General features: G+C 44.7%; 2 protein-coding genes across 3 annotated transcripts in view; both read right to left on the reverse strand.

Annotated features, from left to right (window-relative positions):
- Positions 1 to 24,404: 24,404 nt before the first annotated feature.
- Positions 24,405 to 81,729, reverse strand: LOC121171185 (sorting nexin-4). 2 transcript variants are annotated; one of them, XM_041002759.1, is made up of 14 exons: positions 81,557 to 81,729; positions 69,941 to 70,062; positions 64,012 to 64,147; positions 63,789 to 63,938; positions 62,532 to 62,579; positions 53,985 to 54,040; positions 44,880 to 44,952; positions 40,160 to 40,221; positions 38,334 to 38,399; positions 35,578 to 35,667; positions 33,730 to 33,829; positions 30,584 to 30,729; positions 29,045 to 29,159; positions 24,405 to 25,549 (listed from the first exon to the last, which is right to left on the reverse strand). In XM_041002759.1, exons 1-14 carry the CDS (start codon positions 81,695 to 81,697, stop codon positions 25,502 to 25,504), a joined length of 1,353 nt encoding a protein of 450 aa, XP_040858693.1. In that variant the 5' UTR covers positions 81,698 to 81,729; the 3' UTR covers positions 24,405 to 25,501. The 2 variants fall into 2 exon arrangements, with proteins under 2 accessions (XP_040858693.1, XP_040858695.1); XM_041002761.1 differs by lacking the exon at positions 69,941 to 70,062 and having other exon boundaries at positions 81,557 to 81,700.
- Positions 81,730 to 107,077: 25,348 nt separating this feature from the next.
- Positions 107,078 to 144,179, reverse strand: part of LOC121171141 (oxysterol-binding protein-related protein 11) — a 64,968-nt gene continuing 27,866 nt past the window's right edge. The window contains exons 4-13 of the mRNA XM_041002649.1: positions 142,935 to 143,014; positions 140,964 to 141,140; positions 135,963 to 136,164; positions 131,464 to 131,609; positions 128,582 to 128,722; positions 125,829 to 126,318; positions 120,775 to 120,961; positions 114,573 to 114,755; positions 109,056 to 109,209; positions 107,078 to 107,397 (exon numbers count right to left, since the gene is read on the reverse strand). Of these exons, the coding sequence (XP_040858583.1) occupies positions 107,332 to 107,397; positions 109,056 to 109,209; positions 114,573 to 114,755; positions 120,775 to 120,961; positions 125,829 to 126,318; positions 128,582 to 128,722; positions 131,464 to 131,609; positions 135,963 to 136,164; positions 140,964 to 141,140; positions 142,935 to 143,014 (1,826 nt within the window). The 3' untranslated portion in view covers positions 107,078 to 107,331. The remainder of the gene's footprint in view (positions 107,398 to 109,055; positions 109,210 to 114,572; positions 114,756 to 120,774; positions 120,962 to 125,828; positions 126,319 to 128,581; positions 128,723 to 131,463; positions 131,610 to 135,962; positions 136,165 to 140,963; positions 141,141 to 142,934; positions 143,015 to 144,179) is intronic.

Below are 144,179 nucleotides of genomic sequence, written 5' to 3' on the forward strand. Positions count from 1 at the left end.
CAGCCACTTAGGGAATGACTCAATGGACAGAAGATCTTCCTCTCTCTGTCTCTCCTCTTTTCTGTAGACCTTTTAAATTGAAAAAAAGGGCCCGGCGCGGTGGCGCAAGTGGTTAAAGGTCCTCGCCTTGCACGCCCGGGATCCCATATGGGCGCCGGTTCTAATCCCGGCAGCCCTGCTTCCCTTCCAGCTCCCTGCCCGTGGCCCGGGAAGGCAGTCGAGGATGGCCCAAGGCTTTGGGACCCTGCACCCGTGTGGGAGGCCTGGAAGAGGCTCCTGGCTTCGGATCGGCATAGCATCGGCCCGTTGCGCTCACTTGGGGAGTGAATCATTGGACGGAAGATCTTCCTCTCTGTCTCTCCTCTCTGTATATCCGCCTTTCCAATAAAAAAATAATAAAAAATAAATCTTTAAATTGAAAAAAAAAGTGCAGAAGCTGCTCTTATGGTGCAGTGGGTTAAGCTTGCTTCTGATCCGGCTCCCTGCTAATCACCTGGGAAAGCAACAGATGAAGACTCAAGAGCATAAGAGCCCTGTCACCTCTGTGGGAAACCAGGATAGAGTTCCTGACCTGCTTAGGCCTGGCCCAGATCTCGCTGTTATAGTCAGTTGGGGAGTGTAAATAAATGTATAAAGGCTTCTTTCTTCTCCCCCTCTCTCTCCCTCTGTCACTCAAATAAAACAAATCATCCCTTTAAAGAATGTCAGAAAAGGAACCAGAGAGAGAGGGCTCTTGTACCTGCTAGTTTATTCTCAAATGGCTACAACAGCAGGAGCTGGGACAGGTTGAAGCCTGAAACATTCTTTAGGCCCCCCAATGGGTGGCAAGGGTCCAAGCAGCTGGGTCTTCATCTGCTGCTTTCCCAGGCACAGCAGCAGAGAGCTGGATCAGAAACAGAAAAGCCAGAAATTGAACTGAGGTTCTGAAATGGGTTGCTGTCATTGCAAACAGCAGCTTAATGCTGACTACACATGATACATTCTTGATGAATGTCCCTATAATATGCAGAATTTAAAAATCAAAAAAAGGATGGGCGTTCGGCAGCTGTGGGTTCCATCTCCCTGTGACAGCCATACATGTGAGAGAACCACATGAAGTCCCTGGCTCATGGCTTTAGAAGCATCTGAGGAGTGAACCAGCTGATGGAAGACCAATCTGTGTGTCACTCTGCTTTTCACATATTAAAAACAACAACAACAAAAGAAATTCTGTTCTCATGAGTATACATAGGAGTCTGGGGTTGTGTTTTATCAAAGTTTTTGTTGTATTTTATTAGAATATCTGAGATTTCCTCTTCAATGGTGTCCCAAGTCTGCTCTGCCCCTTGCCCCAAAAATGTCAACATAGCAAGGCAAGCACCTCAACAAGGTACAATCTGGGCCTGCACCTACTGATACCCAAACATGTGTCTGTGACGAAGGTGTAGCTTTCCAGAGAGTTCCAGAGGCCTCTGGGCCAGTATGAGAGCTTCAGAAACTAGCTACAGTTTTGTTTTTGTTTTTGTTTTTTTCCTTTTCTAAGATTTAATTTATCAGAAAGACAGAGACAGAGCACTGGGGCCGTCACTTTCTAACTGGCTGCAACAGTCAGGGCTGGGCCAGCCAAAGCCAGGAATGAGGCACTCCCTCAGAGTCTCCCATGTAGGTAAGCAAGGACCTGAGGACCTGGGCCATCCTCCACTCCCTTGCCAGGAGCATTGTCAGGGAGCTGGATGGGAAGTAGATATCTGAGGACTCCAGGATGCAATGCCGGTGTCACACACGACAGCTTTACCCACAGAACCACAAGGGTAGCCCTTGTTGAAAAATTCCTATCTGATGACTTTGGGGCCCAGCAGAGAAAAAAACAAAAGTTTCTGATCTTGGGGGTTGACCTCAGGGTCCAGGTGACCTGTCTGGTGAGCCTCTCTCCAGCGGGGTGGGGGTGGGAAGAATAGGAACATAGACTCAGTGTGTATTAGCCACCCTTCAGTCCTCCAGTACAGGACAGCCTTCTTGCTTTCTCACAGCCAACAGCTGGAGGCAGCGCTGCCATGCCCATGGATGCAGGTGCCGCTGGCTTCCTCCCCTGACCTGGTCTGTTCCCCTGTCCACCCCACCGCACCTCTGTCATGGTGACAGAGGACAGGAAGGACTGAAGAAGCACTTAGGGGCTGGGTGGCTTTGAGCGCTCTAGGCTAGTCAAGGACAGAAGCCGTCCTGTGGACTGATGTGAGACTCCAGGCCCTGGGAAGCATCTTCCAGTTTCCCTGGACCCTAGGGATGCATCTGCTTGCTGGATGGCCACTTGGGACAGTTTTATATCCAGCATTTTGCAGCTGGGGTCTAGGCAGACTCTTGCAGTTGGCCTTTTCGCTCATTCATTCTGCCCTTGGTGCTGATGACTCCTGGGATGACCTGAGAGCAGCCTCCAGGGCCAAGGCTGCTCACACTCTGAAGAAGAGAATCCGACACCAACTCCTCTTACCCCCTTCAATTCTGGCGCCCCCCGGAGGTGGGTGCCAGCTCCGAAATGGGCACCAAGAAGTGGAGACCACTATTCCACCCCCTGGACTTCGAACTAGCCCTTGATTGTTGACCCGCCAGCACGTTCCAGAGTCAGGTCTCTTCCCCCCCCATCCCTGCAGGCCTTGCAGCATCAGCCAATGCCACGTGGGGCTGACACCCTCAAGAAGCAGAGCTCTAGTGTCCCCACATTGGCCCAGCCCACGCTGTGAAGCTGTGAGCTGAGCACAAATTATCATTGTTGCTTCAGCACCCCCTTTCTGCAGCGCTTTGCTTTGCAGTGGTAACAGTAAGTGGGATGCGTGGTGGCTTTCCAGGTTGTCAAGCACAGCAGCCTGTCCGTCCAGCTCTTATCCCATCACTCGCAACACCTGGGGTCATCTAAGACCTGCTGGGACTGTGGCTTCCTCTGCTCAGGGAACATGCTCTCTCGCTCTCTCTCTCTGTGCACACCATAGCTCAGCCTCTGGGGAACCCATGAGATGGATACAGCTGGTTTGTGAAATTTCCACTCAAGTTCAGAGTGCCAGAGTTTCTGCCTCATGACTGCTTATATCTGGACTCCATCACAGAATTTCCTCAGTTGTGGTGGAGGTCCAAAGAGCCTGGGTGCAGACCTTGCACACCAAGGCCAGCATCGACCACATCTCAGGCACAAGATTGTAGCAGTTGGAGCAGCCATTTTACCAGATATTCTTAAATACAGAAAATCCTGGCAGAATTTCAGGTTTTTTTTTTTTAATAAAAAGTTTTATTTGAAAGGCAGAGGTACAGAAAAAGGGAAAGAATGAGAGAGAAAGAGTTTTCAATCCACTGGTTCACTCCCCAAATGGCTGCAATGACCAGGACTGAGCCAGTCCAGAGCCACGTGGTCGCAGGAGCCCAAGCACTTAGACCACCTTCTGCTGCTTTCTCCTGGTGCATTAGCAAGGAGCTGGATCAGAGTGGAGCAGCCGGGACTCAAGCTGGTGCCCCCACGGAATGCTGGCATCACAGCTGCTACTTCTCTACTGTGTGGCAGCACAGGCCCCACAGAATTTCACGTGAAGGCTCAAACTAGTTAGAGGCATGGTCTCATGTGGCCGGGGGAGGCTCAAAGCAGGACCTGAAACCCTTCCCTGCCGCTCATAGGGACCCCCTCCAGTGAGAAATGCCCTGGTTTCCACGGGACACACTCGGAACATCACCGTGGGCTTTGGGGTGCCATGAGCCTCGCTGAGCCTCAGTCTCGTGAAACGTGACAGATGATGATGCGAAGAGTTCCACCAAACTGGCGGGTGGCTGGGAGCATCCAGCCAGTCGGGGCCAGGCGTGTCTGCCCTCAGTGGTGGTCCCATGCACCACTTCCTCCCTCCCTCTGACTCACACTTTGACTTGGCAGCAGCCCCAGTCCTGCCTCCCAAGGCTCAGTGGGGAGCCTGCGGCTGCACCCCAGGTCTCTGCTCAAGGTCACAGTGTGCAATCATGCACAGCTCCCCTCCTGCAGATACCAGGCCATCCCCTGCAGCCAAGCAAGGGCACCTGAAGCCACACCCTGGGGAGAGAAGGGTGACAAGGTCCCCTCCCCCATCAAATGCTCCCTCATAAGGTTAAAAGCTGCAGTGGAGTCACAATCATGGTAGAGTATACATAAGCTTATTACATCTCACAACAGTTATTCCTTTTAAAATATGGATTTATTTTTATTAATTTATTAGAAAGGCAGATTTTTACAGAGAGAGAAGGAGAAGCAGAAAAATCTTCCATCCACTGTTTTGCTCCCCAAATGACTGCAATGTTGTTTCAGGCCAGAGTTGAGTTAATCCAAAGCCAGGAGCCAGGAGCTTCATCTAGGTCTCCCACACGAATGCAGGGTCCCAAGGCTTTGGGCCGTCTTTTACTACTTTCCCAGGCCACAAGCAGGGAGCTGGATGGGAAGCAGAGCAGCTGGGACACAAACTGGTGCCCATACTGCTAACTCTTTTCAAAGGTTACAAACAGTGAACTACAGTGCCCTTCGTGCTTGCTTGCCTTGCAGTACCCGCTGGAGTCCAAGCCACTGCACTTCCCATCAGCTCCCTGCTAACACACTTGCACTTTCTCTTTCTCTCTCCCCTCTTAAAACGCACATCACCACGCCTGCCCTTCAGTTGTAAGCTCATGGGTTATCTCCCTTTCTAATGAGAAACCTTAGCTGGAGGAGGGGCAAAAAGAACTTTATGTGCCAGGAGACCATCTGCACTGGCCAGACCCCCTTCCTTCCGATCCCTGCACCAGCATCACCCCAGACCAGCCTCTGGCCAAACCAGACTTGACACACAGGCCTACAGAAAGCTACAATTTTGGAGTGCCTGCCTGGTAGACCAGCGGGTAGCAGCCGCCTGTGAGGCCAGCATCCCAAGAGCCATTTCAAGTCCCTGCCATTCCACTTCAAATCCTGCCAATGTTCTTGAGAGGCAGGGGACAATGGCCCAAGTGCCTGGGTCCCTGCCTCTCGTGGGGGAGACTGGATGAAGTTCCAGGCTTCTGGCTGCAGTCTGGTCTGGTACCACCATTTGGAGAGTGAATGAGCAGATGAGGGTCTCTCTTTATACCTGCCTTTCAAACAAAGGAATCTTTAAATAAAAATGTATAAATAGTAAACACATTAAAAGAAATCCACAAAGTCTACAGCATTTGCCACAAAATGCCACAGCTCCGTGGGAGCTGTAGGCAACATTTCTCAGCTGGTGCGTGCCCCTTACGGAAGGCAGTGCTGGCCACACCCCAGCCTCCAGCCGCACCCCAGCCTCCGGTCACACAGCCCCAAGGGCAGCTGAGTACTCACTTTTCTGGGGTCATCCTGGGGTGGGGCGGATTCTTGCTGGCCCCACCTAGGCACCACACCTTGAGGTTTGCTGAGAAAGGAGAAGGCAGCTTCTTGCCTGCTGGGGCTCCCTGGTCTGCAGCTTGGCGAGGAAGAGCTGCTCAGGGTGATGTGTTCCAGCTGACATTCCTTGCCCCATCTCACCTGCACCCAAGTGCCCTGACTGCCGCCAGGTGCTCTGTGCTGCTGCTCCCGCCCCCAGTGATGACAGAGCATCAGGTCACAACTGAGGGGGTCCCCAGCTTCTAGCGACTCTGTGGGCTGACCCCACTCTGGCGCTGCTAGGTGTCTGGGGATTGGCCTTGGAGCCCTGCCCCAGCATGAAGCCCCTGGCTGGGAAGCCCCTCCCCTGCTGGCGCTGCGCCCTTCTGGCGATTGTCCCGGGAGAGAAGCTGCAGACACTCACCCTGATTGGTTAATTTCATTACCTGTGCGTCTCCCTCCTTAAGGCCCTGATTGGGGAGCTACAAACAAATGGCAGCTCAGGTGCAATCAAATGAGCGCAATTCCACCTGGGCTTCCTGGGTTGGGTTTTTGTAAAATCCTTCAGCCCACCACTATCTTCAGTGTACTTCTGGCTCTTTTTTTTTTTTTTTAAGATTTATTTATTTATTGGAAAGTCAGATATATAGAGAGGAGGAGAGACAGAGAGGAAGATCTTCCAGCCAATGATTCACTCCCCAAGTAAGCGCAACGGCCGATGCTATGCCGATCCGAAGCCAGGATCCAGGAATTTCTCCTGGGTATCCCACAGGGGTGCAGGGTCCCAAGGCTTTGGGCTGTCCTCGACTGCTTTCCCAGGCCAGAAGCAGGGAGCTGGATGGGAAGTGGAGCTGCCAGGATTAGAACCGGCCCCCATATGGGATCCTGGCGCGTTCAAGGCGAGGGGGCCTTAGGCCACGCCGCCAGGCCCGTACTTCTGGCTCTTTAAGCCCTATTGGAACGGCTGGGGGGAAGCTCCTACAGAGAAGGAAGACCAGCACCCAGCCTCTGGCTACCACCCTGCACTGGTCCCTACACCTGGACCTAACCAGCTGTTCTGATCCCTGGCTCTTGATCCCTCTCCCCCAACCTCCTTTGCTTCCAATGTCAACGTGGACTTTCCTAGTTGGCAGCACGTACTCTAAACTGCGTGCTGAGTCACGTGGTCCCCCAACTGCCACTGAAGGTGCCTGGCGGTGTCACCTTGCTTCTCCTCCACATCGGCTTGCTCATTTAAATGGCAGAGGCAGGCATGTGGCGCACAGTTGACCTGCCGCTCAGGATGCTCTCATCCTGTTTTGTGGAGTGCCTGGTTGAATTCCCGGCTACCCCATACTTCCGGCTCAACTCCCTGGGAGAGCAGTGGAGAATAGCCGCAGTGCTTAGGCCCCTGCACCCACAGGAGGGAAGCAGAAGACGCTCCCGGCTCCTGGCCATCTGGGGAGTGACTTGACAGATAGAAGAGCTCTCTCTGGGCCTCTCTGTCTCCTCTCCCAGCGAATCCCCGCTGCTATCAGAGCAACACTGATCATTCTAGAGCCTTCGATGGGGGCCTTGTGGACCAGCCACCAATAAAGGTCCATGACCCTGGGAGCTATCTCTGATCCCTTACCTAAGGGATTAGCTGCAACACAGGCGAGCACATTCTGCATGCAGAATGCCCTGCCCTGCACGAGGGAACCCTGCTGGCATCCCCACCCCCGACTTCTGCCGCTCTGCAGACGCCCTCCCGGGACGCACACGCCGCAGGACTTCTGATTGGTGCAGATAGATGCCAAATACAGCCTGAACTTGGCGTAAAACTCCCTGCCCTCTATGGAAGAGACCCTGGGGAGGGGTGGAGGGAGTCCCTCACCCCATCTCTGGAGCCTGGAACCTGCCCGGTGAGGGTGGGGCAGAAACAAGGCCCCCAAGCCAGGTTCACCTGCAAAGATTTGGAATCTACGCTGCCTACCGCTGAGTGGGGGTGAGGGGAACCCACAAGTGAGGCCCCGGCGTTTGCGCGACAGCACTGCGTAAACTGGGTACACCGCGGTGTGGGACAGCCGCAAGGGAAAACGGGGCACCACACAGCGCAAGAGCGGGCTGGTTGCGAGTCCCGCTTTTCTACATCGCACGCGGGGAGGCCGTCCCCGAGTCCCGCGCTCCCAGCCCTCGGGCCGAGCCTCTGCAGGGGCGGAGGTGGCCGAATGGGCAGGAGGTCAGCGGTCGTGGGCCAAGTGCGGGAGGTCGTGTCCCGCTCCCCAGGAAGCCTGTTGCAGAATTCCAGGCGACAGAGGTCCAAGTTCAAAGGTCTGTTTGTCTGACGGCCCTTTTACCGCTGAGGAATGTGCCTTGTTGGTTAATGTTTGTTTTGTCAAATGGGTCCATACTGAGTCATGCCCTTGACAGCCCGCGCACTTGCGCACACGGAAAAAGCGCAGTTCGGCAAGACTCTCACACTGCTTAGGTCCGTTGGCTCTGCCGCCACCTGGTGGCAGACGTGCGCTGTGCGGGGCCGGAGCGGGGACAGGGAGCTAAAACAAATAGGTTAGCATGTATGTAGTGCCTAGTGGCTTTTAAAAAAGACATTTGTTTTACTTAAAAGGCAGACTTATGCAGACAGATATCTTCATCTACTAGGTCACTCCCTAAATGGGTACAACTGCCAGGGCTGTGCACGGCAGAAGCCAAGAGCCAGGCGCTGCCTCTGGCACTGCCACATGGGTGCAGGGGCCCGAGCATGCTCAGGTCATTTTCGGCTGCTTTCCCAGGTGCATAAGCAGGGAGCTGGATGGCAAGTGAAGCAGCTGAGATTTGAACCTGGCGGTGGACATAGTGGCTTAAAGCATTGGTCCTTCCACCTCCCACCCTGGGGATGAGCTGAGTCCTGACAGAGAGATGCTGAAATGTCACAGGAAGAAGGCTGATTATGAATTACATTTAAAATCCACTGAGTGTGGACCCGGCGCGGTGGCGCAAGTGGTTAAGGTCCTCGCCTTGCACGCCCAGGATCCCATATGGGCGCCGGTTCTAATCCCGGCGGCCCCTCTTCCCATCCAGCTCCCTGCTTGTGGCCTGGGAAAGCAGGCAAGGACAGCCCAAAGCTTTGGGACCCTGCACCCATGTGGGAGACCCAGAAGAGGCTCTGGGCTCCTGGCTTCAGACCAGCTCAGCTCTATATACTGCCAGAATACTCAGCTGGCCCTAGTGGCCACAAGTCATTTGATGGAAGCTCTTCCTCTCTGTCCCTCCTCCTCTCTGTATATCTGAGATTCCAATAATAAAAAATGTCCATATGCAAATAGTAAGCACCAAAATGGATAATGCAAAAACTAGACAAAACTACAAGGAGAAATTGACAAGTCCAACCAATAGTACTCCCCTTTTCCACTTCCCCAACCCTTCTGAGGCCCCCCAACACACACAAAACCAGCAAGGAGAAAGTTTGAACAACACAACTGAGAAACCTCCTGTGGTGGCCTTGCATGGCACGCTGCACCGCACAGCTGAGGGAGGCACGTGACCTTCAGTGCACATGGACTTGGTGTAAACACAGACTCCATTACACACAGGTAAACCAAAGCCAGGACAGTCCCTGGTGCTGAATTCTGTGTGTGTGTGTGTGTGTGTGTGTGTGTGTGTGTGTGTGTGTGTGTATGTGTGTGTTGAATAGTCCCCCCTTTTAAAAATTGTATTGATTTTGTTTTTGATAATTTTTACATATTTGATTAGGGTGCAAAGGGTCAAGGGCTAGAGGAAGGTAGATGAGACCACTGCTTTCACATTCTCTTCCTCCCTTCCTTCCTTCCTGCATCTGAGGGGAGGGGAGAGATAAGGGGAGAAGCCACACCCAGTCTCCCAACCATCCCAGGGTCCTCACTGTGGGGCATGCCCTGAGGATCCTGCTCAAGTGGTTTTGATAATTCAACAGTTCTGAATTGCTGCTCATCTTGCCACTCCAAGCACTAATGCCAACTCTTGGCTGAGGTAGTTGATCTATTTGTTCTGTCCTCTGTCCTCTGCTATGGTACCAGGTGTCCTCTGCAGGCTCCAGAATACTGCCATATCCTCCATGTGCACCTGGATATGCTGTCCACTGCTCTGAATAATAAGCTAGTGAGGAGGCCCAGCTCTGACACATGCATTCCACAGTCAGACCACGGAATCTGCAATTTTTTCCATGGTTGGAGTTCTGAGTTCAGCGTTTCAGCTGGGGGGATCCCCAAAGAAACTTCATCTGAAATGATCCCAGACCTGATTCTTGGGTGTGCTTGCCAATACAGGGTCTGGCACATTCCATCACTCAAATCAGCCTTCACATACACTGTTAGTTGCAATTGCTGGGTCAGTTGTCTCCAGCCCTGTCTTCTATACAAACTAATGAGTGTTACAGTCTAACCTGATCTTGCCCACTGCACACTCGGCCTCCACACCGAGTGTGGGAGTTGTAGCCTTGTCAGAGCAACCCACAATAACCCCTACCAGGCCAGCCCTTGCCCTGGTTCCCATGCTTACCAGTATGTACAGCAGACTGGTCCAGTCTGTCCCACATCCCATTCAGCCCTCATACATGAAGCCTAGTTCAATCCAACCAACCTCCCTATCCAACCCACACATGCTGGCGGGTATCACTCTGTCTAGCCATGCCTGTCTTCTCAGTCCTGGTTCTCACGCTCACTAGTCAGATTGGCAACCCAAGAGAGGTGCCCACTGTTTCCCTAATGGACTCATGGATCTTGCACTCTCCAGGTGGTATTGCAGTTTGGCTTGACAGAGTTTGCTCCCCACGCCAGCATCTTCCAGCTGATGCTACAGCAAAGCCCAACCAACCATCACCCACTCTGGCTAATGCATGTACCAGTAGATACAGTCCACCTCACCTGGCTTTCCCCCGATCCAGCTCACATGAGGCCAAAAGGTGTTGTAGCCCTGCCTGGCCTAGTCTGCCCCCAATCCCAGCTCTCACGTTCACCACTGGGAATAGAGGCCCAGCAGGGGAGCTCCCTACAACGCCCCCCACCAACTGGGTTCACCCAATTTTTCACGTGTCTCATGCGTGCTGGTTGGCTTTTATAGCCCAGTCTGACACGATCTGTCTCACTTCAACATTTGCCATGGGTGCTATAGCCTGGCCCAGCCTGGCCCATCCCCAGTTCCAGCTCACACTACTGGGGAATACAGCCTAGCCAGCCCAGCCAGTCCTCACTCTTGACCCTAACGTGAACTGGCTGGTATTGTAGCCCAGCCTGGCATGACCCACACATCATTTTGGCTCTTGGATTTGCCAGCGGGTGATATGAACTGGCCCAGCCTGGCTCGCCCCAGACCTGAGCCAAAGGTAATCCTATGGGTACCATTTCCTGCCCTAACTGGGATGCTCCCTGTCTTCTTTCTTACGCTCACCTGCAGGGACTGTGTCCCTTCATAGGAGTTTTCAAAGCTCCTCCATCTCAATGCCAGATCTTGTGCACAGTGGTCGGTCCATGAGCCAGCCCTACTGAGTCCATCTCCTGTCCTAGGAAAAGTGGTCTTTCCTGACTGGCCTTCACCCATTCCAATTCTTATTGTTGGGAGTTACATCCCAGCCAGGCCTAGTCCACACCCAGACACAGCTCACACATGGTTCAGCAAGAGCAGACACCTGCCCCAGCCTGACCTGCACCTACCCCGGCTTTCACGATCACCAGTGTGGGTGCCAGAGTCTAGCCTAGTCTGGCACACTCCATACTAGTCCATACTAGTGCCAAGGGACATTGCAGCCATGTCCAGACCAGATAGTAGCACCCACTCTGGCCCCACCCTCACCAGTGGAAACTACAACCCAGCCAGGGCATCTCCTTAGTTCCCTATCCAGGTCTGGTCCCAGCCATAGACTTCATGTATACCCATGGTTGCTCTGACCCAGCTTGGCATAGTCCCTCCCCTGTCTTGGCCTTTGCCTTTGGATGATGTAGCCTGGCCCAGCCCACCCGGCTCTCAAGTCATCTCCTCCTCACTCCTCTCACGGGCGGGTGCTGCAACTGACTCTGCTCAGTCTGCTCTCATCCCTGGCTCATGTAAACCAGTAGGTGTGGCACCCTAGCCCAGCATGACCTGCACTCCATCCTGGTTTCTGTACTTGCCAGTGGCCACAACCCACAAGCTCAGGACCCTCCCACTGCCTAGCACATGATTGTGGCTGGAGGATTCAGGCACTTGCCTGCTGCTCAGATTTACCTGGACTCCTGGTGCTGAATTACAAGCCAGGGTAAATTCAAGGTGATTGGGGAGCCACAGCTCTTCACTTAGGAGCTCTCTCAGAGCAGGTGCAGATGAAGATGCGAGGATACGGGTACAGATGAGGGGGTGGAAGAATGGGGCCAGGCAAGAGACACAGGACGTCCCAGAGCCTGGAGGCCAACAGCACCCAGTGTTGTGGTGTCTTCCATGGTCCCCAAGCCCCAGAGTCCAGAGGTGGGACCTTTGAGAGGTAGTTAAGCCATACGGGAATGCCGGCAGTAAGCAGGCTTGCCTGCCACAAGTTGGGGCTGCTGCTTCAACTCATGCATTTGTTCTTCTGCCTTCTACCATCGGAAGAACAGGTAGAAGACCTCATGTCATCTCCTCCTCACTCTTGGGCTTCCTAGCCCACAGCAGGATGAGAAATAAGTCTTAGGTCTTTATAAGTTATCTGAGCCCTGCTAGCCAGCAGTAGCAAATGCACCAGGACAAGTAGGTGCGTCCAGGAACCTGCAGCGGCTTCCCAGGATTTGTACCTAATGTGCCTGTCAGTCAGTCTGCCTCTGGGCAGTAACCGTATCAGAACTATTCAGGGCCCCGCCACCAGCCATGGTTCAGTTTCCTGGTCTCACAGGAGCCAGGGGTCTCCAGTTTCTACCAAGCTGGGGCACAGCCCACAGAGAGGAACCCGAGCCGGGCCCCGGGAACAAGAGCCTGCCCAGGGCTCAGGTGTCAGGTCAGTTTGGTGAGCACCTGTAGGTGGCACAGATGGACACACTGATCCTCATGAGCCCTGGGGCTTCCCCGCAGGCTGGGCCCAGCAGGCAGGGGTCAAGGCCACTGGAGCCTGGTGCAGCTTCCTCCTGGGGGAATTGACCTGCAGGGCTGCTCCTTGGATGGAGGTGTCACATACACAAGCCCAAGCTAAGGAGGAACTCTAGAGGTGTCTGCAACAGAAGCTGGCCACGCCTCAGGTCACCGAAACGACCCAAACCACGGAAGCCAACCATGCCCCTCCAGGGACTGCCCCAGGATGCCTTCTGCCCCCCTGTGGGCCTTACTTTGCATGTCCAGCTCTGGCTACTGAGCTACAGAACCATGTTCAAGCACCCCTGACTCCCCTAACCCCAGGGCCATCAGCTCAGGAAAGAAAGGTGCAGGAATGCCCTGCCCACAGGCTGGATGTTTCCATAACTGGCTGTGCAGCCTTGAGTGAGTCACTTTCCCTCTCTGCCTCCAGTTGTCTCATTTTTTTTTTATCCCCCTAAAGTTTTATTTGTTTGAAAGACAAAATTACAGAGAGAGGAAGACAGACCAAGACAGAAATATCTTCCATCTGCTGGTTCATTCCCCAAATGGTCGCAACTGCCAGAGCTGGGCCAGTATGTAGCCAGTTACTGACCCAGATGCTTCTTCTGGGTCTCCCACATGAGTGCAGGGTCCCAAGGCTTTGAGCCATCCTCCACTGCTTTCCCAGGCCACAAGCAGGGAGCTGGATGGAAAGTGATGCAGCCAGGACACAAACCAGCGCCCATATGGGATGCTGGCGCTTGCAAGGTAAGGAAGGATATGTATACTTATTTATAAATTGGTATGAGCTGGGATCTCATTGTATTTATTTGTATTTCCTTCATCATTACTGATGTTGAGCATTTTCTCACTGGCCATTTGCATATCATCTTTGATGAATGTCTATTAAAGTCCTCTGCCCCTTTTTTAACTGGGTCCCTTTTTGGCTGTTGACTTGTTCCCTCTCAATAAATGTATTCTGGATACTAATCCCCTTATCAGAAACATGATTAAGGATTTCTCTGGGTTTGCCTTTTTGTTCTCTATATAGCATCTCTTCTTAAAATTTATTTCATTTTTATTGGAAAGTCAGATTTACAGAGAAGAAGAGAGACAGAGAGGAAGATCTTCCATCCACTGGTTCACTCCCCAAGTGGCCGCAGTGACCAGAGCTGAGCTGAGCTTTGCCTATGAAAGGCAGAGTGATACAGATCTCTCACTTGCTGGTCCTCTCCCAGATAGCCACAGATGCCTGTGACACTGGTATTCTGCTCCACTTCCTATACAGCTCCCTGCTTATGGCCTGGGAAAGCAGGCCAGCTTGGTTCAGCTCTGGCTGTTGAGGGCACTTAATGAATAAACCAGGAGATGGAAAATATCGCTCTCTTTCTGTCACTCTGCCTTTCAAATCAATCCATCTTTAAAATTTATTTTTCCTGGTCCTGGCACATTAGCCTCAAGACATACTCCAGAGCAGTGGTTATTAACACAGTCTGGTACTGGTACAGAAACAGAGAAGAAGATCAGTGGAACAGAATAGAAACACCAGAAGGGAGCCCACACATGTACAGCCAACTAATCTTTGATAAGAAAACTAAAAACAATCCAGGCAAAAAGCCTGGTCTCTTCAATAAATGCTTTTGTGACAACTGGATAGCAGCTTGCAGAATTAAGAAGCAAGACCCACACCTGTCACATTATACAAAATTCAGCTTTAAATGGATCAAGAACCTAAATCTATACCCAAAGACCATCAAAATATTAAAGGAAGACATAGGAAGCACACTCCAAGAAATAGGTATTAGGTAAGACTTCTTAGAAAAGACATCAAAATCACAGGCAGTCAGCATAAACAAACGGGACTACATCAAACTAAAAAGCTTCTGTACAACAAAGGAAACGATTAACAAAGTGAAGAAGCAACCAATGGAATGGGAGAATTTCATTGCATACTACACAAGTGATAGGGGACTAATATCCAGGATTTACAAAGAGCTTCAGAAACCCAGGGCTAGTAAAACAAACAAACACACACACAAAAAAACAACCTTGTGAAAAAATGGGCAATGGAAGTGAACAGACATTTTTTCAAAAGAAGAGATTCAAATGGCTGATAGACATATGAAAAGATACTCACATTCCCTAGTCATCAGGGAGATGCAAATGAAAAGTACGTTGAGGTTCCACCTATTCCAAGGAGACTGCCTACATTCAGAACTCTACCAACAGTACCTGCTGGCCTGGATGTGGGGAGAAGGGTACCCTCCTTCACTGCTGGTGGGAGTGTAGGCTAATTCCACCATCGTGGAAATCAGTATGGAGCACACTTAGAGAATTGCAAATATCCTTCCAAATGACCCAGCTATCCTGCTCCTAGCAATATACCCAAAAGAAATGAGAACTGCATATGAGAAGGGGATCTGTAATCCTATATTTGCAGCACAATCTACAATAGCAAAGACATGGAAACAATCCAGATGCCTGTCCAAAGAGGAGTGGCTAAAGAAACTGTGGTACATCTACTCCATGGGATAATACTCAGCCATTAAAAAGGATGAAATTCTACCATTTGCATCCAAATGGTCCCAATTACCGACCATTATGCTCAGTGAAATAAGTCAATCCCCAAAGGACAGGTACCATATGTACTCTCTAATACATGGAAACCATCATGCAAATTAAGCTTTTGGTTTTTCTTTTAGTCACCGGTACATCGGTTATTCAGTGGTGCATTTTTCAACTCCATGGTGCTGTAAATTTTTTGTTTTAACTTCATGTCTGTTGTTGACTTTGTTTTGTGGCTTCTCATTTAAGGGAATGTATAGTGATGGAGTAATAGAGACTATCATATCCTGATGTGATGATACAATGCAATATGGATTCCTGCTTTCAAATCAAAGATGGACTCCCAGTGAAACTGTTGGACTATACTGTTGTAACAATATGGGAAAAATCAGTCGGGGGGTGGGATTTTGGGGGTGGGGAAGAATCCCAAACTCTATGGCTTTGTATCATAAAATTTAAAAATCAAAATAAAAATTCAAACAAAATTATTTTTTGTTCTCTAGAGGGAACATATTTTAGCATAAATTCATTTATTTTTAATCTAAAAATGCTTAATACTGTATCTTATATCATGTAAACAACCAATGAATACTAAATGTGTTAACATGAAAAATCACAATCTCCTCTGCTTCTGTCCATTCCCATCCTGTCCCCATCCCCAATCTCGCCTTTGCCTTTTTTAAAACAATATTCCAGTTCTGTCTCATTGATCAGGTTGGGCATTAGAGCCAAGCACATGGTGGAATACGGGGGAACAGAATATGGACATACAGACCTACATTTTTATCTCCTGTGGTTTTGACATTTGGATACGCTATTGTCATGTTTCCATTACTGTAGTTTAAGCTTCAGATCTACGTCTTAAACAAATTTGACGATTTTCTTGATAATGTTTTCTTTTGCATTAAATATTGTTTTAGAGAGACACGGATTGCCTTCCCAATGCCTGTAACAGCCAGCGCTGAGCCAGGAACTCACTCAGCTCAAGTCTCCCACTTGGGTGGCAGGGATCCATCGACCTGCCATCACCTCCTGCCTCCCTAGGTGTGCAGTAATAGAAGTAGGAAGCAGGAATGGAGGTGGGTACTCAACTCCAGTATGGGATCCTAGTAGTCCCAAATGCTAACTGCCATGCCAAACACCTGCTCCAACCTTATTTTTACTGCTCTTGTCTGTCTGTAGCTCAATCATCTCACTCCCTTGTCCTCCAAATGCAGCAGTCTACATCTGTCCCATCTAGCACTGCACCTGTTACCACAGCTTTCCCCAGCTGCGTCCTCTGGGGCCTCCTCTCCCTGCTCCGCCTGGGCAGGCTCTTCCTGCACAGCTCTTCTCCAGGCCCCTGGTTCCACTGTCTTGAGGATCTACAGTCCCTGTTTTCTGGACCCCGTGTCTTCCTGAGTTTTAGTCCCTGCTGCTACTCTCCATGTGTCTTCCTGAGCAAGGGCATCAGGCCTTTTGGAGACTGCACAGCTGCCAGAATCTGTTTTCATGTCTCACTGACACTTTGCCTGTCAGGTTAGCTGTTATTTTCCTTGAAAGTCTCAAGTGAGTCTCTCCTGGCAGCTAAGAAATCTTGCCAGGAAGCAGCTTGGAGCTATCCTGATGACAATTCTTCGAATAGTAACAGGTTTTCCCTGAACATTTATAGAGAAGTATGGCCTCCAAAATTTATACTGCAATATAATCCCTGGGGCCCGTGCAGCTGGCTAACAGCATCTGATGGGCAGTGGTTCCAGTCCTGACTGCTCCACTTCCCTCCCAGCTCCCTGCTATTGCACCTGGGAATGCAGTAGAGGATTGCCCAAGTGCTTGGGCTCCTGAACCCACACAGAAGACCCAGAAGAAGCTCCTGGCTTCTGTGTATTTGCAGTCAGTTGAGGGGAATGAACCAGGGAATGAAAATCTCTGTCCTCTGAATTTCAACTAAATAAAATCTTTAAAAAGCAAAAAGAAGAAACAATCCCGAGTGTGATGAGGAGACCAGGCTGCCTCGGGTGATGAGGTCATGAGGACTCTGCAACCCAGGATGGGGTGAGACCTTTTGGGCGTCTGTACCCCACTTCCCCAGCTGTGGGCAGACCGGTAGAAGGTGCCCTCTACCTGAAAGAGGCCTTTCACTTGCAAATCCTAGCCTCCAGGATTGTGAAAACTAAATTTCTATGGCTTACAAGTGACCTGGTTTAAGGTATTTGTTGTAACATCAAGACTGAGACAGTACTTGAAAAAAATGTTGGGACTGGCACAATGGTTCAACTGCCTGTCCTCCACAAGTGCTGGAATCCCATATGGGCAGTTTCATTTCCTGGCTGCTCTACTTCACATAATGCTCCCTGCTAGTGGCCTTGGGAAGCAATAGCGGATGACCCAAGTCTCGGGGACCCTGGACCCAGGTGGGGAGATCCTGAAGAGGCTCCTGGCTCCTGAGTGGCTCAGCTCCAGCCATTGTGGCTATTTGGAGAGTGAACCAGCAGATGGAAGATCTTTTCATCTCTGTTCTTCTCTCTGTAAATCTACCTTTCCAATAAAAGCAACTGAGTTGTTTTAGAAAAAACTATCATTTTGGAAGAATTCTAATAAATGGGCAAAGATAAACCCATATTTGTATCACTATATTTACCTGAAGTCTTCCTAATACTTGTATTTGATAGAAACCTCAATATAAATACTTTTGTTACTATCACATTATATTTTAGATTTTTTTTTTAGAGATTTGTTTACTTTGAAAGGCAGAGGAGAGCTAATTAGAGATCTTCCTGCTGTTGGTTTATTTCCAAATGGCTGCAACTGCTGGAGCTGGGCTGGGCAAGTCCGAAGCCCGAGGCCAGGAGCTTCTTTGTGGTCTCCCAGATGGATGCAAGGGCTCAAGTTCTCGGGCCATCCTCTACTGCTTTCCCAGGTACATCATCAAGGCATTGGAATGGAAGTGGAACAGCCAGGACTCAAACTGGTGCCAGTGTGGGAAGCTAGCACTGTAGTTGGTGGTTTTACTTACTATACCACAGTGCCCACCCCTAAGATTTAGTCTTAATATTAGCACACTAATTCTTATCCATTTACTCATTGCCAAGGCTTCACACTGTAAATTTCATTTTTGATATAAGTTTGTCAACTTTGAATTATACCAAATACTACTAGTTTTCTCTCTTTACGTGTATAACTGCTTAAATTTGTTTATTTGGTGAGTAAATGTCCCTAAATGGATCTCAGTTTGGCAAAGCTACTGGCTGAATAGCTAGAAGTTTTTCATATTCTATGCATATAAGGGGTGTCAAGTTCATGGAAAATGCGTATTATGAAAAGTCTATGCATGGATTTTGCAATCTGTCAAAGATTTATTTAATTCCATCTTCCCTCCTACCCCATGAGGGTGCCTTGTTGTAACAGCTTACTACCTGAAGGCTGACGTACAGCCCAGCCGCATGGATGTCATCTTGGGAACATACACAATGCCCCAGTGGCCGAGGCATAATCTGTGCTTGAGCACCTTAGGGCTGGAGAACCAGGCCAGTCTCCACAGCCGGTCACTTGCTGCTCTTCCTGCTCCCATTCCTGTAACTCCCAAGATCTTTTCCCCGCTAAACGCCTTGCCACGTGGGGACCTGGACCGTTAACTTTCCCCTCCCCCTGCCACCCTCACAGGTCAGAAGCACAGGCACTCCTGCAGGTTTCCGCACCTCAAGTCCCCTGCTGTCCCTGAGGAAACAGCCTCAGGTTCTACAGCCATGTCCCTTGGGTTTACACTCTTGCTCTGCTACCGGCTGGGGCACCTGCAGTAAGCCATGCTACTGTCCTGGGCCTTGGTCTTGGCTTCAGCAGTGAGTATTCAGGACATGCCAGCTACACCTGTGGGAGTCAGAGACTTACCAAGAACGCTGAGCAGTCACTCCACGTCTTCTGTTCAGTGGGGCTTCTATCACACAGCTACGTGCAAAGGGCTGCTTTCTTCATCCGGTGGTTTATTGCCGAGTCAACCAGCTCCTCTTCATCCAGGGTTGGATTTAATAATCATGTGTTGACTCAAGATTCCCCAATCCTCTGGACCAGGAATACATAGCTAAGGAAGACTACAGCCTTAAGGATGGCTCATCACCCTGCTGCAGGATTCAACAGGCCCAATGATACGTGGCGGGCAGCAGTGGAGGGAAGCTCTGTTGGAGGGAGGCTGGGGTGGAGGCTCACAGGAAGCTCAGAATTGCTGGGGACACAGTGTGAGCTGTATGTCAGGTGGGGGGATGGACACACATCGTTTCACGTTGCTGCCTCGTTGCTGATCTTAGGCTGAATGCTTGGCTTCCCAGCTACAATGCCAGCTACGGGATTTCCAGACACCCGGGATCAGACTTCACTGGTTTCCCTCTATTCCCAGTTTGCTAGGAGTCTATAATCATGCATCAGTTATGAGTTTCATTTTTTCTTTAAAAGAGTTTTTTAAAAGATTTATTGGAAAGTCAGATATACAGAGAGGAGAGACAGAGATCTTCCATCTACTGAGTCACTCCCCAAGCAGCCACAATGACTGGAGCTGTCAATCTGAAGTCAGGAGTCTCTTCCAGGTCTCCCACTCAAGTGCCAGGGTCCCAAGGCTTTGAGCCGTTCTTGACTGCTTTTCCCAAGCCACTAGCAGGGATGGGAAGTGGGACTGTTGGGATTAGAACTGGCGCCCATATGGGATCTTGGCTTGTGCAAGGCAAGGACTTTAGCCACTAGGCAACTGTGCTGGGCCCATCAGTGAATTTCAACAATTGTCTTTTCTCTAAGAGCTGAAATGATCAAATGAGATGTTTCACTTATCCCATTAACATGGGGGAATATGGTAACTTTTTTAAAAAATTTAACCTGAGAGGGCCCGGTGCAATGGCGTAAGTGGTTAAGGTCCTCGCCTTGCACGCCCAGGATCCCATATGGGCACTGGTTCTAATCCCGGCAGCCCCACTTCCCTTCTAGCTCCCTGCCTGTGGCCCGGCAAAGCAGTTGAGGATGGCACAAAGCTTTGGGACCCTGCACCCGCGTGGGAGACCCGGAAGAGGCTCCTGGCTTTGGATCGGCACAGCATCGGCCGTTGTGCTCACTTGGGGAGTGAATCATCGGACGGAAGTTCTTCCTCTCTGTCTCTCCTCTCTGTATAATAAAAACATAATAAAAATAAATCTTTAAAAAAATAAAAATAAAAATAAAATTTAACCTGAGAAAGCATTTATTTCATTTTATGACAGTTTTATAGGAATATGGTAACTTAAAAAAATATATTTACTTTATTTGAAAGGCAGAGAGAGAGAGAGAGATCTCTTCCGTCCACTGATTCACTCCCCAAACAACAGCCAGAGTTGAGTGAATCTGAAGCCAGGAACCAGGAGCATCTTCCATGTCTCCCATGTGTATACATAGTCCCAAGGCCTTGGGCCATCCTCCACTGCCTTTCCAGGTTATAAGCTGAGAGCTGGATCAGAAGTGGAGCAGCCAGGACATGAACTGGTGCCCGTATGGGATGTTGGTACCACAGGTAGTATCCTACCTTGCTGTGCCACAGCTCATGCCCCAAAGGCAACTGACCTATACTGCTAAAACAATCTTGCATTGGGCCCGGCACGGTGGCGCAAGTGGTTAAAGGTCCTCGCCTTGCACGCCTGGGATCCCATATGGGCGCCGGTTCTAATCCCGGCAGCCCCGCTTCCCTTCCAGCTCCCTGCCTGTGGCCCGGGAAAGCAGTCGAGGACGGCCCAAAGCTTTGGGACCCTGCACCCGCGTGGGAGACCTGGAAGAGGCTCCTGGCTTCGGATCGGCATAGTATCGGCCCGTTGCGCTCACTTGGGGAGTGAATCATCGGACGGAAGATCTTCCTCTCTGTATTTCCTCTCTGTATATCCGCCTTTCCAATGAAAAAATAATAAAAATAAATCTTTTAAAAAAAAAAAACAATCTTGCATTAAGACAAACTCTTCTTGGTCATGATAAACCATGTTCCTTGCATAGTGATGCATTCAATGAGCTAACTGTTGGCTAATTTTGCATTTATGTTCTTATATGTAATATATTGAGTCACTTTATTTTCTTCAAAGGTCTTTGACTATGGTTGGGTACTGTGCTGATTGTTCTTATAAAACTGGTAAGAGGAAAGTGTTCCCTTTTCCATATTTTTTGAAAAATCTGTGTAGAATAAGAACTTTTGTTCTTTAAATATCTGATAGAACTTCAGCAAGAAGCCATTGGACCCATAGTTGTCTTTAAAGGATGATTTCTGATATATGTTTTTTAAAACTATCACCTTGTTTCAATAGGCAGTACTTCCAATGAATTTTTAAATTTCATTCAATCAATGGTTTGAAATGACTCCTAATACTTCCTTACTATACTTTTAAAGTGTATTTGACCTATAATAACTTCCCCCATTTCATTCCTGATAGCAGTAACTTGTACATTTTCAGTCTTTCTTTCCCATAGTTTTGCTAGTTTATTGCTTTCAGAGAACCATCTGGCACTGTTTATTCTACTGTTAAGGTTTTCAGTTTCAGCGACTTCTGAAAAAAGTTTCATTTACTTGAAGGAGCACTTACAAGACAGAGAAGAGGAAAAGAAGAGGAGGAGGGCAGAGGAGAAGGGAGGGTGGAGAGGGAGGGGAAGACGAGAGACGAGCAAGGAGTGGGGGAGGGAGGGAATTTCCATCTATTAGTTGTCTCCCCAGACACATGCAACAGCTGGGCAGGCAGCATCCAGGAGCCCAGCACTCCATCTCCCACGTGGGTGACAGGGGTTCACGCACTTGAGCCACCATTTGCGGTCTTTCAGGACACATCAGCATGGAGCTGGATTGGAAGTGGGGTACCTGGGACTTGGGTTGCATTCCAATACAGAATGTGGCTTGGCTCTGCATGAAGACTGCCTGCCTCTCAATTCAACATGCTTATTTCCTCCTCTAGCTCCTTCCTTTCATATATATTTTTCGGAGGCTACATAATTTATGAAGTTTACTTCTATTAATTTATCTTTTTATTACTTTATGTCTGGATTACTTAACCTGGGATCTTACAGTTCTTCCCTTTGGGGAAATTCACTGGGAGCATCAATGACCACCACCTGTCCACCTGTGTCTGAAGACTGACAGTAAGGATATGAAGCACCTAGCACTCCTGCTTCACGAACTTTGGAGTTTTCACTCGGTCCCTGCTTATCCGCCAGGTGTGGGAATGTTAAGGATCCTCCGTTTGCACTGTGAATGCCGTGTGGAATCACCAGTGACTCACTCGTATACACTCAGACCTGGGGATGTGAAGGCAGGTTAAACAGGACTTCAGCTCTGACCACACTAAATCCACTGGATCACTGGTACACTGCCTGGATCGAATCACCCTTTGAGACTAAGTATTTATGTTAATTTAATGAATCCTTGCTCAGAAGTTACTGCTTCTGTTACTCTCTTGTGGTCACGTACTTTAAAAAGCTTGTGGAATACATAATTAAGAAGCAATCCACCAGTTCACTCCTAAATGCCCACAATAGCTGGGGCTGAGCCAGTTGCAAGCCTGGAACCTCTCATGTGTGTGGCAGGGCTGAGCACTGGAGTGAGCAATGCCTCCCTGGCGCATTGGTAGTGATGAGAGGATGCCCAGGAGTTGGGACTTGAGTCAGTGTTGACAGTGGAGTGCAGGCATCCCAACCAGGATGTTGTGGCTTGTACCACAACACCAGCCAGGGTGAGTTTATTTTGGTGAAATTAAAAAAAAAAAAATTGAAACCCATGCAGTTTTTCATAATACATGCTTTTCACAGACTTAAAAAATAATAAATTATTTGAGAGAGAGAGAATCCCATTTAATGGTTCACTTCTTAAATGCCCACAACTGGGGTTGGGCTAGGCCTAAAGCTGGGAGCCCAGAACTTAATGTGGATCTCGCTCATGGGTGACTCAACCCAATGACCTGATCCTCAGTGTGGCCTCCCAGAGTGGGCATGAACAGGAAGCAGGAGACAGCTGCCAGAGATGGGCACTGGATCCAGGCACTCCTATATGAAACATGGAGGTCTGAGACTCTAGCCCAAATATCTTCACCCCATGCACTTTTTTTAAGAGTTATTTTTTATTGCAAAGCCAGATACACAGAGAGGAGGAGAGACAGAGAAGAAGATCTTCCATCCATTGAGTCACTCCCCAAGCAGCCACAATGACTGGAGCTGCACCCATCTGGAATCAGGAGCCTCCTCCAGGTCTCCCAAGCGGATGCAGGGTCCCAAGACCCTGGGTCTGTACTCAACTGTTTTTCCAGGCCACAAGCAGGAAGCTGGATGGGAAGCAGGGCTGCCAGGATTAGAACCGGTATCCTGATATGGGATCCTGGTGCGTCCAAGGCGAGGACCTTAGCCACCGCGCCAGGCTCCCCATGATCTTTTAAAATATCCTTCAAATGCATTGTTTTGAAAGTTTATGCGCAATGAGATAAACCTACCTTTTAATTCATTTTTTTCACAAATTTTTCTAAGTATCTTTTGCAACTTTGGAATTCCCACATTCACTGGTTAATGATTTTCTTAAAATATCAAAAAAATTATTGAATACTACTTATTTTCTTTATAATTATTCTGATTAGTACAAATATTTCCATTATAAAATTCCTTAAGAGTTTTCTTTAGAGGAATGATTCTGCTATAAAATTAGACAAGCCAATTCACCAAGGGATTTTGAGTTGAATATACTAATAACTAAGTTTATGCTTATATATTTCACAGAACAGAATTTTTCCCCCAGATTTATCTTTTCAAAAACATAGGGAGGTGAGGCTAGTGTTGGGGTGTAGTAAGTTAAGCTGCCTCCTGTGATGTCAGCATCCCATATGGGGGCCAATTCATGTCCTGGCTGTTGCACTTCCCATCCAGCTCCTTGCTAATGGCCCGGAATGCAGCAGAAGATGGCCAAAGTCTTTGGCCCCAGACCCTCGTGGGAGACCTGGAAGAAGCTCCTGGCTCCTGCCTTTAGCCTGGCCCAGTCCCGGCCATTGTGGCCATGCGGGGAGCGAACAGGCAGATGGATGATTTCTCTCATTCTTTCCTTCTCCCTATAATTCTTCCTATCAGAAAAATAAAAACAAATTAAACAACAACAACCATCACCACCACCATAGGAAGCTGATAGCTATAAAACAAAGCACACAAAAAATACCCTGATACATTTCATACAGAGTAAAATGAGCCCGGGAGGAGGTGGCTTCTGTTTTTTAAAAGCCAAGCAGAAAGGTCTTCATTTCATTAGTCAAAAGGTGATACTAGTCAGTGGAATGAAATATGTACCTGTACAGATGATTTTGTTGCTTCTTGGTAAAAAAAAAAAAAAAAAAACTCCAATAGAAATTTCAATATCATGTTACTTCAACACCTTATTTAAAAAAAAAAAACACTTCAATATAGTAGACCAATTTATACAACTAAACACTTCAGACATACTATGACATGTGTTTTTTTCTTCATGGATCATCAGATATTAATATATGTGGATCGTCCTGTTACAATAATAAAAATCTTCTGAAAATCAGCATGATACCTCATTTATTGATTGTGTAAGTTTGGCAAACAGCACAAAAATCCAGCAACAGTTTAAACATGTAAAAAAGTCAAATGCTGAACAATACTGGGAATTTTCATTTTATCGTTAGAAATAATGAGTACAGTTAGGATTCTGCAAAGCTGGGAAAATGAAGGTGCTTGGCTTCTGAACACATACCACGAGAACATACATAAAAAAAGAACAATATAATTTATCTTTTTCAAAAAATTACAGCCAAGCAATCGAAAAGAAGGATGTTGATAACAGACAAACACCGGCACGTGCGTCTACTCGTATGAGAAATGCTACATCTCGTACCCTGAAATGCCATGTGCAGAGCCCAGCAGAGCAAGGGGAGGCTCCTCGCCGGGGGGAAGAACGCCAGGGGAGCGGGATCCTTCCGTCCAACACTCAGCCACAGCGCCCTGCATGGCAGCCTCAGTCCTAGCGACATACTCCACTGTGCAGCTGAGCCGTTCTCGGTTGGCAGCATCAGATCTCTGGCCAGTATCAAAATTCTGATAAACATAAACTGAAGGCAGGTGTTACAGGGGGCTTCAATGAACGTGGGCGAAAACCTTAGAATCCATACTAAGTTTCTACTGCTGAGCTTGTCAAATCAAACAGCTCAACTGTAAGGCAAGAGAAAATAACCCCCTACAACAGACAAGTATGTCTTACTGGGTAAATACAGGAATTCAACCTCAGGGAAAAAACATCTTACATGAACAAATCTAAAACAGTTGGTATTAAAACCGGCATGTGGAAATTAATCAACATGTTGACATTCAGTCATTGCTTCAGAAGCCCAACCAAACAAAAAAAATCTATTGGTATATATTATTAAATTTACTTTTTGGAATCAGCACCAGTCCCCAAAACTCAAATTAATAATATTTAATCTTCATTAAAATACACCCTTTTTGTGCTATATGAACACAAGTGCAATCAGGTTAAAGAAAGCTGAACTTATCCAACTTAATGTGTATTTTTTGTAGACTGGGTAGTAACTTAAATTTCTGTTATTTACTTGTGCTTCTGTTTTGGGGCACTTTGATTGAAGAGGAATTCATTTCACAGGATTACATCTTGCTAAAGCATTCCTTAGCATTGGTCCAAACTTGAATTCCCTAAAAATAAAAATAACTTTAAAATATGATTCTGGAAGCATTTTTCAAAACCATATTTGGCTCAGCAGCATGCTAAGTTTTGCTTTTGGTAACAATTAACAAGTCCAGTAAATACGACACCATTTGAGGAAACTGCTGACAGGAAGTGAATGTTTAATTCTGCATTTATCCTCAAGACAGAGGAAGAACTTCTACAAATATCAGAAAACTGAGTTTCCAAGGTTTGAATCATAAATGCACTTACTCATGTCACATACTCGTTATCACCTCTGTGCGAGCAAGTCATGTTTTCAGACGGTCTTTTCGGTACAGAATTTGAAACAGAAGTTGTTAGTACAACAAACACAAACAGAGTTACTAAACTGCTGCTGCTCCAATAGAGATGAAAACTCATCCTGTACCAAAACCTTGAGTTCCTCTCAGCTGTGCAGCAGTCCACCGAGCGCCACCTGGAGGTAGGCCTGGTAAGCCTCAAAGAAGGTGGTGTCACAGCAACCCTTGAGCAGGTGGCAGAAACAAAGGTGTTTAATAAGCGGGTACGGATTCTCCAATAACTGCCCATTTCAAAGAAGGGAACTTTTTAAAAAAAATATGTGGTATTAAAGTGTATCAGTATTTATCAAGGCATCAAACAGAAAACAAAAACAAAAAACAATAACCAAGAAATCTTTTTGAGTTTTCTTTCTCCCTGATGGGATACAAAAAGCAAATAGATTAATGAAAAGCAAAACTCTTCAAAATGCCTTAGATGGGCTGGATCAAGTCGTATCTAATGGAATGCTCCCTATCACAGAGTGCGACGGCACACGCTGCTGCAGTATCGTGTCCGCGAGAGACCAGAGAAGCCCAAACAGCACCCTGGCAGTCACTGTGCTCCTGCTTTTGCTCAGGGAAAATATGTGCAAGACTACTTTACTTTGTAGAAAAATGAAATCAAAAGGCAAACTACTGTAGTGCAAATGTTGGTTCAACTCATGCACAGGAGAGGTTTGCAAAGAGTTAAAGGAAAATGTGTATCACAGGAAAACTATGTACGCCTGGATTTCAAAATTCTTTTTGCAACAAAATAACCTGATCTTTTAATTCCATTTTCCACAGACTTTTGGAAGTCCCCTCATAGCCTGTAAATGATTATGTATACACACATACATCTAACCTTGGGGTGGGCATTTGGCAGTTTAAGCAGCTGCTTAGGACCCCAACATCCATGACTGAGTCCTGGTGGGAGTCCTGCCTTCTCCCCTTCCAATCCAGCTTCCTGATAATGTACACACTATGCGGCAAGAGGTGATGGCTTCAAGTGTGTGGACCCCTCCCATTCAAGAGAGAGGCCGGACTGAGTGTCCAGCTGCTGACCCAGCCCGGCCTAGCCTGGCTGCTGGGGATATCTGAGGTGTGAATCAATAGATGGAAGATCTCACTCCTTTTATAACTAATTATACAAAAATAAAGTTGCTTAGAATCACTGAGGTTTTTTTTTTTTTTTAAAGTTTTGGCCTATTTGGCTCAATGAAATAGACAATTGCTTCCAAAATGGCTGATGCTAAAGCAGAATGTACCAGTACTGTGGCAGAGAAGGTTAAGCCACCAACTGCAATGCCTGATTCCATATCAGAGAGCTGATGTGAGTCCTGGCTGCTCTGCTCCCAACCAGCTCTCTGCTAATGTGCCAGGAAGGCAGAACAAGATGTCCCAAACACCCCTAGCACACTCACGGGAGACTTGGACAGAATTACTGGCTTCTGGTTTGAGTCTGGTGCAACCCTGGCTGTTGTGGCCATCTGGGGAGTAAACCAGTGGATGGAGGATCTTTCTGTCTTTCCCACTCTTTCTGTCACTCCACCTTTCAAGTAAGCAAAATATACCTTTAAAAACAATTTTTTTCTGTGAAAAACAGACATGTTGACTTGTTAGTACTAGAATGTGATTATATTCAATCAAAGCTTTGGTTACATTCAGTTAACACTGTAACTGGCTAACCAAAGAAAGCATAGTAAATGTTAAAAGTTAACACACAAGTAAGATTCACCTTCTATTTGTGTAAAAACTGACGCTAATCTTGCCTTCTAGAACTTGACTTTTTAAGTTCCTAAAAACACACTGCAGATTTACAAATAAAAAAATTTATTTCACTAAGGCAAGAAAATAAAACATAATGAAATGTTATAGCACTATTCTTAGCAAATAAAGTGAACATAAACCCTGGGGAAATCCTTGTTTATTATGGTTGTTAGCATCACACATGTGAGTAAATCCCTAAGTATTCCACAGAATGTCCAATAAACTAGGGTAATTTTTTTCAAAACTAGAGATTACATTTGTAGCACCATTAATCAGCCCACCATAAAAATGCTGGGGGAAAAGTCCTTTAAACCATTATATTAAAGGTATTGCATTTTACTAATGGAAAAGGAGAAAAGTGCAATAGGATATCACAAGGAGCTTAATAATCAAATTTTCATAAAACCAAACCAAACAAAAACAGTTCCAAAAATCTCTGAGAGCTGATCTTTCAGGGTTCCCGAGGTTAAAAGAGGCAAATTAGAAAGGACTGCAAATGCCAAGCACCCGGCAGCTGCAGTAAGCAGGAGTAAAAAGATGATGGCCAGAAAGACCACCCAGCTGCAACACGTACAACCACTGGCACGGGCAGATGTACCTGTCAGAGTTTGTCGTTCCTTTATGACCTTAAAGATTCACAGTCTGAATCAATTTCCAGTTGACTCAGGCCTAACTATGAATTTGACTAAGCTAAGAAAAGCCTTCTTAAGAGCAAGTAGATCCAGTGTTATAAAAACATCTTTGTGCTGTAGTGCTCATGCTGGTGATGCAAGTGAAATAATGGAGGAAGGGATGGCTCTTGTCCAAAACGTTACGACTTTTGGATAAATTACAGTGCTAGAGTTGCTGATGAATACAGTGTTGCTAAGATCTCCATAATATGAGAATTCACTGTACCCTAGGCCTGATGTAATGCATGTCCAACTGCCTGGCACATGACATGCTTGGCAGACATAAAGCACTGGTGAGCATGTTGGCAGACGTCAGGTTATGAAGCAGCTGCCATAAGAAACATCCTCTACTTTCTTCTTAAACAGCATTTTAGAAAGATCTCCTGACAGCCAAAACTTACTTTAACCAGGATAAACTTTCATGTTCACACCTTTCACTATGGATATTGGTTATAGGAAAGATCACTTTATTAACAAACCATATCCATAACCAGATTTTCCCAAAGTAATGTTTAAAGCATTTGCCATCAAGACTTAGAGGTCACCATTAGGAAGAGTACTTTCCCGTTCTAAGAATGGGGAATACACATTTGGAACTTTACATGAGCAACACTCAATAACTGACACCTTTGCCCACATTTCTTTTGAAATTAAGAAGGGCACCTGAGAAATATTTCAGAAGACAAGAATGAAAAACGAAGATTGTAGCCCAAAAAGGGAATGTGGAGGCATCTACAGGCCTCCTGAAGGCTCCCAGACCCACCTTTTTGCACATACTGATCTGCATGACTGCATAGCTTATGAGGGCTTCCTTCAAGTCACGGTTCTTCTGCTCCTTGAAGCGTTCAATATCAGCCCAGGCATTTTTTACAAATTCTCTGCAATAAAAGGTATTATCATTACTGTTGTGTAAATTAAATAAACAATATATTACACATAGAGCTAACTAGTTCTGATTTTTTTTTAAGATTTCTTTTTTATTTGAGAAGCAGACTTGACAGAGAGAGAGAGAGGAGAGACAGAGAGAGGTCTTCCCATCCCCTGGCCCATTCCTCAAACGGCAGCAATGGCCAGAGCGGGGCTGGTCTACAGATCTGGGTGTAGAAGACGGGAATGAGGAGCTTCTTTCCAGGTCTCCCACGAAGATACAAGGGCCCAAGGACTTGAACCATCCTCTGCTGCTTTCTTAGGTCATGAGCAGGGAGCCTGGAATCAAACTGACACCCACAGAGGATGGTGGCGCTGCAGGTGGCAGATTAGTCTTTGTGCCAGCATGTGAACTGGTTAACTGTCTTACAGAGGAAACAGCTATTGCTTGCATGAGTTATAATTTTTTATTTTCCTAAAAATTTTAATGAGGGAAAAAGTAGGGACTAGGCACTAGGCACGTAGTTGTCTGCATTTTAGCAATTTCCAGTTTGGCATGAGAATACCACCTTTGAGTTCCCTCCATCCAATGGGTAGAGATGACTGCAAACCATTTCACCAACTGAGCAGATGTGGCCCCTGAGTGTCTGGCCAGCGCTGGCCAGCTGGTGATGGCTCACACTCTGCACACAGCTGCTTTACATGACAACTAGAGTTTTAGGATCCTGTTAGGAATTTGTCTTTTTTATCTACTAGGGAAAATTTACTTCAATGTGTTTGGTGGCAGCAGTTTTAAAATGAATAAAAACCACCTCAAAACCAGTGACAGACTCATGGTCAGCCTTAGTCTACTTTGTTTCAGAGGAAAAGAATTGTAAAAATCAGTGATAGCAGATTTCTGAGGACAGCAATTTTAGAAATGATTCTGGAAAACATGCCTAACCCTATGCGAGGTAGGTACGGGCACAAAGACAAAAAAGATAAAGTCACTGAATGTGAAAGACTTCTCATGCAGCCAGGGCCGCAGCCCCAGTACAGGCCTGCCACACTCGAGGAGCGTGAGCCAAGTGCCACATTGGCTGGAGGGAATCCAAGAAGGCATCACCCTGTGGTAGTGTGGGATCTGGGTAGAGGGTGCTCAGGCTTTGCTCAGCAGAGAAGAAGGGACGGAGGGGATGTGCATGGGGAAGAGACATCACAAACAGAGCAGGGAAATAGCACCATGCAGCCGACTGCTGCCTCTCTCCACGACAACTGCTTCTATAACATGAGTTTTGCTAACTCACGTTTCTTAGATGGGCAATCACTGCACTGTAGACAAACAGGCTGTATCCAGGGACACTAAGGAAACTGACCATTGTTATTAAAAATAGAATAATAATAACTTGCCACACAGTCTACAGTCTAACTTTGTTCAACATGTCAGCATCTTTACCTGCCTTCCAGATTTTTGGATTTCAGCTGCTGTTCTCCTTCCTGTATTTGTTCTTCTAGCACCTTTATTCTGGCTTCTCTCTGCTCCGGAGTTTCTTGTCCAAACAGCTTGGTAGTCATTCCCTTCAAAGAGAATGTTCTCACAGTCTAAAAGGAAACATGAATGGATAAACGGTGTGTGACTGCGTGTGTCACAACAGAGCAGCACGCAGCCTCAAAACGGAGGAAATCGTGATACACCCTTCACCTCTAACAGCCTGCGGAACTCTTACCAAGTGACATGTTATCACAAAAGCAAACACTGCCCTTGTGTGACTCCACTCACATCAGGCACTGCGTGTGGTCAAATGAGATGCAAAGCACGGTGGCCGTTGGTGACAGCGGCAAGGGCTTGTGGGGCAGCAGACGGGCGGCTAGGGCTTGTGGGGCAGCAGACGGGCGGCTAGGGCTTGCGGGGCAGCAGACGGGTGGATAGGACTTGCGGGGCAGCAGACGGGTGGATAGGGCTTGCGGGGCAGACACACAGCCTGCTTTGTAAGGTGAAGAGACTACTAGGGACTGGCTGTGCGAATGTGCTACAACTGCTGCTTTAAAAAGTTTGTGCAAAATGGTAAAGATAAATTTTGATGCAAAAAATTAAGATTTTTTTTTTATTTGAAAGATTCAGAAATATGGAAAGATAGACCACTGGTTCACTCCCTGAATCGTCACAGTAGCTGGTGCTAGACTGATTTAAAGCCAGGATCCAGGAGCTTCTGGGATCCTCACATGGAGGCAGGAACCCAAGGACTTGGCCATCTGCTGCTCCTGCTTTCTCAGGCCATTAGCAGGGAGCTGGCAGGGAAGTGGAGCAGCCAGGACAGACTTAAACTGGTGCTCATATTCTCTCCTCCTCTCTGTATATCTGACTTTGCAATAAAAACTAAAAAAATAATTCCTTAAAAAAAAAAAATAGAATTGATGGCTGCCACATGGCGGCCGTGAGCTCCCTGGGCTTTCAGCAAAGCCTCACGCCTGGATCGCACACGGCAGATGGCGCGCGTGGGTGAGCTGCCACCCAGGCGGCCAGGACGTCATTTGGCACTAGGCTTCGCCTGCTGGCCGCCTGGCCAGGGAACTCTGGGAATTCTGAACTTTGTTTGCTGCTTAGATAGCTCCATTTTGAACCCTCAGTGCTTTGTGAACGTGAATCAATCCTAACGATCCCCAATGACAGTTAATCTTCCTCAGACGAACCTGTAATTAATACTGTCTCAAACCATGTGTTGTGCAAAATTGCAATACCTAATATACTGTCAAAACCTTGTGCTACTCAGAAATGGAGCGGGAGAGCAGGGAAGTCTTCCATTTCCTTTGAAGATGTGAGGAAGACTTGTAGTGTAACTATCAGGAGCATAGCAGGTAACCTATTGACAACAGACTCAAAACAGAATTAGACAATGGTAAAAACACAAAGACATACAGGGGGAATCAAAAGAGATCCTAGCAACCTATTAACAGGTGGTCACATGCACAGAGCAGGGGAGGCACCCAGAATGGAGCAAGTGAACAGGAGGAGGCTCGTGTTCCAAACCGGGAGACTCCCAGATCCCCACCAAAGACTGTCAGTACGGGCACCAAGGACTGCAGCCCAACTGCCAAAGAGATCACGGGGAACTGGAATGCCTTCGGAGGCCGAGAACTCAAAGGACATCCCACCCCTCACCTTTTCTCTGGACCTACCACACGGGATGGAAGAAGCCCGAGCCCTTCATCGTGGGACCCAGGGTCATCGAAACAACAGACAGGAACCCTGAATGGTCCTCAGAACCAGAAGAACAGTAAACCTGCTTCAGAATTGGGGAGAGGAGCTTTCTCTAGTCCTTGCTTGGTTCCAACTTTGAGTCCTCACCCTCTCTGCAATGACCATTGGGGTTGCTCCAGAGCCTCCCCTCCAAACACACACACAAGTTAGAATAGCGAGGCAGAGAACAAAAAGGAAAGCCTGATCAGCATAAACTCATGCACACTTCACTAGGGAGGACACGAAGATGAAGTACTCCTCAGCAAGGCATTGAGAATTTCTCTGCATACCCCTCCTAAACTGTCTCGCACCTCAATTGTTGAAATGTCATTGAAATAGTCATAGAATGTGGTTAAGAACTTGCATTTAATCTTAATATATTGCTTACTCAATACTACATCAATTAGTTCCACAAAATTGTATATTGTTGCTGATGTTATGTTGGGGCTTGTAACTCACTGGGATTTTACTTTGTTGGCTCTAACATTGGATCAGAGAGGGTCTCCCCAAGAAGCTGTTGAACTTATCTAGAAGATAAGATGCTGGACTCTATGCTAGATATATGCTCGCAGGAAAGGAATCTCAACTGAACTTGAACTGTGGATACACAATAAGGTGGAGGAATCCACCATGGGGGGAAGAGTGGGGGAGGAGAGGGGGGAAATTCCAGTACCTAAAAAGCTGTATCACATAATGCTATGTAATAAATTAAAAAAAAAATAGAATTTCTGAAACTGGGCCATATGGGTCTGGCGTGGCAACCTACTGGCTGAAGTCCTCATCTTGTGCCTCATGTGCCAGGACACCATGTGGGCACTGGTACATACCCCAGTTGTTTCACTTCCCTTTCAGTACCCTGCTTGTAGCCTGGGAAAGTACCAAAGGATGACCCAAAGCCTTGGGACTCTTCACCCATGTGGGAGACCCATAAGAAGCTCCTGGCTCCTGGCTTCAGACTGGTTCAGCTCCAGCATTTATGGTCACTTGGGAATAAAAGAGTATGGAAGATCTTTGTCTCTCCTTCTCTCCGTAAGACTTTCCAATAAAAATAAATTCATCCATTAACAAATTAAAAAAAAAAAAACAAAATAAAAAAACTGGGCCACAGTTATCATACAGAACAATTCTGATAGAACCTCTTCGGGCTAAACACCAGCATCCCACGTGGGCGCCGATTCATGTCCCGGATGCTCCATTCCCCATCCGACTCCCTGCTTGTGGCCTGGGAAGGCAGTGAAAGATGGCTGTAGCCCTTGGGCTGCCTGCACCCATGCTGGAGACCTGGAAAAGCTCCTGGTCTTGGAGCTGATCCTACACACGGCTTGCTCCGAGCTCGTGCTAGAGATGGGAAGAGAAATACTCACCCCTGTTGCCAGTTCCTCACACTGCTGCTTCTTGGACGCTAGATCCTGAGCAGCCATCTCCAAGTCGTACTGCATGAGCTCGTGCTTCCTGCACACGGCCCTAGGGACACAAACAGTGCCACGGTTTAATGTCTCTTCCTTGTGCCCAGGTTTGAACATGTTAGGACCTTTCAAACACTAAAGAAATTTACAATATAAGCTGAAAAACACCTTACATAGATTTAAAACAGAGACATTTGTTTCTAGATACTTGCAACATAATTTATCAATAAACAGCATTATATAATAAACATAATTTTAATACAAAATGCTGCAAGCTCAAATAGCAACCAAGCATTCTGTAAAGGAATAATGCTGCAAAGTTTGTTTTAAATTTAGAAATATTCATTAGTTTTTATGATAAAAAACATCATCCAGGGACCAGCATGCAGCACAGTGGGTTAGCTAGCCACCTGTGATGCTTCCCATATGAGCGATGGTTCGAGTCCCGGTTGCTCTACTTCGATCCAGCTCCTGCTGAAGTGCCTGAGAAGGCAGGCAGAGGGCCCAAGTGCTTGGAACCCTGCCATCCTCATGACAGACCTAGACAAAGTTCCAGGGATCCTGGCTTTAGTTCAGCCCAGCTCTGGCCATTGTGGCCATTGAAGCAAATCGAAGACTTTTCTGTGTGTGTGTGTGTGTGTTAATTCTACCTTTCAAATTAAAATATATTTAAGATTTATTTTATTTAATTTGAAAGGCAGAGTTACACAGTGAGAGGGAGAGACAGAGAGATCTTTTCCTCTGTTGGTGCATTCCCTTATAGCCACCAAGCCAGAACTGGGCTGGACTAAAGCCAGGAGCCAGAAGTTTCTTCCAGGTTCCACAGGATGAAGTGGCCCAAGCACATGGGCCATCTTCTGTTGCTTTCCAAGGGAGCTGTATTAAAAATGGAACAGTTAGGATCTGAACTGGTGCCAATATAAGATGTCAAATGCAGGCGGCAGCGTTACCCACTAGTCACAGCACTGGCCTCCAATTTTTTTAGATAATCCATGCTTACTGTTAAAAAGAATAACATTCTAATTAAAAATGCACAAAAGAAAGGCCTTGAAGGACCCTCTCCCCAGACTCCATATCCACTCATCATCCACACAGCTGGCCAGTGCATGGTTTTCCAGCATTGAGCTGGCCATTCCAAAAACACACCTCAAATGTTTTCTACCTTCCCTCACTTAGCAACATAAACATTAGTCTTGGTGAAAGTCGCGGAGTGGCCCGTGATTCCAGCGCCAGCAGCCCCTGCCTTCTGCCTGGTGGAGTAAGATGACCTCGGTGGAGCACCTTCCCACTCAGAGCTCTCCAAGCGCTACAAGCAGACATTTCCGCTCCAGTTCCTGAACAGTCTAAGGAAAACTGCACTTCCATTTTCCTTCCTGAGTTGCCACAGCGCTTTTAAAACCGACAGGAAGACAGACCCAAAGCCACTTATCCCAGGAAAATGATTCTTTTAAAAATTTAGCCAGAAAAAAAATGCAGAGATTTTTTCTTCATCAGGAAGACTGTCTTTCAGAGATTTCTGCTTGTCCCTGCAGGAGCGATCGTTAATGGCACCACAAGGCCTAGTGACAGTGCTCAACATGTATTTTGCTTCTAATTTTTACACCAGTAAAAATGGAAAAACCAACATACAGACAGAGCTGATGAGTGAGACCAACACACATGTTTTAAAGGCAGGTTGTGCTCTCCAGTTTTACACCTCTCCCTCTGCAACACAGAAGGCGGCAGCCTCCAGCCTGTACTGCATGGGACAGAGGAAGAGTGTGGTGGGAGCCACACAACTAGCGCTGACAGTCTCATCACACTTACCGCAGAGCTTCTGCATAAAAAAGATATTCTTTCAGCTGATCCGCATAATGTTCCTCATCTTCCAAAATGTCATCGATAGAGGAGGCATATCTGTTTCAAAAGAACGCTGCTTAGATCAACACGGTAAACAAGTGCTTTCGTTACATCTAGGTGACAACGTATAGAAAGTGAGAATTAGCCTTTAGGGACATAGTAATTTGCGTTTAACATGATGTTTTACTAAACTATAACAAAATACTTCAGTCATCGATGACTTAGAAATAAAAAATAATACCCACTTGGTAGCCTAGCAGCTGCAGTCCTAACCTTACAAACGCTGAGATCCTATATGGATGCCAGTTTGTGTCCTGGCTGCTCTACTACCTTTCCAACTCCCTGCTTGTGGCCTGGGAAGGCAGTCAAGGACGGCCCAAAGCCTTGGGATCCTGCACCCGTGTGGGAGACCCGGAAGAAGCTCCTGGCTTCGGATTTGCTCAGCTGTGGCCATTTCAGCCACTTGGGGAGTGAACCAGAGGATGGAAGATCTTTCTCTCTGTATCTCCTCTTTCTGATAAAAATAAATCTTAAAAAAATAAAAAAAAGAAATAACAAAGGAAGAAATGACCTTTACTGGAAGCAGTTTAAGAAGTAATTGGGTAGGGGGAATCCAGTGCCTAAAAAACAGTGTCACATAATGCAATGTAATAAATTAAAAAATAATAATAATAAAAATAAAAAAAGTAACTGGACACTGCAGTATCTTCTATGCAAAGACTTATAAAATGCCATAGCAAGAATAAAGCTTGGCATAATTAATAGACACATGTCCCTGGTAGCAACTACGTTAATTCTCAAAAGCATCAGGTGAAAAAGTAGTGTCAATCAAGATTAAAGAAACCTCTAGAAGTCCTATTTGAAACTGACTGGCACCAGCCTTGTGATCCCGTCAGGATGCTGTGCTCACAGCCACGTCACTCCCACTCCTGCACTGGATCCTGTGTCTGGACAGAAATGCTAGCTCACAGCGCAGCACTTTCCCAATTCCTACATGCACAAATCTGTAAAGCTTTCCAGGGTGCTTCTTTATCACTTTGTAAAAAGATTGGTGGGCCCAGCAGAGTAGCTTAGTGGCTAAAGTCTTAGTCTTGCACAATCCGGGATCCCATATGGGCGCTGTTTCTAGTTCCGGCCGCTCCACTTCCCAACCAACTCCCTGTTTGTGGCCTGGGAAAGCAGTTGAGAACGGCCCAAAGCCTTGGGACCCTGCACCCGCCTGGGAGACCCGGAAGAAGCTCCTGGCTCCTGGCTTCAGACCAGCTGAGCTCCAGCTGTTGCAGCCGCTTGGGGAGTGAATCAACAGACAGAAGATCTCGCTCTCTCTCTCCCCTCCTCTCTGTATATCTGCCTTTCCAATAGAAAAAATAAATAAAATATATCTTACAAAAAGAATAAGAAGACTGGCTTGTTTGTTTGAAAGATGCAGTGACAGAGAATAGGAAAGATGGAGAGAGATCTTCCCTTCACTGGGCCAGCTGAAGTCAAGAGACAAAAACTCCATTCAGGTCTTCCAGGTGGGTGCCAGGGACTCACCTGAGCCACCATTTGCTGGACCCCAGGCACAGTAAGCAGGAAGCTGGATCAAATGTGCAGAATTGGGGACTAAAACCGCTGAACTGAGTGCACCACAATGCCACTTCCTGTCACTCCACCAATTTAGAACTTGAAATGTCATCAGAGTAATGGCTTGTGTGCTTGGATTGATTCACTTATTATAAATTCCATAACATGGGATGTGTGTGATGTACTGCTTTTGCACAGAAGAGGCATCCTCCCTTAAATCAATTCTGATTCCTTAGTGTAGAAATAAAAACATACTTTATGTTTTCAAGTATGTCTCCTCTAGAAGAGGAAACAAAGTTTACTGGTATTATAAAATTAAATGAGAAAAAAAGATTCATTTGAAAAGCAACCTATGGAGCTGGTGCTGTGGCACAGTGCGCTAAGCTGCTTCTTGTGACACCAGCATCCTGTATCACATACTGCCAGCTGGAGCTCTGGCTGCTCAGCTTCTGACCCGGATCCCCGCTCATGCATTGGGAAAGCAGGAGATGGCCTGAGTGCTTGTGCCCTTGCTACCCATGGAGAAGCTCCTGGCTGCGGTTTGGCACAACCCTGGCCACTGTGGCCATTCGAGGAGTAAAGCAGCGGATGCAAGCGCTCCTATACCTGACATGCTACCTTTTAAACAAACAAAACTCTTAGAAAGAAAAAATGCATACACAATTCTTAACTGCAAGATACACTGCATGTACTAGTAAACTTTATCAGAATGAGGAATTTCATCCATGTGGCAGGAAAAGAAGTCTCAGCTCACAGATCTGACTTCAGGAGAGCTCTCTTTGTTCTTGACCTTAGGAGAAAATACCCAAACTTCACCGTGAACGACAGTATGAGCTGCAAATTCTGGACTGAGGAAACTCCCTTTTGTTCCAGGTTTGATGGGGATTGCTACTGTCAAAGAGTACTGAGGTTTGTTACAAACATTTTTCTGCACGATTTTAAATGAACATGCAAGTTTTTGTCTTTATTCTGTTAATTTATGAATAAGGTGGATTTTTAAACAATAAACTAACCTTGCATTCCTGAGATAAAATTTATGTCAGATCTGTACCCAGAGCATAATGTGAATGCCAATAAACTTGCTAAGAACGAGAGATTGCTGAAGGCAGCCATGTGACTGTACATGGGGCTGTGGGCCACCTCCTTGCGGTACTCACACGTCCATGTGATGGCCGGCACTCTGCAGCCCGTCGCCCATCTCTTTTTCTATGGCACTCCACTCACTAGGACCAAAAACAGCAAGAATTAGATACGGAACATTATCAAATGGACTCACACACAATTCTTTTCCAGTTGTTCAATAATGGACAATATATATATTGGGATATATCTTCTGCAGTCCAAATAGACTGTTTTCCCCACTACACTCCCAACTTTAACCAGTAAATGTTAACTGAAAAAAACTTCTCAAATCGACATGTGCTGCTAAGTACAAGTAAGTTTCATAGAAGACAGCTCTGCTTTTGTGTAAGATTCTCAGGGTGTCTACTCAAATCAATCATGGAACTTTAAAAAATATGGAATGGCAGTCCTTCTCTTGATCCCTGGAGACAGAGCCAAGGCCTGTGCACTTTAAAATGTCCATGCATGTTTGCAGTGAGCACACCTAGTTATGTGTGTCTGGGCTAACAGCTAACAGAACAGGGCAACAGTTCGGAACATTTGCTGTACAGAAAGCCTTCATGCGATGCTGCGGCCTGCTGAGTAAGACTACCAGAACCACAGATCATTTCACTGTCATTTCTGTGAAATGTTTTTTATAAGGAACTCTTTTTATGGAAGCTACACATTCTTATTAAAGTAAACTGGGGAAGTAAATCTATAATCCCAAATACCACGAGATGATATGTTTTGCTCTCTCTACATGATTTGCTCTTTTGAGTCTTTTTACTTGCTCATTTTCATGCAACTGAGGCCACATGGCATGGGCAGTTTCTGTTGTAAACATTTTTTTCAAATGACAACTCAGAATCGTTCTCTAGCCTTACACTGTGTTCAATAAGCATTTTCAACAAACTGTAAAAGAAAAAAGCCATGGAACTCTTAAACAGGCAAGACTCCCTCCAATAATTTCCTTTCCTCAAAAATGTTTACTCAACGAGCAGCAGTTAAGTTGCTGTTATTCACAAAATGGCTTTTTAACATTCCCGACTCTAGCTCCAAGACCTCATTTCTATGCCTATAAGGCGATTCTGCTTTTATGTGCCTCTCATGCTTCAAATAAAACAAATCCAAAGCCCAATTCCTTGTATGAAAAATGAAATTGAGAGCTCTTGATAAGAACTCAAACGGTCACAGTTAATATAACCATAGGTCCTCCTAAAGGACTCGCACAGTGGCCAGCTTATGCCATGTGTCTGTCTAGTGCAGGCCCCACAGGTACTACATCATCTGCTGTTCAAGCATATTATTTACCATCTCAAGCTAACCAAGACCAGATGCAATTCCTTGATTCCTACGTAAGTCTAACAATGAGTGCAAGGAAGGGGGATTTGAGCATCTTTATTCCAGCTGAATAGTTTAATGACTCACGAATGCTTAGCAAATATAGTTTGTCAACTAAGTCAGTAAATGAATTATTAATTGTGAGGCAGCAAACACGGGCGGGATCTATGTACAGCCTCAGAACTGTGGCCAAAAGATGTAAGACCTCTGTCTCTTTCCCATCTCTCTGAATTCTGCCTTCTATACGAATTAATAAACTTAAAGAAAAAAAGGTGTTCAGGGTTCTGGTACTGTGGTGCAGCAGCTTAAACCTCCACCTGCAGCACTGGCATCCCATATGATGCTGGTTCAAGTTCTGGCTGCTCTACTGCCCATCTAGCTCCACACTCACCGATGGACCAGGATGAAGTCTTTGGCTCCTGGCTTTGTGGCCATTTGGGGAGTGAGCCAACAGATGGAAGGTCTTTTCAGTCTCTGTAACCTGCCTTTCAAATAAATAAATCTTTATTTTTTTAAAAAAGAAGTGGTCAGTGCTTACCTGAAAACTCGCCCATAATTCCCATGCACTTTATATACACCATAAAGTCGATCTGCTACTCTCTGAAATAAACAATAAAAATTGCTATCAGGTCAAATTATATGCCAATTAAATTTTTAAGAAAATTATGTTACTAGAATCAGCAAAACAAAAACAAAAACAAAAATCCATGCTTAATGAATGCGAAAAAGAAAAAAAAAATACCCCCAGAAAAGTTACAGAAAAAGCAAGTTCCATTTTTCCATATTTACATCAAATACTAACAAATTTCTTTTTACACAGTTTTTAATTATTGTTTTGAGGTTTCCTACAGCCGAGAACAGTAATATTTCTTCTCAGTAGTTTACTGTTATCCTTAATAAACACCGCTTTAAACAGTCACATAAAATTTCACTGGGTTGTTATAAAATCCACAAACACTCCTCACTGGGTATTTAGTTACTCTGATGAAGTGACTGCATCTAAATATATCATCAGGTGATAAGAGAGAAGATGCAGCTAAGAAAAGCTATGAACTACAGAGCAAAAGTCTCATTTCTAGAGAAAAGGAAAGGCCCAAATGGCAGAAGGGTAAAACACAAATGATTAAAACCTAAAATCAGACTGATTCAAGGTTTGTAATTCAGAACCCTGGTGTCAGAGCTGGCACTGTGGTGAAGCAGGCATCCCACAGCCAAGTGCCAGCTCAAGCTCTAGCTGTTATGCTTCTGACCCGGCTCCCTGCCTCGCTGCCAATGCTCCTGGGAAAGCAGCAGGAGACGGCCTAATTCCCTGGACTCCTGCAACGCACGAACAAGATGAGGCCCAAACCTGGCTGCTGTAGCCACTGAAGAGAGTACACAAAACACCTGTATGTGTGTCACTCTGACTTTAAAATAAAGAAAGATTTAAAGAAAAAAAAAAAAAGGAAAAAAGAATCCAGGTGACAGGGAAAGGTGACTGTATAGAATTCTGATATAGAATTTCATTTCTTTTGAGAGGTCCTTCTATTTCAAAACTGATCATCAGGCAACCATTTTGGGAGGACACTGGACACACCCCCTGACACCAGAGGGAATCTGACAGCAGTTCTCTTTCTTCTGGAACTGAGAATGCACTCTCTCCTCACTACAACCCAAGCTAGTCAAGGAAGAGAGGGACAAAGTTGTATGACATGCCACTAAAAAGTTATTTTAAAAATCTGGATATGCATTTTCCCCTTGATTCTTCTGAGTGAGATTATAAGATTTGAGACTCCTGGTACTATTTGCCACCACAGACTACACGGGAGCTGGGACACCTCACTATTTCCCCAACACTGGATATCCTTTACAGGTGACCACAAGTAAAAGGCTAACCATCGTCTCAGAGTCATGCTCACGTTTACAATGTCAGCAAGGCTAAACACTTGCTTCCTCCCTTCACTCTTGGTATCCTCTAGAGGCGGCACAGGGTAGCAAGAAGTAAGGAACGTGAACTCAGACAAATATGAGTTCAAATTTCCACCTCCTTCTTAGGTTACAATTTGGTTTTGGAGAATTCACCATGCTACCCCAAGCCTTGGTATTGCATCTTTCTTTTGGAGATGTGGGAATGATCTTCCTCACAGGACTTTGTGAAGACTGGATGCCTGCAAGGTTCCTGGCCACCAGCAGGGGGCGGCTCAGGGACTATCAGATCCTCTTCCTCATCTCCCTATATGAATCCACACTCCTTGTCAACCTGTCATGTTTAAGAGAGTTAAGAAATAGAATTCAGGGGCAGGTCCTGTGGCATGGCACATAAAGCTGCCGCCTGTGGCAATGGCATGTCATATGCAGGCAGTCTGAGTCCTGGCTGCTCCATTTCTAACCCAGCTCCAGGCTAATGCACCTGGGAAAGGCAGCCGAAGACGGCCCAAGTGCTTGCGCCCTGCACGCACATGTGAGACCTGGATGAAGCTCGGGCTTCAGGTGGGCCCAGCTCCAACTGTCGCTATTATTTGGGGGAGTGAACCACAGGGTGATTCACTGTAACTCTGCCTCTTAAATAAACAAATGAAAGAAGGAAGGGAGGGAGGAAACAAGCAAGCAAGAAAACAAGAAAGAAAAGGAATCCAGAATCACTTGTCATGTTTAAGATCTGGCTCCACACCCATGTATTAAATGAGTCATTGGCCTCTGGTTTCCTACCCTGAAAACAGGGGCTGCTACGGAAATCAGGTGAGAAAATACTTCCAGCTGCCAGGCAGATTTCCATCAGAGAACACCCTGAACAATCGCCAGCTCTGCTTGAAGGACCTGACAAGTGGCAGAGACAGGTTTTAAACTCACCTCTTCCTCCTCTAAGGCCATCTGCCTTTTCTGACTGCTGTTTTTCCTTTTGATTGTTACCTTCACTTACTACACACCCAACTCTAACTCATCTGTAATTTTCTCTCGGCTTTTTTGTTTTGTTTTCCTAGCATCAAAGGAATTATCTTGGACAGAAAAGATAAACACGTGACTGTTTCCGCATGATCTGTTAACAAAATGTCATTTGCCTCAAACACTTGCAATCTTCTCTTGACTGTGTGACATTCTGAAATGAAAGGCCTTCCTGGGGTATAGTTTTGCCACTGTGTGCTGTCAGCAGGGGACTTTCACCTTTCAATTATACTTCATATCACTTCATTGTTACTATCTAAATGGCCTTCTCCTAATTTGAAAAGACCGAGTTTAGGAGACAGTGCAGTAGCACAGCACGCTAATCCTCCATCTTATGGCACCAGTATCTCTTACGAGCTGTGATTCATGTCCTGACTGTCCTGACTGCTCCTCGTCTGATCTAGTTCTCTGCTTGTGGCCTGGGAAAGCAGTGAAGGATGACTCAAGTCCTTGGGACCCTGCACCCACACGGGAGACCCAGAAGAGGCTCCTGGCTCCCAACTGGTTCAGCTCCAACCATTGTGGCCATTTAGGGAGTGAAATAGCAGATAGAAGACCAGTAATGTCGCTCTTCCGCACCCCTCCACCCTGTTGCTGCTTGATCGGCAAGGTGCTGACGGAGGGAAAGCAGGTGGAGGGGGTGGGAGGAAACCAGGGATTTGGCAGTAAGAAAATCAAGTGTCTACATCTGTGGAAGTCACCACCATGATTGGAGATAAGTAATGGCTGAGTGCATAAACAACATCAGACAGTACTGCTACCAAGACAACAGTAATACAAGATGCCAGAAGATTACATTAGCATTTCTAAAATGTTTCTTTTGAGAGGCAAGAAGAGAGAGATCTCGTCCACTTATTCAGTAAGACTGAAGGTGGGAAATGGGAACTGAGCCCAGGGCTCCCCTGTGTAAGGGAGGGCTCTAACCACCTAAGCCATCACTGCTGCCTCCCAGTGCCTGCCACGGCAGGAAGTGACTCAGCAGCCCGGGCCAAGGACGGACCCCAAGCACTGATACAGAATGAGGGCTTCTTAGCTGCGCTGAAGTGGTCTTTGCTATGTGACACTTCCAGAAAGATTTCACTAAGAAAGGGCTTGAGCTGAGATCTGAATAGAGAGAGAGACCAGGTCTGAGAAAGCAGTGAGGGTTGGGAGGGATGGGACAAGCATGGGAAGTGTATCCCCTAAAACCGTCCCACCCTCTACCCCTCATTGACTCTTTCATTAAGGAAAATGCCAGACCAATTCTCTCTTTTGCTATTTTGAAAACCAAGAAAACACATCACACATCAAAATTCACGTTCTGGAGCTGAGATAAAGCTAAAATTTGTTATCATAAAAAACTAGTTTAAAAACAAAAAAGGGAAAAAATTATTATACCAAAAACCTCAGCATATAGCCATAGATTTCTGGCTTGTAATCATAAAACTTATATTAAAGCAAATACCAGATCATATACTTCATTTCAGGAGGATTCCAGTATTAAAAGTCACCCCAGACCTGGCAGCACAGTTTGTTTCAAAGTCGGTTTGCAGGCAAGTTTTAAAGTTCCCCAGGAGCAGAAGAACCAGGTGATTTGACTTTGAAATATGTGACTAAGGTGTCATACATGTACATTTGCATGGATAGTGTGCTATTTAAATATATGTATACAGTATAAAATGGCTAATCAGGTAATTACAATAATTAGCATTTCCAGATCCTTTTCTTTCTTCTTTTTTTTAAACATTTATCTATTTTTATTGGAAGGGCAGATTTACAGGAGAGAAGGGGAGACAGAAAAACATTTCGTCCGCTGGCTCACTCCCCAAGAGGCTGCGATGGCTGGAGCTGAGCCCATCTGAAGCCAGGAGCCAGGAGCTTCCTCTGGGTCTCCCATGCAGGGGCAGGGCCCCAAGGCTTTGGGCCGTCCTCGACTGCTTTCCCAGACCACAAGCAGGGAGCTGGATGGGAAGTGGGGCAGCTGGAACATAAATCCCTGCCCACGTAGAACCCCAGTGCATGTAAGGCCACTAAGCCATCATGCTGGACCCTCTAGTTCCTTTTCTTAATGTTTGTACCTGTAAGTTCTTATTTTCCAGTTCTTCATATAAATTATTGTAAATTATGGTCAGGCCACTCTGCTTCAAATAGCATGAACTACATCACTATGAACTGCAGTCACCCAACACTCAAACCTCTATAACTGTTCTGGATCACCTTCCTCTAACAATACAGTATGAATAATCGAATATTAAAATTTTGAATGTAAAACCAGGTATTCATCACAAATACCAACCATTACTTAAAAATATCATGATCACATGAGAGGTGTCACAACGCTCTTGGGCACCACTTACAGCTCTGACTCGGAGCACATGTGAAATGACAGACTGCAGCTCGTCACTGTAGTGCTTTAGTTCAGTAAATCTCCTAGAACAGAAAAACAAACATTTTTCTCATGAAAGCAAGCAGTTAAGAGCAGAAAGATAAAACCGAGTTCCTGATAATAAAGTGATTTCATTTAATCACATGCTGTGACCTAGAACACTTACATACCAGTCTAAAGTAAAAAAAAAAAAAAAAAGTCTAAAATAAAATGATTCTCTCTTTTGCAAACCAAGGAAAGATGTCAAAATTTCAAAATTTACATCCTGGGACTGAGATAAAGCTAGAATATGTTAATATGAAAAGCTACTTTGAAAACAAAAAAGGAGGAAAAAAATTATTGTACGAAAAATCTTACATTGTAGCCATAAATTCCTGGCTTCTGAGTAATACTGTTCGGTAACTTTTGTTTCCCTAATCCACAGTGCCCCTTTCCTTAGAACTCTGAAACTTACAAGCCATCCATCACCTGTCACCTTCCAAACAAGAATTCAAGCAGAAACCTTCAGCTGAGAACCACCTCCTCAATCAGCTCATACACGTCCTCCTGTCTACATCATTGGGAGTCTATGCCTGCTATACTCCATATTTTTATTCACTAATTTTCCCTCTCATTATGAGCTTCTTCTCATTAGTACAAAAAATAACCCATCCACTTCCTTGACAATATACCTAACTTTAAAACCAAGCATTAACACCCACTAATAATGACTTCTCTTCCCTTCCCATTCACTGACTGGCATACTAGAATCCAGCATCTGCCAACAGCACTAGAGTAGAGGAGTATTTCTGACAAGTTACCAAGTATTTTCACCTCATTAATATGTAATGCTCTATTTCAGCCCTCCTCTGACTTAACGCTCTTGATGGTGTGACAGCTGACATGCTTCCTCCACCCCAGCCATTTGTTCTCTTAACATGATTGTCTTCTCATCATTCCTGGAGGACTAGTTCTCACTTCTTTCATCCATGTCTTACACTGCTAACTTCAGTGTTGCAAAGAAGCTGTGTGAACTACTGCGGGTCTCTGAGTAGGAGAGAATGCAAATAACCACAAGGACGCAGAGACACCCCCTTCCAGGGACACAGCAGTGGGAACTTACAACCTGCTTACCCACAGGCCTAGAACAACTGTACTCCTCTGGTCTCATCATTGAAAGTGTTGACATTCTTCAAGCTCAACAATTAGATTCTCACCCGCCTGCAAATCAGTCTCCTGGTCTATACATTCCTTATGTGGCTGTCATTCATAACACTTAACACTTAGGATGTACATGTTGCAGAATTTCAAGTTTCTACTTTTGGCCCAAATCCCTCTTCCATAGTTCAAACCTATATAGAGAAGTGATTAACAGACATTTATACTTGCTGACATATCAAGGGCTTAATGTGTCATGCTCGATCCACTCCCCCTCCTCATCTAAATTGTGCTAATGGGCTCCTTAGTAGGCTAAATAATGAAGCTTCAGCGTCATCTCGTTTCTTACCCCACTCCGGCACCCCTACATTCCACTAACCACCCAGCTGGCCAATTCCACCTCTGGAACATTGCCTAGATGCACTCACTTGCCTTGGTGTGCAGCCAACAACCTGGATGCAGATAAGCATCATTACCTTTCACCTGCTAGTTCACTCAGCCCCAGGTCACTCTAACTTGCTGCCCTCTTGGCTCAGACGACCTCCCAAAAGCTCAAAGCTGCACTGCTCCCCTGCTTTTAGTCAGATTTCTTCATGAAACACAGGTTAATCACTGATCCTGCGAAAGAGTCCAGACCCCTTAACATGGCTTACAGAACTCTTCACAGACCATACAGATGTAGTAACTGTCATTCATCTAAACAAAGAGGCGGCTGGCAAAGCTGAGGGCATCTGATCATGATAAAATACTTTATGTTCAACATTCTTACTCCACTCTAGGCAGTATTCTTCAGCTAAAAAAAAAAATAATAATAATCCAAGGAGCAAGATTGGCACGTCATTTGATGGAGGGCAAAGCCATGTCTGCTCTTCCTTTTTACATCTCAGGTGGAAAACAGAATGTGCTCTTAGTGGTTTTTATTTTTATTTATTTTTTTTTTTTTTTTGCATTTCTGGTATAAAACTCTCAAAGGGGGCCGGCACTGTAGGATGGTGTGTAAAGCCGCTGCTCACGGTGCTGTCATCCCATATTGTCACCGATTCATGTCTCAGCGGCTCTACTTCCAATGCAGCTCCCTGTTAATGTGCCTGGGAGGGCAGCAGAAGATGTCCTGAGTGCTTGGGTTCCAGTACCCACGTCAGAGCCCTAGAAGCAGCTCCTAGCGCAGGGCTTCAGACAAGCCCAATTCCAACCACTGCAGCCATTTGGGGAGTGAACCAATAGATGGAAGATCTCTTTGCTTTTCTCTCTCCCTCCATCTGTAACTCTGCCTTTAAAATAAACAAATCTTAAAAAATAAAATGGCCAACTCTGAAGGGATATGAAACTAAGAAGTTAATGTGAGAAGGAGTAAGAACAGACTGTGGACTCTTAAGTATCTATTGATTCATATACATCCTTTAACTACAGCCAATTAGAATTGAGTTGAAATAATTTTCAGCAGAACCTAAGATTTTGGGGCTGGCACCATGCTGTAGCAAATTAATCCTCTACCTGCAATATCACAGCATCCAATATGGGTTTTAGTTTTGAATCCTGGCTGCTCCACTTTTTTTTAAGATTTATTTATTTTTTGGCCTGGCACGATAGTGTAGCATAGCGGCTAAAGTCCTCGCCTTGCACATGCCAGGATCCCATATGGGCACCAGTTCTAATCCTGGAAGCTGTGCTTCCCATCCAGCTCCTGCTTGTGGCCTGGGAAAGCAGTCGAGGACGGCCCAAAGCTTTGGGACCCTGCACCCACGTGGGAGACCTGGAAGAGGTTTCTGGCTTCGAACTGGCTCAGCTCCCGCCATTGTGGCCGCTTGGGGAGTGAATCAGACGGAAGAGCTTCCTCTCTGTTTCTCTCTCTGTATAAACCTGCCTTTCCAATAAAAATAAATAAATTAAAAACTTTATTTATTTTTATTGGAAAGTAAAATATACAGAGAGGAGAGATAGAAACTGCTCCACTTTCGAATCAGCTCCCAGCTAATGCGCCTGGGAAGGCTGTGGAAGACTGACTCAGTGTTTGAGCCTCTCACCCACATGGGAGACCCAGAATAAGTTCCTGGGTTCAGACTGGCTCAGCTCATTACTGCATCCATTTGGGGAGAAAACAAGCAAATGGAAGATTTCTCTCTATCCCCAGCAGATAGGTTTCAGTCTCTCTGTAATTCTGCTACCATTAAAATAAATTTTTTAAAGGTTATTTTTAACAAAAAAGAAATTAAGGTTTGAATTCAAGTGTTGGGCCCAGTGCAGTGGCCTAGCGGCAAAGGTCCTCACCTTGAATGCCCCAGGATCCCATATGGGCGCCAGCGGGTTCTAATCCTGGCGACCTGCTTCCCATCCAGCTCCCTGCTTGTGGTCTGGGAAAGCAGTCGAGGACGGCCCAAAGCCTTGGGACCCTGCACCCACATGGGAGACCTGAAGGAAGCTCCTGGATCCTGGCTTTGGAATGGCTCAGCTCCAGCCGGTGTGATCACTTAGGAAGTGAATCATTGGATAGAGGATCTTCCTCTCTGTCTCTCCTACTCTCTGTATATCTGACTTTGCAATAAAAATAAATAGATCTTTTTTTAAAAAAATGAATTTCAGTGTCAGGAGCCAGACAGTTCCTTCAATCCTATCTCCCCTGATCAGAGCTTCCTCTGCTGGGGCTCAGGGAGAAGAAATTCTCTAAGGTCACGGAGCATCTCCAGACTTGATCAGATTTCCTAAGTACCTTTCCCAATTTTTGAGCTGGCATAACTATAACTTCTTAGTTGCACATTAGGTAATAAGAGAATGTGTAAGAATATAATCAGTAAGACTCAAGAACACTTAAACTAGGAGAACAGAGGCTCCTGGAGCTGAAAGCAAAGGTCCATTCTGGTGGAAGAATGTGTAAGGCACATAACAGCTTCTGAATGTGATTAACAGAATGGCACAATCTGCAACATGTGTGTGTACTTGTCCTGGGCCAGCAGGCATACATATCCCCAGTGATCACATCACCAGGAAGCCATGGATAAAAGTTTCTAAGTAGGTGACAGACAAAATGTGCACCTTTGGAAAAAATCATGGATACAGGAAAATCAGAAGATCTAAAGGTGAAGGCTGAAACTTCATCAAGTTTTAGATGACAATGTGTATTTCACAGAATGAAGGAATTAATTTTCCTGTAAATAAGAGTCTTAAGTTCTTTGCCCAAGTCAGGAACTAGTAATATCTGCACACTAAAGTAAGGAACCCCGGAGGACCTTCAGCACAGCAGTTAAGCCACAGGTGGAGACACATGTGTCCCATTTTCTCAGTGCTGGGGCAATGCCTGCCTCTCACTCTTAACTACAGCTGCCTGCTACTGGAGACCCTACAAGGCAGCAGTGATGGCTCCAGGCATGGGAGATATGGACTCAGCTTCAAGTTTTTAGCTTGGCTTGATCCGGTCCCAGCCATTCAGAACATCATCATTGGGAAATGAGCCAACAGATCCAAGAACTAGTTGTCTATCTGGTAATAAAATCTACCCCCACCAAAAAAGATGAGATATCCTTTGATAAAGAGTACAAATCATGTAAAATCTCAAAATGATGTAATTCCACTTAACAGGATGGAGTTAAAAAAGAGACTTCAAACTGAAATGCTTACGTAAGACTTCTCTCTTGAATTTTCATGTATCTTAAATGCCTGCTTTTGAGACATAAAAATCAACATGTAAATGCAGATTCCGATGAGACTACAAGTTTGAGATTGTCTACCCCTAACCTATGGCAGGGCCTCACCTTACACGTATGTTCTGTTCTTAAGACAATCTTAACACTACAGGATCTGTGCTTCACCTTATTCTCCATTCTCTACATACTTGTAGTTATTTCTCCTAAGCTTGAAGTGGTACCTCTCCTAATCAGATCAGAGTTTGTCCAGGCTTGCTTTGCACTTAAACAAAGTTTTTAACTTTAATTTTAATAAATTTTTAAGGTTTAATTTATTTGTAAGGCAGGGTAACGATGAGGGAGCTATGGAGACCAACTCACTCGCTCTCTCTTTCTCCCTCTCCCTTATTTTTATTGGAAAGGCAGATATACAGAGAGAAGGAGAGACAGAGAGATCTTCCATCTGCTGGTTCACTCCCCAATTGGCCACAATGGCAGAGCTGAGCTGATCCAAAGCCAGAAGCCAGGAGCTTCCTCTGTGTCTCCCAAGTGGGTGTAGGGTTTCAAGATCTTGGGCATCCTCTTCTGCTTCCCCAGGCCATAAGCAGGGAGCTTGGTGGGTACTGAAGAGACTAGAACACCAACTGTCTCATAGGTGCCCATATGAGATCCCGGCACTTGCAAGGTGAGGATTTAGCTATTGAGCCTTTGCTCCAGGCCCAGCCTGATCTTCTGTTTGCCAATTTAATCCCTCTCTTTGAAATGCCTGCAACAGCTGAGGCTGGGCCAGGCTGAAGCCAAAAGGAATGAATTCTATCCTCTTGTCCCACATTGGTAATAGGAACCAAGTACTTGAGATAGTATCTGCTGCCTCCCAGGTGCATTAGCAGGAAGTCAGATGGGAAGCACAGGTGGGACTCAAGCCCAGGCACTCTGAGGTGGAACGTAAGCATCACAAGCAGAAGTTCACTGTGCTGTGTCACAACATCCATCCCAAGACTTGTCTTGACAATAACCTCCATCAAGGCTATTACTAACTAATGTCTCTCTCCAACCTCAAAGCTGAATACTTCAAACAAAAAACTGGAATCTAATTGTTGTCTATTTCATATCACTCTCTTCTTTTCACATGGCTTTACTTTTTTCTACTGTACTACACTGAAAGTATTTTTTAAATTTTATTGGAAAGACGTAGAGAAAAGAGACAGAAGTATCTTCCATCCACTGGTTCAATCAGCTGGAGCTGAGCCAATCCAAAGGCAGAAGCCAGGAGCTTCTTCCTGGTTTCCCACATAGATTCAAGGTCCCAAGGCTTTGGGCAGTCTTGGATTGCTTTCCCAGGACACAAGCAAGGGGCTAGATGGCAAGTGGAACAGATGGGAACTGGCCCCCATATGGGATCCTGGTGCTTGCAGGTGGAGGATTAGCCAGTTGAGCCATTGTGTTGGCCCTACACTGGGAGTATTTCCAGCTCTACAGCTTTTGCACCTGTATAACCAGCTATTATCTGAGCATAAACCCAGAGGAAAAACAATACCATAAGCCCTGGTAGTCCGTGTGACTGTTAGAATACATCACTCTTCTCTCTACCCTCATCTTCTCTGGTTTCAAAATTTCCAGTTCCTGCCTCCCTATCCTTCTGAATGTTTTTACCATGGTGCCTTTTGAGAGTACTGAAAAAGCTCACTATAAATTCCTTCTCTCTTGGGGCTAGCACAATGGCTTAGCATACTAATCCTTGCCCTGCAGCATCAGCATACCAGCTGCTCCACTTCTCATCCAGCTATCTGCTTATGTCCTGGGAAAACAGTGGGAGGACAGCCCAAGTCCTTGGGCCCAGGAACCCATATAGGAGACCTGCAAGGAATTCTGGCTCCCAGCTTTAGAGCAGCTCAGCTCTGATTTTTGTGGTAATTTAGGGAGTGAATCTATCTGTCCTCTGTTAAAAAAAATTTGCCTTTCAAAATAAAAATAAATGAATCTTTAAAAAAAGTCTTCTTGGGCCCAGCACAGTGGTGCAGTGGTTAAGGTACTCGCCTTGCACGCCCAGGATCCCATATGGGCACTGGTTCTAATCCCGGCAGCCCCGCTTCCCATCCAGCTCCCTGTTGTGGCCCGGGAAAGCAGTGACGACGGCACAAAGCTTTGGGACCCTGCACCCGCGTGGGAGACCTGGAAGAGACTTCTGGCTTCGGATCGGCATAGTATCGGCCGTTGCGCTCACTTGGGGAGTGAATCATTGGACGGAAGATCTTCCTCTCTGTCTCTCCTCTCTGTATACCCGCCTTTCCAATAAACATGAAAATAAATCTTTAAAAAAAAAAGTCTTCTGGGCCCGGCGCGGTGGCACAAGTGGTTAAGTCCTCACCTTGCACGCCCGGGATCCCATATGGGCGCCGGTTCTAATCCCGGCAGCCCCGCTTCCCTTCCAGCTCCCTGCCTGTGGCCTGGGAAAGCAGTCGAGGACGGCCCAAAGCTTTGGGACCCTGCACCCGCGTGGGAGACCCGGAGGAGGCTCCTGGCTTCGGATCGGCATAGTATCGGCCGTTGCGGCTCACTTGGGGAGTGAATCATCGGACAGAAGATCTTCCTCTCTGTATTTCCTCTCTGTATATCCGCTTTTCCAATAAAAAAAAAAAAAAAAAAAAAAGTCTTCTCAGTCCTGGCGACGTGGCCTAGCAGCTAAAGTCCTCGCCTTGAACACATCGGGATCCCATAATGGGCACCGATTCTAATCCCGGCACCTCCACTTCCCATCCAGCTCCCTGCTTGTGGCCTGGGAGGGCAGTTGAGGACGGCCCAAAGCTTTGGGACCCTGCTCCTACGTGGGAGACCTGGAAGAGGTTCCTGGTTCCTGGCTTCGGACTGGCACAGTGCCAGGCGTTGCAGTACCGGCCATTGCACTCACTTAGGGAGTGAATCATTGAACAGAGGATCTTCTTCTCTGTCTCTCCTCTCTCTGTATATCTGACTTAGTAATAAAAATAAATAAATCTTTTTTAAAAAAATTTAAAAAAGGACAAGATGTTAAAAAAAAGTCTTCTCTTCATCCATACTTCTAGCATAGCAAACTGACATAAGCAGACAATTCAGAATTCCCTCATAAAATCATAATCTTAACTGCCTAAGTAACCTGGCTTTCTTATAAAAGAAGAAAACCATTGTTTTATATACAATTTAACATCTAATGTGAGATTCATATGTATGATGCTATAATGGTGAACAGATACTATTTTCCATTTGTCCAGACACTACACCAAGAATGGCCGCTGTTATAAACGATGGACTTTGAGTAATAATGCTGTGCTCAATGCAACTCGGCGCAACAAACTCAGCACGGTGGGGGGGGGGATGGCAGGAGGGGAGACAGTAAGAGAACTCTGTACTTTGCTCTCAAGTTGTCTATGAGCTTTACTAAAACAACTTCAAAAAGCAAAGTCTACTAGACAGAAAAAAAAATAAAGCTTTCAACTTACTATTATCAAAACTTTAAATATTCAAAATATTCATATTCAAATTTCATGTTAAAATAGAGGCACTGTAATTAATGTTCTGTTATGTAAAGTCAGACACAATAGGACATCAGATAATAAAACGGAGCTGTTGTCTGATAAGAATGTACACTGTGTAGAAACCAACACCTAAGGACTCCCCGCAGGCATCCTAACAGAGTTGAAAAGCATGGCAAAGTGAGCCTGGCTCTGATGGACCAAGTTGCAGGTGCGCAGAGGAGACGTGAATTAGCCCACATTCAGAGAAGGCGCAGAAGCACAAACTTAAATACCTGGGTCCTGTGCCTCAGCAAAGTCACTTCTGAATACACTGGCATCCTTGAATACAGAAAAGCTCTCCCAAACACCAACCTGATACTAGCAAGTCAAATGTTGTCAGACAAATCTACCTCCATTAAATCATTAGGCTAGTATGCATTATCTATCAAGTTTATGGCATACAAAGAACATTGTTGATTATGAAATACATAAGTACATAATTTTCATCTAGCGCTCTGTGTATATTTTACAGGCAAAGTCATACAAGGAAAACGATGCAATTAAAATTGTCATTTTTCTGACACTCTCAGCATTTAATAAATCCTTCTAGCAGTGCTTTCATTTTTGAAAACTTCAGTTATTTACAACTTCAAATTCAGTTAAGCTAACAAGTTTCCAAATCAGTTTTAGACTTTAAAAAGGACTTTCATCAGACATGAATTACTATTTAAAATACTATGCAAATAAATTGCACACATTCAGAAATGAAAAATGAAATAGATAGGAACCATTCAAAACAACATAGGAACTGTTATTAAAACAAAACCTTACTTGTCTGGGTTTTTCACTCTGAATGTTGCATTAAGCGCTTTTAACCTGGAGTCTGCCTGGAAAAAATAATTTATTTACTTAATACAATTACATTGGCGGGTATAAAATTCAAACAGTTTTACTGTCCCTTTAGAATTAAGATGTTCAAGTAGAGTTTTCATCATAACACATTAAATATCCCTAAAAATAGTTTAGGGGTTATCTTTGAGACTACTACTAATAAACGAGCCTGAATACATGACATTCGCTGATACCAAAAAAGAAAAAGAAAAAACTATAAACATATGGCATATGGCTTCTGCACTGTTATAATTCAGAACAGGTCATGTGGAAAAAGCAGTTCAAGAAAAACAACGGTCTAAACTAAATAAGTGGAACTAAACTAACTGGGCACTCCTGCAAGCAGTTCTCAGAATTCAAGCCAGATGTACACTGAGTTTTCTCATTTTCATAATCAGCATTTTAGGGAGAAATAAACAAATATGAGAACACATGCAGCAGAGAAGTGGAGCCAAATGACATCAAGTTACTTTTTAGCTAGAAGAAAATGTTACAAAACACAACTTGTTAACTATCTTTACTTATAACTGTTCCTAAAAAAACAGAGGGAAAGACACTAAATAATCTTATAAATGCATGGACTATGCATTTAAATACCCAGATTTTACCCTAAGTACTCATTAAAAAAAATCTTTTCTGACCAAGGCAGAGACACAATAGAGTTTATATAAAGTAGCTTAATCACAAATCAACCTCAACTTCAAAATGTCCTTTGATTTTAAAAACCTCAATCACCTTGAAAACTTCTCAGTGATCTACCCGCTAATGCAGTTACAAAAACTCTTTAATATAACAGAACAAAAACATTCCCAGGGCTTCCCATGTTACTTGACTAAGAAAAACAAATATGACAATATCAACAGTCCCAGCATCCCTGAACCGCAGACCAGCAGATCCACAGTTATCTAAAGCTCAACTTGTCGCTGGTTTCAGGGTCCTCTCATTCCAAAATCATCTTTTTACCAATTCTTGGTCTGTCTTAACATCTCATGGGCAAATGAGTTCATTTGAAAGTCCCTACAAACACCAATACCTATAAACTTGATGCATTTAGCAAAAAACACTACAGGGGGTGGGGGTCTCATAGCTCAGCAAGTTAAGCAGTGCTTCAGACGTGTACACCGCAGGTCAGCACACTTGGGGTGCAGCCCCCCAGAAGGCAGCAGATGATGACCTGGGACTTGGGAGGGCTTGATGGTGTCCACAGACCCAAGTACATCAGGGAACATCAGGGGTGAGGCAGGAGACGGAAGATCTCTTATATCTTTCTTTATCACTCTCTTTCAAATAAAGAAGTCAATAAACCTTTTAAAACTCACTACATATCAAAGGAGCTCAACAAATTTCAATGTCCAGTCATATACAGAAGTGATTCTTTAAAGTCAAATTACATAAACACTATAAGAAAAACGTCATCTTTCCTTGAATCTTGTGTATTTTAGTACCACCAAACTTATTTTTCATGCTGACCTTTGCTGACAGAACACTGTTCAGGTTAGGTGCATCCCGGCACCCTACTCATTTTGCCAGCTGTTTCACAAGCCTCACGAATTTGGGAATTGTCTAAAACACAACCAAAAAAGTCTCCCCCAGGCTGGATCTCTGAAAAATTAACTGGACTGCTCCAATCTGTACAGACTTACCCAGTGAGCACCTGAAAGTGCCCCAATGCGTTATGCTTCATACAAACTTCTACTCCATCTAAAAGAGCATTATCTGAAATCAGTTTGTTTCTTGGCTTAACTTCAAACTCTAAGACATCACCAGGTGAACAGTGGCCCTGGAGTTGCACGAAAGCTATTGTAGCAATACTGGTTATACAAAGCTGTGCCATGTATGTTAAAGACAGAGAGATGAGACAGAGGAGGCAACGAGGTCGACCTTCCAGCTATCCACAAGCTCACTCCCCAAAAAGCTGCCAACAGCGGGAGCTGGACCAGAAAGAAGGCCAGAGTCTGAACTCCCTCCAAGTGTCTCTCATGGGCAGCAGGGGCACAACTACTTGAATAAATTAAAATAATAATAAATAGTCTTGTAAAAAACAAAATATTAACTCTGATTTGGATTGACCTCATTCTCACAGAAACACATCTTTTGGGCCCGGTGCAATGATTCAATTGGCTGACCCACACCGTGCCAAGCATCAGGATCCCATATGGGTGCCAGTTTGTGTCCCCGGCTGCTCCGCTTCCCATACAGCTCCCTGCTTGTGGCCTGGAAGAAGAGTAAAGAATGGCCAAAACCTTGAGATCCTGTACCTGTATGGGAGGCCCGGAAAAAGCTCCTGGTTCCAGACTGGCGCAGTTCTGGCCGCTGTGACCATTTGGGAAGTAAACAGTGAATGGAGATCTGTCTCTCCTCTCTGTAAATCTGCCTCTCCAATTAAATTAAATAAATCTAAAACAAACAAAAAAACCACACAGCTTTCTTTACTTCATTTTTTTCAGTACTTCCTTTACCAATATCTTTGCATGCATTAATTCTAAAAAAAAAAAAAGAGAGATGGCAATTAAGAAGTTAATTGAGCAGCTAGTGGTATGGTGCCCCAAGTTAAGCTTCTGTTTTCACTGCTGGCATCACACATCTAATGGAATGCCAAGGTGCAGTCTGAGACCTGGCTTGGCCCTTTGTGTATACCACAGCTGCTGCCCTGATCCCTCGATACAGAGCACGAGGCCACAGAACCTTCACAGCTCCTAGACAGAGCTGCAAGTCAGCAATGGGAAGGGGAGAAGGGTTCCTGCTTCAGTTTCTACTTATAATGGTGTCATGAGAAAAATAAGGATTAGCTCTAAGGGACGGTGACAGCCCATGTCACTGCAGATCCAAAGTAGTAACAGAACATTGGAAACATGTACCACTAGCAGCAGAGACAGAGCACCTCCCAGCCCAAGAAAGAGGCTGAGAGCCATCTTCAACACAGACTGGAGAGGAGCTTGGTCAAGTCCCACAGAAAACATCCCCTCCCCTCAGGGGCTGCTCTAAAAACATGCCAAGAGTCCCCTCATTCTCTGCCTAGGACTCCCTAGTGTTATCACTAAGGTGGTACTTTCTCCGCAACATCCCTGAAGGCTTTTCTCCCATCTGCTGTTCTTTACCCTGGGGGACACTGGATGGAGGGTCTATCAGGAAGACCCCCCCAGAACTCCCAGCACCACCTCTGGATGCAGGAGAGGAGCCCCACTTGATTCCCATCAGCAGTGGGAACATAGACCTGCGCTGGGACACTGCGAGCTAGAAGAGTGACCAGATGTTTGGGACACTGGGGCAATGTGCCTACTTGTTCTGTATTTCTGCATTAATTTAATTATGCCATTAATTATGCTGACCCAGAATTAATTAGACCTACGGGGCAACTGACAAGCAAGTCAGAGGGATTATCACCTACTGCAACAACTTGGTGGTAATTTTTCTTGGGATATTATATAAAAATACCATAATTTTAATATATTAGTCATGATGTATTTAAAATACTAGTCATGTGGTCATCACTCTGGCTCAATTGGCTAATCCTCCATCACCAAGTGCTGGAATCTCATATAGGTGCTAGTTTGTATCCTGACTGTTCCACTTTCGATTCAGCTGCCTGATTATGGCCTGGGAATGCAGTGGAGGATGAAACAAAGCCTTGAGACCCTATACCCACATGGGAGACCTGGAAGAAGCTCCTGGCTCCTGGCTTTGGACTGGTGCAGCTCCGGCCATGATAGCTATTTCTGGATTGGGAGACCTTTCAGTGCTTAGGAGATCCTTCTGTCTCTCCTCCTCTCTGTAAATCTGCCTCTCCAATAAAAATATATCAATCCTTAATAAATAGATACATAATAAGCAAATACAATTCACACAGTGCTAAAAAAAAAAAAACAGTGGTTTTAATTCCGTTAAAATACTTTGCATTACAAGAGAATGAGTAACACGGATATTAAAATCACATTAATAGATGTGTCCAAAATAAATATAGAAAAACTTCATGGAAAAATGGGTTCAGAGATGCTTACTTTAAGGCAAGATATTTCTTGGAATTCATGCATAGATTTTTCATAAACTACATTTTACATGAAAATTTCAAAAACATATTATGGCCTTATAGTCTCACTACTTTGGAAGCTATTAGATTTTTAATTTAAAGTAATATAGATATGTACAACTAATTACAAACTAAATACACAGCTTCAAGCCCCAGCACAAGGCTCATACGCTAACTCGTGCTTGCTTTTCTTGGTTAAGGATCTCAACATACTGTCAGTGACTACCTGGGGAGGCCAGTTTTCTGTTGAAGGCAACCACTCAGCATCTTTCTCTCTTTACAATTCTGAATTTAATGTTAAGCTTTGTGCTCAACTTTTTGTGCTCTTAAAATCAACTTTTGTGCTCTCAAAATCAAATCTGTGTCTGCTTTCAAACATTAGAAATGGAAAAAAGCGGGCCCAGTGGCGTGGCCTAGCAGCTAAAGTCCTCGCCTTGGATGTGCCAGGATCCCATATGAGCGCCGGTTCTAATCCCAGCAGCTCCTCTTCCCATCCAGCTCCTTGCTTGTGGCCTGGGAAAGCAGTCGAGGACAGCCCAGAGTATTGGGACCCTGCACCCGTGTGGGAGACCTGGAAGAGGTTCCTGGTTCCCAGCTTCGGATCGGCGCAGCATCGGCCGTTGCAGTCACTTAGGGAGTGAATCCTTGGACAGAAGATCTTCCTCTCTATCTCTCCTCTTCTCCAATAAAAATAAATAAATCTTTAAAAAATTGGAAAAAAGCAATCTGTCTAATCAAAACAAACAAAATACAAGCAAACAAAAAGTACTGAGGGGAGGGACTGTGGTGTAGGGGGTTAAAGCTCTATGTCAGATGCCTGCCACTCCTAACAGAGTGCCAACTTGCATCCCAGCTACATTGCTGCCATCCTGCTTCCAGCTGGTATAAGTATCTGAGGATATTTTAAAAATTTGAAGAAAAATGGAAAAACACAAAAAAATTTGAAATTGATGCATAATTTTTTTAAATGTATTCAATTTCATTGGAAATTTAGATGCTGATTCACCCCCAAACAGCCACAACAGCTGGAGCTGAACCGAAATGAAGCCAGGAGCCTGGAGCCTCCTCCAGATCTCCCATGTGGGTGCAGGGTCCCAAGGCTTTGGGCCGTCCTTGACTGCTTTCCCAGGCCACAAGCAGGGAGCTGGATGGGAAGCAGGGCAGCCAGGATTAGAGCCAGCACCGATATGGGATCCTGGCAGGTGCAAGCCGAGGACTTGAGCCACTAGGTTACCACACCAGGCCTGAAGCATAATTTTCTTATGTGCATCTTTCACATAAGCAAATGCCAGATGTGATAAATCTAAAAGAATTTTTTTTTCCAATTCTGATAACCTTTCTAATATCGTCTTACAGTAGCAGTTATCAGATTCTTTTTAACTTACTTATTTTTCTATTGGAAAGTCAGATTTACAGAGAAAAGCAGAGACGGAGAGGAAAATCTTCCTTCTGATTGTTCACTCCCAAGTGGCTGCAACAGCCAGAGCTGAGCCAATCCAGCCAGGAGCCAGGAGCTTCTTTCTGGGTCTCCCATGTGTGTGCAGGGTCCCCAGGCTTTGGGCTGTCTTCTGCTACTTTCCCAGGCTACATGCAGGGAGCTGGGATGCAAACCAGCACACATATGGGATCCCAGTGCATGCAAGGCAAGGACTTTAGTCACTAGCCTACAGTGCTGGTTAGCAGATTTTAGGGACCAGCATAAAAGTGCAGTGGGTTATGTTGCTGCCTACAAGGCCAGCATCACCCCACATTTCACAGTGCCATTTGACATTCCAGTTGTTCTATTTCTATCCCAGCTCCATGTCAGTGCACCTGAGAAGGCAGCAGGTCATGAGCCTGGTCCTCAGACTCTGTCACCCACCCAGCAGATAGAGTTCTAAGCGCCTGGCTTCAGCCTGCCCAGCCCCCAGAGTTGTGGCCATTTGGTAAGCGAACCAGCAGACCTCTTTCTCTCTCCCTATCCCATCACCCTACTTTCTTTTCTCTTCTCTTTTCTTTTCTTTTCTAAGATTTTTGTTTTCTGAAAGCCAGGTTACAGAGAAAAGGGAAAGTCAGAGGGAGAGGTCTTCCATCTACTGCTTTACTCCCAAAAGTGGCCACAATGGCCAGAGCTGAGCTGAACTGAAGTTAGGAGCCAGGAGCTTCTTTCAGGTCTCCCACATGGATTCAGAGGCCAAATAACTTGCTTTCCTAGGCCATAATCAGGGATCTCAATGGGGAAAGCAGCAGCCAGGGCACAAATCAGCTCCCATATGGGATGCTGCAACTGTAAGGCAGAGGATTAGCCTGTTGAGCCACTGCACTAGCCTATCCCTGCCTTTCTAATAAACAAAACAAATATTTTTTTTAAAAAAGTTAAATCTTAGGCTAGTGTTAGTTATCATTATATTGGAAAGCAACTGTGGGATTCCTTTCAAACATGCCCAATGACTCAGTCACACAACCCATAGCAAGCAAACTTCCATTTTTTCTTGAAGCCTGAAGAAAACCATTATAACCTCAGCTATAAGAGCCCAGCTGTAGGGCAGTGAGGTTCTGCGGTAAACAGGTGTGGGGATTTGGCCTCAGGCCAGTGAACTCACCCTGCAGTGTTTGATAACCGCCTACCGCTTCCTCCCCTTCCTTGCTGTCAAACCCACATGTCCACTGAAATGACTGCCAGTGGGTCTCTCTCCAGTATTACTTCAGTAATCTTTATTTCTGCTAAAATAGGTGTAGCCTAGAAATCAGCTCAAAAAAGTATTTCTCTAAGTATAATAGTAAGCCACATTATACCCAACTCAAGGTAATTGTAAATTAGAAACAATTTATGACAAAGCTAGATACTTAACTGTTCTCTGGACTGAGAAGAAAACCCTTTCTACTCTGTTTTCTGCAGACTGTCAAATGCCTATATAAAAATGCATAAAGCCTTAAAAGATATTTTTAAATTACTATAAAGGTATTTTGGGATTAGCACTGCAGTGAAGCAGGTTAAGCCTCTGCCTACCACACTGTTATCCCATATGAGCACCAGCTTGAGTCCCGGCCTCTCCACTTCCAAACCAGCTCCCTGTTAATGTGCCAGGGAAAGTAATAGATAATGGCTCAAGAGCCGCAGCCCCTGTTAGCCACATGGGAGCCTCAGATGAGGTTGCTGGTCCCTGACTCCTGCCTTTGGCCTGGTTCAGCCCTGGGTGTTGCAGTCATTGGGAGAGTTAGCCAGCATATGGAAAATTGTTTCTGGCTCTCTATATTTCAAGTAAGTAAATAAAACAGAATCTCAACAAAAAAAAAAAAAAAGATTTTATTTTGCTTGCCTAGACCGTTGTAACTGAACTGTTAGTACTGTATTATGACATGGATCATTGATTAACATATACTACATACAAACTGAATGTATCTTACCTGAAATGCATGGGACCAGAACCATCTAAGATTACAGATCTGGGAATGTTTGCATACATTTTACTGGCTGAACATCCCTAACCAGAAAAACTCCAAAATTCAGAGCATCTCACATCTCATATTTTTGGATTAGCTTACTCAAGCTGTACTGTGTGTTTACATTTATCCACTTACTTGTTCATTGCGCCCGAGATTAAGCTTTGCAACCAGGGTGACCATCTCAGCACCATCACTATGCTCCTCAATTTTCAGATAACAATCTCATTTTCAAATACTACTTCCAGTGATTGAACAGGAGAAAACTAAGTAAGCCTGCAATACCAACACACGTTCCTGTGCCCACCGCAAACTGGCTGTCAGCCACCAAAGGCAGAAGAGCCATGGCCAATAACTTATCTTTTAGTCTATTAAAACGAGAAAAATCCAATTGTGAGTCTTCAGAAGTACTTTCTACATCTGATGAAGAGTGTGTGTAGTAGACCCAGGCACTGTGTAAGGCTGGCACCCCACAAGGGCACTGGTTCATGTCCTGCTGCTCTGCTTCACTTTCAGCTGCCTACTAACGGGCTGGGGCGAGCAGAACACAGCCCGAGGGTCTGGAGCCCTGCCACCCACAGAGCAGACCCCGAGGCTCCTGGCTTCAGCCTGACCCAGTCAGACTGTTGCTGCCATCTAGGGAACAAGCCAGGAGATGAAAGATATCTCCCTGTCTATCCCTCCCTTTCTCTCTGTAACTCTTTCAAATGAATAATTAAGTCAAAAAAGAAAAGAAAGAAACGAGAGTGAGGATTATGGGGAAAAGGGAGTGAGCAGAAACATGACAGAAAGAAGGAAAAAAATGGTAGGAATACAAATTCACTGTGAGAAAGTTACAGCTTGTATTTAAATCGATGCTTCGGAACATTCCTTCTCAGTAGAATTAACCTGCCCATTATGGTCTCACTGTGCAGTTTCTTTGCAAGCCTTACCAATGATACCACTCACTCTCCAGTCACCACACCCACTCCGCGCGCAGTCCACGCTGGGAACGGAAAGGAGCATAGCAGACTCTTTCACACAGTTTTTATTCTTACCTTCAGCTGGAACCCAGTTTCAATCACTGTCTCCTTCCAGTTTCCTTCCTGTAAATTCAAGTTAATTTGAGAAATTACTGCAAAGCAAAATAACCCATAAAGAATATTACATCTTACACAAATATCTTTCACTCTGTTTTTAACTTCAGGAGAGATGGCAGAGAGGTTAAAAAAAAAAAGACATCATTTCAAACTTAAGCATACAGTTCAGACGTGAGACAGACTTTATAGATATGGACTGCAAAAAACCGATGAGTAATTTTGATATCATTTAAATGTTACCAAAAAGTTATATCTTGACCTACTCCATTTCCAACCTGAGCCAGTTCACACCTCCTTGGGCAAACTAGTGGTCCTTGGCTCCAGGGAGGTGACCATACTGATACCTGAACTTAGTGTGGGCTCCTGACTGGCATAGCACACTACAGCCCAGAACTCCTGGACTCGGTGACTCTCAAGTAGCTGGGACTGCAGACATGCACCTCATCAACACATGGGTCATTCAGTAGCCTGTTATTTAACTTCATGGTGTTGTCAAATTTTTAACTTTAGTCCCGTTGTTGATTTTGTTGTATGGTTATCCATTTAAGACAAATGGATAACATTTACTATACTATAAATGTATAGCAACTGTGTAATAGAGACTATCACATCCAGATGTGAGGATACAATGCAGTATGCCATTTTTACTCCCAGATCAAAGTTGGACTCCCAATGACACTGTTGGATATATCTTGACAATAGAAAGCTGGACTGTCTGCCATTGTCTGTACCTACAACATCAGGACACACTTAGATAGCAGAATGATGGAGTTCTGGCTGCTTATGAAGGATTATACTGTTGTTAAATATGGGGAATAGTGTTAGGGGGAGGGAGTTTGGGGAGGGAGTAAGGTATATCCCAGAGCCTACAGAATTGTATCATAAAATAAAAAATAAAATAAAGTTACACCGTCGATAACTATAAGTCTAACATATGCTAGTCAAAAGAATGAAGGAACCTGAAATTTTGAAATTCAATATAAAACAAAACCATAATTGCAGGGTCTTTCTCTTTTGAACCACCCCACTCCTGATACTCCACAAAAGGTTTCCATCTCTAATATTCTTAATAAATCTCACTTTGCACAATGAAAAAAAATCACAATTCCATACGAATTATAAATTTGCTCCAAAAAGATCCTTAAGAATAGCATTCTACAGCTTAAAAAAAAAATCATATGAACAATCTTAAAAGATGACACAAAAGAGAACTACCTGCGTCAGAAACAAATAGAAGATCTTGTCTCTACAAAGGACAGGATGGGAAGCAACTCTCAAGAGGAAGTTTTCCAGACCAATGCGCCGTCTCTCCACAAAGTCAGGATCCATGTTGTCAGCAGACAGCTTGTGCCAAACAAATTCTGCCTAGGTGAACAAAACATCATTAAGGACAATCCCGCTGCCAGCTACCTCCAAACCACTGTATTTCACTTCTTACCCGTTTTTCTGGCAGAGGTGGCACAACAATGTGTGGATAGTAAACTAACAGGTAGTTTCTCAACAGCTCGAACTCACTGTACCGCCTCCACAGTGCATCTGTTAGGACACTCTGGCCATCGGTGGGTTCAACTGACCTAAAAAGGAAGACAAGAACATTTCTACTATTTTTTAAAAATAAAAATACATAAGGTTTGGCATGGTGTTATAGCATGCTAAACGTCTGCCTGTGGTGTCTGCATCCCAACTGGACACAAGTCTGAGTCCTGGCTGCTCCATTCCTGATCGAGTTCCCTGCTGATGGCCTGGGAAAGCAGCAGAGGATGATCCCAAGTCTTCAGGTCCCTGAACCTGCTAGGAAACCTGGAAAAGCCTCCTGGCCTTGGACCAGCTCAGCTCTGCCAACTGTGTCCATCTGGGAACTAAACCAGAAGGTGGAAAAGCTCTTTCTCTCTCCCTAAACCCCGAGAACATTGACTTTCAAGTAAAAAATAAATAAATCTTTTATATATATATTATATTATATGTACGTATGTGTATATAATACAGATATACATATGTATGTGTATACATATGCATGTCTATATACATACATGCATGTAATACATGAATCTTTTTATATAAAATATAAGTATTTTGTATATATAAAAAAATATAAACACCTCTTTTAAGATTTACCACCATTTAAATGTTTGTGAACCAAGTCCCAAAATGCTTTTTGTGCATTTTCTAATTGAATCCTTACAAAAATCTGTGAAGCAGGGACCCTCCACCTTACAGATGAGGAACTGGCTGCAAGGCACAGGCTCTGCCACGGGCACAGAGACCCACACCTTGGTACGAACATCCATCAATACCAGGCCCCCACTCCCAACCACTTCCCTTCAGTTACCAGAAACCCACTGCACTCAACAGACACAGCTGTGCTGGAAACACTTCAAAAGCCACAATACATCATCTTAGATTTCAGGGTAAAATGTGGCTTGGCTACTATCTCATTAAATAAATATTTTTAATTCCAGTCCTTCCATGATGAAGGGACAATATTCACAATGAAGATTAACCTGCCACAAAATTTCAATTCAAATCATAAAGGAAATCAGATGAATCCAAGTGCAAGGAAACACAACAGCAAAACCTCAATGATCTCTAAAGGATGGGCAAGAGAAGCAGTAAAAGTCCCTTTCAAGTTTTACTTACAATGATGAAAAGCTGGCAGGCAGTACTATATGAGTTACAACTGGGAGAAGGCTGGGATTACAGCACATAAAAGATATTTGAAACTATGTGACTACTTGAGATTTCTGCCAGCATAAGCACTGTGAGAAAGAGAAAGCACCAATATTCTAACAACCTTTAGGACTTTCTTGTTTTCTGAGTGCTTGTTGGACAACAACTTCTTTGTACTCCAAGAAATGTACACACAACCACAATGCAAATCCCTATGCCTGAAAACAAAGACACAAAACATAAAAACACAAGAACATAAAGACAGGGAAACAGGGCTGGGGCTGGTGCGGTAACCCAACGGCTAAAGTCCTTCTCTTGCATCTGCCAGGATCCCATATGGGCAGCAGTTCTAATCCCGGCAGCCCCACTTCCCATCCAGCTCCCTGCTTGTGGCCTCAGAAAGCAGCAGAGGACAGCCCAAAGCCTTGGGACCCTGCACCCGCGTGGGAGACCTGGAGGAAGTTCCTGGCTTCCAGCTTCGGATTGACTCAGCTCTGGCCATTGCAGTCACTTGGGGAGTGAATCATTGGATGGATCTGTCTCTCCTCCTCTTTAAATTCTCACTTTCCAATAAAAATAAATAAATCTTAAAGAAAGGGAAGGAAAAAAAAAAAAGCAGCAGCAGCAGGAGCCTGTGCTGTGGTATAGAAGGTAAAGCTTCAATCTGCAGGGCCAGCATTGCTTATACACACCAGTTCGAGTCCTGGGTACTCCTCTTCTGCTCCAGCTCCACACTAATGTGCCTAGGCAAGCAGAAGATGGCTCGCGTGGGAAACCTCTTGGCTCCCAGCTTTGGACCAACCCAGCTCCTGTGGCGCACCAACAGATGGAAGGTTCTTTCTCACTTCTTCCCTCCCTCTCTTCTTCCCTCTCTCTGTAACTCTTTCAAGTAAAATAAATGTTTTTTAAAAATCATAAATCATTTTAAAGAGTTCACCTAAAATATTAGCTATATATTTTTTTAAAGATTTATTTTTTTATTTTTATTGGAAAGGCGGATATACAGAGAGGAGGAGAGACAGAGAGGAAGATCTTCCGTCCGATGATTCACTCCCCAAGTGACCGTAATGGCCGATGCTATACCTATCCAAAGCCAGGATCCAGCAACCTCTTCCAGGTCTCCCACATGGGTGCAGGGTCCCAAGACCCAAAGCTTTGGGCCGTCCTCAACTGCTTTCCCGGGCCACAGATGGGGAACTGGATGGGAAGCGGGGCCGCCAGGATTAGAACCGGCGCTAATATGGGATCCCGGGCGTGCAAGGCGAGGACCTTAACCACTGCACCATCGCACTGGGCCCAATATTAGCTATATTTAATAACTATTGCAATTCAGATTCTCAACTTTAGCTGAAGAAAAATAACAGTAGGTTTCAGATTATTAAACATTACTGCAAACACAATCCATGGCTTGCTAGTGACTACAGAAATAAAACTAATACACAGAACACCTAAAAGACTTGTAGAGAATCTGTTAAGCGTTAAGCAACAACAACAGGGGATAGCCTTGTGGTACAGCAGGTTAAAGCCGCTGTTTTTGATATGTCATCTCTTACCAGAGTGCCATTCTGAGTCTCAGCTACTTGACTTTCAATTCAGCTCCCTGCTAAGGTGCCTTGGAAGGGAGAGGAAGATGGCCCAAGTACTTGGCTCCTACCATCCATGTGGGAGACCAGGATGGAGTTCCTAGTTCCTGGCTTCAGCCTGGATCACACCTGGTTGTTGTGGATATCTGGGACATGAACGAGCAGATAGAAGGCATCTCTCTATAGTTATTTCTAACTTTCCCTACTGATCTACCTTTCAAATACATATTAACAAAATGAAGAGGCAGCCAACAAGATGGAAGAAAATTATGGCACACCACACAACAGATAGGGAACTAGCAGCCAAGATCTACAAAGAGCCTCAGAAACGCAACAATAGCAAAACATACAACGCTGCTAAAGAAATGGGCACAGGACATGAGCAGATATTTGCAAAAGAAGAAATTTAAATGACTAATAGACACATTAAAAAACCCTCAGGCTCCCTAACAGGGAAATGCAAATAAAAAAATACATTGAAGTTCCACCTAACAAACAGCTGGTAGTGAGGAGTGGGGGAAAAGCACCCTAATGCACTGTTGGTGGGCGTGTAGACCAGTGCAGCTACTAGAGTCACTACGGAGAGCGCTCGGACACACTGAGAACTGATCTCCATCTGACCTAACTACCCCATTCCCGAAATATACCTACTTCAGATTCAGCACCCAGCTTCTGGCCAAGAAAACAGGAGGATGGCCCAAATGCTTGGGACCCTGCAGCCACATGGGAAACCAGGAAGAAGCTCCCGGATGCAAACTTTGAACTGGCTCAGCTCTAGCTGTTGCGGTAATCTAGGAAGTGAACCCATGGATGGAAGACTTTCTTTTTCTATCTCTGTAAAATCTGATTTCAAATAAAAATAAATATTTTTCATTAACAACAACAACAACAAAAGGAAAATTCCAGGGGGAATGTTTGATCTACTAGTTTAAATGCTGGCTGACACATCTATATTCACGCTGAGTACCTTGCTTCAAATCCTGGGCCCACTGATTCCAGCACCCTGGGAGGCCACAAGTGACAACAGCTCAAGTAGCTGGGCCCTACTACCTACATAGAAGATCTGAATTAAGTTGCAAACTTCATCCTGGCCCAGCCCTAGGTATTGTGGGTATCTGGAGGAGCTATCAGCAGATGAGAATGCCTTGGCTATTCCACTTCCAATTCAGCTCCCTGCTTAGGCCTGGGAAAGCAGCAGAGGATGACCCCAAGCCTTGGGACACTGCACCCGAATGGGAGACCCGAAAGAAGCTCCTGGCTCCTGGCTCCTGGCTTTGAATTGGCTCAGCTCCGGCTCTTGTGGTTCTTTGGGGAGTGAGCCAGAAGAAGGAAGACCTTTCTTTCCTTTCTCCCTCTCTCCCCTCTGTAAACCTGCCTGTCCATTAAAAATTAACAGATCTTAAAAACAAATAAATAAAATAGAACAGAATTTATACGAATACAATTTTACAGTTTGACAATAATCCTTTAACTTGATGTCAGTGCTGTGGTACAACGTTAAGCCACTGCCTGTGACACCAGCATCTTACCGAGGGTTGGTTAAGGTTTCAGCTGCTCAACTTCTGACTCAATTCCTTGCTAACATACACAGAAAGTAATAAATGGGAAGATGTCCCAAGATCTTGCACCCATGCACCCATGCACCCACTTGGAGATCTGAATCAAGCTCCAGATCCGGGGCATCAGCACGGACCAGAAACGCCCAAGACAGCCCTGCAGGAGTGAGCCAGTGGGTAGAAGGTCTTTGTTTCTTCCCCTCTCTTTTTAAAATAATTAAAAGCCAGGAGCTTCTTCCAGGTCTCCCATGTTACTGCGGGGGCCAAAGGACTTGGGTCATCTTCCAGTGCCTTCCCAAGTGCATCAGCAGGGAGCTAGACAAGAAGTAGAACAGCTGGGTCCCAAACCGGTGATCAAATGGAATGTTGGCTTTGCAGGTGGTGGCTTAACATGTTATACCACAACAATGGCCCACGTTTCCTAGTTCCTAGTTCCATGGTTCACTTTTGTATTTTCTACCTTACCACATAGTCTAAATTGCCAATGTCAATTAATTTATCTTCCCATCAATTTATCTGCTACGTCCAACTGTCCTAAGATGACAGGTCTTCTTTATTTTTTTTTTTCTATTGGAAAATCCGATATACAGAGAAGGAGAGACAGAGAGGAAGATCTTTCATCCAATGGTTCTCTCCCCAAGTGGCCGAAAGGGCCAGAGCTGAGCCAATTCAAAGCCAGGAGCCAGGAATTTCCTCAAGGTCTCCCACACAGGTGCAGGGCCCCAAGGCTTTGGGGCTGTCCCCGACTGCTTTTCCAGACCACAAGCAGGGAGCTGGATGGGAAGTGGAGCTGCCAGGATTAGAACTGACACCCATATGGGATCCTGGCACACGCAAGGTGAGGACTTTAGCCACTAGGCTACCGCACCAGGACATTCTTTAAATTTTTTTTAAGTTGATGATTCATTTATTTTTACTGGAAGCTCAGATTTACTGAGAAGAGAAAAACAGAAAGATCATGCACCTGCTGATTTACTTCCCAAGTGATCACAATAGCTAGAGCTGAGCCCGTCCAAAGCCAAGGAGCCTCTCTCGGGTCTCCCACATGGGTGCATGGTCTCAAAGCTTTAGGCCATCCTCAACTGCTTTCTCAGACCACAAGGAGGGAGCTGGATGGAAGTGGAACAGCCAGGACACGAACCAGTGCCCTAGTGAGATCCTGGCACATACAAGGCAAGGATTAAGCCACTGAGCCATTGCACCAGGTCCTGCTCCTATTCTTTACTCCTAGAGTTCTTTGTTAAGAATTTCCAAACAAAGAAATTTTCTGTATATTCCCTCAAGGACCTGGAGAATCTACAACAAAGCCATGTGTCCAGTAGCATTCCAGGTCCCAGAAGTATTCCACAAACTACTCTCTTCCCCCCAAGACAAATACATTAGAGTACGGCTACCGAGATCATGCCCACAAAAGGCCCAGCTGTGTACTTAATCTGTGAAAACGTAAAACAAAGTCAATCCCAGAGAACAAAGGAATTTATAAGATACTCAACTCCTCAACGCGGTTTGCACCAACAGCACAGAAAGCTCTCTGGACACAGGCCTCACTCTCGTCACCTACCGTGTTTCAATGAGGTAAGCAGTGTACGTTTCCTGCATGTTCATGGCAGTTCTTCCGGTTCGCTTTTCTGCTTCGGAAACACTGATTTCTATCTTCTTCAACAAGAAATTATTTTCTGTCATCTGGACAAAGGACAATGAGACAAGAACAAAAAATCCTTGAATACTTTGGAAAAAAAAAGACGTTGCTATTGTTCTTACATATATCAAGATAGTTTCTTCTATCTCTTGAATTGCGAGGGGTTACAACAGGAAGTCTCTTTTAACCAAGCAATTATAGTATGTTAACATTTCCAAGCTGTATAATTAAAGGAATCACACATTTCATTATTAAGATTGACATTTCACTAAGTGACCACAAATAAATCTCTATAGAACCACATAAGAAGTAAAAAACTTTGAGTACAGAGTGATGTCTCAACTGGTTAATCCTCTCCTTTCAAGTGCCAGGATCCCATATGGGTGCCAGTTTGTATTCCAAATGCTTCACTTTCCATCCAGCTTCCTGGTTATGGCTGGGAAAGCATTGGAGGATAACCCAAAGCAGTGGGACCATGCATCCGCCTGGGAGGCCCAGAAGAAGCTCCTAGATCCTGCTTTGGATCATCAACAGCTCTGGCCATTGCGGCCATTTGGGGAGCAAACCAGAAGATCTCTGGTCTTTTCTTCTTCCTGTAAATCTGCCTTTCAAATAAAAATGAAAAAAAATCTTTGGAAAAAAAAAAGAAAAATTTTTCCAAAGATTTATTATTTTTTTTATTGAAAAGTCACATACAGAGAGGAGGAGAGACAGAGAGGAAGCTTTTCCATCTGCTGATTCACTCAGCCACAACACCTGGAGCTGTGTCGCTCCAAATACATGAACCAGGAACTTCCTCTAGGTCTCCCATGCGGGTGCAGGGTCCCAAGGCTTTGGACTGTACTCCACTGCTTTCCCAGGTCACAGACAGGGAGCTGGATGGGAAGCGGAGCCACTAGGATTAGAACTAGCACCCATATGGGATCCCAGCGTGTGCAAGGTGAGGATTTTGGCCGCTAGGCCACTGTGCCAGGCCTGAAAAAAATAAAGTTTAAAAGCACATTATTCATGGATTCTAGGAATATGATAGCAAGCAACATGAATCTGTTTTCCCACTAAAACAATAATTATATGAGCAGACTAGATCTGATGCAAATATCTGGCAATTTTGTTGTCTCATGAGGACTTAAATGACAGCATGTAGTCAATTTTGATCAACTTCAGCTCTTACATGGCATGGCCTGCCCCATCCATCCCAGCCTTCGGTATGAGCTGGTGTGGCCCACTCCGCCCCATATCCTGTTTAGGGTGCTCATGCAGGTGCTGCAGCATGGACCTGTCCCACTTGTTCCCAACCCCAGTACCACTGAGTATAGGTCATTTACACGGTAACACATAGCTCTGTGGGGCTCAGGGATGAAGAGGTCACTAAGTCAACAAGATGGTGACTAACAGTCAAGGTCACTAGGTTACACATGGCGAGCAAGATGGCAGCCAAGGACAGAGCCCTGGGTGTGAACCAGAGCAGCGGTCAAGTCATTTTAAAGAAAGATTGGCCAGGGCCATTTCGCTCACCTGCCCCTGGCCTAGGGGAGGTGGGTTCCTCAGTCATGTGGATGACAATTGACTCCTACTTTCTCCCCTCCTGGAATTCCTGGCCAGAGGCTGTTTGCTACCCTATATAAGAGTTTGTATTTCACAAATAAACCAGAACTACTTAAATGGAACCCCAGCTGCATCTGTTTGTCTCCTGCGCACCAGGAGGCTGGATGTTGGGCAGTAGGCTCGCCCCCTCCAGCAACAGGGTACTAGAGGAATCTGTGGGGGAGACCCCACAGAGCTCAGCCTATTACCATCCCAAATTTCAAGCTACTGAGCAGGACTTGTGGCTCTATAGGGTTGGGCCCATTTGTCCCCAACAGAATCCACCCCTGGACCTGGTTCTCTTGCTTGCTAGCTGGTGTCATGGCCCAGTCTGATGTGACCCATCACCTGATCTGACACTCACTGTCAGGTACTGGGATCTAGCCCTTCCAGACAGACCCCCAGCCACAGCTTGCGTGTATGCTGGTGTGTGGTGGTCAGTCATGTTCCATGCTAACAAGCCCAACCCAGGACTCCCATGTGGGCTGGTATATCAGTCTGACCCATAAAGATCTTCAGGTCTCTCCCCTCCAAACCACCAGGTCTCAATCCCCTAGCTTAACTGCAAGTACAGTGGCTTTGTCTTTGAGTGTCCCTCAGGAATTATTCCTCACATACATGTACAGTGGCCTGACCGATGGAAGTCCTTAGGCAGTAATAGATACCCCTAAAGCCCCAGAGCTCGCTGCCAGGCGGCCAGTGGGCAGAGCTCAGCACCAGTTGGTGCGCTGGCCACCTACAAGCCCAGGACCCTCCCCCGACACAGCAACAGTAGATGGGGAGTTAGGGTCCCCAGCAGGCAGCCTGGCACAGCACGGGTTCTCCCAGCCACAGCTATGGGGCTGGGGGAGTAAGGTACCCACTACACTGCTCAGATTTGCCTGGGCTCCGCCCATCAAGATGACAGTAGTAGGTGGAGCCATGGTCCTGAGCATACCCCTGAGTGGTCCGATATCCATCCCCAATGTGATCGCTGGGGAAAGAGGAAATTCTCAGACCTTGAGGTTGGACAAATTCAGGAGCCTTTCCCAACCCTGCAGCAGATTGGGAGCTGGGGTTCCCAGCATGAAGCCTGGTGCATCACAGGTTCTCCCAGCCAAAGCCACATGGCCAGGAGACTGAGGTACCCGCTCTGCTGCTCAGACTTACCTGGGCTCCCCTACTCCATTTTCACCCAGTATGCTGCTAACTAGCTTGAGAAAGCAGAATAAGAGAGCCTGAGTGTGTGAGTTCTTACCACTCACACAGAGACCACAATGGAGGAGCCTGGCTCCTGGATTTGGCCTGACCCAGCCCTGGCTGATAAAAGCACACTATGCTTTACAAATAAGTAAATACATAAACCCATTTTTAAAGATTGATTTGTTTGTTTGAAATTCAGAATGATATATACACAGAGGGAGAGACAAAAAGAAAAAAATTTTTCCTCAGCTAGTTCACTCGTCAAATGGCCACAATGGCCAGAACTGGGCCAGTTCAAAGCCACAAAGCCAGGAGCTTCTTCATGCGGGTGCAGGAGCCAAAGCACCTAAGCCTAGATGAAATGGGCACATTCCTAAAAACACAAAACCTATCAAGACTAAATCATGAAGAAACAAAATTTTTGATACAACTGAAAACTAGAAAGAAGACTGAATCACTAATCAACAATCTCTCAACAAAGCCTGGAATCTAATGGCTCCACACTGCTAAATTCCACCAAACACTGAAAGAACTAATGTTAACCCTCAAGTTCTTCCAGAAAGTTCATCAAGAAGGGAACACTTCCTAACTCCACCTATGAGGCCAGCATTACTCTGATACCAAAGACAAAGATACTATAAGAAAACGGGGGCCTGCATCACGGCACAGCACGCTGACACTTCCAATTTTGGCATTTCGTATCAGAGTGCCAGTTCGAGTCCCTGCTGTTTCACTCGCAATCCACCTACTGATTATTCAACTAAGAAGGCAGAAGAGGACAGCTCAAGCACTTGAGTCCCTGCCTTCTACACAGGCAATCTGGATGGAGTGAGGATCCTGGATTTGGCCTGTCCCAGTTCTCTGCTTCTGACATAGCTTGCTGGGAATGTGCGCCTGGGAGGCAGCGGGTGACAGAGCTCAGGCACACGGCAGATCTGACTTGAGTTGCAGGCTCCTGGCTTCAGTCTGGATCCACCGGATCCACTGTGGCTGCTGCAGGACCCGGGGAGTGAATCGACTGAAGGTTTAACCTAGGGGTTAGAATTTCAATCCAGGACTTTTGGGAGGACACAGTCACTCAGTCCATTGCAAAGTGTGTTATCCAGATTTTGCAGGTGAGGAAAAGGAAGCCAAGAGAAGCAGCTCGCCTAGAGTCGCGTGACTCATCCATGTCGGAGAGGAGGGTCACATTCAGGCAAGGTGGCCACGAAGCTCAATCAGAACTGGTCTGAGGCTCTTTTAAGTACAAACTGCCTCTTCCCTGTTCACCAGCTGACCTGCCTGATGCCACCCACAAGGGTTTCTTTGGATTTAACTCTGCTCCAATGGTGCGTGTATTTCTCACACACTTCCACACCTTGTGCTATGTGCTACAAGCCTTTCTCCCATTTACCACAGGGAATTTAAAGTGTTTGCATTCAGTTGATTTTAATGTAACACAGCTTATACTTTGTTGCTTAACAGAATTTGTCTGTTTAGGCTTCTGCTTTTCAGGCCATCATTTCTGATTTTTATTCTCCATGATGATTTGGGAGGCATGTAACATTGTTTTTTTCTCCTTCAAAATACAACTAAAAAATTATTTACATAATGTTATGGCCATTAAATCTTCTTTTAAAGATTTATTTATTTATTTTTATTGCAAAGGCAGATACACATAGAGGAGGAGAGACAGAGAGGAAGTCTTCTGTCCAAGGATTTACTCCCCAAGTGACCGCAATGGCCGGTGCTACACCCATCCGGAGCCAGGAACCAGGAACCTCCTCTGGGTCTCCCACGTGGGTGCAGGGTCCCAAGGTGTTGGGCCGTCCTCAACTGCTTTCCCAGGCCACAAGCAAGGAGCCGGAGGGGAAGTGGAGCTGCTGGGATTAGAACCAGCGCCCATATGGGATCCTGGTGCATCCAAGGCGAGGACTTTAGCTGCTAGGCCACCGCACTGGGCCTGATCACTAAAAATTTTTTTAATAATTACATACATGTAAATAATCTCAAATGTGCAGCATGGACAATACAAAGAACTTTTCCTCCCAAGTTATTTGGATGTAGGTTGCTTTATCACTAGAACCTTTGCATGTATTTTTAGGAAAAGATTCTCCTGCAATACCACAACAGTACCCTAAGAACCAAGAGAACAATTCTGATCAGTAGCTGCTATGGACTCCCCAGACTCCCTTTGTCCTGCCATTTGTTCCAGTAATCTCCAGAACGGCAGGAGTCGGCACAGCCTCTTATTCCATTTAGTGGTTTTATCTCGTTACTTTCCTCCATCTTGGAAAAACATTTCGGTTTTTACTTTCATGATCCTGCCTCTTTCAAAGATGGAAAACTATTTACTTGGCACAACCTCTTTCAGTGTGGGCTTGCCTCCTGTTTCAACATGATTACATTAAGTCAGAAACTGTCACCAGAGTGAGGCTGTGTGCTTCTAATCCCATTTTTTCCACTTCCCCTATGGTTTTGATTTGCCTCGGTACTCTGAGCACTGGTATCTGCCCGGCTTCTCCAGTATAAACCACCTGCTTTTCTTTTCAGTTATTTTAGCAGGAATTTATTTATTTATTTCCCTCCCTCCTTCCCTCCCTTCCTCCCTCTTTCTCTCTTTGTTTCTTTCTTTCCTCAAAGATTCATTCCCTCATTTAAAGGCAGAATGATAAGGAGAGACAGAAAGAGGTCTTCCAACTATTTAGGTTCCACACCCCTAAACTGCCACAACAGCCAGATCTGGGCCAGGTCAGAGCCAAGACTTCCAACTAGGGTCTCCCACAACAGCGGCAGAAACTCAAGGACGCGGGCCACCTTCTGTTGCATTCTCAGGAGGCTGGAAGTGAGTATCCAGGACTCCACCTGGCACTCACATGGGATGCCAGCATCAACGAACAGTGGCTTAGCGCACTGAACCACAAAGCCAGCCTAACAACACATGTGTGTTTGTTAGCCACTGTGTTTATGGTATCTTGTACCAGCAGCATGAACAGACTGACACAGTACCTAACTCACGATACCACTAAGAATATTAGCTAACAAAATGCAAAGAATTGTAAAGTTGCTTGACGCATAGTAAGAGCTCAAGTATTACTTATTGCTAGATTTAAGTTTTTCTGGTGATGAAAAAAACATGTAATGTACAAAAATTGAAAAGTATAGACAAACATCCAATCATAACAATGATTATCTGTGAAATAGGTGAGAGAGCCTGTAGTTAAAAATCCACCACTGGGGGTTGGTGCAATGGCTCTACAGGTTGATCCTCCACCTCCAAGTGCCAGGATCCCAGAAGGGCACCAGTTTGTGTCCTGGCTGCTCTACTTCCCATTTAGCTTCCTGCTTATGGCCTGGAAAGTACACCTACTTGGAAAAATATTAATTTCATTTCAAATAAAACAAGCTGTAAGTTTAAATACTCTTCCAGACTGGGTAACACATTTATGTTTCAGGACATTCATTTGGCAGACTGTGACTAACATTTCTTTTCAATGAAACAGAAATAGAAAAATATCAAAAAACATTGCATAAAGTAATGATTTATGTGCTATGTCCTGAGACAACACACACACACACACACATACATATGCTGGTTATAATGTAAAAAAATTGTAATATGAGTTATCTTACAAAAAATAGCTGGCAGCCACCGAGGTTAAAGAGATAAGAAAATTCTTGACCATGATTCATCTGCTGCTGCTGAACTCATAGATTCTGCTACTTACGCCCATGAGCACTCCCTTTTGTACATTACTCTCATTCACAGAATCCCTTAAGCCTTACAGCTCTGTTCCACTCCACTTAGTTCTTGGCTGACAATCAAAGTGCAAGTGACCTAATTTATCTGGAAGGCCAAGTGAGAGGTGGGGGGAAGAGACACACACAGCGTTCTTCTCCCATTCACTGACTTACTCCCCAAATGTCCACAACACCGGAGTTAGGCCAGGCCAAAGCCAGGAGCCAGGAACTCCAACTGGATTTTCCATGTGCGTGGCAGGAACCCAAGTACTTGGGCCATCACCTGCTGCCTCTGGTTCAAATAGCTGAGACTCAACCCAAGTACCCAAATATAAGATGCTGGTGCCACAATCAGTAGCTTAACCCGCTGCACCACTGTCAGCCCTGCATTGCAACTTTTTAGATTTATTTATTTATTTGAAAGGCAGTGTTAACAGAGATACAGAGACAGAGATCTCCCATCCACTGGTATATTTCCTAAATGGTTGCAATGACCAGGTCAGGGTGAAGCCAGATGTTTTCCCTAGTGTCTCCTGGGTTGGTGCAGGGCACCAAGCACTCAGTCCATCTTCTGTTGCCTTCCCAGTCCATGAGCAGGGAGCCGGATTCAGCCCCAGATCCTGTGGGCATTTGGGGATGAACCAGTGTGTGAGAGATCTCCTTGTGTTTCTCTAATTAAATATATAACACTTAACAGTGCTTGGAGCGGCAAGATTGGCAGCAATTCATAACTGTTGCAATATCAAAACCACTTGAGCAAGAACCTCAGAGCATGCCCTACATCCGAGACCTGGGGAGGGTGGGGAATTGGGTGGGCCTTCTCCCTTAATACCCCCCTTTAAACATGAAGGTAACAATATGGAAAACATACTAGTATTATCCACTTTCCTGTAGCCCTTGAACCTTCTTACCCTAATTAACTATGTAAAGATTGTCAAAATAAAATTTTATATATTAAAAAAAAAAATATATATATATATATATATAACACTTAAGAAATCTTCAAGAAATAATTCCTGTCTGGCAAATACTAATATGCCCCTATCCCTGCCTCTTAATTGCAACTTAAATGGAATCTTTCAACCTAGAAGTAGTATTTCCTCCAATTTGTTTGCTTTTTCCTCTCCCTTCTCCTAATTATTACCTCCTTAAGAGATATGATTCCCTTTTCATTTTTCCATTTTCCAAATTATTTTAAGTAGAAATGCTCAAAGCCTTAAATTTGTTTTTTAATTTGAGCACAGTATGGTAGCCTAGCGGCTAAAGTCCTTGCCAGGATCCTAAATGGGCACCAGTTCTAACCCCGGCAGCCCCACTTCCCATCCAGCTCCCTGCTTGTGGCCTGGGAAAGCAGTTGAGGACAGCCCCACAGAGCAGACCTGGAAGAAGCCCTGGCTCCTGGGTTTGAATAGGCTTAGTTCCAGCCATTGTGGTCACTTGGGGAGTGAATTAGCGGATGAAAGATCTTCCTCTCTGTCTCTCCTCCTCTCTGTATATCCGCCTTTCCAATAAACATAAATAAATCTTAAAAACAAAAGGTTTAATTAAAAAAAGAAAAGAAAGCCCTCTTCCTCATGGGGAAAAAGCACAAATTGGGGGTTTCTAATATCACAATGGAAAAGCAAAAGAACGACAGGCAGGAAAACAGAGGGCCATCGGAGGGTGTTTCAAAAAGTTCACAGTGACATAGGCAATGATCTCAGCAGTGAAGACGTCTGTTAGGACACAGGAGTCACTCACTGGAGAACACCAAGGAATTATGCATTGACCAGCACTGCGACAAAGAAGGTTAAGCTGCCATTTGTAAAATCAGCATCCCACAGGGTAGTGCCAGTTTGAGTCCTGGCTACTCTACTTCTGAGCCAGCTCCTGCTAATGCACCTGGGAAAACAGCAAAAGATGGCCCAGGTACTTGGGTATCTGCCACCCATTGATTTCCAGGCTCAAATAGATGAATTTTTTAAATTTAGAAGAGAAGGACAAGCATTTAACGCAGTGGTTAAGCTGTCAGGGATAGTCCCATCCCATATGCCGGTGGCTGTATTGCAGTCCTGGCTTTGCTCCTGATCCCAGCTTCCTGCCGGGGCTCTCTGGGAGGCAGCAGGGGATGGCGCAGGAAACGGGTTCCTGGCACCGACTCGGGAGACCTGGATGGAGTTCTGGCTCTCAGCTTCACCTGGGCCCAGAGCCGACTGCTGTGGGCATGTGGGAACTGAGCACAGCAGATGAGATGCCTCCATGGCTTCTAAATAAATATACAAACAAATAAAAAGTTATTTAAAAAATAAATAATTAAATAAAAAGTTGTGCGAGATTCCTTTTTAAAAAATGCAGTATCTACAAAGTGGTACAGTATACAGTCATGCAAATAAACTCAGTTACATTTTAGATAAATCCTGAAGGAAAAGAAGTCACAGAACAATTATTCCATTTAAGTTGTTTCAAAATTCAACTCAAACTAAATCATTCAAAATGCTTCTGAAGAGGTTGAACTATTGTTCAATTGGCTAATCCTCCGACTGCAGGGGCCAGCATCACATACGAGCGTCAGTTCATATCCCGACTACCCCACTTCCTATCCAGCTTCCTGCTTGTGGCTGGGAAAGCAGTTCAAGACTGCCCAAAGCCTTGGGACCCTGCACCTGCATGGGAGACCCAGAAGAAGCTCCTGGCTTCAGATCAGCTCAACTCCGGCCACTGTGGACATGTGGGGACTAAGCCAGTAGATGGAAGATCTTTCTTAGTGTCTCTCCTTCTCTTTGTAAATCTGCCTTTCCAAATGAAATAAGTAAATCTTTTTTTTTAAAGGTTGTGAAAAAAATAGGATTCGGGCTTATTTGTTGGGAAAAAAATGGAAATGCATAGTTTTCCTCACAACATACATTTTTCTATTCCCTTTGTAAAGACCTCCCCATACACTACTTAGGTAGCACAATAAAGAAAAAAATTACCCATACAAAATTCAGAACAGTGGCTAATTCTGTGGTGGATGAAAGGAGCTAGAATACAAAACGTATGGGGCTTCAAAGGAATCGATCAATGTTCTGCGAAAGCTGTGTCTGTCTTGTTGAAAGTTGGCAATATATACTGTTTTCAAGAGACTCCTAAGGCACAAGTGAGAATCTACATGAAAAAGAAGTCATATGGAAGTCAAATGTATGCATTAGACTTCTCTCACATTTCATATAAAATCCTCTGACCACTCCGCAAGTAGATTCAGGAAAAAAAATAAATAAATAAAATGGAAAGGTAAAACTCAACAATGGAAGAAAAGCTCATTTTAAAAAAAGGCAAAAGAACTTTGCAGACACAGCACCAAAGATGCACTGACAGGAAATAAGCACATGCAAAAATAGTCCCCAAGACTTGTCATCCAGGAAATACGAATCAAAACGAGGAGATCCCCCAAAAGCATGACAGAACACCGACAACTCCAAAGGCTGGCGAGGAGCTACAAAACTCAGGTGGATCGCTGGCAGGATGGCAAAATGCTGCAACCACTGTGGAAGCCAGGCTGGCAGCTCCTCACCAAAAGCATGCTCCTACCCGATGACCATGCACCCCACCGAGTTAAAAACTTAGGTCCACCCCGAAGCTTGCGCCTGGCCACTTACTCCTAAATACCAAGATGTACCAATGAGTGGATCAGTAACCCGGGGTATGTTCAAACAATGGAAGATTCCCCAGTGCTAAAGAGAGAGGAGCGATCATGAGAGACACAGAGCATTCTGGAAGTGAAGACACCCATCGCAGTCTGATTCCAGCTCCTGACATCATAGCAAAGGCTCAGGTGTGGGCTGTGAGCCCACAGAAGGTTCAGTGCGTGCGAGGCAGGGGCATAATGCTGTCTCCATAGCTTTGGGAAAATTGTTTTTACTTTCAAGAAAAAATTACAACATTACACCCTAAAAAAATTTAAGAACAAAGTTTTCCTATTACTTTCTCTACTTCAATATTTTTAAAAGTTGGCAAAAGTTTTAACTACCGAATGGAAGTCTGTGGTCAGCAGGTCTCTGGACTTGCAACGTTCAAGGGACAATTTGGCTTTATTCAACGTGAGAATGGGCAGTTTGATGTCAGGCCTACCATGAGTTCCAGAAAAAAAAAGGCAGAAAATGACTAGATGAGAATAACACACTGCAAACCCCATACCTCACGTGATAACACTAGAAAGCAAACAACAGGATCTTTTTCTCCCCTCCTTTTCTTCTAGCAAGTGGAAATCAGTACCAAGCGAGAGTTGTAAAGCAGGTAAATACATGGAATATAGGCCATCTCCCACATCCCTAGCCGGCACAGTGACTTACAGGATAATCCTCCACCTGCAAGCGCCAGCACCCCATATGGTTGCCAGTTCAAGTCCCAACCGCTCCGCTTTCTTCCAGCTCCCTGTTTGTGGTCTGGGAAAGCAGTGGAGGACGGTTCAGAGCCTTGAGACCCTACACCCACATGGGAGACCTGGAGGAGGCTCCTGGCTCACAGCTTCAGATCAGCTCAGACGTTTGGGAAGTGAACCAGCAAATGGAAGATCTTTTCATCTCTGCTTTTAAAATTTGCCTTTCCAATTATACACACACATACATATGAAACTAAAGCCAACTAAGCTGTTGCAAAGGTGTTCCTTCCGTTCTGCCTTCTCCTGAGCCTGACACATTCTTCAGTTTCCTGAAGGATGGCAGCACGGGATCAACCACCCCGGCATACCCCCACCAGCCCCACTAGGGGAGCCTCACTCTTGTCCCCCACTTCCTTCCCTCTCAAGCCTCCACCACCTCACCTCCCAGGATTGCAGGGTGTACCCGGGCTGCCCTCGGGGTCAGGACAGACTTCTGGACCGTGGACACCCGCGCCTTCCCGACTCCCCACCGCGCTAACGCCCCCTTCCCCGCACGCAGCCTCCGGCCCGCAGCAGCCGCGTCCCCGCCCTCCTGCCCTGCCGCCCCCGCAGGCCCCCCAGGCCGAGCCCCTCAGCCTCCGCCAGCCCAGCCCAGCCCAGCCAGCCCGCTAGGCCCGGACACAGGCCCCCAGCCCTGGGCCGCCGCTCCTCCTCACCGTGTCGGCCCCGCGGCCCTCTTGGCGGGCCCCGTCCGCGGCCTCGCCGCCCGCAGCCTCCAGCCCAGCGTCGGGGTTGCCCAGCGGCTCCAGGGGCGCCGGCTGCAGCTGCCGCTCGGGGTCCGGGGGTGGCTGCTCCATAGCTGCAGTTCCGCGCGCCGAGCGCAGTGCGCCTGCGCCGCCGCCCGGCCCTGGACGCCCCGCCCCGGCGCGCCGCCGCGCCTGCCCGGCCGTCAGGTGGCCGCGAGCCTGGGGCGCGCCCCGAGCCGCAGCCCTTTGCCTTCTGACCCCGTGGGTCCTATCTGTGTAACGTCTGGTTTCTATATTTCAAAGAGAAAAAAATCTCTCTCTTTTAATTTTTTGGATGATTTTTACATAGTTAATTAGGGTGATGAGGGTCAAGGGCTACAGGAAGGTGGTGAGATCACCATTTCCACATTCTCCTTTTTTCCTTCCTTCCTGCATCTAGGGAAAAGAGGGAGATAAGGAGAGAAGCCACACTCAGCCTCCAAAACACCTCTGCAACTGGGAGGGAGGACAGCTACCCGACACCATCCCAGGGTCCCTTGTGGGGCATGCTCTGAGGGCCGTGCTCAAGAGGTTTCGGTAGTTCAACTTAACAGTCTCGCCACTCCAAAGCACGATGAAATCTCCAGAACCCACTGGCTGACACAGTCCACCTTAGAGTCTCCATTTGCCCAGATATTCCCTGCCAGCTCTTGGCTGGGGCAGTTGATTGATTCGTTCTGTCCCCTGTGCTCTGTTGTGGTACCAGGTGTCCTCTGCAGACTCCAACGTACTGCCATATCCTCCATGTGCACCTGGATATGCTGTCCACTGCTCCGTCTGAGCCACTGAGGAGGCCCAGCTCTGACACATACACTCCACAGTCATACCATGGAACCCACAATTCTCTTCATGGTTGGGGTTCTAAGACCAATGATTCAGCTGGAATCCCCAAAGAAACTTCATCTGAGGTGATCCCAGACCTGATTCTTGTGTGTACTTGCCAGTACAGGGTCCGTCACCCCAATCAGCACAGTCCGTCAGCTTATGTAAATGCTGGTGGTTGCAATTGCTGGGTCAGTTCTGCTTCCACAAACCAGTTCTGTCAGTTCTGTCTTCTACACAAACCAATGGCTGTTGCAGCTGGCCCAATCCTGCCCACTGCATACTCGGCCTTCACAGGCACCAGTGGGAGTGGCTGCCTGGTCAGAGTGACTCGCAATAACCCCCATCAATCCTGCCCCTGCCCTGACTCCCGTGCTTGCCAGTATAGACATCAGACTGCTCCAGTCTGTCCCACACCCTCTTCAGCTCTCATGCATGTCAATGGGCATTGAAACCTAGTTCAACCCAACCGATCCCACTATCCAGCCCACACACGTGCCAGCGGGTGTTACTCTGTCTTGTCATGCCTGTCGACCCAGTCCTGGTTCTCAAGCTCACCAGTCAGAGTAGCGACCCAAGAAGGAGGTGCCCACTATTTTCCTACTGGGCCCATTCCCAGTTCTGGCACTCTCCAGGTGGTCCTGCAGTTTACCTTAACAGCCTCCCATGCCAGCATCTGCCAGCTGATGCTGTGGCAAAGCTCAGACAGCCCACACCCACTCTGACTTATCTGTGCATCACAAGAAGCAGTCAGCCCAGCCTGGCATTTCCCTAATCCAGCTCACATGAGTCCAACAGGTGTTGTAGCCTTGTCCAGCCCAGCCTGACCTGCCCCCCATTCCAACTCACGCTCTCCAGTGGAGCGGTAGTCCAGCAGGAGAGTTCCTGACAGCCCCCCAACCGGCCTTGCCCCCTCCCCACCTGATTTCATGTGTGCTAATTGGGTGCTGTGGCCCAGTCTGGCATGGCCCACCTCACATTGGCATTTACCAGTGGATGTTGTAGCCTGGCTAGGCCAGGCCCACCCCAGTTCCAGTTCACACTGGTGGAGGCTACAGCCTAGCCCAGCCCAGCCAGGTCCCAGTTCTGACTCTCATATGAATTGGAATGTGTTGCTACCAAACCTGGGCTGACCCATACTCCATGCAGGCTCTCAAATTTACCAGTGGGTGGTATGGACTGGCCCAGCCTAGTTCACCCCCAACCTGAGCCAAATGTATGCCAGTGGGTACCATTCCCTGGCCTGGTCTGGGCTGCTCCCTATCATGATTTTTGTGCTCACCTGTAGGGACTGTGTCCTGACGGAGGAGTTCCCCAATTTCCTCCATGAGGCCTCTCCCAATATCAGATCTCAAGCCCATTGGTGGATCCATGAGCCAACCCTGCTTAGTCCACCTCCTGTCCTAGCAGGAACAGTGGCCTCTCCTGACTGACTCTCACCCATTCCGGTTTTCACTGTTGAGTGTTACAGCCCAGCCAAGGCTGGTCTACTCCCAGACACAGCTCACACATGCTCAGCAGAGGCAGAGACCTAGCCTAGCTTGTCCTACACCTGCCCTGGTTCTCATGAGCACTAGTGGGTGCAAAGGTCTAGCTCAGTAAGTGCACCCCAGACCCAGTCCATACTTGTGCCAAGGGACACTGCAGCCATGTCCAGACCAGATAGCAGCTGCCCCTCTGGCCTTCACACTCACCAGTGGGAACCACAAGCCAGAGTGTCCCCTTAGCTCCCCAACCAGGCCTGTTCCCAGCCATAGATCTTGCATGTACCAGTGGTTGCTCTGACCCAACTTGGCATAGTCCCTCACCTGTCTCGGCCCTTGCCTTTGGATGATGTAGCCTGGCCCAGCCTGGCCAGCCCCCAGTCCCAACTGTCACTGGCAGGTGCTGCAACCTGGTCCTGCTCAGTCTGCTCTCATCCCTGCTCATGCAAACAAGAAGGTATAACAGCCTAGCTCGGCATGACCTGCACTCCATCCTGATTTCTGCACTTGCCAATGAGCTATGGTTTGCTGGGCCCAGGCCGGTACTGGAACCTGACCCTGCTCAGTCTGTTCCCATCTCTGGCTCATGCAAACGAGTAGGTGTGGCAGCCCAACCCGGCATGACCTGCGCCTCAGCCTGGTTTCTCCACTTACTGGTGAGCTAAGGTTTGCTCAGCCCTGCCTGGTCCATCCCCCTTCCAAAGCCAACCCACACATTTGCCATCAGTTGGAGCTCCCTTGCCCAGCTTGCCTGACCCCCAGACCTGGATCGCGTGCCCACCAGTGGAAGGAGCTATGACGCACTAGGGGAGTTTCCCACTTTCTCCCACTCAGTCCACTCCCTGACCCAGATCTCACACATGCCAGTGGGTGCTAGGCCCTTGTCCAGCATAGCCTGTTCCTCCATCTCAGCCTAGCATGAGCTGGTGAATGTTGTGGCCTGGCCGCCCAACACCCTGTTTTAGGGTGTGCATGTGAGTGCTACAGCCTGGACCTGCCCATACTATTCTCAGTCCCTACACCTGTGAGTGTGGCAGGCTCCCTGGTCACACCTAGCTCAGCCCATCATCACCCCAACTCTTGAGCTAACAAATGGTACTTGTATTTCTATAGGGTATGGCCCGCATATCCTCCACAGAATCTACCCTCAGACCTGGTTCTCTCGCATACTGGTTGGTGACACTACCCTGCCTAATGTGACCTATTCCCTGTTCTGACATTCAGTCTGGTACTGGGGTCTAGCCCTGCTAGATAGGCCATCTGCCCTACCTTTCACGTAGACTGGCATGTGGTACTCAGCAATGTTCCATACTAACAAGCCCTACATAGGACTCCCATGTGGGCTGGTATATCAGTCTGACCCATAAAGATCTTCTGGTCTCTCCCCTCCAAACCACCAGGCCTCAATCTCCTCGCTTACCTGCAAGTACAGTGGCTCTGTCATTGAGAGTCCCTCGGGATCCATTCCTGATATAACCATACAGTGGCCTTATCCATGGATGTCCCTGGGCAGTAATTCCACCCTCTTAGGAACCCAGAGCTCACTGCCAGAAGGCCATCGGCCGAAGCCCGACACCAGTTGGTGCTGTGGGCCTGAACTCATCCAGCAGTTGGCAGTGGTGGCTGGGGCTAGGGTCCCAAGCACTGAGTGTGACCTGGTTCAGATGCCCCCAGCAGCCGCCATGCTGCCGGGAGGTCCGTCCATCCAGTCCCTGAGAATGAACTCCCTGGGCCCTTCTTTCTTTTTAAAAAAGATTTGTTTTATTTTTGTTGGAAAGTCAGATATGCAGAAAGGAGGAGCGACAGAGAAGAAGATCCGTCATCTGTTGATTCACACCCCCAAGCGGCCGCAACAGCCAGAGTTGAGCTAGTCTGAAGGCAGGATTCAAGAACTTCTTTTGGGTTTCCTATGTGGGTGCAGAGGCCCAGGGACTTGAGCCATCCTCTACTGCTGCTTCCCCAGGCCATGAACAGGGAGCTGGATTGGAAGTAGAGCAGCTGGAACACAAACCAACACACATTTGGGATGCTGGTGCTGCAGGAAGAGGCTGCTGGCCACTTTTTTTCTGTTCTTAAAGTCAGTAGTTAGTACTTGGGTCCCCTAACTGGTAAAGCTGGGAGGCATTTTTCCTGTACCCACCCACTGCAGGCTGAGAAGCCCAGGTCACTACTCGCAGCAAATGTTCTAAGGCCTTTAGAATCCAATTCCTAGGTCTCTCTAAACAGAGAAAAGGCACAGACTACAAATCTTCGTGAAAGAATAGCCCTCCTGGACCCGGCAGTGTGGCCTAGCAGCTTAAGTCCTCGCCTTTAACGCCCCGGGATCCCATATGGGCACTGGTTCTAATCCCGGCAGCTCCACTTCCCATCCAGCTCCCTGTTTGTGGCCTGGGAAAGCAGTTGAGGATGGCCCAATGCCTTGGGACCCAACACCCGTGTGGGAGAACTGGAGGAGGTTCCTAGTTCCCGGCTTCAGATCGGCGCAACACTGGCCGTTGCGCTCACTTGGGGAGTGAATTATCGGACGGAAGATCTTCCTCTCTGTCTCTCCTTCGTCTCTGTATATCTGACTTTCCAATAAATAAATAAATCTTAAAAAAAAAAAAAAGAAGAAAGAAAGAATAGCCCTCCTGTGATAAAACAGTCCTTTGATTGCAAGTATGTCTTCAAAAAGTTTGCCTGGCATGGTGGATGGGAGACCCCTTTGCCTGTTCTTTCCATATCACCCTGCCTCTCAAAACAAATAAATCTTAAAAAACAAAAACACAAGTAGAGACATTCAGAATGTTTTAGTGTGTGTATGAAAGAAAATAACTTTCAAGACTGCCTTTGATATCCATTTTTATATTCAGCCAGATATAACTTTGTCTCTTTGTCCAAGATGGCCTTGAAAACCTTTGAAAACTCAAATTTGAAAATATCCTCCAGCACTCACTGGTGCTCAGAATAGGTGCAGGACAGAGCAGACTAGCTGCAGCACCTGCTGGCACACATGAAATCTAGAGCTGGGAGCGGCCTTGCAGGGAAACTTGAGGAACTTTGCTGCTAGGTTTCAGCTCCTGCAGGTGAGCATGAGAGTTGGGGCCAGGGGCAGGCCATACCAGGTTGAGCTACAGCACGTGTTGGCATACCTGTAAGCTGGAGGCCAACTGGGAAAGGTCAGTCCACAGCACACACTGGTAGGACCCAGAGCCAGGACTGAGAGCCAGGACAGGACACCCACCAGGTCATGTGAGGGCTTGGGGGTGGGTCAGACTGGGATAGGCTGCTGCACCTGTCAGTGAAAGCTGGGAATGAGGGGTGGGCCAGGCAGAGCCAGGCTGAACCAGGCTGTAACACTTGCTGGCAAATGGGTGGCAGGAATTCCAAGCATTAGACATCTTCTATTGCCTTTCCAAGTACATTAGTAGGGAACTAATGTATCAGAAATGGAGCAGGGAACTCAAACCAGCACCCATATGGGATACTGTTGTTTCAGGTGGCAACTTAACACACTAAGCCACAATGCTAGTCCTCAAATAAATAAATAAATAAATAAAGGTCAATAAGGGGCAGGAATCAAGGGAACTCCCTGCATGGTGACTCTGGAAACAAGAGGAGCCTCATCTCCGCAGGCCCCACTGCGGGAAGACCTGTCCTTGGGAACGAGAAGCAGATGAGAAAAGTCTGAGGCACAGAGCAACAGCCAGGCTGGCTTTCGGGGTACATGCCCCTCTGTGAGGACACAGTGGTCATCTCAGCCAGCACAAGGGACTCAAGTTTAGTATCTGAACAGCATGTTTTAGAATTCCTCCTGTCCATCACAGGCTCATGGATTACGCAGTGGCATCATTTTTTAAAAAAGAACTCTTGTTATTAATAGATGTTTGTTGTGCTCCTGTGTTAGCTGCCTGGTTCCATGAAATTCTCCGTGTCCCTGATACAGGTGTTCACCTCCTCCCACTAGGATCTGCTCACTGCCACTCAGAGACTGCGAGGGCATCTTCCCGCTCCTTGGGTCCTGCACGCTCCTCCAAATGCCCCCTCCCCCCACACACTGCACCTCTCCTTCCGTGGTCAGTATGGACGGCCTCGGCTCCTCATCACACCACAGGGCCTCATTCGTCCCCTTCCTGTTAGTGTCACTGTATTGGGGGGGAGTGGGGACAACGTTCCTGGAACAATTCCCAGTACGCACCTTCTCCAGAGCCTCCCACACAGGAGAAGAGCCCAGATGCTTGCCTCACTACCTCTGAGCAAATGATTTCAGCCCAGCAGAGTGGACCCTTGAAGCCCCCAGGAGTTCAACTCCTCCAATGTCCTCCAGCAAGCAAGCTTCCACAGACGAACACTTCTCTCCCAAATAACCTAAATGTACTTTGAAGGCCCAGCTCTGTAGGTGAAGCCAGCGCCCGCCACACCAGTATCGCTCACAGGTGCTGGGTTTGTGTCCAGGCCGTTCTATTTCTAATCCAGCTCCCTGCCAACATGCCTGAGAGAGCAGCAATGGAGGTGCTTCCGCCTCTACTTCCCCGCAGGAGACCTGGGAAGCTCCCGGCTGCTGGCTTCAGCCTGGCCCAGCCTCAGCTGTTGTGTCCATCTTAGGAATGAAGCACTAACTCAACACAAGGAAGATTTCTCTCTGTAACTTTGACTTTCAAATACAAGGTACTTCAATGGAGACGCTGCAGGAGTTGGGGAGAAAGAAGCGTGGATGATTAGCCAAGGCATTTCAGGACAAATGAAACCAACCTTCCACGTCTAAGGAATAGCATTTCTCCTATAGGGGTACACCTTCAAATGCAACAGGAACTTGATGCTCCAGAATGGAGTTTTCTGTGGTATCTAGAAGTTGGCAAACTTCTGGAAACTAGGCCTGCCTAAAAGTTATATTTGGCATTTGAGGGAGTTATTTTTTTTAGGAGTTCAAAAAAGGAAGTCATAATTACTGCCAACTCTTCAAGCTTCCAGCAACACCCTCGTCTAGGCTCTCAGACACAATCCCTGCTCCTGTCTGAATGTTTATATTTTCCTTCAAGTTCATGTGTTGAAACCCTAACCTCTGTGGCCATGAGGACATGGGACTTTGGGGAGGGGAGGAGGTCCTAAGGGCGGTGCCTCAAATACATGAGCACCACTCTGTGTCAAGTACTCAGTGCTTTTCATTGCATTTTTTTTTCTTCTTAAGATTTTTTTTTTTTTGAAAGACGGGGTTACAGAGAGAAGGAGAAACCAAAAAAGAGAATCATCTTCTATCTGCTAGTTCATTCCCCAAATGTCTGCAATGGCTGGAGCTGGGCCAGTCCAAAACTAGGAGCCAGGAGCTTCTTCCTGGTTTCCCATGTGGGCGCTGGGAGGGCAAGCATGTGGACCATTTTCCATCCACTGCCAGAAGCTTCTTCCTGGTCTCTCACATGGAGGCAGGGTCCCAAGGCCTTGGGCCATCTTTCATTGCTTTGCTAGGCCACAAGCAGGGAGCTGGATGGGAAATGGAGCTGCCGGGATTACAACCAGCGCCCATATGGGATGGTGGCACTGCAGGCAAAAGCTTAATGCCCTGTGCCACAGAGCTGGCCCCAGTGCTTCCCGCCCCCCCACCCCCATTGGCTAATGTTTCTCCATCTGTTTAAACGTGTCCTTACCCTCCCAGCGCTTCTCTAAAATACCACAAGGTAGAGAGGGCAGGGTGGCGGGGACACTTTACCACGTCTACCATGAGAAACTACAGCAAGTAGGCTCTGGCTGGAGTCAGGAGACAACCCCTCACCAGACAGCAGACTTGATCTGGGACTTCCAGCCTCCCGTCCCACGTTACCCAGTTGAAGGTATTTTATCCTAGAAGCCAGGATATCCCAAGCTAACTCCCCAGAAGTGAGGTGGAGACTGTGCTCTGAGAAGATCAAACCTGAACCCCCTTAAATGAAACCAGAACAAAACCCCATCTGTTAGTTCTGAAGGAAGTTAACACGAGGGAAGATCTAGGTACTGTATATAGATATAGACTTGCCCTTTTGAGGGTGCCAAACATGGGGGGCGGGGGTTGCAAAGGAACCACCTGTGTGCAGGTGGGGGAAGGGCATGTCAGGAGGCAGAGAGGTCAAGAGGAAACTTGCACAAGAGTTTTGATTCAGGTCTCCATAAGTCCAAGCAGAGCAGGACGCTTAGGACTGGTAGATTGACAGGACTCCAGGCTCTGGAGGACAGGGTGACCCTGTGCCTGGCCCTGGCGTGCTGACTAAGGGAGCAGAATATGGCTGCAAGGTGACAGACTGACCCAGGCACCTAGGCTCAGAAGCCACACATGTGAAAGCTGTCATTTACCATCTCTAGGAATTGGCCAGCCCCGGGAAGCAGGCCCTACTCACAGTATTGAAAATCCAGAATGAGAAAGACATGATTAAGATATTTGCAGACATAGAGACTTCACTAACACACCCAGAGGCATTTACGCAGTGATGTGTGTGTATAGAAAGCAGAAATGGCAGTTGGGCCTGGTGCGATAGCATAGCGGTTACAGTCAATGCCTTGAACATGCCAGGATCCCACAAGGGCTCCAGTTCTAATTCCAGCCGACCTGCTTCCCATCCAGCTCCCTGCCTGTGGTCTGGGAAAGCAGTCGAGGAAGGCCCAAACCCTTGGGACCCTGCACCCACGTGGAAGACCCAGAGGAGCTCCTGGTTCCTGGCTTCGGATCAGCTCAGCTCCAGGGAGTGAACCACCGGATGGAAGATCTTCCTCTCTGTCTCTCCTCCTCTTTGTATATCTGACTTTCCAAATAAAAATAAATAAATCTTTAAAAAGATGACAGTTGGATTAGAAGGGACTTATTACTCGGTACTTGAACTCCTCCCCAACATTCCCGTCACAGGGTGACCCAGGTGGGCGCTTGTGAAGAGCACTCGTTGGGAATCATCCTATTTCTTTTTAAGAACATTTAGTTCTATTTTTGCTACAACACCAATGTATAATGATCATTTTTTTTTTAAATTTAGAGATCCTAGGACCAGCACCATGGGCATAGCGAGCCAAGCCTCGCCCCATGGCACTGGTATTCCACATGGGTGCCAGTTGGAGTACCAGCCACTCTGATCCCACTCGCTGCTGATACATCTAGGACACCAGTGGAGGATGGGGCCCTTGCTCCCACAGGAGAGACCCGGAAGAAGCCCCTGGCGCCTACAGCTCTGACTGCTGCAGCCATTTCTGTGGAAAGTGAACCAGGAATATATTTCTGTCTCTCTCTCTCCTTGTCTCTATAACTCTGCCTTTCAAAAACATTTTAAATTTAAAAATTTTTTATTTTTGATAATTTTTACATAGATGATTAAGTGTGCAAAGGGTCAAGGGCGACAGGAAGGTGGGTGAGACCATTGTTTCCACATTCTGGTTTTTTTTTTTTCTCCTTCCTGCATCTGAAGGAAGAGGGTACAAAAACTTTTTAAAATCAGAGATGCGGGCCCGGCGCAATAGTGTAGCAGCTGAAGTTCTCACCTTGAACACGCAGGGTTCTCATATGGGCACCAGTTCTAATCCCAGCAGCTCCACTTCCCATCCAGCTCCCTGCTTGTGGCCTGGGGAAGCAGTCGAGGACGGTCCAAATCCTTGGGACCCTGCACCTGCGTGGGAGACCCGGAGAGCTCCTGACTCCTGGCTTCGATTGGCTCAGCTCCAGCCATTGTGGTCACTTGAGCAGTGAACCATTGGATGGAATATCTTCCTCTCTGTCTCTCCTCCTCTCTGTATATCTGCCTTTCCAATAAAAATAAATAAATCTGAAAAAAAAATCAGAGATGCAAAAAAAATATAAAAACACCTTCACTATTTATATTTCTAAAAATCTTTTCCCTCCTATGAACAGATACATAAACACAATACAAACAAATTATGTTCCTTCTGCTTCATTCCCCAAAGGCCTATGATAGCCAGGGCTGGGCCGGGAGCCAGAAACTCCATCTGGGACACTCACATGGGTGGCAGGGATGCAAGTGCTTGGGCCATCATATGCTGCCTTTTCAGACTCATTAGCAGGGAGAGAGCTGGAACAGCAGTATAAAGTAGCTGAGGTTCAAACTGACACCCTGATATAGGGGCTTGGGGGTAATGAGCCACCTAACCTGCTATGCCACAGTGCCATAGCCCTTCCCTGTGGTAGGAAGCTGGTCCTAAAGGGAAGGCTCATGGACACATCTCCACCTCTAATCAGCCCCGCCAACCTTTCCGTTCTAAAGTTGAACTAGTCACATTCCCTCTGACAGTGTTTGAGAGCATACATTTTCCTTTACCAACATCGGCTTTTGTTGCTTTCAGGTCTGTCATGTAGTTGGTAGGGAACCAGGCACATCAGCAGGGAGCTAGGTGAGAAGCAGAGCAGCCAGGACTTGACCCAGGCACTCCAGGATTGGATATGAGTGTACCAGGTGGTGGCTTGCCTTGCTATGCCACAATGCTTGCTGTAGAGCTTTCTGAGAAAAGTTTAATTAATTAATGTATTATCTATCTCTCTTCTACCTATCTATCTATCTATTTATTGGAAAGTCAGATATACAGAGAAGAGGAGAGACAGAGAGGAAGATCTTCCATCTGAAGACGATCCACTCCCCAAGTGGCCGCAACAGCTGGAGCAGATCTAAAGCCAAGAGCCCAGATCCTTTTCCGGGTCTTCCACGCAGATGCAGAATGCCAAGGCCCTGGGCTGTACTCCACTGCTTTCCCAGGCCACAAGCAGGGAGCTGGATGGAAAGCGGAGCCACTAGGATTAGAACTGGCACCCATATGGGATTCCAAGGTGTGCAAGGCGAGGACTTTGGCCGCTAGGCTACCATCCCAGACCCAGAAAAGTTTTGACTTGAATTCTCTAAAACTATAGATCTGTTCAGACTAAAGTTAAAAAAGTTTTTCAAGAAACTCATCCATGGGCCTGGAGCGGTGGCGCAAGTGGTTAAGGTCCTCGCCTTGCACGCCCAGGATCCCATATGGGCACCGGTTCTAATCCTGGCAGCCCTGCTTCCCTTCCAGCTCCCTGCCTGTGGCCCGGGAGAGCAGTTGAGGATGCCTCAAAGCTTTGGGACCCTGCACCCACGTGGGAGACCCGGAAGAGGCTCCTGGCTTCAGATTGGCATAGCATTGGCCATTGTGCTCACTTGGGGAGTGAATCATCAGACGGAAGATCTTCCTCTCTGTCTCTCCTCCTCTCTGTATATCCGCCTTTCCAATAAAAAAATAATAATAAAAATAAATCTTAAAAAAAAAAAGAAACTCATCCATGTTATCTAAGTTGTTTAACTTCTTGGCATAAACTTTTATGCTCTCTTATTTTGTAATTATTAAGTGTCTGTAGTGACACTAACAATTTTATCTGAAATGTGGCTTTATGGGGTGAGGGCTACAGCAGGAGAGAGAGAAAGGGAGGTGACCAGTGGCCGCAATGGCTACGGCTAAGCGAGGAGGTGGCAACTTCATCCAGGTCTACATGGGGCAGAGCCCAAGCACACAGGCCATCTGCTGCTGCCTTCCCAGGTGCATTAGCAGGGAGCTGGATCAGAAGTGGAATGACCAGGTCTTGAAACAGCATGAGATGAAGACCTATATGGGATGCCAGACCTGCAGGCAGCAGCTTGCTTAACTTGCTATGCCACAGCACTGGTCCTAGTGCTAACTTTTAAATTGCTTTTATTTGTGTTCTGTAATTCATATTCTTTCCCTTTGTTCTTAGTCTGCTAAGCTCAGGATTTATTCAGTTTATCAATTTAAATATTTTATTTTTTTTTACTTTTTATTGATTTGAAAGAGAGAGACAGAAATGGAGACTCCTGGACCTGAGGTGAGCAGCTTCTTTTCAACCTCTGCTGGTCCGAGAACGCAGCAGCCAGTTTGTGAACGCAGTGATCGGATTATGTTGAACCCGTGTTTTGGATTGTGTGCAAGTGGCCGTTTTAGCGGGGCAGCTGCGGCAGAACTGCCCATCTAGACGGGATGTGTTGTTGAGGGGACATCCTCGCGGTTTCACCGGTTTGGGTTATCTCCTTAATTCTGAACATTTTGCTTTTGTTTGTTTTAAGCACTTAAGACCCACAGCGGCATCTTGTGGCCATGTGTTGCAATTACAACTTGAGTCTTGGTTCTTGGTGACCCGGTGCCATTCCTGCAGTGGCCTCTGTTCTAAGTGGTGGGAAATCAAAGCTGTAACGCCTCGGCTGACTCCCACTCATGAGCACCGGCCAGTGCCTTGTCTAAGACTATGGGGCTGAATCATGAACATTTTTATTAAGATGGCTTTATAACCTTGCTAAAGAGACCTTTGCAGTTAAAATTAGTTTAACATGCCTGTTTTGAGTTTAACAAGGATACAGGATCATCCTACAAGAAACTGTACGTCTCTATATTATTTAACACACTATCAAACACTGAAGATTTTTTAATGCCACTAATGGCTCTGTCAAAAATATGAAATATTTAAAGATAAATGATTCGTGGAATGAGCCAGAGGTATGATGAATCTGTCCTGGTTGTTTGCTGACGTTTTAGATAACCTTCTCAGAGCACTTTCCTAATAAGCAGATGTCATGGTTCTTTGGACCTCCAGAAAGTTAAAAAGTAAAGGACCAAGGGCATCCCATGAAACCACTGCCGGACCTTTGCTCCAGTCTTCTCTGCTTTGCCTTTGGCCCGGACATCTCTCAGTAGCTGCTGCTCTGACTGCGCTGTGTTCTCAGGCTTGTCTGGCAAAGACATGTTTCATCTTGGAAGAAATGCTTCAGGATTTTGATCTCACTTGTTTAAAATTTCCATCAAAAGCTCTACTCTTGTTTGTTGCTAAGCTGGGCACAACTTTGAAGGGCACAAAGGTTCCCCCCCAAATTTATTTATTTTGAAAGAGAGAGAGAGAAAGAGAGAAAAAGAGAGAGAGATTGAGGTCTTCCACTGGGCAAAAAAGTTGGCTCCACTTTAAATTTTTCAGAACTGTGTAAGATGAAATCAATTTATATGTCTATAGTAGTTAGCCCCCTTCAGTTAGGGAACAAGTAAGAATGCTGTCTCATTGAAAAAAAAAACTTATTTATTTGAAATGCAGAGTTACAGAAGGAGAGAGAGATCTTCTATCCACTGGTTGTCACAGCAGCCAGGTGTAGATGAGACAGAGCCAGAAACCAGGAGCGAGGAACTCTGGGTAGCAGAGACCCAAGTACGCGCGCCAACATCCACTGCCTACCTGATGGACTAGCAGGGAGCTGGACTGCAAGGAGAGCCAGGACTTGAACCAGCGCTCTAATATGGAATGGAGGCATCCCAGGTGACAGCTTAGTTTGCCGCCGTGCCAAAATGTCCACCCCAACACTGTCCATCTTCAAATGACTTTTCCGTTTATAAACTGATCTCTTTTGGGGTGGGGTGTCTCCAGAAACTATGTGAAAGCATTAACAATCTCACCGCCCCTCCACCCAAGCTTCACTGTAGGTTGGACATTTGTTCTTGTTTGAGGAATTCCTGTTGCTCTAAAAGGGGCATCTTTTGAAACTGATGTCTTGAACTAGATCTTCTTCTGATATGTTATGGTCAGTTAGTATAAGTTCATCATGGGTGTAGACTTTAAAAAAAAAAGATTTATTTATTTTTATGGAAAAGTCAGATTCAAAGAGAGGGGAGACAGAGAGAAAGATCTTCAGTCCACTGGTTCGCTCCCTAAGCAGCTGTAACGGCTACAGCTGAGCCGATCCTAAGCCAGGAGCCAGGAGCTTCTTCCAGGTCTCCCACGTGGGTGCAGGGTCACAAGGCTTTGGCCCATCCTCTGCCTTTCCAGGATATAAGCAGGAAGGTAAGTGCGAAGTGGAGCAGCCAGGACACAAACCGACACCTATAATGGGATCCTGGCACATGCAAGGTAAGGATCTCAGCCACCAGGTTACTTACTGCGCCAGGCCCTAAACTTTTTTTGCTTTAATAAAGTTTTATTTATTTTTGTTGAAAAGGCAGATATACAGAGAGGAGGCAAGACAAAGAGGAAGATCTTCCATCCGGTGGTTCACTCCCCAAGCTTCCACAACAGCTGGAGCTGAGCCATTCCAAAACCAGGAGCCAGGAGCTTCATCCAGGTCTCCCATGCAGGTGCAGGGTCCCAAGGCTTTGGGCCATCTTCAACTGTTTCCCCAGGCCACAAGCAGGGTGGGAAGCAGGGCTGCTGGGATTAGAACCAGCACCCATATGGGACTGTACCGAGCCTCGTACTGACAACTACACACAAGGATCTGGTCTGGGATCACCTCAAAGTTTCTTTGGCGATCTCCCAGTCGAACTGCTGGACTCAGAACCCCAACCATGAAGACAAGTACAGGTTCCATGGTCTGTCACGGAGTCCAAGTGTCAGAGCTGGGCCTCCTCAGTGGCTCAGATGGAGCAGTGGACAGCACAATCAGTGAAAAACTGGGCAAATGGAGACTCTAAGGTGAACTATGTCAATCGGTAGATTCTGTGGCAACTTCATTGTGCTTGGAATGGCAAGATTGGCAGCAATTCATAACTGTTGAACTATCAAACCCACTTGAGCAAGACCCTCGGAGCATGCCCTACGTCAGGGACCTGGGATGGGTGGGAGACTGGGTGGGGCTTCTCCCTTTATCTCCCCATTTATCCCAGATTCATGACAGAAACAATGTGGAAATAACAGTCTTACCCACTTTCCTGTAGCCCTTGAACTTTGTGCCCTAATTAACTATGTAATACTGTCGAAAATAAAGAGAAGAAGAAGGGAAAAAAAAAGAACTGGTGCCCATATGAGATCCCTGTGTGTTCAAGGCAAGGACTTTAACCACTCCACTATCGCGCCACCCAACGCTTCCTTATAATACACAGTTTGCACAAGCCATTTGAATGCCCCTTAAACAAAGGTGAAGGCAGACCCGAAGAAGAGACAACAGCATTACTAAGGCAGAGATGGAGTGATTGGCCGCTTCAGATCAAGAGCAGATTCTCCTCCAAAGAAAATGTGGCCCTGTTGATGCCTTGATGTCCAAATCCTGGCTTCCAGAAGTGAAAGGCAATCCATTTCTCTTGTTTCTAAGCCATGTGGTCTCTAGGAATTCATTGCAGCAGCCTCAGCAAACACAAGCGGTTCTCTGGAAATGAAACAGGGATAGAGAGTGGAGGAAGAAAGGACGACTGGACAAGATGAGACGTTTGAGGATGAGGCATTTTCACTGTTATGGTTGTGGTTTCCTGGGCGAAGACAGCTGTCAACATCTCTCAGATGGAACGTTTCCAGAGGGCGTTGCATCATGGGTAACAAACCAGACAGAACAGGTAAGCTGTGTTGTTCTGCAGCAGTGAGGGGACTATGCTTCGTAATAATATATCACAACAAATAAGAAACTGGGAGAGATAAACTGGAAGCTTCAAATATAAAAGATAAGAAAATGGAGAGCTTAGTTGCCTGCCCGGATTGTTTCACACCGTGTGTATGTTGTTCTAATACATCAAAATCTAAAAAAATGTAAGAATACGATGGCAGGCACTGCAGTGCAATGGATTAAGCTGTTGCTTGTAATGCGTCCCATGTTGAAGTGCCAGTTCAGATCATGACTGCTCCATTTCTGATCCAGTGTCCCAGGAGGCAGTGGATGATGGCTCAAGTGCTTGAGCCCCTTCTTCCCACATGGGAGACCCGGATGAAGTCCCAGGTTCCTAAGTTTGACCTGGTTCAGCCCTGGCTGTTGTGAGCACTTGAGAGGTGAACTAGCAAATAGAAGATTCTCTCTTTCTTCACTCCATCGCTTTATCAAGTAGATGAGAATAATGATTTAAGAAATAAAGTAGTAGTATATGTTAATTAACATTCTTAAACAAAATAATGTTTTAAAAATTCTATATATCGATAGAATTACTAAAAAGACAACAGAAAAATGAGTCTAAAACAAGAGGATGAGTGGCTGTTCAGCCTAACAGGTAAGACGTTTGTATCCCAGACCAGAGTGACACCCACGTCTGGCTGCAGATTCTTACTTTATGCTGATGCAGACTCTGGGAGTCAGCAGGTGATGGCTCCTGCCACCCACGGGAGGCACCTGATTTGAGTTTCCCGTTCCTGGCTTTAGTCCAGGCTCATCCCATTCATTGTGAGTGCTTGGGGGAGTGAACCAGCAGATGGGAGCTCTGCCTTGTGTCTTATAAGTCAGATACACAGAAAGAAGAAGAAACAGAAAAATGTTCCATCTCCTGGTTCACTCCCCAAGTGGTCGCAATGGCCAGAGCAGAGTTGATCTGAAGCCAGGAGCCAGGAGCTTCTTCCGGGTCTCCCACATGGGTGAAGGGTCCCAGGGCTTTGGGCCGTCCTCGCCTGTTTTCCCAGGCCACAAGGAGGGAGCTGGATGGAAAGTGGGGCCACTAGGATTAGAACTGGCACCCATATGAGGTCCCAGTGATTGCAAGGGATGATTAGCCAATTGAGCCATCACACCAGGCCCCTCTGGAGCTGTTCTTACATAAGAATTTTCCAATCTCTTGCCCGATAGTATAATTGTGACTGCCAGCAATTTGGGAATGACACAGTAAGAGGGACATATGGAGGGCTCACCTTTAAGTGTGTTAGCTTCGACTTATTTACCAGATTTAGTTCCTCGCCTCATTGAGTTCTTGAGCTAGGAATCCTTGCGGTTCAGTCTCCCCTGAGTGTCCTGTAGGGAGGAACAGGGTGAGTCAGCTGTCTGAGTGTACCATTCAGGGCTGCTTATGCAGATTTTTTAAAGATTTATTTATTTTTATTGGAAAGGCAGATATATAGAGAGGAGGAGAGACAGAGAGGAAAATCTTCTGTCCAATGATTCACTCCCCAAGTGACTGCAATGGCTGGAGCTGAGTAAATCCAAAGCCAGGAATCAGGAACTTCCTCCTGGTCTCCCACATGAGTGCAGGGCCGACCTCGACAGGTTCCCAGGTGACAAGGAGGGAGCTGGATGGGAAGTGGGGCTGCTGGGATTAGAACCAGCACCTATATGGTATCCCGGCACGTTTAAGGCGAGGACTTTAGCCACTATGCTGCTTATGCAGATTTTGGCCAGTGTCCTTGTTTCCTACTCATTCCTCAACTTGGCCTTCCATAGTGCCTCGATCGCATGATGGTTGCTCTGGTCAACATCTTAATTCTCCTTTTTTAAAAAAGATTTATTTTATTTTTATTGGAAAGGCGGATATACAGAGAGGAGAGACAGAGAGGAAGATCTTCCTTCTGACGATTCACTCCCTAAGTGGCTGCAACGGCTGGAGCTGAGCCAATCCGAAGCCAGGAGCTTCCTCAGGTCTCCCACGCGGGTGCAGGGTCCCAAGGCTTTGGGCCGTCCTCGACTGCTTTCCCGGACCACAGGCAGGGAGCTGGATGGAAGTGGGGCTGCCGGGATTAGAACTGGTGCCCATATGGGATCCCAGGCGTGGAAGGCGAGGATCTTAACCACTTGCGCCAATCGCGCTGGGCCCAAACAACATCCTAATTCTTAAGAAAGTAGATTTTAGGGCCCGACTATCCGGCCCACACATGCTGTTGGATGCCTTTCTGTCTAGCCACCTCAGCCCCTGTCCTGGTTTTATGCCCTCCCGTGGAAGTGGTAACCCAAGAGGAAGGAGCCTACTATTTCCCTTCTAGGCCACTCCCACTCCCAGATTATGCACTCTCCAGCTGGTTCTGTGATTTAACTTGACAGAATTAGCCCCAGTGCCAGCTTCTGCTAGCTGATGCTGTGGCTAAGCCCAAACAACCCTCACCCACTCTAATTTTTGTTTGCACCAGTAGGAACAATCAGCCCAGCCTGACTTTACCCTGATCTAGTCCACATGAGGCACACAGGTGTTGTAGCCCTGCCTAGTCTGGTCTGCCCCCATCCCAGCTCATGCTCTCCAGTGGGAGTAGCTGTCCAGCAAGGGAACCCCCACTTAATCCCCCTGCCGGCTCTGCCCCCTCCCTCCCTGGTTCTCACATGTGCTGGTTAGGCACTGTGGTCACATCTGGTACAGGTCACCTCACCTTAGCATTCCATAATGTGTATTAGTTTTTGTCGCAACCAAACCTGGCTTGACCCACACTCTGTTTTGGTGCTCAGATTCACAATGGGTGATGTGAACTGGTTCAGCCTGGTCTGCCCCTAACCCATGCCAATTGTATGCCAGTTGGATAATTTCCATTGCCTGTTCTGGGCTGTTTCCTATCATGTTTCTTGCACTTACCTGCAGGGTCTGTATCCTGCCAGAGGAGTTGCCCAGGCTCCTCCATCAGCACCTTTGCCAATGTCAGATTTCATGCATACAAGTGGGTCCATGAGCCAGCCCTACTCAGTTCACCTCCTGTCCTAGCAGGAACAGTGGCTTTTCCTGACTGGCTTTCAACCCAATCTGGTTCTTACTGTTGCATGTTTCAGCCCAGCCACGGCTCATCCATACCCATATACAGCTCATACATGGCTCAGTAGGGATTGAAACCTAACCTAGTCTGTCCCTGTCTACCCAGGTTCTCCAGAGCACCAGATGGTGTTGGAGTCTAGCCTGGCTTGGTGCATCCAGTCCCAATCCACACTTGGGCCAAGGAAGACTACAATAGCATCCTGATCAGAACACAGCCTCCATTCCAGCCCCCACGCTCCTCGGTGGGAATCTCAACCTAGTCAGGGTGTCCCTTAGGTCCCCAACTGGGCCTGTTCCCAGCCATAGATCACATGCCAGTGGTTGCTCTGATTCAGCTTGGCACAGCTACTTACCTATCCCGACCTCTGCCCTAAATGCTGTGGCTTAGTGTCCCTGGCTCATGCTGACTAGTAGGTGCAAGAGCCTGGCTCGGCATGACCTGTGCTCCATCCTGATTTCTAATTTTGCCTGGGGGCTAAGGATAGCTCAGTCCTGCCCAGTTCACCCTGCTCCATTACCAATTCACACATTGGCCAGCCATTGGAGCTACTTAGCCCAGCTTGTCCGACCCCCAGGTCTGGACCACATGTTCACCAGTGGGAGCTATGACCCACCAGGGGTGTTTCCCAAGTTCCTCCACTTGATCCACTGCCAGACCCAGTTCTCATACATGCCATTGGGTTTAGGCCAGTGCCCGGCGCAGTCTGGCCTTCCACTTGGCCTTGTATGAGCTGGTGAACGTTGCAGCACGTCCCACCCCACACCCTATTCAGGATGCACATTTGGGTGCTGCTGCCTTGACCAGTCCAGACTGTTGTCAGTTCCTTTACCCGTGAGTGATGGCAGGCTCCTGGGTCACACCTAGTTTAGTCCATCACCACCCAACACTTGAGCTAACCAGTGGGGCTAGTATTTCCACAGGGTTTGGCCCACACATCCCCTAAGAATCCCCCGGATATGGTTCTCTTGTGTGCTAGTTAATGTCATGGCCCTGCCTAATGAGACCTGTCTCCTGATCCATCATCATGTCAGGTGATAGGATATGATCCTGCTAGACAAGCCCTGAGCCTCAGCTTTTGCATGGACTGGTGTTCGGTGCTCAGCTTTCTTCGGTAATTACAAGTTCTACACAGGATTGATAGGAGGTTGGTATATCAGACTTTTCCATAAAGATCATCTGGTCCCTCTGCTCTAACCTACCAGGTCTCATTACCCTCACTTACCTTCAAGGGAAGAGTTACTCTGTCGTTGGGGGTCTTTAGCATTGATTGACGAGCGGTCCGCAGAAACAGAACAGTAAACTTCCTTCAGGACTAGGGAGAGAAACTTTCTCTGGTCCTTGCCTGGTTCCAACTTTGGATCCCTTCCCTCTCTCGTAATGACCATCAGGATCGCTCCAGAAACTCCTCAAAACTAACAAACAAACAATCTAGAATGGATAGAGAACAACAAGGAAGGCTTAGAATCAGACAGGAAATGGTCAGCGGGGATGCGCTTATAACTCACTGGGTGGGACACAACGATTAGTTACTCCTCACTAGGGTATTGAAGATTTCTCTGCACACCCCTCCTAAAACTGTTCACCTAAACTGTTGACATATGTCTTGTTAGAGTTATAGAGTTAGACTACCCAAAAATAGCCAGGTTCAGCAAAATCATGCTTCAACGCTATAAACTGCTAAACAGTAAAATTAAAATAGACATGAGACAGCTGAATAGTAATGTATAGCCATTTTAAGGTGTATAGAAACCAGTTGTATATAAACTAAGAATTGAAATGTCAATGTAGAAGTCACAGGATGTGGTTCAGAACTTGCATTCTTTTTTTTTTTTCTTTTAACATATTGGTTACTCAATACTACGTCAACTAATTCCATAACGTTATAAATTGTTACTGATGTAATGTTGGGGCTTTTAATTGATTGGGATGATACTCTGCCAGCTCTACCTTCAGACCAGAGATGGTCTCTCCAAGGAACTGTTGAACTTACCAGGATAATAAGATGCATAAATGCTTGGTAGATGCTTGCAATGAAAGAATCTCAACTGAATTTGAACTGTGGTAATGCAACAAGGTGGAGGAATCCACCATGGGGGTGGTTGGGGAGGGGAGGGGAATCCCAGTGCCTATAAAACTGTGTTACATAATGCAATGTAATCAATTAAAAAAAAAAAAAAGACACAAGAGACACAGAAAAAAAAAAAAAAAGGATTGATTGACATCCCAGAAGTACAGTGGGTTTAACATGGAGCTACCTAAGCAGCAATTCAAAGCCCCCAAATCCCTGAGCTGGCTGCCAGGGGGCCAGCAGGTGGAGCCTGGTGGCTGGAAGTTTTAATCCCCAGACCCCAAGATCGCCCCTTCTCCAATCCCATCCACTACAGAATGATGGCAGCGGGTGGGGCCCAGGCCCACCCAGCTCTCCAGACTTCCTCCTTCAGTGTACTCACCATGAAGGGAGCAGCCTCTGGAGTTCAGGCAGGCCCAGGGACAGGTCACCGCGTGAACACAGGGTGCTGGAAGTTTTAATCCCTTGAATTTGTTCTTTTGAAAAATGTCTGTTCATTTCCTTTGTCCATTTTATTACAGGGTTTTTTTTTTGGGAGGGGGAGGATTCTGTCCCTGGGTTTCTGAAGCTCTTTGTAAATCCTGGATATTAGTCCCCTATCACTTGTGTAGTGTGCAAAAATTTTCTCCCATTCTATTGGTTACTTCTTCACTTCATTGTTTCCTTTGCTGTATGGAAGCTTTTTAGTTTGATGTAGTCCTGTTTGTTCAATTTGGCTTCGATTGCCTTTGCTTTTGGTGTCTTTTCTAAGAAGTCTTTCCCTGTTCCTGTATCTTGGAGTGTGCTTCCTATGCTTTCCTTTAATAGTCTGATGGTTTTGGGGTGTAGATTTAGCTTTTTCAACCATGTAGAGCTGATTTTCATATAATGTGACAAGTGTGGTCTTGCTTCTACATCTGCAAGCTGCTATCCAGTTGTCCCAACAGCATTTATTGAAGAGACCAAGTTTTTCCCTGGATTGTTTTTAGTTTTCTTGTCAAAGATTAGTTGACAATACAAGTGTGGGCTCGTTTCTGGTGTTTCTATTCTGTTCCATTGATCTTCTCTGTTTCTGTAACAGTACCAGACTGTTTTGATGACCACTGCTCTGTAGTATGTCTTGAGGTCTGGAATTATGATTCCTCCACTTTGATTTTTATTCCTCAGGATAGTTTTGGCTACTTGTGGTCTTTTGGGATTCCAGATGAACTTTTGTATCATCTTTTCTATTTGTGAAAAGAATTTTATTGGGATTTTGACTGGGATTGCGTTGAATCTGTATATTATTTTTGGTAATATGATCATTTTGATGATGTTGATCCTGCCAATCCAGTAACATGGTAAGTTTCTCCATTTTTCAAAGTCTTCTATTTCATTTTTAAATGTTTTATAGTTTTCCTCATAGAGGTCTTCCACATATTTAGTTAGCTTAATTCCTAGGTATTTAAGATTCCTCTCCTCTTTCTCGTTCATGGATGAGAAATTTCTTTCTCATTCATGGAATTATTTATGTACACTAGTGCCATTGATTTGTGTTCATTAATTTTGTATCCTGCTACTCTGCCAAAGTCTCTTATGAGTTCCAACAGTCTCTTGATGGAGTCTTTTGGTTTTCCTATGTAGAGAATCATGTCATCTGCAAATACAGTCAATTTCATTTCCTCTTTTTCAATTTAGATTCCTTTTATTCTTTTTCTTGCCTAGTAGTTCTGGCAAGGACTTTCAATATTATATTGAAAAATAGTGGTGACAGTGGACATCCCTGCCTAGTTCTAGATTTTAGTGGGAGGTTTCCAATCTTTCTCCATTTAGTATGATGCTGGCATTGGGTTTTTCTTGTGTTGTTTTGATTGTGTTGTAGAATGTACCTTCTATGCCTATCTTTTTTTTTTTATGCCTATCTTCTTTTTTATGCCTATCTTGCTTAGGGTTTTCAGCATGAAGTGGTGTTGGATTTTATCAAATGCCTTCTCAGCATCTATTGAGAGGATCACATGGTTTTTGTTTTACAATTTGTTGATGTGATGTATCACATTTATTGGCTTATTTATTTAAAAAAATAGTAATCAGGTGGCGGGCACTATTGTGTAGCAGGCTAAGCCTCTACTGGCTTTCCCACATAGATGCCAACTCATGGCCTGGCTGTTCCACTTTTTTTTTTTTTTAAAGAATTTATCTATTTTTATTGGAAAGTCAGATATACAGAAAGGAGAGACAGAGAGAAAGATCTTCTACCCGATGATTCACTCCCCAAGTGGCCACAACAGCTGGAGCTGAGCCCCCATCCAAAGCCAGAAACCAGTAGCCTCTTTTGGGCCTCCCACGTGGGTGCAGGGTCCCAAGGCTTTGGGCCATCCTCAACTGCTTTCTAAGGCCAAAAGCAGGGAGCTGGATGGGAAGCAGAGCTGCCAGGATTAAAACCCGGCACTCATACGGGATACTGGCACGTGCAAAGTGAGGAGTTTAGCCAATAGGTTATCATGCTGGGCCCCTGCTCCACATCTGATCCAGTCAGTGCTTAGGGTCTGGGAAAGCAGCAGGAGATGGCTCAAGTCCTTAGGCTCCTGCGATCATCTGGGAGACCCAGAGAAATGTCCTGGCTCCTAGCTTTGGATAGGTTCAGCTTCAGCCATTTGGGGAGTGAACCAGCAGATGAAAGATCTGTCTCTCTCTTTCTCTCTATAACTCTGCCTTTCAAAACAAGACAAAACAGAGTTCATCCTAATATATGGGAAGATTCAATGATCTACATATGCAGTGCTTTCCAGAATTTTAAAACTTCTATTTCAGTAATTCCTAAAATGGCTCAACAATGCCCCCAAATAAATGAGGCTCATGTTTCAAACCATAAAACAAAGTATCGCATTTCACTTTAAATTCTCCCTTTGTCCATAGCAGAAGTTAATTTTTAAAAGGTATTTTTTATTTTTGAAAAGGCAGCAAGAGACAAAGATCTTCTATCTGCTGGTTCACTCCCCAAATGGCCACATCAACCAGGGATGTGCCATGACAATGCCAGGAGCTTCCTCTGGGTCTCCCATGTGGATACAGGGTCCCAAAGACTGGGGTCATGCTCCCCTGCTCTCTAAGGACAGATGCAGGGAGCTGGATCAGAAGTGGAGCAGCCAAGACATAACTAGATGTCCATATGGAATGCTGGTGCTTGCAGGAAGACAATTAGCCAGTCCAGCCATCACATCAGACCCATGTCAAATGTTTTAATTTTTAAAAATGGTTTATACTTACTCTTAGAGATGGAGTTTCCTGAAGAATTAAACATAAAATTAATGTCCCTCCCAAATGTATTCTACTAAATATAAGCTTATTTTTCTCCAGTCATAAAACAGACAAAGGATTCATTGTTCTCTAGTTTTATTACTTTTTAATTTTCCCAACACATTAACTAACTTGTTTTGAAATTTTTTTTCAGTGCATTTCACAGCAAAATGGAAAGGGAATCATTAAAATGGTTGTACATAAACCAATTCTTGTAATTTACAGTTTGTTCAAAAATCTGTTTTGCTGTTTTCACCCTATCCATCCCTCTAACAGAACACACTTATCAGAGCACAAAGCTTACACTTCTTAATGATGATGCAACAGACGCGGCCATCTACAATGGCTGGTGAATAACAGGTTCATGTTCCACACATTGATTGGAAGACTACGCAGGGAGAAAGAGTAAGGCACCACTCTTGGAAAATTAAGGTAGCTTGCAGTAACAAGTGCTGAGCACCACACGCAGGTGCTTGGTAAATACTTGAATGAAGAAAGCCATCATTAGCACTATTCATTGCCAACAATTCTTCCACCTCAATAAAATACTTATTTAAAAAAGAAAAAAAAAAGATTTGTACCTGAATACAACTTCCTAATATCTTTCTTATTATTATTTCATACTTTCTTCAATATTTAAATTTCCTTGAAAAGAAAAGCCATACCTTATATACACTCAGTCACACAGATAACTGAATTCCTGACAAGTAGGAATAGCCATGTGGTTTAATTCTCGAGTGAACAGAGGTAAAATAAAGCATACATATCCAGAGGGATAGTACATAATACTGGATATTAAGCTACAGATGAAAGGAAAAAAAAAAAAAGGAAAAAAAGTAACAGTTTTAATTTTTCATATCTGCTATTTTCTTTAATGCCTTAGTTCTCAAGAAAGGCCAGAACCTCATCATACTGACATTAACACATTTTAAAAAATTTTCTCACAAGTGTAATATTTAATAAAACTAGGTATTGAAAAATGCTCTGAAATTTTTCAAGTCAATGTCGTTTTCAAGTATATTAAAATGCTCAGAAGAAAAAATCCTCCATGGTTACACCTCTAGTCAATTTATAAATAGAATTTTTAAAAGAGTGTTCCAACTGAGGTGGGTGACGGGCACGTTGCTCACGCACAGGCACACAGTCTTTATGAAGAAACAGAATGCCTTGTTACTACAGCTCGGTTGGATTTTTTGTTTTTGTTTTGCTTTTAACACTGATTTCAGGCACAATGGCTGAATCCACGTCTAGGTCATGTTCTTTCTCCTCTTGCTTGTTTTTTAAGAGTAGTGAATACTTCAGTTACAGACAAAAGGCAAAACACAAACTCTGAAAGAGACCTCACGTTTTACTACAAAGAAATCAAAGTCATTGAGTTCTCATGGTCTTCTATCTGCTGCCCCTGTGCAAAAAATAGGGGAGTCCCACTTAGCCTTCGGAGCAAGAACTGGAGAAGGGCTGAGTCAGTTAAGAATCCAGGTAAAAGGTTTTCAGGTGGTATTGCTCGCATCCTGTGAACAGAGTGGTGAGAGGGCCACTGTGTTTCCCCAACACTTTGGTCTCGCTGCAGTCTACCGGGGCCCCAGTGGCTACATTCATGTTGAGCTAGCTTCAGTGTGTGCAGCTGGGAAGCAGGTCACTCAGTGCGATGACTCCATTCTGGGAGGGTTTGGGGTAAACACAGAAGAACCGCATTTGGTCGAGTCTGAGAAAGCATGTGTCACTCCGCTGGCTGTGTGCTTGGAATTACTTTCCAGAGGGGTTTGTGATAAACCCAGCCATCTCCCTGAAAGAAGTCCAAGAAAAACAATCAGTCTTCCACTCTGAAAAACTCTAACCACAACTGGAAGCACTTCACTGTAATGTAACGCTTCTTTGTGAAGACGCAGTCTCTTCGCCTAAGACTTCACATAATGCCTACAGTTTAATGAGGATTACATGAGAACGCTAATATGGGACGACTCAAGATGCTTTCTTTTGCAGAAGACATTATCTCAGAGCTACAGGCAGCAAGGGGAACACAAAGACACAGTCCAAGCAAAAGATGTTGCCCATCTAAACTTGTATCTCTAGAATGTGGTGTGCTTTGGGATTTTCTGGCCCTTTTCTGACTCTCTACCATCATTAGCTTCCCCTGGTTCTGGCCTCTCCTGTAAAAGGAGACAACATTGCAGTTGCAAAGTGAAGCAGAGTCCAGTGAGGAAAAGCCTGAAGCAAAACTCAAAAGCAGCACAGTGGGGTTGCAACTTGGCTGAGTTCAGTATTAATGGGTCAGATTTAAACCTCGGTCCTCAGCCTCCATAGCTCCTTCAACTCATATGTGTATTTTCAAAGTTTGCATATTTATTATACTTTGTTACAAAATGTCTTAGGAGTTGTCAGTTGTTTGGTTCATAGTGCTGGACTTCGCACCTTGAAGAAATTAGGCTCCTCTTAGCATCTCTCCACCCCTGCCACTTTCTGAGATGTATTTATTTATTTGAAAGGCAGAGTTAGAGGGGGGAAGTGAGCTCTTCCATCTTCTGGTTCATTCTCTGAGTGGCCACCGTTGCAGGCAGGGCCAGGTTGAAGCCAGGAGACTGGAGCCAGGAGTTTCCTCCAGGTCCCCCAAGAGTTGGCAGGGACTTCAGCACTTGTACCATCTGCTGCTGCTCTTCCCAGGCCCTTAGTACAGAACTGCACAGGAACTGGAGCAACCAAGGACCCAAACCAGCACACATACTGATAGCAGCTTTCCCTGCTCTATTATGATACCAGCACCATCAGCTCTGGCTCATAATTTATCTTCCTGAGATTTATTTAAAAATAATGAACAATAATATATATTTTTAATCTTCACATTGAACACAGACTTGAGTGCATCAGACTTCTATATAAGAGATGGTCTCTCATATCAGCTGACTGTTGGGGAACACATTGCTGTAAGTGTGCTTAGGTGATGTCCCCGATGCTACACAATGTCCTCTTACATTACTCCAAAATCTTGCTTCCTGGTAGAAAGTTCTTTGTGATAAGCTCCCAATTTTTGACAAAGCATATACTAAATGGCACCCATGATTTGGTTCTCTGCTAACCCTCTCCACATGTTACCACTTTACGATCCACTAGGTATCCAGTTACATCCGTCACGTCTCTCTCAAAATGTGGTCTTTGGAAGTGAAGAGCATTTGGTACAAAAGGCAGTGAATAATAAGTTGCATTTGCTTTTTTGGTAACTGAAGATTCTGCTACCATTTGCATCTGTGGCCAATTTAGATTCTTAAATATATTGCATCTGAACTGCACTTAAACCAAATTGATTGGACAAAGTGTGAAATGCCCATTAGAAATCTCATGATTAGGGTGTACTACTTCTAAAAATAAAACTGGATACAACTAAGCCCAGTAAACCCTAGTCCCTACTCAGCAGATCCGAGCTTTGGCCAGCACCCACAAATGGCATACCTCTTTAACAAAATATTTGGTCTTCCAGGGAGTGCCTGTTTCAGTACGATGCCTTTCTTCAGCTCTCTGGCGTTCTTCCAGGGTTCGCTTATGCTCTGTGGCCTTGTCAATCTCAGATTCTCTCAGAGAGTCAGTCACATTTTTCCATAATCGCCTGAAATACAAAAACTACATATTTTACACAATCTCTAAAGAAAAGATAACTGAATAGAATGGACAGCCTTCAATATTATATTAATTTAAATATATATACATATTTGATACATTTATATTTTAAAGGTTTTTTTTCACATTATAACAATTTTTTTTAAAGATTTATTTTTATTATTTTTTCATTGGAAATGCGGATATACAGAGAGGAGAGACAGAGAGGAAGATCTTCCGTCTGATGATTCACTCCCCAAGTGAGCGCAACAGCCGATACTATGCCTATCTGAAGCCAGGAGCCTCTTCCGGGTCTCCCACGCGGGTGCAGGGTCCCAAAGCTTTGGGCTGTCCTCGAATGCTTTCCAGGGCCACAGGCAGACAGCTGGAAGGGAAGCGGGGCTGCCGGGATTAGAACCGGCGCCCACATGGGATCCCGGGCGTGCAAGGTGAGGACCTTAACCACTTGCACCACCGCGCCGGGCCCTATAACAATTTCTAAAGCTTATTTTTAAAACCAGCTCTGTACTTTCCTGCCCAAGAGCTACAAGATCACTGACACTGCTCCTGTCCATGATGCTGATTCTCTTGAAAGCAAAATAATCTGTATTTTCCCAAGCCATACAGGAAGCTGCTTATTTATTTTTTAAAAAGACTTTTATCTGGAATGTTTACAAAGGGGTAGAGACAGAAAATCTTCTCTCTGATGATTCACCTTCAAGATGGCTGAAAGGCCAGGCCTGGGTCAGGTCTGGGACAGGTCTGGAGCTTCTTCCAGGCCTCCCACACAGGTAGCAGGGACCCAAATATGTGGGCTAGCTTTTGCTACCTTTCCCAGCCATTAGCAGGGAGAAACAGAAGTGGATATCCTATGGGATATTGGCATTACAGGTGGTGGCTTTACCCTCTATGCCACTACACAAGCCTCAAAGATTTTTATAAGGATTAACAAGTAAAAAGTAAAATAAACTTCAAAAAATTTTAAATCTGTTTTTATTGGAAAGTCAGATTTACAGAAAGGAGAGACAGAGAGCAAGGTCTTTGGTCCACTGGTTCACTCCCCAAGTGGTTGCAACGGCCGGATTGAGCTGAAGTCAGAAGCCAGGCTCTTCTTACAGGTCTCCCACACGGGGATAGGGATCCAGGGCTTTGGATCGTCCTCTACTGCTTTCCCAGGTCACAAGCAGGGAGCCGGATGGGAAATGGAGCAGCCAGGATACAAACCAACAGCCATATGGGATCCTGGCACATGTAAGGCCAGAACTCTAGCCACTAGACTACCATGCATCAGGCCCAGAAAAATAAACTTAAAATGCTAATATATAAACGCAGACTACCTGTGTTTTGGACACAACGAGGACCACATTTATTCTCTTGTCTCTGTTGAGCAGGAAACCAGACAAAGGTGTTTAGCAAACAGGTAGGTATAGGGCAGTGATCTTTCAGACAGGGAAATAAATGAGAGGAGTATGTTGGGCGCTACAGCAAAAAGATGAACTCACAGCCTTACATCACATCACAGACAGAAACTAATTCAAAATGGACCATAGGCCTCAATGTAGAAGAAAAAAATAGCCAATACAACTTCTAGAAGGAGATATGGGAGAAAATCTTGGAGGTTTTGGATAAGGCAAAGATTCTTTGGATGTAATATCAAAACTACAGTGAATAAAACAAAACATTAATAATTCTACTTCATCAAGAGTAAAATCTTTTATACTATAAAAGCAACACTAACAGAACGAGAAAAGATAGTGTGCTAGATGAAAGTATTTGCAAAACAGATATCCAAAAACTGTCATCCACAATTTACCATGAATTCTCACAAACAATAAGATAAACAACTCAAATAAAAAATAGATAAAGGATATAAAACTGTAACTTCATCAGAAGATACACAAATGGTTAAAAGTAATAAAAACAGAAACAAAATCATTATCAGCAAAGAAACACAAACACCACAAAGTGACAGTACTGGGCACAAACTAGAATGGGAATAATAAATAAGACTTGGGATTAGTGTTTGGTCTAGTGGCTAGGATGCCAATACTCTATATCCAAGCACCTGAGCTCCAGTCCCGGCTCTATTCCCTGTTCCAGGTTCCTGCTAATGCGTACCCCAGGGGCCAGCAGATGATGGATTGGAATGCTTGAGTCCCAGCTGCCCACATGGGAGACTTGGATTGATTTCCAGTGTCCTGAGTCTGGTCTAGCTCAGAATCAGCTGCTGCAGACATCTGTGGAGTGAGCCAATGGATGGAAGGTCTCTCTGACTCCCAAACAAAGACAAACAGCAGCAAATGTTGAGGATGCAGAGCAAAGGGAACTATATTACATGCCTGGTGGGAATATACAATGATGCAGCTGTTTTAGAAAACAGTTTTGCAGTTTTTCCAAAAGTTAAACATAAAATGGTTATCCAACTCTGCAATTTCAATCCTAGGTATTTATCTAGGAGAAATAAAAGTGCATGACCACACAAAGATTTGTAAGACAATTCTCCTGACAATGCTCTGATTCATCACAGTCTCAAACTGGAAACGCCTATCAACTGCTGAGTAGATGGCAAAATGTGATGTGTCCACACAATGTAATGCTATACTCATCAACAAAAAAGGGTAAACCACTTATACATGCCATGTCAGGGACGAGCTTCAAATCACTAGGCTAAGGAAACAAGCCAGGAATATAAGCTCATATATTGGATCATTTCATTGACATGAAATGTTGACACAAGACTGAAAGTGGTTGTGATATGATCACAAATACACTGCAGCTATCTTCTGCGGCTCCTGGCTCATAAATGCTTTCCCAAAGCAGACCAAAGAAACTAGACTTCCTTTCTGCCAATTAGAAACCCTCATCTTCCTCACCTTTCTCCGATACCCCTTGGCTGACAGAAGAAGACCTCCATTTTAGAGGGAGTCCCTTGCCATGGCCAAGAGGAAGAGACACTTTGCAGAGAGGCCAGGAATCACTACAGCAGATAATCCCTGTAAAGTCTACTGGCATTAGATATGTAAAGAACTTTCCATAAAAATCCGCAAACACAGGAACTGGAGAGCTCCTACAAAGCTGAACACATGCAGGTTTCCGCAGGGTGGTACACCCAGAGAGCACACATGCTCCAAGCCCCCTTGTCCCGCCCTGCCCTATGTACCTTCCCATCTGTCACATCTGGAATACTTTCTTTCCTTCTTTCCTTCCTTCCCTCCTTCCTCCTTCCTTCCTTCCTTTCTTCCTCCCTCCCTCTCTCCCTACTTCCTCCCTCCCTCTCTCCTCCCTTCCTCCTATCCTCTCTCTCTCTTAAGATTTATTTTTATTGGAAAGGCTGATTTACAGAGAGAAGGAGAGTCAGAGAAAAGATCTTCCATTGCTAGCTCACATCCCAAGTGACCACAATGGCCAGAACCAGGCCAGTCTGAAGCCAGGTTCCCATGTGGGTGCAGGGTCCCAAGGCTTTGGGCCGTCCTCTTGCTCTCCCAGGACACAAGTAGGGAGGTGGATGGGAAGCGGGACCGCCATGATTAGAACCAGTGCCCATATGGGATCCCGGTGCGTTCAAGGCGAGGAGGATGTTAGCTGTTAGGCCAGCGAGCTGGGCCCCCTAGTAGGTATTTACAGTTTTTCTGTTTTTGTGATCTACCCCTTTACCTCCGCTACCCATCTCCTGTTACTAATTTGTAAGAACATTTACAGTTCTTGCAAACCCTCCTCAAAAACTTATGCTCAGTTTAAAAATACTTGAAACTTGCTAAAATATAACTATTTCATATAATGTCATACTTCAGTGGTGAGTTTAAGACAACCAGATCAAACCAACCCTAATCAACGGACTGATGTAAACCAATGAAATAACCGACGGTCACGGGTTGTTAGTAAAAAGGTTTGCATTAACACACGGAGTTTTGGGGCTGGCTTTATAGTGCTGATTAAGCTACCACTGGTTTTAATTTTTTCCTTTGATTTTAAGATTTATTTATTTCAAAGTTAGACTTAGAGAAAGCCAAACACACACAGATGTGGGCAATTGCTTCCGGGGCTCTGCGTGCTACCTGGTGAGAGCGGCTTAGAGTGCACCTGCCTATGGTGTGAGGCACAGCTTCCAGGCCTAACTGTGGAGCTGACCTCCAATGAGAACAGGAGGTCTAGGGGAATATGCATGGTATATGACCTCTGACCTGACCAGAAGGTCAAGGGAGATACACATGCTTTCTGGCCAATTACTCTTTGTTGCGGGGGCGGGGTAGCGAGACTGCCAGAAGATGCTCTCCGGCCCTTCTTTTCCTTAACCTTTAAAACCCTGGAATTTGTGTTGAATAAATGGACATTCCTCACCAGCTTGTCCCCGGTGGTTCTTATAGTCAAACAACACCATCGCCTCACCTTGGTGACATGAGGGCCTGCTGGAAGGCTTAAACCGAAAGACACAAATACACACACATGGAAAGTAAGAGTAAGAATCTTCCTTCTATTGTTTCAATCCACAAATGGCTGCAACCACCAACACTGGACCATGCTGGAGTCAGGAGCTTCTACCAGGTTGCCCATGTGAGTAGCAGAGACCCAAATGGTTAGGCCATTTTCCAGTACTTTCCAGGGCTATTAGCAGGAAGATGGCTCAGAAGGCGAAAAGTTGGAACAGGTGGCAGCTTCAGATGCTATGCTGCAATGTCTGCCCCTTAAGCTGCTCCTGGTGATACAAGCATCATAGGAGTGCTGGGCAAATCCTGGGTGCTCCCTGTTCATATGCCTGTGAAGACAGTAGAAGATGGCTCAGGTACCTGGGCTCCTTCCATTCAAGCAAGAAGATTCCAGATGGAGTTCCAGACTCCAGGTTCCTAGGTCAGGTTGTGGTGGTATTTGGAGAGCAAAATCAGGAAATGAAAATATTTCATAATCCCAGAGCCTATGAAACTGTGTCACATAATGCAATGTAATTAATTTTATATATATATGTGAAAATCTTTCATATAAGTAGCACAAATTCTCTAAAGAACAAACAAAACCAGGGTCCGGCTCAAGTCATCGCCTTGAACGCACCAGGATCCCATATAGGTGCTGGTTCTAATCCCGGCAAGGCCACTTCCCATTCAGCTCCCTGTTTGTGACCTGGGAAAACAGTTGAGGATGGCCCAAGGCTTTGGTACCCTGCACCCGTGTGGGAGACCTGGAGGAAGTTCTTGGCTCCTTGTTTCAGATCAGCTCAGCTCTGGCCGTTACAGCCACTTGGGGAGTGAATCAGTAGATAGAAAATCTTCCTTTCTGTCTCTCCTCCTCTCTGTACATCTGACTTTCCAGTAAAATTCAATAAGTCTTAAAAAAAAAAAATCTGGAGCTTCTCTTTCCTGAACGGATGTGAGGAGGACATACCTGGATTCAAAGGGATCCTGCTTCTCCAGGGGTCGGACCCTTTTCTTCATCACGGCCAATTTAGTCAAGTCCACGTACTTTGTCTCCCCGTTGCTGTAAGTAAACTCTAGGACACTATTCCATTCTCCCTGCACTCTGCAGACCACAGTGTTGGTGAGATTGTGCTTTACTTCAGCTGTAACCCTACAAACAGGCAGAACAGAAAGACCATTTTCATGAGGAGGCAGCATGTTTATTTAGCAGGATTCTAAAGATGCAAGAACACGTGGTGTGAACTGAATTAACTCAGTGTCAACCTGTCAGAGTTGGACTCTTTATATATATATATATATCATTATAGCTTCCTAGATATTTTTTTCAAGGGATAACAATTACTAGCTATCAAATTGGAGACCTGATTACCTTAAATTATTATTTTTTTTTAATAAAAGACTTACTTTTAATGGAAAGGCAGATCTACAGAGAAGGGGAGACAGAGACTGATCTTCCACTTGCTGGTTCACCCCACCCTGAAATGGCTTTAATGGCCACAGCTGAGCCAATCAGAAGCTTCCTCAGGATCTCCGTGGGGGCTCATTGCTCCAGATCATCCCCACCACTCTCCACACCACAGGTAGGGAGTAGGATTGTAACTGGAGCAGCTGGAACATGAACTGACACCCACATGGGATGTCAATGACTGCATGTGGAGGACCAGCCAGTTGAGACGTTGCACCAGCCTAATCTTTAAGATGCTTTCCATAGGGTGTGGTGTGACGTCTCAATTGGCTAACCTTCCCCCTGCAAGCACTGGCATCCCATATGGGTACTGGTTCGCGTGCTGGTCCTGGCTGCCCCATTTCCCTTCACATCCTTGCTTATGGCCTGAAGCCTTGGAACCATGCATCCATGTGGGAGACCCAGAAGAAGCTGCTGGCTGCTGGCTTGGAATCAACTCAGTTATGGCCATTGCAGCCACTTGGGGAATGAACCAGCAAAGGGAAATCTTTCACTCTGTCTTTGCTTCTCTCTGTAAATCTGCTTTTCTGATAAAAATAAATGAATCTAAAAAAGCCCCAACCAAACAAAAAACAAAAACACAAATGCTTTCCACAAAGCCAGCATAAAGATTATATTAAAGCATTAAAAATATAAATATTTGCGTGGTTTTAAAAATATTTATTTATTTTATTTAAAAATCAGAATTAGAGAGAGAGGGAGAGACAGAGACAGAAATCTTTCACCTGCTGGTTCACTGCCCAAATGATTGCAATGGCCAGAGCTTGGCTGATCAGAAGCTGAGAGCCAAGATTTTCTTTCAGGTCTCAATAAGTATACAAGGGCCCAAGGACTTGTAGCATCCTCACCTATTTTCCCAGGCCATAAGCAGGGAACTAGATTGCAGGGGATTAACTGGGATTTACCCAGTGCCCATGTGGTATGCTGGTGCTGTAGGCAGAAGATTAGCCTGTTTTATAAGTAGTCTAAAAATGGCACAATATTGGGCCCAGCGCAGCAGCTCAGGGGCTGAAGTCCTAGTCTTGCACAAGCCAAGAGCCCATATGGGCACCAGTTCTAATCCTGGCAGCCTCACTTCCCTTCCAGCTCCCTGCTTCTGGCCTAGGAAAGCAGTCGATGACGGCCCAAAGCTTTGTGACCCTGTACCCACATGGGAGACCCAAAAGAAGCTCCTGGCTCTTGGCTTCGGATTGGCTCAACTCCAACCTTTGTAGCCTCTTAGGGAGTGAATCATCAGGCAGAAGATCTTCTCTGTCTCTCCTCCTCTCTGTATATCTGACTTTTCCAATAAAAATAAATAAATCCTTAGAAACGATACAATATTTAGTATAATTAACTTTTTGCCTAAAACTAGTCTTGGAGAAGATATTGTGGTGCAGTGGGTAAAGCTGCTGCTTGTGATGCTGGCATTCCATACAGATGCTAGTTCATGTCCTCACTGTTCCACTTTCACTCCAGCTCCCTGATAATGTATTTGGGGAAAGCAGCAGAAAATGGCCCAATTGTTTGAGCCCCTGTCACTCACAGAGGAGACCAGATGAAGCTCCTGGCTCCTAATTTTGGCTTGACTCAGTTGTGGACATTGTGGCCAGCAATGTCCACATTAGAAATTGTGAACCAGCAATGAATGGTATCTTTTCCTACCCTCTCTAGAACTGTGATCTTAAAAAAAAAAAAAAATTCAGACTTGTATTTTTTTTTCATTTTACTTTATTTATTTATTTGTTTATTTTTGATAGCCTTACTTAGTTACTTCGGGTTGGACTTGTATGTCAAATGAAGTATTTCATGTTCACTGTGGGATACGGGTAATGGTGGTGTCAGACCAGGTAAAGATTCAAAACTGAAGGAATAGCAGTCAAAGTTTACAGTGTAATCAGTGTGTTAGCGATAGGAACTCCTCAGGATTCAATGAGTATTCCAAAAGACCAGAGCCTAACACAGCATTAGGAAATTTCTGTAAGGCATCAGAAAGAACAGCTCAGCAATTCTCCTTTAACAGAAATTCTTTCTTGTTCCACAACTCAAGTTTATGGAGATGAGATGGGACAAGTGTCTGTTTGAGATTGCAAGAAAGGAAAATAAAAAAGTCTCTTGATCAAATTCACAACATTTGAACTGGACAGATTTTATTTCAATAAAAGACACAAAAATACAGATTTCCTAGACACTGTCTCCATAGTTATTTGGGATGCTAGAAAACCACCGGAGAGATCAACGCACCTCTCAATAGCAAGGCTTGCATTGACTCAAACTGAAGACTTTCTCTGCTTTGGTTTTCACTAGTGGTATTTATAAGAACAGCTGCCTGAAGGGTGATGGCACTTCACACAGAACTTTTGAAGAAGGCCCTCAACGCCACACTGAAAGGATACATGCAACAAATTCCTTTGGAATTCGGTGCCAGGAAAAGAGTCTGTCTCTGGAAAAAGTGATTGGGTCCCTTTATCAGATATGGGGAAGCACAGGGAGTGTCATGTTTCTTTTTTTTACTTTAACAGATATGCCAGAACCACACTGCCATTCTCAGGCACAGCAACCATCAATTCTAGTTTCACATCTGCTTTCTCTACTTTGTGGTTACTGTGACAGATTTCATCTGAATTATTCTACATCAGTGTTTTTTTAAAGTCTTATAAATGCTTTTCAAAAACAGTACCCTGGGTTCTGATAAGTGAAAGCTTCTTGAAGGTACAGCCTTATTTCTATGTATCACCAGCATGCAGAAAAATACCACACACACACAAAACCATCCTGTAACCTAGATACACCGCCCACACAGTGTACATAAACATCTGAAAGTGACTGTGGAAACTGGGACAGGAGATGGATCAGTAAATGGAGAGTAGTTCAGTAGGGTCATTTGGCTGGATCACTGATAGTTGTGGAAAACAAGGGAGTAAGGAAAGACAGGTGGAATATAAGTGCAGGCAGCAGATAATGTGTCTGCTCCAATTGCAGGTACAGTAAAAAACCAGGTTATGCCTGAGGAGAAAGGCATAAAAAGAGACCTGAGGTAGGACGGTACTTAAAACAGTTTATGGAAAAACAGAAATAAAGGATAGATTTACTTGTTCTTTTGAAATCTTTGCATAGCATGATATGCATTTTTGCATGAACCTTCATATGCAGACTTTGAAAAATTTTCTACTTCAAAGCAAATTTATTAACTTTATTTTTCTTAAACTTTTTAAAAAGTAATTTTTAAAATTAAAAAAGAAAAGACATTAACAGTAAGGTTTATTCCTCATGTTAATCTTCTAAATAAGAAATCGGATTAAACCATTGGCTTTCAAAGGAGATCAGAATAGAAAAGGTGAGGAACTTTGGCTTCACTTGAAATTATGTTTCCCACCTTTGAGAATGAGTGCGTATGACTATGAGGATACAAAGGAGACAGCAAGATATGTTAGAGAAAAAAAATTAGATACATCCATGTGATAGGAAAACATAATGAGCGTGGTCTTACAGGTAAATAAAGGACAGGGAGGGATAAAAAAAAGCCAATTTAAGTAAGAAATTCAAACAATCCAGCAAATACAGTGACTGAATACATTTTTAAAAGTTTACTATCTGAAATGATAAGGCATTCTAAATATGAAAACTAGACATAAAAGCCAGGAAGGCCTTTGGCACACTTGTTTTTCGATGGTGCCTTAGAAACTCAAATCACAGGGGTAGGCCACGTGTGGGTCTTCTGAAGGACAGCCCTAGCTGAGCCACTGGCCAGCAGCCAAGATCAACTGCCTTCCACAGGGCAAGCTATCTTGGATATACAGGACGGAGCCCTTAGATGGCTGAAGCCCAGCCAACATCTGACTACAACTACACAGAAAACAACAAGTGAGTTTTTGTTTAATATTCACTAATTTATCTATTTGTAAGGCAGATATACACACACACGCACACAGAGTAAGATCCTTCATTTGCTATTTGACTCCCCAAACAGCTGAAATGGCCACAGCTAGGCCATTGAAGCCAGAAACATGGAACTCCTTCTGGATGTTCCATATGGATTGCAGGGTCCAAAATATCTGGGACATTTTATGCTGCTTTTTCAGGCATATTAGCAGGGAACTGGAAAAGAAGTGGAGCATCCAAAACTTGAACTGGCACTCATATAGGATACCAGTGTTTGTGGTGGTGTCTTAACCACCAACCACACCAAAAACATTTTAAAGATGTTTATTCCTGTAGTAGTTAACCAGGATACCAAAAACTGGGCACCAAGAAGAAAACATTTTTGAACAACATTGGAACAAATCAGTATTTATACATTATGGATATGGATAAATATTTTTAGAAAAGAACTGACAGGGCATGCACCGGGATCCCATATGGGCACTACTTCATGATCCGGCAGCCTTGCTTCCCATCCTGCTCCCTGCTTGTGGCCTGGGAAACCACATGAGGATGGCCTACAATTTGTGACCCTTGCACCTGCACAGGAGAGTTAGAAGAAGCGCCTGGCTCGCAGCTTCAAACCAGTCCAGCTCCGGCTATCACGGCCATTTAGGGAGTAAGCCAGAGAATGGAATATTTCTCTCTTTGTTTATTTTGCTTGAAAGTCAGACATACTGAGAGACAATGTCACTGAATCTTTTTTTTTTTTTTTAGATTGTCAATGGTTTGCTGCTTTTTTTTTTTTAAAGAGTTATTTTATTTTTATTGGAAAGGCGGATATACAGAGAGGAGGAGAGACAGAGAGGAAGATCTTCCATCTGATGATTCACTCCCCAAGTGAGCACAACCGCCAATGCTATGCTGATCTGAAGCCAGGAACCTCTTCCGGGTCTCCCACACGGGTGCAGGGTCCCAAAGCTTTGGGTTGTCCTCAACTGCTTTGCCGGGCCACAGGCAGGGAGCTGGATGGGAAGCGGGGCTGCCAGGATTAGAACAGGTGCCCATATGGGATCCAGGGCGTTCAAGGCGAGGACCTTAACCACTGTGCCACTGCACTGGGCCCAATAGTTTGCTTCTTAAATGCCCACAACAGGGCCTGGCATGGTAGCTTAGCAGCTAGATTCCTTGCCTTGCATACACCACGATCCCATATAGGTGTTGGTCCATGTCCTGGCTGCTGCACTTCCCACCCAGCTCCCTGCTTGTGGCCTGGAAAGCAGCAAAGGATGGCCTAAAGTCTTGGGACCCTGCACCCGTGTGGGAAATCGGAGGAGGCTCCTGACTTTAGCTTGGCTCAGTTCTGGCCGTTGCAGCCACTGGGGAGTGAGCCCACAGATGGAAAATCTTTTTCTCTGTTTCTCCTCCTCTCTGTAAATTTGATTTTCCAATAGAAATAAATAAATCTTAAAACAAACAAACAAACAAACAATGCCCACAGCAGCCAGAACTGGGCTAGGCTGAAGCCAGAAATTCAGCACTCGATTCCTGTGTGAGTCGTGAGGATCCAAGTCGTTGAGCTGTCACCTGCTCCCTCCCAAGATGCATATTAAAATGACTCCAAGTGAAGGAACCAAGACCCAAACCAGCCACTCTGGCTGTGGCGTTCCAAGTGGCGCCTTAATCACTGCAATAGGTGACCTGCCTTAGAAGATAAAATGTATTAAACAAACAAAAATATCCACAAATAAAAATCCAATCCCATTTGGGTTAAAAAATAAAGAAAAAAGCAGACAGAATACAGAGTTATAACACAGGATTAGATTGTAAGAATAAGGGCCAGACTGCATTAAAATGTTCTTACCGGTGCAGCTTGCCTCCATAAAATGGCTTCGTGTGAAAAGTGATACTGGCTGAATAGCCAGATTTTACACAGTTGACACTGACTTTGCCGCCCAATTCCACCCAAGGAACGGTTAGAATTGACCGAGCATAAGCACAAGGCAGGGAAAATGTATACTCTTCTCCATGCTCCAACAGACTGAGGACACCTGAACATGGAAACATGAAAAGGGGTTAACATCTTTTTAAAGATACAGTCACAAAAACAAAAATTTTAAAAATCTATTTTTCCTGGGCCCAACGCCGTGGCCTAGAAAGCTAAAGTCCTCGCCTTCAACGCGCCGGGATCCCATATGGACACTAGTTCTAATTCTGACGCCCCACTTCCCATCCAGCTCCCTGCTTGTGGCCTGGGAAAGCAGTCGAGGAAGGCCCAAAGCCTTGGGACCCTGCACCCGTGTGGGAGACCCGGAAGAAGTTCCTGGATTCTGGCTTCGGATCGGCATAGCATTGGCCGTTGCGCTCACTTGGGGAGTGAATCATCAGACGGGAGAAATTCCCCTCTGTCTCTCCTCCTCTCTGTATATCTGACTTTCCAATAAAAAATCTTTAAAGAAAAAAAAAATTACCTACTGTCATTTCTATTCATGCCAGGTAGTTCATAGCTTTCAAAAATCCTTTGTCCGAGCCTACACAGTGGCACAGCAGGCTCATCCTCAACCCTGCTGCACCAGCATCCTGTATCAGTTGTTCCGTTTCTGATCTAGCTCCCTGCTTATGGACTGGGAAAGCAAAGGAGAATGACTCGAATCCCTGGGACCCTGCACTCACATAGAAGACGTGGAAGAGACTCCTAGCTCCTGCCTTCCGATCCACTCAGCTCTGGCTGTTGCAGCCATTTGAGGAGTGAATCAGAGGATGGAAGATCCTTCTCTCTGTCTCTCCTTTCTGTAAATCTGCATGACTCACAGATGATGCTACAATTACCCCATGGCACTTGATGGCCTGGGAAAGCAGTTGAGGACGGCCCAAGGCTTTGGGACCCTGCACCCGCGTGGGAGACCCAGAGGAGGTTCCTGGTTTCCAGCTTCTGATCGGCGCAGTACCAGCCATTGTGGTCACCTGGGGAGTCCATCATCAGATGGAAGATCTTCCTCTCTGTCTCTCCTTTTCTCTGTACATCTGACTTTGTAATAAAAAAATAAATAAATCTTTTTTAAAAAATCTATTTTTCCTAACTAGCACATTAATATCATTATTTTGCTTAGCTTTCAATTAGGATGTGACTGATTTCATTATTAAATACATTCAACATTTTCCTGTAACAGTGAGGTGGGGTTACTTTTCCGGGACTTTGCTACCTTTTCAGGTCATGGGTTCAGCAAATGTTACAGTGAAAAGAGTCCAAGGGCTCCTGATAATGCTTCTAAAACTAAAATGAAGACTTAATCTAAGACAGCATAACAGAAAAGGTGCTTTTCATTCCAGTAGCAGTATACTAAAGAAAAAAATGCACTTCTATCATAGAAACTATAATCATAGTAATAGCTTTGTTGCTAAAGTTATTGAATTATTTAAAGTAAAGCTTCAAGAGTTACAAGTCTAAGTTGTGGTTTCCAATTATCTGAAGGGGTATGTCATGCTACATTAATGATAATTAAAAACATACAAAAAGAGGATTGCAATAATCAGTAATCAATGAGATAATCCAAAGACACTGATCTATACAACTAATCCTTTATTACATGTGCTGAATTAGATGTGTATTACTAGCCTGAACTCTTCTTCAAAAAATATTTTATTTTTATCTGAAAGGCAATTTTAGAGAGAAATAGAGAATGTGGGAGGAAGGTGGAACAAGAGAGAGACAAAAAAGCTTCCATCCGTAGGTTCACTCCCCAGATAGCTGTAAAAGGCAGGGCTGAGCCAATCCAAAGCTGGGAGCTTCTTCATTGCTTTCCTAAGCCATAAGCATCCTCCATTGCTTTCCTAAGCCATAAGCATGGAGCTGAGTCAGAAGTGGGGCAGTCACTAGAATCAGCATCCATAAGGTGCCACAGGCAGAGACTTGGCCTACTATACACCACAGTGCTAGCCCTTTGTCTGAACTCAGGATACTGCTCTATTAAGTACTTTCAAAAAAGTTTTAAAATTCATTTGAAAGGCAGAATTACGGAAAGAGAAGGAGAGAAAGAAGGGGAAGATAAAGGGGATGGAGGAGAGAGCAGGCAAGAGAGAGGGGGAAAGGGAGAGAGGAAGCTAGCTTTTATCCGTTGGCTCAATCCCCAAATGGCTGCAACGAACAGGACTGGTCCAGATTGAAACCAAGGGACAGGAGTTTCATCTGGGCCTCCCATGAGGGTGGCAGTGGCTCAAGCACTGGATCAATTCTTCATTGCTTACCCAGGTACATTAATAGGGAACTAGATCGGAAGTGGAGCAGCTAAGACACAATGCTGGCCTCAAATGTTTTGTTTTGTTTTATTTTTTAAACTAATAACATATGAGAACTTTTTTGATGTTTTCCAAGATGCAATTAACTTGAACTACTATTTGGAAATTACTCAGACAAATCACAATGGAGGGCCCGACGCCATGGCCTAGAAAGCTAAAGTCCTCGCCTTCAACGTGCCTGTATCCCATATGGGCACCAATTCTAATCCTGGTGCCCCACTTCCCTTCCAGCTCCCTGCTTGTGGCCTGGGAAAGCAGTCGAGGAAGGCCCAAAGCCTTGGGACGCTGCACCCGTGTGGGAGACCCGGAAGAAGTTCCTGGATCCTGGCTTCGGATCGGCATAGCATTGGCGGTTGCACTCACTTGGGGAGTGAATCATCGGACAGAAGAAATTCCCCTCTGTCTCTCCTCCTCTCTGTATATCTGACTTTCCAATAAATAAATTTTTTAAAAAAAAATCACAATGGAACTTAAAAATGGAGGATGTAGCAAAGGAGGGTGAATTTTTTTGTTTTCTTCACAGCTACAATAACACAATCTAAACACATTAGAGGAATAAGCTTAATCATAACATAGTTATTATGTTCCAAGTTTATACACAGAGCAGTTTTTTGTATACGAGTTTTTCTTCTGTGAGAGTGGAGAACAGGTGGCCAACAGGCTGTGTTAGGTCCATGAAATCAACTGTCCTGGGCTCTGCCAAGGCAACCACAGGTAAGACATGAAATTCATTAACTCTAAGGCAGGCTATTTTTTATTTTAAAGATTTATTTACTTTTATTGGAAAGGCAGAGTTATAGTGAAGGAGCAACAGAGAGAAATTTTCCATCTGTTGATTCACTCTCAAATAGCTACAATTGCTAGAGCTGAGCCAGTCCAAAGCCAGGAGCCAGGAGTTTCTTCCAGGTCTCCCAAGTGGGTGCAAGGGCTCAAAGCCTTGTGTCAGCCTCCGTTGCCTTTCCAGGACATTAGCAGGGAGCTGGATCAGAAGTGGAGCTTCTGGGACTCAAACTGGCACACATATGAGATGGTAACACTGCAAGCACAGGCTGCATGGTGCTGGAGCACACAGCAGGCTAATTTTAAAGCTGATAATCTTGTATGGCTTATGAATGATGTTATGAATGTTCAAATGGTCCTTTGTAGAAATAAAGATTTCCCATCTCTGCTGTCAAATTAATACAATGAGGCTTTTTTATTCTCTACAGTTTGCTAACTCTTCTATGATGATTTCTGATGTGGAGGTATGTGTTTGCATTTTACATTCTTGGCCCCAAGACACAGCATTTTCTAAAACTATTTTTCACAAAAAAAATAAAAATAAAAATAAAAGAAAAAAAAATAAAACTATTTTTCACAACTTTTGATGATAAAAAGTTGGGCAATGCATTTTAAAAATATTCCATGAGACTGCAAATAAAATGTAAGAATGAAACTTACATCTTTTGATTTAATTATTGCTTTTAGCTCTCATTTTACTCCTGTGAAATAGTCTCTATTTTTTACTTGTTGAATATTATGGTTAGTGGAATATTAAGCCTGTGATATACAATATTGAAGTCGTGTATTGTAAAAATTAACAGGAAAAAAGAGAAAGAAAGAAGAGGGGATTGTAGGAATGGCAGAAGTACGGTTATCTTCTTAGAACTGTATCTATAAGGGGCTGGTGCTACAACACAGCCTGCTAATCCCCTGCCTGAGATGCCAGCATCCCATATGGGCACTGATTCAAGTCCTGGCTATTTCATTTCTGACCCAGCTCCCAGCTTATGACCTGAGAAAGCAGTAGAGGGATGGCCCAGGGCCTTGGGTTCCTGTATCCACATGGAATACCCAGAAGTTCGTAGCTTCTAGCTTGGACAGGCCCACCTCTGGCTGACGCAATTATTTGAGGAGTGAGCCAGGGAATGGAAAATATCTATCTCTTTCTCTGCCACTTTGCCTTTCCAATAAAATACATAAATCTCTAAAAAACTGTATCTATGAAGTCTATTAAGCCTATTCTCTTTATATTAATAACAGTTCTATAAAAAAGGACATTCTACATAATAGCTGATAAAGGAATATGTGACAGGCAGTGGTTATCTACAAGACATTTTCTGATGTAGGATTTTTCTTAGCAACAGATATTTACAATCTTAAAGTTCAAAATAGAGGGAAATGACTAAATAACAGACTGCAAATACATTTCACATACTGTTAAACTGTCAGTAAAATGGCTTTACCAATGACATGGGAAATGAACAGAGCAATAAACAAGAATTAATCCTACTTTTATACAGTATGAATGTATATGCAATGAAGAAACATAAAATTCTAGCTAAAATTACTCATCTCTGCATGAAGGGATTTTATTTTCTCTTTTATACTTTTTTTGGCTTTCTAAATTTTCAGAGATAAAAATATTTTAGACAGCAGGAAAAAAAGCCACACTTTAAATTTGCATCAGTTCATAGACACGCTAGCTGGACTCTCCAGCATGCTGCCTGGAACATTGTAGGTTCCAACACAGCAGTACTGACATGACATGCCACACTTAGAGTTAATATCGATTTAGCTCCCTCAAATTTAAGATTCTGCTTTAGTGTTAATTAAAAACTGGAGAACAATTTTTCTACTTACCTTCTCCAACCATGGTCACGCCTATGGACATGCCTAAGAATTTGCTCTTAGTCCAGACATGAGCATTTACACACATCTTCCTCTCTACACATTCTGCATAAAAACCCGAGACTGGTGGGTGATGGGAGACTTGCTCGGCAACAAATCTGACCGTGTAGCAGTCCGAGCCCACCTGGCTCACAGGCTCGTCTGGCGGCAGAGTGTGACTGGGGGCTGCCTGAGCAGAAGCGCCGCTGGAGGTGACCCCACTTCTTGGCATCCTCCAGGAGCAGTGGAACGTCTCTCCGATGATGGGATTGTACGGTTTCTTAGCGATGGCTCCCTTCCGGCCTTCATGAAATGAGGTAAGGTAGTACTCCACAAAGCGAATCATTCTGTCTTCAGCAGTGGCTCCATTGGTGATGGCTATGAACATGTCAGGATGAGACATAAAGTCTGCATACATTTCCAGCAAGGATCGTTTCTCCAGTATAAACGTAGGAAGCACCACCTAAAATAGCAATAACAGAAATCAGTAACAGAGTAAATGTAACCCATATTTTGGACAAGTTTTATTTTTCCCTTAATATGTATTTCAAAGGCAGAGTGATGCACAGAGGTAGATACATACTACTTGTAATCCTAATCTGCACGAGGTTAGCAAACATCAAGGTCACTGTAACACCAAACAATCACTCATATGACTTACTCATCTTAACAATATCACAACAGTCTCCTCTCAATCAATATAAAAACATTTTACAACAGAAATAATACCTATTTCAAATATTGGAGCTAGAAAAAAAGATGGCAGGTTAATGAAATCCTTTGTTAATTTCTAAAATGTCTGCTTCTTAGCAGGCTTTCAATTCAGTCCATTCACTTTAAAATCCTCTAATAAAACAGAACAAAAATAAACATGTTCTTGACTTTTAAATAAAGGGAAAATGCATTCTACTTGTTACATTTTCAAGTGAATGAGAAACAAGTTTCTACTCAATACTTTCACTATCTTCAAATGACCCCGTAAAATTCCATTTGAATCAGACTCTCTATAATCAACTTCAAAGTTGCACATTAATGCAAAATTGTGTCAGTAGTAATTTAAAGCAGATAATCTCACAGAAATTAAATCTGTCTTATATGGGTTATGAAGCTGCTTCCTTTTAAAATTAACATCACGGAAATCAGATGCAAATGGGAGAGTGCTGACATTATGGTGTACCAGCTTAAGTTGTTGTCTGTGATGCCAGCATGCCATATGAGCACTGGTTGTTCCACTTCCATTCCAACTCCCTGTTAATGTTCTTGAGAAAGCAATGGAGGGGATCAGGTATCTGGGCCCCTGAACCCAATCAGAGACCTATAAGAAGCTTGTAGTTGTGACCTGGCCGAACCCTAGCCATTGTGGCCATTTGGGGAGTGAACCAGTGGGTAGAAGATCTCTCTCTCTCTGTTTATTCCTCTCTTCTGAAGAAAAGGGTGTAATCTTAGGAAAGCATGAGAGATATTAACACTTGCACTGTACGCGTCCTTGCTGATAGTGAATGTTTTACACAGCTATGTGGGCAAAGCTCTCTCTTGTAGCTACTTTAGTTTTTTAGTTTTTATTTTATAAAAACGGCACAGGGATCCAATTAGCTAATCTTCCACCTGCAAGCACTGGGCTCTCATATGGGCACCTGTTCATGTCCTAGCTATTTCACTTCACATCCAGCAGTGCAGGCTGGCTCAAATTAATGGGCTTTGCACCCGTGTGGGAGACCCGGAAGCAGCTCTGGGTCCTGGCTTCAGATCAGCTCAACTCCGGCTCTCGCAGCCATTTGGGAAGTGAGCCAAAGGATGGAAGATCTTTCTCTGTCTCTTCTTCTCTCCGTGTAAGTCTGCCTTTTCAATAGAAATAAATAAATGCTAAAAAAAACACAATGATACAACTTAGGATATACAAATCTCACATTGGAGTGTTTAAGTTACATGGTTTAGTCTCAGGTCTTTCTATAAGTCTGCCATTCCAATAAAAATAAATCTTAAAAAAAAAAAATACCACTTAGGGGCCTGGCACAGTAGCTCAGTGGCTAAAGCCCTTGCCTTGCATGTGCTGGGATCCGATATAGGTGCCAGTTCATATGCTGGCTCTCCTGCTTCCCATCCAGCTCCCAGCTTGTGGTTTGGGAAAGCAGTCAAGGATGGCTCAAAGCTTTGGGACCCTGCATCTGGATGGGAGACCTGGAAGAGGTTCCGGGCTTCAGATCGGCTCAGCCGCAGCCATTGTGGCTACTTGGGGAGTGAATCAACGACGGAAGATCTTCCTTTCTATCTCTCTTCCTCTCTGTATATCTGACTTTCCAATACCAATAAAAACAAAAAAAGAAGAAAATAAATCTTTAAAATATAATTAAAAATTTACAAAAATACCACTTAAGATATCCAAATCCCATACTGGAGTGCCTAAGTAACATGGTCTAGTCCCAGGACCTGCTCTTGACTCCAGCTTCTGGCTGACACACACTCTCCTTAAAGTAAGCAGGTGATGGCTCAAGTATCTGGTTCTTACCACCTATATGGGAGATCTGAATTGATTTCTGTCCTTCAGGCCTTAGTCTGGCTCAACTCTAGCTTTGCAGGCATTTAGGAAGTAAACTTGTGCATGAGAAATCTCTCTTTCCCTTTCAAGTAAATTAAATTTAAAAAAGAATAAATCTCCTGATAGCATTAGTGGTAATGGCTACAGTCCTGATGTACCAATCTTACAGCCAGCTCATCGCATTACTTACTCTTGTTAAGTCCATGCCCAGCTTGAGCTGGGACAAAAGATGTAGAATAACACTTCGTTGTTCTTCCACAGCTCCCAGGTCATCTTCCTTGTTGTCACCTGTATCCTCTATCTCATCATCAGCATTTATCTCCTCAGGTTCCTTGATGCAGAACAAAGCAAAAGTCTAGTGTCATAAGTATGCATTAATGTACAAGAATAAAAGCATTAACATTAGACTTACAGACATTCGTTTCAGGCCTTGATGGATAAGATTGGGGAAAAGTCCTCTGTAAATATGAGGGTCTACAAAAAGTTTATGGAAAATACATATTATAGAAAAACTGCCTAGATCCAAAGCTTTTTTAAGCACCAAAACACACTTCCTTTGCCAAGGAGTAAACAGCCTTCAATGAAGCCATTATGGCTAACACTGAATATATTGCGGTTCTGTTATATAAATCACAAACACAGATACTTTATGAAAATTGGAGTTCTCAGAATGTCTCCCCTGAATGTATGGGTTATCATCAACTGTAAGTCAAGTCCAAGTTGCTGTTGCTTCTTTTAAAGTTTTATTTTATTTTATACGAGAGTGACACAGAAAGGGAGAAACACTCCCCATATGGTTACAATGGCTAGGGTTGGGCTAGGCCAAAGTCAGGAGTCTGGAATTCCATCCAGGTCTCACACATGGGAGTCCAAGCACTTAGACCTTTTCCCAGCCATGTTAGCAGAAAGTTGGATGGGAAGTGAATCAGCCAGGACTCAAACCAAGGCTCTAATTTGGAGTGTTGACAATGCACGGTAGGAACTTAACTTGCTATGCTGTAACAGTGGACCAAGTTCAAGCTGTTTCAGAAAAAAAAATTGGGGGGATAAGGAGGGTGGCGCCGTGGCTCAACAGGCTAGTTTCACCCTGCGGAACCAGCATCACATATGGGCACCAGTTCGTGTCCCAGCTGCTCCACTTCTGATCCAGTTCTCCTCTAATGGCCTGGGAAAGCAGCAGAAGGTCACCCCAAAGCCTTGGGACCCTGCGCCCACATGGGAGACCCGGAAAAAGCTCCTGGTTCCTGGCTTCAGATCAGCTCAGCTCTCGCCACTGTGGTTGTTGTAACCATTTGGAGAGTGAACCAGTGGATGGAAGCTCTTTCTCCCTATCTCTCCCTCCTCTCTCTTTAAATCTGCCTTTTCAATAAAAACAAATATATTTTTAAAATAAAAATAAATCTTCAAATAAAAGTAAGTAAATCTTTACTTGAGTAACTCTTGGTATTATGATAGGTTTTTAAGTTATGAGGACTTTAAGAAGAAAAATTTTTTAAAAGATTTATTTTACTTTTATTTGAAAGGTAGAGGTACAGAGTGAGAAGAAGAGACAAAGAGAGATCTACCATCCTCTGGTTCATTCCCCAAATGGCTGCAAGAGCTGGAGTTGGGTCAGTCTGAATCTGGGAGCTTCTTCTGGGTCCCCTCTGTGGGAACAGAGGCTCACGTCCCTGAGCCATGCTCTGTTGCTTTCCCAGGCACATTAGCAGAACTGGATGACCCAAAGCATGTCACCCATATAGGATACAAGTGCTGCACGCAGAGGATTAACCTACTACAGTGCCAGTCACAAGGAAATTATTGTTAATATCTCTTTGTCTTTAATATCCCCATAATCAAATCAAATAAGACTATACAAGAAAAAACAATCTTAACCAGTTTAAAAAAATTAAAAATTCTGTGTTTTTTCCCAAAAATATTAAAAACAAAGTATAAAACAGAGACAGAATTAAAGGATAAAATGTCTCTGATCATTCTCTGCTTAAGGAAATCTCTTATCATCTTACATTCTGTTAAGTCAAAATTCCAACTCAGGGCCAGCAGTGTGGTGTAATGGCTAAAGCCTACACCCGTAATGCTGGCATCCCTTGCAGGTGCTAGTTCATGTCCTGACCTCTCCACTTCTGACCCTGCCCCTGCTAATGGTTCTTTAAATAAATAAATAAATAAACACATGTATCAAAATTATTTTAGAAATGTACAAATAACCATAAACTGTGCAATACTATGGACTCAATGAATCTATCTGAGGGCATAACCTAAGTAAATAATCAATGGGAGGAGAGGAGGAAAAAACAGAATCAATAGGATAATATGTTATACATAATTACAAAAATAATACAGACACTCAACAAAAGTATATTAACACAACAGCCTATTTCAGCTCTTACAATCTTAATTGCATAGGTCAAAACAATCTAGAAAAATGTTTGTAACAGAATCAAGTTAAAGAACTTATGAAACTACATAATTATGACTGTAAAAATGACACACATGAACTGAAAGACCAAAAATTAATACGACATAATCTACAATAGTAGACCTATAAAGAGAATACTTTTTAAGTTATGAGAAACATGGAATAATACTTAATAAAAAATATTAAATGTGAGTGCACATGTTAATTTTTTAATGTAGCAATATTTGAAACTGGTTTTCTAAAGTGCTCATTGTCCAAAAGACCAAAGACTAAACTCTAAGCCTAGAGACTTCATTGTAGCCATCTAGTAAAACACTCTTAAGATAAAAGGGATGAGAATGTAAATAACTACTATGCAAAAATCTTGTGAGGAAAAGTATTTTCCAGAAAAAGAGATTTGCAAATTTCAAATTCTAGAATACATTTTTATGATGGAAAAGTAGATCAGAATTTAAAAGTACATGATTTGATCTGGAAAACACAACATACATGTGTTTAAGAAAAGACTTCTTCCAAAGGGAAAGCAGTTCACAGCAGAACATCATGAGCAGGTGCAAGAGGGCAGCTCTGTGGCTACGCTGGCCTGCATGCCTGAACGGCCCTTTACAGCAACTCCTGATACTTTACAGAGACGACATTTCCACACCCCTTACCCTTGATGGGAGTCCAGGTTCTGCAACAGACTGCTCCTCCGGGACTGCCACTGGCTTACTCTGCTCGGCTGCAAAGGGCTGCTCAGCTCCATTTTTATAGTGGTTTGATAAAGGTATCTTTGGTTCCAACCACTCGATTGTCGTTCCTGAGGTAAGAGAAAATTTTTGCTGAAACTGGCTCATAATCTGGGAAGTTTAGCAGATGTCGGTTTTATTAAAGAATTTCGTTTTGTGTCTAAAAGACTACAAGCAATTTAGTTTAAGAGACTCTGTCAGGCAGTCACTTGTATCTCATTAGCATGAGCACCGTGATTGGGTACTTTAGAACACAGCAACTTGCAACCGGAAATTAGACACTATTTAAAAGAAACCAACCCTGAACAGGAGGACAGAATTCACTTCTTGAGCAAAGATGTGAGTCATAACATGTATTTCCAATCTCACAGCTGATTTTCTGTCCTCTCTATATGAATTCTGTTGCTCAATGATCAAAAAGTACACAATTAGGTTGTAAGGGGTCACAGCTATAAGAGGTGGCCAAGGCTAACAGTCAGAAAAACTTGCTTCAGGTTGGGACTGAACCATATTCCCAGCAGCAATTTCTAGTCTATCAAAAATAATCCGTTGGATCCAATTAAGAATTGCAAATCACAAAAAGCTCCATCTAACTTTTAAACTGCAATACTCTTCTACTGAATAAATAATAGCTGACCTAGTAAAAGGCAGTGGCCACATTTAAAGAGCTGTCATCTTCCCAGTTAATGACTCAAACATCTCTTGTTACCCTCAACTAGTTTAACAAAGTGGATTCTATGCCTAATCAATAATAGAAAATGTTCCATTTGATTTCAGGGGCTGATCTAGGTTTCACAGAAGCTAAACTATACAGAGCTGTAATACAGCATGTTCAGACCATGGCAGCAGCAATTTCAAAACAAAACCACTGACTTCAGTAGTTGTTATATAATAAGAGACCAGACTTCAGTAGAGGAATACATTATAAAGTATACACAAGGCTTCTAGAACAGCCTGACTTGTTCAGTCTCACTTGGCAGTGGGGGTGGAAATCTGCCATGTACGAAATACCTTGGATAAGTTTTGGTGATCGTTTTAAAATTCTAAGGATATTAAAACTTTTTGTTCTCACTTTAAATTATTGATTTTTAACATCAATACCCAAATACCTTACTTCTAAATATAAAACACAAATAAATCCTAAGCTTAAAAGATCTGTTTCAAGAGAGCAATCAACTGACTGGAAATTGAACAAAAGTAAGTGTGTTTTAAGTTTTTATTTACTTGAATGAGCAACTGAGAAAGACAGGCGCAGATCTTCCATATGCTGCTTTACTCCTTGAATGCACACAAAAGCTTAGGCCAGGCAGGAGCCAAGAGCCAGCAACTCCTTTTGAATCTCCCAGAAGCATGGCAGCAACAGAGAACTTGCTGCCTCTCCTAGTGCTCATTAGCAGAGAGCCGGATCAGAAATTCCCAGGTATCCTGACCTGGGATTTGACTTCCCAAGTGGCACCTTATTCTGCTACACAATACCTGCCTCACAATAACCTCTTTAAACTAATTATCTGCTTTCAAGTTCCCTCTAAGTCAATAACCCCTACTGAGTCTTTAGATAACACTTTGGGGGGGGGGGGCTGGTGCAGTGGCCTAATGATTAAAGTCCACACCTTGAACACACTGGGATCCCATATGGGCGCCAGTTCTAATCCCAGCAGCTCCACTTCCCATCCAGCTCCCTGCTTGTGGCCTGGGAAAGCAGTTGAGGACGGCCCAAAGCCTTGGGACCCTGCACCTGCGTGGGAAACCTGGAGGAAGTTCCTGGCTTCTGGCTTCAGATCAGCGCAGCACCAGCTGTTGTGGTCACTTGGGGAATGAATCATCTGATGGAGGATCGTTCTCTCTGTCTCTCCTCCTCTCTGTATATCTGATTTTGCAATAAAAATAAATAAAATCTTTAAAAAAAGATTTTATGAGACTAATTTGAATTAAGACTTCATTTTCTTCTTAAAATTTAAATGGAAAAGTAATTAAGTTTTTCTCTTTGTAGCTAGATTTTCATTTTCAAATTATCTAATAATATATTTTAAACATCCAATTTGGAAAAATATACAACCTATACTGAGAGATACCAATGCTAGTTAACACTGCCAAATAACTACAAATCCGTGTTTCGAAAAAGTGACATGGTAAACAACTTTAATATTAAACATTTCTGTCAAGTTTACACTGTGCTTTACTTTCATAATTAAAAAAATAAAATTTGCATTATACATGTTTCTGTAATTATGAGGTAAACACTTAAGAACAAGATCATGGAGAGGAGCCTGGCACCTGTTGGTTTGGAACCCTGAGTTCATATCTCGGCTCCACTGCAGATTCTAACTTTGTGCTGATGTCCACTTTGGGAGGCAGCACGTGATGGCCCATGTCACTGGGTCTCGGCCATTCCAGTGTGAGACCCCCACTGAGTTCCAGGCTCCTAGATTCAGTCAGGTCCAGCCATAGCTGTTGTAGGCACTTGGGGAGAAACCAGAAAATCAGAAATCTCTCTATGTTTCTTCCTTATCCTTTGCTCTCTTTCTCCTTGCCTTTCAAATAAATGTATCTACCACATTGTTATTTGGCGTACTTTAAAAAGAAATAAGCAATGTAACATATAAATAAAGCTTTAGAATCAACCCAAATTTTGTAACTCAGAACAATTCATCCATCACTTCTTGGTCTTTCGGCTAAGATTAAGTATAGAACAATTCATCCAATGTTCAGTCTCAGGAAAAAGTAAAATACATCTGGTTCCCTCAAAGGAACATAATGCAGCCAACAAAAAGTATGTTTGCCAAAAGCAAGTCATAAATTAGAAGGTACTGTTTTAAGAGTTAGGGCCCGGCGCGGTGGCGCAAGTGGTTAAGGTCCTCGCCTAGCACGCCCGGGATCCCATATGGGCGCCGGTTCTAATCCCGGCAGCCCCGCTTCCCTTCCAGCTCCCTGCCTGTGGCCCGGGAAAGCAGTCGAGGACGGCCCAAGGCTTTGGGACCCTGCACCTGCGTGGGAGACCCGGAAGAGGCTCCTGGCTTCGGATCGGCATAGTATCGGCCCGTTGCGCTCACTTGGGGAGTGAATCATCGGGCGGAAGATCTTCCTCTCTGTCTCTCCTCTCTGTATATCCGCCTTTCCAATGAGAAAATAATAAAAATAAATCTTTAAAAAAAAAAAAAAAAAAAAGAGTTAGAAGGAGAGAGGGAGAGTCAGAGAAAGATCTTCCATCACTGGCTCATTCCCAAAATGGTTGGAGCTTGGCTGGTTTGAAGCTGGGAGTTGGCTCCCAAGTGGGTACAGGAACTCAAGGCTTTAGGCCACCCTCAACTGATTTCCCAGGCCATCAGCAGGCCATCAGAGGTGGAGCAGCCAGCATTTGAATCGATGCCCATATGGGATCCATCATTGCAGGCAGAGAGTTAGCTTGCTATGGCACCATGTCAGTCTTAATGACTGGTCTATTTAATGATGTCCCTAACTGTCCCTCTGGTTGCCAATGGCTTGAAATCTTGAATTTAGGCACACATGAGGATAGGATTCATATTATATCCACTTGACTACAGAAAAAATTTCTTGCTCAGAGATTCACTGTCTTTCAAAAATATCTTCCTTTCACAAAATAAAAGGAATTAATTGGAAACGATAACAAAAAGAATAGTTGTGAAACACTAAGTTACCATTATGAATACAATGTGTTAATCTTATGCATCTCACCCATGGAAAGACTAATCTTTAAAAAATTATTTTTTTAATCTTTATTTGAAATGTAGAATTGCAGAGACAGACCTTCCATCCATCCACTGGTTCATTCCCAAAATAACCAGAACTGTTAGCCAGATCAGAGCTGATTCAACGTCAGAAGCCAGAAGCTTCCTCTGGGACTCCCACATGGATAAAGGGGCACAAAGACTTAGACTATCCTCCATTGCTTTCCAGGCCATAGGCAGAGAGCTGGATCAGAAGTGGAGCAGCTGGGACACAAACTGGCACTTATATGGACACCGGAGCCACAAGCAGTTTTAACCTGTCACTCCTCAACAATGGCCTCAGAAGGATTCACTTTTGTATTCTAACACGATAACATTCTTTTTCCCCAGAACAATTTCATTTCAATAATAGGTGCTTTCAAATACCAGATAAATACATTTTTTTTTTTATCACAATGTTTCTACTCTAGTTATGGATAAATCATACCAACAATTTCAACAGGAATACATGAGATGGGGTTTTAAGATCAATTTTGACATGTGGAATTTGAAGTCTAAAGGAATATTCAAAATCATTTTAGATTCAAAGAACATAACTAGCAAGAATTTGTCCAATATGTGTGATAATTAGAAACCAGAAGACTCCCTGTTTTTCTTAACTTTTTTGCAGCTGGAATTGACAAGTCTAGGCCTTCCTATGTTTGAGTCCTCAACATCACGCCCTACCTTTTAACTTACCTGAAGGTAACGAGCCCTTCTGATGGGATGCATGCTGCAACTGGAGAATATGAAAGCAGTCATTTAAGCAGTTCATAGTTGCCATGGAAGTAGCTTTGAGCATTAAGAGATCCTGGTCCAAGGAACTAAGATGGCCAGAAGTAGGAAGGCATTCAATTCGTCTAATTAAGTCTCTTTGTTGTCCTTCAGCATGAGACATCATCTAAGGAAAACAACAGTTGCGTGGGTCCCACTCATAACTTACATATACATGTACACATTTCATTGCCAATTAACATAACATTCAACTTCTGGGCTAATTAAAAATGAATATTTTAAAGTTTTTTGAGAAACAGTGAGAGGAAGGCAGACAAATGGGCAGAGCATACTTCTATCTGCTGGTTCACTTCCCAAATGCCCACATTGGCCAGGTAGAAAACAGGAACCAGGAACTATCAGGTCTCCCACACTGTGGTAGGAACCTAACCATGTAAGCTACCACCTGCTACTTCCAAGAGTGCACATTAGCAATGAGCTGAAATAAGGAGTGGAGTAAGGACTTGAACTTGGGCATTTTGATGTGGAATGCAGGCGTTCCAACCACGGTCTTAAGTGTTAAGCCAAATGCTCACCCTTTCAAGACAAATTTTATGACTTAACGGGTTCAGAAATGTAGTTTAAGTTTGCCTAGCTACTTTTTATTTAGCTAAATAAATTATAATAATGACCATTAGGCTACTTATTATTTTGAACTAGTGAGCATTTAACATTTTATTTTTTGTTGGGCATAAAGACTGTGACTTAGGCAGCTATACGTTTTCTAGAATCAAAAGGGGTCAAAAGATTTGCTTTTTTTATTAGTAGTATAAATTTATACATGTCGACAGAAAACACATTCCAGAATGCCTTTAATAGCAGCACTGGGGCTGGCGCCGTGGGGCGGCAAGTTAACATACCATCTGTGATAGCATTCCATAAATGGTCCACTGTCAATCAAGCTGTCTGGTAATGCACCTGGGAAAGCAGAAGATGGCTCAAGCACATGAATCCCTATCTTTAGCTTGGCCTAGCACGAGCCACTGCAGCCATGTGGGGAGCGAACCAAGGGATGGAAGATTCATTCTCTCTCTCTGTAACTCTGCCTTTAGATAGCTTAGAAAAAGAATCGTAAAAAGAATAGCATCAAAAATTCCATTCTGAAGTAAAAGTGATTTTCGGGCTCTCAATCACTTTCCTCTCATATCTTCCTTCACAAACTTAAGTTGAGAGCATGGTGTTAAATATTTATCTGTTACTTTTTCCCTAATCTTATCTTATAATTCCATTCAATTAAGTTTAAAGTAAAAACTAGATCTAGAAATTTCAGGCTAAAATGGAATGGAATGACAGTGACTGGTGAATAATCAAATTTTTAAACTGAAAACTGAATTTATGATGCTTCACTATTTTCAGTTGTGAGTAGAAGTCTCTGATGACTTATCCTTTGAAAACTAATTCATGTAGAAATTCTATATTGCAGAAACTCTTCTAGCTTTCAGAGGCTCTGTTACTGATGATTTTTTAATACAGTTAATCAGAGGACTGATTAGTAAAAGGCGTAAAATAATCCCATCAAGCAGATTAAGTGTGCTGTGCATGAAACAGCCCCAGGAAACAGTCAGGGATCCAAACATTTCCCAGGGAAAAAAATTGAAAAGTCTGAAAATGAGAAATGTGGCTCTAAAGGTTATCTATAGCGAAATGTAGTTACAAGGGTATCTATACGTACCTATATACATGTGCTTAGTGTGTATGTAATGTTTCTGCATGCAAATTTGAGGACTAACTCCCAATAATCTAAACTTAATGAACAGGTACTTTCATTCATACTTTGGAATACAGTTTGGGCAATGTCTATAATCTAAGACACAACCATTGAATTTGGGCATGTAACCAACAGCTATGCATGTCTCCATAAACGCTAAAATGGATAAAAACTATTACAGTGTATTCATACAGTGACTATTATACAACAATGAAAAGAAAGGAACAGTTAGACTCAATATCAAAAGTAAATCTTAGATATATAATTTGGACTAAAAAGAAGCCATATCCAAAGGAATACATACTATGATTCCAATTTTAGAAATTGCAAAAATACATAAACCTAAGCATTCTCAAAACCAGAATGATAAGGAGGGATACAGTCCTGGAAAAGAATCAAAGGTCTTTCTAAGGTGCTGGTACTATGATATATCTTGATCCAGGAACTAATATCATCAATGTTTTTAATCCAAATTAATATATATAGAAAGAACAGATCACATGTTTGACACAGGAGTGAAAGTGTTGCCTGGGATGCCTACATCCCATCTCAAGAGTACTTGGTTTAAGTCCTAGCTACTCCACTTCTGACTCAGATTTCTGCTAATGCATACTTTGGGAGACATTCAATGATGGCTCAGGTACTTGGGTCCCTGCACCCATGCAAGAGGCTCATGTCAGATTGAGTTCCAGTCTCCTTGACTGGTATAGATATTTAGTAAGTGAACTAGCAGACAAAAGATGTGTTTTTCTTTCTGTGGCTTTCAAATAAAAGGAAGCAAACAATAACAACAACAACAAAAACCCACATGATAATGTAATGGACTAAGCCTCAGCATGCAATGCCAGCATCCCATTTGGTGCCAGTCCTGGCTGCTCCACTTTAATCCAGCTCCCTTCCAATGGTCCGGGAAAGCAGCGGAAGATGGCCCAAGTCCTAGGCCCCTGCACCTAAGTAGCAGACCTGGAAGAAGTTCCTGGCTCCCAGTTTTAGACCAGCCCAACTCTTACTGTAGCAGCCCTTTGGGGAATGAATGAACATATGGATGTTCTCTCACTGTACTCTGACTTTCAAGTAATATAAACTATTAAAAACAAAGAAAAGTTATACATAGATTAACTATCCAAACAAGGTACACAAAAGAAGGGATCTTCATGCAGCAGAATATAAAAATTCACTGAAAACAGATTCTCTAATTATCTGTTAAGAAACTGTCAGCTGTCTGGAGCTTGCATTGTGGTGCAGTGAAATGGACCATCACCCGACACACCAGCATCCCACATGGGCATCTGTTTATGCTCTGCCTATCCCACTTCAATCCAACACCCTGCTAAATAATGTCCTACTTCCAATCCAGTTCCCTGGTAATGGCCTGAGAAAAGTAATGGAAGATGGTCCAAATTCTTGAGCTCCTATCACCCTCCTCAGAGACCCAGAAAATGTTCCTGGCTTCCACATGGCTCTGTCCTGGCTGTTGTGGCTGCTTAGGGAGTGAACAAGCAGATGACAGGTCTCCCCGACTCCCTCTCTCTTTCTCCACGTCTGACTTTCAAATTGAACTATAAATCTTCCTTACAAAAAAGGCTTATTTTTTTAGTCACATATCTGTGAGAAGGCAAGTTTTCATCACTTACTTCAATCAAAACAACAAATTGCAACTGACTGCGTGCAGAACCAAATGTGATATTCCTGCTGTATCCTAATAAGCTGGACATTTGAAGACATTGCAAAAATGTAAAACAAAATCATTCCACTCTTTCCAATAATTATTTTGTTCCAGAGAAAGGTCATTGCTTGACATAAATCACAATATATTCTCATGTAATGGGCTTGCTACTTTTCATTTTAGAATAAAACAACCATGTCTTTAAATTTCTCAGTTTTGATTTCCAGTAAGGCAAACATCAATAAAATTAACTCATAAAACAAAATTTCTTTGAATAACTCAATAATTTTAAGAATGAAAGGGATCCTGAGACCAGAGTTTGAAAACCAAAGCAGGGCCCGGCAGCATGGCCTAGCGGCTAAAGTTCCTGGATCCTGGCTTCGGATAGGCATAGCATTGGCCGTTGCGCTCACTTGGGGAGTGAATAATTGGACGGAAGATCTTCCTCTCTGTCTCTCCTCCTCTCTATATATCTGCCTTTCCAATAAACAAATAAATCTTTAAAAAAAAAAAATCTAAAAAAAAAAAAAGAAAAGAAAACACAAAAACCATAGGGTAGTTTGGTATTACAAATTCTTGGAAGAGAACCAGGTTTTACATAGCCTAAAAGTATCTCTCCAAAGTACTTACTACTTATCATGAGAAAAACAATATCCTTACGGTGGAAAAAAATTAATAGAAGTCATTTTAACCAAGTAATCAAGGGCAACATTACTAGTAATAAGACATAGGGACATCATGACCTTGAAGTGCTATTCCAAGGACACACATCTTTTCCATGACACGCTTTGTCACAACATAAATCCTCATTTAGCTCATGAAAAAGCATCAGATAAACTCAAATTCAGTAATATATAAACAGTAGGTGATTTTTGAAAAGGTCAATAATCTTCCTATGTGTCAAGGTCATGAAATACAAGGATGGACTAAGGAATAATCACTGCCTCGAGGAGACTAAGAAATAACGAGTAGGGGCAGGCATTTAGCCTGGCAGCTAAGATCCGCTCAGGATGCGTCCATCCCTTACCAGAATGCCATGATGGGATTCCCAGCCCTGCTTCTGGGAGGCTGCACCCACAAGGCAGACCCTGCCACCCACAAGGGAGACCTGGATAGAGTTTCCAGCTTTCAGCTTGGTCCTAAGTCTGGCTCTAGCCATTGTGAATACCTGAGGAATGAACCAGCAGATGGGAGCACTCCCTCTATGCCTCGCAAATTAATTACTTACTTAATTAAACATAAATAACAAATGAAAGAAAGTAAAAAGTCAGTCATTTATTTTGTTATTCAGTCTTTCCATTACTCTTTTATTAGATCTTTGATTAAATCACATCAAAGGCAAATGTATTTTTACTTAAGACCTGAAAGACATTGACAAATGAAGTGTGTCTGGTACATAGTTGACACACATGAGAAAACTAAATATTACACATTAAATCAGGGTATCTTTTTTACTTAAAAAAATACCAGACAAGAAATAATGAAGACACAAGCAATATTTTAAAACAGAAATGATCTTGTTCATGTTAATATTGCTTCAATTCACACTTACCTCTCTGACTTCCACAAGATGGTCTGGAGGTGAGTGTGTTCTCTTGCTTACCGACTGCAGTTTGGAATGTCCAACATTAAAGAAAGAAATGGCATTTTGACTTGGTCTCCTCTGCGATATAGGAGAATTACCACTAGATGCAAGCGAGAAACTCCGTGACTTCAGAGGAGGATTATTCTGTTAGGCAAAGAAAATAATCATTTTAAATGCAGATATTTGAGACACAGTTTTAACAATTAAACTGATGTGGGTATGCTGTGGCATAGTGAGTTAAGCCACTGCAGGAGACACCTATGGCCTATATCAAGGGCCAGGAAGAACATTATCCATTCTGCTTCTGATCTCACTCCTACTAATTATGCCTGGGAAAGAGGGTGACGGTTCAAGGAATGAATTCCTGCCATCCACACTGGAGAGCAAGAGTCCCTGATCTCTGCCTTCAAACTGGTTAGTCTCTAGTGAACGAAATCAAAGACACAGTAGGAATCGACCTTAAATTCAGCAAGATGGCAACAGCAAAATTTTTTTTTAAAGGGCAAGTATTGAGATTTTTAGAGAAATTGCCACCTTCATACATTGCGGTGAAAATGTAAAATGCCAATTCTGCTTTCGAAAATATTTTAAAACTTCCTCAAAAAATTTAAATGCAGAACATATCTCGATAATTACACTCCCAGATAAACACAAACTTGGATACAAATGTTCAGAGTATTATTCATACTATTTATAAAATACAAACAACCCAAATTTCCATCAGCCGGTGAACGAACCACAAAATGTGGTACATCCATTCACAGAGTACTACTCAGCCTTCAGAGGTTTGCTGGGCAGGCCTGGCGGCACAATGGGTTAAGCTGCCATCTATGACCCAGGCATCCTGTACCACAGCACTGATTTGAATCCAGGCTGTGCCCCTTCTCACCCAGCTTCCTGCCAAGGTAAGTGGGAAGGCAATGGACGATGGCCCAAGTACGCCCCTACCATCCACATGGGAGAGTGGGGTGGTGTTCGTGCCTCCTGGCTCCAGCCTGGCCCAGCAGAAGTTACTGTGGCCATTGAAGAATGAATCAACAGATGGAACCTCTCTTCCTTTGTCTCTCCTGCTCTGGCACTCTCACACAAACAAATCTTGAAAACCAATGAATATTTACTGGCACATTTGATATCATGGATGAATCTTAGAAATATTAGGTGAGCAAAGTCAGACACAACAAACCACACTTTATATGATTCCATTTGGATGAAACGCCCAGAATAAGATGCATGAAAACAGAAAAGAAATTAGTGTTTGCTGCTAAGAACAGATCAGAGAGCTACTGTAGAAGGATATGAGTTTACGGAGGCAGTAATTAAAATTTTGTTGAATTAAATAGTGGCAATGGCTGTATAACCTTGTGAATATATCAATAATTTTTTTTTTAAATCTGCTGGGTTATATATCTTCAAAGGGCAAATTTCATGGTATGTGAATTACATCTGAACTTTAAAATGCACTTCAATAACATTTTCTCCGCATGCTATGGTTTGGAAACTGTTTACATCATCAGCCCCTCAAAAATTCATGCATTCAAAGTTTAGTCCTCAGTGTGGCGTTGCTGAGGCACAAGAACTTTTATCAGGCAGAATCTAAAAGAAAGTAACTGGGTCGTAAGTGGGATGCTGCCTTCAGAAGCAACTATTAGAGTTCTCAGGGGCTCTGGTTAGTTCTCACAGGAATGAGTTGTTATAGAAAGAGCAAATCTTGCCCCTCTAGCCTCTGGCTTCTTGTGTCACCATATGATCTCCTTCATATGAAGCCTTCCCTAGAAGCCAAGTAAATGAGTTCCCCTTCTTGGATTTCCAATCTTCTAAACCATGAACTGCATGAACACTTCTTTAAAAATTACTCAGGCTCAGTTATTTTGCTATGGCAGTAGGAAACTGACTAAACCCACGTTTGCACATGAATATCATTTCTAAATTCTGCATTACCTTCCCAATAGCTTCAGTGTGGTGCTGTGTACATATCTGAAGTCGGCTAACCCAATGCTGTCGCTCTTTAGCATCCGTGGCTGGTAAAAAGAATGTAAACGTTATTTACTGTTGGTTTCTCTCCTGAATATGATTGCTTAAAGTATGAAGAATAAACCACTGAAAAGCAGAGACTGGGGCTGCTCCCTCTGCAGCCAATGTCCCTGACTTGAGAGACACAGGCCAAAGCCAAAGCATCAACCTTCTTAGCAAGCAGAGTAGACGGCTGTGCCTATTCCAAAAGGAAGACAAATGACAAATAGACACAAGGACATGAGACTGACATGTCCTAAAACTCTCATAATAATATGCTCTCATTTGAAGAAAAAAGGTGTGGGCATTGTTGCACAGTGGGTTAAACCACCAGTTGGATTCCCCACTTACCCTTTAAGAGTACCAGTTTTAGTCCTGGCTGCTCTGCTTTCTAACAATCTTCCTGGCATAGCATCCTGGGAGACTCAAGTATTATGGGTCCCTGCCATCCTTGGGAAAGACCCAGATGGAACCTGGGGTTCTAGACTTGTGCCTGGCCTAATTTTCTTTTTAAATAATGAAGTGGGGCCTGGTGCAGTAGCCTAGTGGCTAAAGTCCCACCATGCATGTGCTGGGATCCCATATGATTATTGGTTCGTGTTTCAACTGTTTCACTTTCCCACCATCTCCCTTCCTGTGACCTGGGAAAGCAGTCAAGCATGGCTCAAAACCCTGGGACCCTGCACCTGCATTAAAGACCCAGAAGAAGCTCCTGGCTCCTGGCCTTGGATTGGCTCAGCTCTGGCCATTGTGGCCATTTGGGGAGTGAACCAGTAGACAGAAGATCTTCCTCTCCGTATCTTCTTTTCTCTGTAAATCTGTCTTTCCAATAAAATAAATACTAAAAATAAGTAAATCAATAAATACCTACTAAAGATCTGCTGTAAAATCACATGTTCAGATCTGTTGCAGTAAGTTTAGCACGAATCACATTATATTTTATATGTATTCATTAAAATCACAAACTTCTGTATACATTAAATCCACAGAATACGACATTTCAACAAATTCCAACAATGGATATTAGCCACTGGAAACTACAAAGAAGGCAGACACATCAAACCAACTGAAGAGGCAAAATACATGTTTTATATTTCAGTCATCAGGTTTTCCTTACACAAATCAAATTTTCAGAGTTCAATCCTAAACAAAGTTGCTCATTGACTCTTGAGA

The sequence above is a fragment of the Ochotona curzoniae genome, unplaced genomic scaffold (assembly GCF_017591425.1).
Source record: "Ochotona curzoniae isolate NIBS_2020 unplaced genomic scaffold, NIBS_Ocur_1.0 scaffold_2587, whole genome shotgun sequence".
NCBI lineage: Eukaryota > Metazoa > Chordata > Mammalia > Lagomorpha > Ochotonidae > Ochotona > Ochotona curzoniae.

Bases quoted from the DNA above. Each gene is read 5' to 3' on its own strand.
- LOC121171185 (XM_041002759.1), bottom strand. From the start codon at position 81,697: ATGGAGCAGCCACCCCCGGACCCCGAGCGGCAGCTGCAGCCGGCGCCC. The intron at 64,148-69,940 runs GTAGGTGACGAG...CTTCCTTTTTAG, and splicing joins GCTTACCTCATTGAAACACG to GTCAGTTGAACCCACCGATG. The intron at 62,580-63,788 runs GTAGTTCTCTTT...TTGAATTTACAG, and splicing joins TCTATTTGTTTCTGACGCAG to GAAGGAAACTGGAAGGAGAC.